The following is a 144,179-nucleotide window of genomic DNA, read 5'->3' as shown; positions in this document are numbered from 1 at the left end:
GGCCTCCTCCCTATAGACCGTCTCATCATTGTCAGTGATCAGGCCTAACACTGTTGTGTCGTCAGCAAACTTTAATGATGGTGTTGGAGTCCCGTTTGGCCACGCAGTCGTGGGTGAACAGGGAATAGAGGAGGGGACTAAATACACACCCCTGAGGGGCCCCAGTATTAAGGATCAGCGTGGCAGACGTGTTGTTGCCTACTCTTACCACCTGGTGACGGCCCGTCAGGAAGTCCACGATCCAGTTGCAGAGGGAGATGTTTAGTCCCAGGGTCCTTAGCTTAGTGATATGATTTGTGGGCACCATGGTGTTGAACGCTGAGCTGCAGTCGATGAACAGCATTCTCACATAGGTGTTCCCTTTGTCCAGGTGAGAAAGGGAAGTGTGGAGTGCGATTGAGATTGCGTCATCTATGGATCTGTTGGGGCGGTATGCGAATTGAATTGGAGTGGGTCTAGGGTGCCTGGGAGGATGCTGTTGATATGAGCCATGACCAGCCTTTCAAAGCACTTCATGCTTACTGACGTGAGTGCCATGGGGCGGTAATCATTTAGGCAGGTTACTTTGGCTTCCTTAGGCTCAGGGACTATTATGGTGGTCTGCTTGAAACATGTTGGTATTACAGACTCAGACAGGGAGAGGTTGAAAATGTCAGTGAAAACACTTGCCAGTTGGTCCGTGCATGCTCCGAGTACACGTCCTGGTAATCCATCTGGCCCTGCGGCCTTGTGAATGTTGACCTGTTTAAAGGTTTTGTTCACATCGGCTACTGAGAGCATTATCACACAGTCATCCAGAACAGCTGGTGCTCTCGTGCATGCTTCAGTGTTGCATGCCTGGAAGCGAGCATAAAAGGCATTTAGCTTGTCTGGTAGGCTCTCGTAACTGGGCAGCTCACGTCTGGGTTTCCCTTTGTAGTCCGTAATAGTTTTCAAGCCCTGCCACATCCGACGAGCGTCAGAGACGGTGCAGTAGGATTCAATCTTAGTATTGACGCTTTGCCTGTTTGATGGTTCGTCTGTGGGCATAGCGGGATTTCATATACGAGTCCGGATTAGTGTCCCGCTCCTTTAGCCTTTAGCTTGATGCAGATGTTGCCTGTAATCCAAAGAGATTAAAGAGAATGGAAGGCATTGGGAGTTTACCTGCTCGCCTCCAGATTCTCAGAAGGATCCCCGATCTGCGTCCCCTTTTCCAGCGTCTTTTCTTCACGCAAAAGGCATGGATCTGGGACTGTTCCAGTGAAAGCAGGATATCCTTCTCGTCTGACTCTTTAAAAGGAAAAAGTTTCTTCCAGTTCGAGGTGAGTAATCGCTTTTCTGATGCCCAGAAGTTATTTTCTGTTATTATTTTCGGCAACATTATGTACACAATGATAAACGTGCACTTCACATTTCCATTAAACAAAAAAAATTCATGTCACTTACAGTATCAACGTTTATGATCGTTGTGTTTGATCCGTAGTTACTAGGATGCATTTTATTTTTGTTGTTTTGTTAATTATTTTGGTTGTCCTGAACAGAATGAGCCTATGTTAGTCTACTGTGAAGAAGATTAACCATGGAACAGCCACCTGAACACACTCATGATTCCATTCTATGCATACCAAAATGACAAATCGGTTTGTCTGAAGTGACTTTTGAAAGCCTAAAACTGTAAGATCGTATTTTATAACTTAGCTAGTCATGTCAGCAATAAAACAGGCTTTCAAATGATGCCCACCTGACCCAGATTGAGATTTATAATGGATTTTTTGGGGGATTGCATAAACAACAACAGCAATTGTGTGATGGCGGGGACGCAGGACTGTGTTCCAAACAAACAACTACAAGTGTGCTTCTTCAGTTCCCCAACGGCTCAGCTAGGAGAGCTCAAAAAGCACCTTATAGATGAAGACTCTTCTTTGAGTTATAAAAGCATTCAAAATTACTTACGGGGGTGTGCACAGTTTGGAGAGGTGTGAGGCCATTTGGAGACACCAGTTAGACCTCTCACTCAAACCCACAGTTTGGAGAGGTGTGGCCACTTGGAGACACCAGTTAGACCTCTCACTCAAACCCACAGTTTGGAGAGGTGTGGTCACTTGGATACACCAGTTAGACCTCTCACTCAAACCCACAGTTTGGAGAGGTGTGGCCACTTGAAGACACCAGTTAGACCTCTCACTCAAACCCACAGTTTGGAGAGGTGTGGCCACTTGAAGACACCAGTTAGACCTTTCATTCAAACCCACAGTTTGGAGAGGAGTGAGGCCACTTGGCGACACATTCTTAGTCCCCTAAGGTCGATGTCCGCACCCCACAAAAATCTAATTAGCATAATAAAAACATCCCCATTATAATGTTCCAGATGTTTTCAGCTAGAGATATCTGGTTGTTTTTCATTGGATGCGTCTCAATCCACAGCATCTGCCTACAGTATGTCGCACTTCAGCAGCTGCAGTGAAACGGGTGACAGAGCTAGAGCGGTGTTTATCAGACCAGGACACATCCCATCTGAGGTGAAAGGTGACAGAACTAGAGCGGTGTTTATCAGACCAGGACACATCCCATCTGAGGTGAAAGGTGACAGAACTAGAGCGGTGTTTATCAGACCAGGAGACATCCCATCTGAGGTGAAAGGTGACAGAACTAGAGCAGTGTTTATCAGACCAGGAGACATCCCGAAAATCGGTCTTCTCACTTAATCGTCTGTAGCGTCAAAACGTTTTGGGTACAAATTGTTATGACCCCTCTATGGAAAGATGAGACTCTCATGAACATGACGGTGTTCTCCGTTTTGCTCTACGACCAATGCAAGCGTCCTGGGAGTCGTCTGAATTTGGTACAGCCGATCTGCCTTCTGTCTGTAGCGTCCCAAACAGTTTAATATGACCCCTCTGAGACGCTCACGAACACTTACATGTTGGGCCCCCAATACCAGTTGAAAAAAATGAATGCAAGTATGTTGTACATGGAGACCAATTTAGGGCCCAAAATTTGGGGTTAAATAAATGTTTACAAAACTAAGTGTCTATGATATATATTGTTCAGATGTAGGACAGACACTTCAGAACCAACTTCCTTTTGATCTGTGTTCGGTGCAGTGACTCGGTTATTCAATGCGTTCGTTTGGGTCAATCGCAGTAAAGCCCCCCCAAAAAAATGTTTCATCTAATAACGGTTTTATATATTTTTTTTGAGACTTCAAGGAGTCTTCAAATTCTAAATCAAATAGCAAAAACAATCCTTGGTATGTTCCTTCTTAAAACAATTCCCTATAGCTTTAGTAGAACCCCTTCCCCCGGCTTAGACTCTCATGGCTTAGACAGGGCTTAGACTCTCATGGCTTAGACTCTCATGGCTTAGACTCTTATGGCTTAGACTCTCATGGCTTGGACTCTCATGGCTTGGACTCTCATGGCTTAGACTCTCATGGCTTAGACTCTCATGGCTTAGACTCTTATGGCTTAGACTCTTATGGCTTAGACTCTCATGGCTTAGACAGGGCTTAGACTCTCATGGCTTAGACAGGGCTTAGACTCTTATGGCTTAGACAAGGCTTAGACTCTTATGGCTTAGACTCTCATGGCTTAGACTCTTATGGCTTAGACTCTCATGGCTTGGACTCTCATGGCTTAGACTCTTATGGCTTAGACTCTAATGGCTTAGACTCTTATGGCTTAGACTCTCATGGCTTAGACTCTAATGGCTTAGACTCTCATGTCTTAGACTCTTATGGCTTAGACTCTCATGGCTTAGACTCTTATGGCTTAGACTCTAATGGCTTAGACTCTTGTGGCTTACACTCTTATGGCTTAGATTCTTATGGCTTAGACTTATGGCTTAGACTCTTATGGCGTAGACTCTCATGGCTTAGACTCTAATGGCTTAGACTCTCATGGCTTAGACTCTAATGGCTTAGACTCTAATGGCTTAGACTTTCATGGATTAGACTCTTATGGCTTAGACTCTCATGGCTTAGACTCTCATGGCTTAGACTCTCATGGCTTAGACTCCCATGGCTTAGACTCTCATGGTTTAGATTCTAATGGTTTAGACTCTTATGGCTTAGACTCTTATGGCTTAGACTCTAATGGCTTAGACTCTTATGGTTTAGACTCTCATGGCTTAGACTCTAATGGCTTAGACTCTAATGGCTTACACTCTTATGGCTTAGACTCTTATGGCTTAGACTTTCATGGATTAGACTCTTATGGCTTAGACTCTTATGGCTTAGACTCTTATGGCTTAGACTCTCATGGCTTAGACTCTTATGGCTTAGACTCTCATGGCTTAGACTCTCATGGCTTAGACTCTCATGACTTAGACTCTTATGGCTTAGACTCATATGGCTTAGACTCGTATGGCTTAGACTCGTATGGCTTAGACTCTTATTTCTTAGACTCTCATGGCTTAGACTCTTTCACTCAAACACTTGCCATATTATTTTCTTCTTATGTTGCACCATTTCAATGACTATTGTAAATTAAATGTAAAACACACATAAAATCCACAGTGTGATGTTTAGATTCAGTCTTGTCAGGTGAACTGTTGTGTCCTCACATTTGGTCTAATAATTTCCCCCATTATCTCCAAAGTGTTTTCTTTCAATCGTTACCATGGTTATTGATATGCTTTTTCATAGTTTTTAAATGTTTTATTTGTACCTTTATTTATACAGGTTTTTTTTTTCTCTCATTGAGATAACATCTATTTTCCAAGAGAAACGTGGTCCAATAGCAGCATAGTTCTCCTGTAAGAAACATTTCAATTTGACCCTATCCATATTAAGCCACGTTCCGCGGGTGGTAAAGGGTTAATAAGCAAAGCATTGCAGACTAATAATATACACGGAGTGGACACAACATTAAGAACACCTGCTCTTTCCATGACCTTCCGCTGACCAGGCGAAAGCTATGATCCCTTTATTGATGCGGGTTGATCGGTTTGAGTCAAGACCTACGGTTTCCTGTATCAGGAATCCAACGTGACTTACAGTCGTGCGCGAATACACGTTCTAAATCAAATCAAATGTATTTATATAGCCCTTCGTACATCAGCTGATATCTCAAAGTGCTGTACAGAAACCCAGCCTAAAACCCCAAACAGCAACCAATGCAGGTGTAGAAGCACGTTGGCTAGGAAAAACTCCCTAGAAAGGCCAGAACGAACCTAGGAAGAAACCTAGAGAGGAACCAGGCTATGAGGGGTGGCCAGTCCTCTTCTGGCTGTGCCGGGTGGAGATTATAAACCTAGAGAGGAGCCAGGCTATGAGGGGTGGCCAGTCCTCTTCTGGCTGTGCTGGGTGGAGATTATACACCTAGAGAGGAACCAGGCTATGAGGGATGGCCAGTCCTCTTCTGGCTGTGCTGGGTGGAGATTATAAACCTAGAGAGGAACCAGGCAATGAGGGGTGGCCAGTCCTCTTCTGGCTGTGCCGGGTGGAGATTATAAACCTAGAGAGGAACCAGGCTATGAGGGGTGGCCAGTCCTCTTCTGGCTGTGCCGGGTGGAGATTATAAACCTAGAGAGGAACCAGGCTATGAGGGGTGGGCCAGTCCTCTTCTGGCTGTGCCGGGTGGAGATTATCAACCTAGAGAGGAACCAGGCTATGAGGGGTGGCCAGTCCTCTTCTGGCTGTGCCGGGTGGAGATTATAAACCTAGAGAGGAACCAGGCTATGTGGGGTGGCCAGTCCTCTTCTGGCTGTGCCGGGTGGAGATTATAAACCTAGAGAGGAACCAGGCTATGAGGGGTGGCCAGTCCTCTTCTGGCTGTACCGGGTGGAGATTATAAACCTAGAGAGGAACCAGGCTATGAGGGGTGGGCCAGTCCTCTTCTGGCTGTGCCGGGTGGAGATTATAAACCTAGAGAGGAACCAGGCTATGTGAGGTGGCCAGTCCTCTTCTGGCTGTGCCGGGTGGAGATTATAAACCTAGAGAGGAACCAGGCTATGTGGGGTGGCCAGTCCTCTTCTGGCTGTACCGGGTGGAGACTATAAACCTAGAGAGGAACCAGGCTGTGTGGGGTGGCCAGTCCTCTTCTGGCTGTACCGGGTGGAGATTATAAACCTAGAGAGGAACCAGGCTATGTGGGGTGGCCAGTCCTCTTCTGGCTGTACCGGGTGGAGACTATAAACCTAGAGAGGAACCAGGCTATGAAGGGTGGACCAGTCCTCTTCTGGCTGTGCCAGGTGGAGATTATAAACCTAGAGAGGAACCAGGCTATGTGGGGTGGGCCAGTCCTCTTCTGGCTGTGCCGGGTGGAGATTATAAACCTAGAGAGGAACCAGGCTATGAGGGGTGGACCAGTCCTCTTCTGGCTGTGCCAGGTGGAGATTATAAACCTAGAGAGGAACCAGGCTATGAGGGGTGGCCAGTCCTCTTCTGGCTGTACCGGGTGGAGATTATAAACCTAGAGAGGAACCAGGCTATGAGGGGTGGGCCAGTCCTCTTCTGGCTGTGCCGGGTGGAGATTATAAACCTATAGAGGAACCAGGCTATGTGAGGTGGCCAGTCCTCTTCTGGCTGTGCCGGGTGGAGATTATAAACCTAGAGAGGAACCAGGCTATGTGGGGTGGCCAGTCCTCTTCTGGCTGTACCGGGTGGAGATTATAAACCTAGAGAGGAACCAGGCTGTGTGGGGTGGCCAGTCCTCTTCTGGCTGTACCGGGTGGAGATTATAAACCTAGAGAGGAACCAGGCTATGTGGGGTGGCCAGTCCTCTTCTGGCTGTACCGGGTGGAGACTATAAACCTAGAGAGGAACCAGGCTATGAGGGGTGGACCAGTCCTCTTCTGGCTGTGCCAGGTGGAGATTATAAACCTAGAGAGGAACCAGGCTATGTGGGGTGGGCCAGTCCTCTTCTGGCTGTGCCGGGTGGAGATTATAAACCTAGAGAGGAACCAGGCTATGAGGGGTGGACCAGTCCTCTTCTGGCTGTGCCAGGTGGAGATTATAAACCTAGAGAGGAACCAGGCTATGTGGGGTGGCCAGTCCTCTTCTGGCTGTGCCAGGTGGAGATTATAAACCTAGAGAGGAACCAGGCTATGTGGAGTGGCCAGTCCTCTTCTGGCTGTGCCAGGTGGAGATTATAAACCTAGAGAGGAACCAGGCTATGAGGGGTGGACCAGTCCTCTTCTGGCTGTGCCAGGTGGAGATTATAAACCTAGAGAGGAACCAGGCTATGTGGGGTGGCCAGTCCTCTTCTGGCTGTGCCGGGTGGAGATTATAAACCTAGAGAGGAACCAGGCTATGTGGGGTGGCCAGTCCTCTTCTGGCTGTGCCAGGTGGAGATTATAAACCTAGAGAGGAACCAGGCTATGAGGGGTGGGCCAGTCCTCTTCTGGCTGTGCCAGGTGGAGATTATAAACCTAGAGAGGAACCAGGCTATGAGGGGTGGGCCAGTCCTCTTCTGGCTGTGCCGGGTGGAGATTATAAACCTAGAGAGGAACCAGGCTATGAGGGGTGGGCCAGTCCTCTTCTGGCTGTGCCGGGTGGAGATTATAAACCTAGAGAGGAACCAGGCTATGAGGGGTGGCCAGTCCTCTTCTGGCTGTGCCAGGTGGAGATTATAAACCTAGAGAGGAACCAGGCTATGAGGGGTGGGCCAGTCCTCTTCTGGCTGTGCCGGGTGGAGATTATAAACCTAGAGAGGAACCAGGCTATGAGGGTTGGGCCAGTCCTCTTCTGGCTGTGCCGGGTGGAGATTATAAACCTAGAGAGGAACCAGGCTATGAGGGGTGGCCAGTCCTCTTCTGGCTGTACCGGGTGGAGACTATAAACCTAGAGAGGAACCAGGCTATGTGAGGTGGGCCAGTCCTGTTCTGGCTGTGCCGGGTGGAGACTATAAACCTAGAGAGGAACCAGGCTATGAGGGGTGGGCCAGTCCTCTTCTGGCTGTGCCGGGTGGAGACTATAAACCTAGAGAGGAACCAGGCTATGTGGGGTGACCAGTCCTCTTCTGGCTGTGCCGGGTGGAGATTATAAACCTAGAGAGGAACCAGGCTATGTGGGGTGACCAGTCCTCTTCTGGCTGTGCCGGGTGGAGATTATAAACCTAGAGAGGAACCAGGCTATGTGGGGTGGCCAGTCCTCTTCTGGCTGTGCCGGGTGGAGATTATAAACCTAGAGAGGAACCAGGCTATGTGAGGTGTCCAGTCCTCTTCTGGCTGTGCCGGGTGGAGATTATAAACCTAGAGAGGAACCAGGCTATGTGGGGTGACCAGTCCTCTGTTCTGTATAGTTTATCCCCGGGAATCAAAACCCGTAACCCGCTGCGTAACAAACGGCATTTTCTACCAACCTTACGATGCAACAGGTTTACATGAGTTACTATACGACATCGCTTTGAGCCTAAGTGTCATTTATACTGTATGTGACCGTCTACTGCTGTGACGTACTGTAACTAAATAGTCAGTCTGTGACCGTTGTCACAGTTGTTATTTATACTGTATGTGACCATCTACTGCTTTGACGTACTGTAACTAAATAGTCGGTCTGTGACCGTTGTCACAGTTGTTATTTATACTGTATGTGACCATCTACTGCTTTGACGTACTGTAACTAAATAGTCAGTCTGTGACCGTTGTCACGGTTGTTATTTATACTGTATGTGACCATCTACTGCTTTGACGTACTGTAACTAAATAGTCGGTCTGTGACCGTTGTCACGGTTGTTATTTATACTGTATGTGACCATCTACTGCTTTGACGTACTGTAACTAAATAGTCGGTCTGTGACCGTTGTCACGGTTGTTATTTATACTGTATGTGACCGTCTACTGCTGTGACGTACTGTAACTAAATAGTCAGTCTGTGACCGTTGTCACAGTTGTTATTTATACTGTATGTGACCATCTACTGCTTTGACGTACTGTAACTAAATAGTCGGTCTGTGACCGTTGTCACGGTTGTTATTTATACTGTATGTGACCGTCTACTGCTGTGACGTACTGTAACTAAATAGTCGGTCTGTGACCGTTGTCACGGTTGTTATTTATACTGTATGTGACCATCTACTGCTTTGACGTACTGTAACTAAATAGTCGGTCTGTGACCGTTGTCACGGTTGTTATTTATACTGTATGTGACCATCTACTGCTTTGACGTACTGTAACTAAATAGTCGGTCTGTGACCGTTGTCACGGTTGTTATTTATACTGTATGTGACCGTCTACTGCTGTGACGTACTGTAACTAAATAGTCAGTCTGTGACCGTTGTCACGGTTGTTATTTATACTGTATGTGACCATCTACTGCTGTGACGTACTGTAACTAAATAGTCAGTCTGTGACCGTTGTCACGGTTGTTATTTATACTGTATGTGACCGTCTACTGCTGTGACGTACTGTAACTAAATAGTCAGTCTGTGACCGTTGTCACGGTTGCGGGAAGTTATTTTTTGGAGGGGGGTGACCTTTCTTTTGTTTGAGCACATTCCCCCCCCCCCCCCCCCCCAAAAAAAAAGGTCTGTGCACGGCCCCTGGTTTTCACCAACATGTCTAGAGTTTATATCCTTCTAGGTTGGCTGTCGCCTGAAGTTCAGAGTACAATGATGGATTGGTACTCACGGTCCTTGGCTGCTGACTTCAATAAGATTTAAAAAAAAAAAAAAAAAAAAAAGGGTTTGCCTGAGTTGACGAGGGTCAAGAAGAGGTTGAACTTTTCTCATGCTTTTCCAGCCACGTGTACCTGAGACCTGGGTGATGTGTGACAGAAACACTCCTACTGGACATGTCCTTTATTTCCATATTACTGGCCTGCTCAATACTGTTCAGTTTTGGTTTCTATTATATATACTGTTTTTGTCATAAGAATGGTGTCACAGTAACACGTTTTCAAATAATAATAATAAGAAGAAAAAGAATGAAAAATTGTAAAAATATGTTTCACCATTTGTAGTGTAACTTAAAAACAGTTGGCGTTCCGTCTTGGTCGTTTGTCAACCGTCTTGCCGTGAGACATAACAACATGATTTAATTTATGGGGAACTCATGGAATAGTTGTTTATTGAAGTATTATAGCATGTTTTTTCTAATTTAAATAATAATTACAGGATTTTAAGGTCATGTCAATCAAGCTTGTCGCTCCTAGATTATGGGAACTGTAATCACATGCTTATGGCTTCTTGATCGTGGAAATAGAATCTTATGATGCAGAGTACAGTATGTCTTTGTGCTGTCAATAGAGAGAGAGAGAAAAAGAGAGAGAGAAAGAGAGAGAAAGAGAGAGAAAGAAAGAGAGAGAAAATAGAGAGAGAGAGAAAGAGAGATAAAAAGAGAGAGAAAGAGAGAGAGAGAAAGAAATAGAGAGAAAATAGAGAGAGAGAGAAAGAGAGATAAAAAGAGAGAGAAAGAGAGAGAGAGAAAGAAATAGAGAGAAAAGAGACAAAGAGAAAGAAAATAGATAGAGAGAGAAAGAGAGAGAAAAGAGAGAAAAAGAGAGAGAAAGAGAGAGAGAAAGAAATAGAGAGAAAAGAGAAAGAGAGAGAGAACAGAGAGAAAGAGAAAGAGAGAAAAGAGAAAAGAGAAAGAGAGAGAGAAAAGTGAAAGAGAGAAGAGAGAGAAAGAGAAAGAGAGAGAGAGAAAAGAGAAAGAGAGAGAGAAAGAGAAGAGAGAGAAAGAGAAAGAGAGAGAGACAAAAGAGAAAAAGAGAGAGAAAAAGAGAGAGAGAAAGAGAGAGCGAGAGAGAAAAGAGAAAGAAAGAGAAAGAGAGAGAGTGAAAAGAGAAAGAGAGAGAAAGAGAGAGAGTTAAGTTAATAATTGTTCATCAACTGTTTCAGTATCAGTGTGAAGATACCAGTTTCGTAAAGGTTTATAGATGTCAAATGGCTGGTCTATATGATTCTCATTACACTGGGTGTGCTTTGATGCAAACAAAGCAATTCAAATAAATTGGCACGATACCAAAAAGTCTGAATTAAAACAACGATGCGTCTGAAATCCAAATGCCCTTCAGCAAGGCACTTCAAGCTAAAGGCTCCTTTAAGAATGTCGTTTTTGAGAATAGTTTTTGAGAATAGGCTTACATTAAAGAGTTTATTGTGATCGGCATTTAAAGGTGAAAAACAAATATTATTTTACATTGCATTAGCAGAGAGGTGATCAACACGAGACTGCTCCACTCCCTGCCTATAGTGTATAAACAGTGCCACCTAGTGGCCAAACCATCACACTGCATGGGGATGGACTGGGAGTGGGGAGAGAGGAGTGCTTTGTGTATTTTTCTCACAATCAATCAACGGTCATGGACAAAAGCATTGTACACTTAACCTGAAAGCAGCTGATAAATCATCACGATGACGAATCGTGTTGTTCAGGGTCAGGTATATATCCTGTATTATTAGCTACAACACTGAGTCTACGTTGATGACTGTACACATTGTAACGACGGACAGACAGAGCTGAGGTGAAACTATGATCAAGAACTGATTTCAATTACACACACATGCCATGTAGATACACATTTACAATGAACTACTGTATACTAGTATATCATGTGAAACAGTGTTGCAGTTAAAAGAAACATATATATGTCTCCATTGTATGTCTATGGCCAGTCACAACTCAGCCGATGAAACCACAGAGGAGCTCCTTGGCAAGGTGACCACAAACAGATGAACACGAATGAACACGAAAAATAACTTTAGCTCTCTCTATCCAATCTGAATTATTGCAGCGTTACAGATTTAGCCATATTAATTTAAAGGTAATTTCTGCGATTGAGCCAGCCTACCGTTTACCTTGAATGTGGGAAAAATCCCTTTAAATTTATCACTGAATTTCCACCGTACAGATTGAATAGAACCCTTAATCGGACTCCAGACAGATATGAAAACAACTTTAATCAGACCAACAGGCTCCTTCATGGTATCATGGTTGTATCAGGGTTAGGGGAACGTCCTGGTAGTGACCTGGAGACGCTGGGTTGGCCCACCAGTTTCATTCAGTTTACTTTTCAAATAGTAGGTTAACATTCTCTCATATAATACTGTGCGCTGTAGCGTTGCAGAGCTAGGAAAGTCAATTATAATCACCTATACTTATTGCATTATAACACTTTATTGTTGGGTGATCATTTCGATTTCATCCTCATCCATATTTGTCACAACTTCAGGTGAAGGGATTGATTAAGAGGAGGAGCTATAGACAGGGTAGAGAGAGAGGAGATATAGACAGGGTAGAGAGAGAGAGAGAGAGAGAGGAGAGATATAGACAGGGTAGAGAGAGAGGAGATATAGACAGGGTAGAGAGAGAGAGAGAGAGAGGAGAGATATAGACAGGGTAGAGAGAGAGGAGATATAGACAGGGTAGAGAGAGAGAGAGAGAGAGGAGAGATATAGACAGGGTAGAGAGAGAGAGAGAGAGGAGAGATATAGACAGGGTAGAGAGAGAGAGAGAGAGGAGAGATATAGACAGGGTAGAGAGAGAGGAGATATAGACAGGGTAGAGAGAGAGAGAGAGAGAGGAGAGATATAGACAGGGTAGAGAGAGAGGAGATATAGACAGGGTAGAGAGAGAGGAGATATAGACAGGGTAGAGAGAGAGGAGAAATAGACAGGGTAGAGAGAGAGAGAGAGAGGAGAGATATAGACAGGGTAGAGAGAGAGGAGATATAGACAGGTTAGAGAGAGAGAGAGAGAGGAGAGATATAGACAGGGTAGAGAGAGAGGAGATATAGACAGGGTAGAGAGAGAGAGAGAGAGGAGAGATATAGACAGGGTAGAGAGAGAGAGAGAGAGAGGAGAGATATAGACAGGGTAGAGAGAGAGGAGATATAGACAGGGTAGAGAGAGAGAGAGAGAGGAGAGATATAGACAGGGTAGAGAGAGAGGAGATATAGACAGGGTAGAGAGAGAGGAGATATAGACAGGGTAGAGAGAGAGGAGAAATAGACAGGGTAGAGAGAGAGAGAGAGAGAGAGAGGAGAGATATAGACAGGGTAGAGAGAGAGGAGATATAGACAGGGTAGAGAGAGAGAGAGAGAGGAGAGATATAGACAGGGTAGAGAGAGAGGAGATATAGACAGGGTAGAGAGAGAGGAGATATAGACAGGGTAGAGAGAGAGAGAGAGAGAGAGGAGAGATATAGACAGGGTAGAGAGAGAGGAGATATAGACAGGGTAGAGAGAGAGGAGATATAGACAGGGTAGAGAGAGAGAGAGAGAGAGAGGAGAGATATAGACAGGGTAGAGAGAGAGGAGATATAGACAGGGTAGAGAGAGAGGAGATATAGACAGGGTAGAGAGAGAGAGAGAGAGAGAGGAGAGATATAGACAGGGTAGAGAGAGAGGAGATATAGACATGGTAGAGAGAGAGGAGATATAGACAGGGTAGAGAGAGAGGAGAAATAGACAGGGTAGAGAGAGAGAGAGAGAGAGAGGAGAGATATAGACAGGGTAGAGAGAGAGGAGATATAGACAGGGTAGAGAGAGAGGAGATATAGACAGGGTAGAGAGAGAGGAGATATAGACAGGGTAGAGAGAGAGGAGATATAGACAGGGTAGAGAGAGAGGAGATATAGACAGGGTAGAGAGAGAGGAGAAATAGACAGGGTAGAGAGAGAGAGAGAGAGAGGAGAGATATAGACAGGGTAGGGGTAGAGAGAGAGGAGATATAGACAGGGTAGAGAGAGAGAGAGAGAGGAGAGATATAGACAGGGTAGAGAGAGAGGAGATATAGACAGGGTAGAGAGAGAGAGAGAGAGAGGAGAGATATAGACAGGGTAGAGAGAGAGGAGATATAGACAGGGTAGAGAGAGGGGAGATATAGACAAGGTAGAGAGAGAGGAGAAATAGACAGGGTAGAGAGAGAGGAGATATAGACAGGGTAGAGAGAGAGGGGATATAGACAGGGTAGAGAGGAGATATAGACAGGGTAGCGAGAGAGGAGATATAGACAGGGTAGAGAGAGAGGAGATATAGACAGGGTAGAGAGAGAGGAGATATAGACAGGGTAGAGAGAGAGAGAGGAGATATAGACAGGGTAGAGAGAGAGGAGATATAGACAGGGTAGAGAGATAGAGGAGATATAGACAGGGTAGAGAGAGAGGAGATATAGACAGGGTAGAGAGAGAGAGAGAGAGAGAGAGGAGATATAGACAGGGTAGAGAGAGAGAGAGAGAGGAGATATAGACAGGGTAGAGAGATAGAGGAGATATAGACAGGGTAGAGAGAGAGGCGATATAGACAGGGTAGAGAGAGAGGAGATATAGACAGGGTAGAGAGAGAGAGAGGAGATATAGACAGGGTAGAGAGAGAGAGAGAGGAGATATAGACAGGGTAGAGAAAGAGGAGATATAGACAGGGTAGAGAGAGGGGAGATATAGACAAGGTAGAGAGAGAGGAGAAATAGACAGGGTAGAGAGAGAGGAGATATAGACAGGGTAGAGAGAGAGGGGATATAGACAGGGTAGAGAGGAGATATAGACAGGGTAGCGAGAGAGGAGATATAGACAGGGTAGAGAGAGAGGAGATATAGACAGGGTAGAGAGAGAGGAGATATAGACAGGGTAGCGAGAGAGGAGATATAGACAGGGTAGAGAGAGAGGAGATATAGACAGGGTAGAGAGAGAGAGAGGAGATAAAGACAGGGTAGAGAGAGAGGAGATATAGACAGGGTAGAGAGAGAGGAGATATAGACAGGGTAGAGAGAGAGGAGATATAGACAGGGTAGAGAGAGAGAGGAGATATAGACAGGGTAGAGAGAGAGAGAGAGAGAGAGGAGAGATATAGACAGGGTAGAGAGAGAGGAGATATAGACAGGGTAGAGAGAGAGGAGATATAGACAGGGTAGAGAGAGAGAGAGAGAGAGAGGAGAGATATAGACAGGGTAGAGAGAGAGGAGATATAGACATGGTAGAGAGAGAGGAGATATAGACAGGGTAGAGAGAGAGGAGAAATAGACAGGGTAGAGAGAGAGAGAGAGAGAGAGGAGAGATATAGACAGGGTAGAGAGAGAGGAGATATAGACAGGGTAGAGAGAGAGGAGATATAGACAGGGTAGAGAGAGAGGAGATATAGACAGGGTAGAGAGAGAGGAGATATAGACAGGGTAGAGAGAGAGGAGATATAGACAGGGTAGAGAGAGAGGAGAAATAGACAGGGTAGAGAGAGAGAGAGAGAGAGGAGAGATATAGACAGGGTAGGGGTAGAGAGAGAGGAGATATAGACAGGGTAGAGAGAGAGAGAGAGAGGAGAGATATAGACAGGGTAGAGAGAGAGGAGATATAGACAGGGTAGAGAGAGAGAGAGAGAGAGGAGAGATATAGACAGGGTAGAGAGAGAGGAGATATAGACAGGGTAGAGAGAGGGGAGATATAGACAAGGTAGAGAGAGAGGAGAAATAGACAGGGTAGAGAGAGAGGAGATATAGACAGGGTAGAGAGAGAGGGGATATAGACAGGGTAGAGAGGAGATATAGACAGGGTAGCGAGAGAGGAGATATAGACAGGGTAGAGAGAGAGGAGATATAGACAGGGTAGAGAGAGAGGAGATATAGACAGGGTAGAGAGAGAGAGAGGAGATATAGACAGGGTAGAGAGAGAGGAGATATAGACAGGGTAGAGAGATAGAGGAGATATAGACAGGGTAGAGAGAGAGGAGATATAGACAGGGTAGAGAGAGAGAGAGAGAGAGGAGATATAGACAGGGTAGAGAGAGAGAGAGAGAGGAGATATAGACAGGGTAGAGAGGAGATATAGACAGGGTAGCGAGAGAGGAGATATAGACAGGGTAGAGAGAGAGGAGATATAGACAGGGTAGAGAGAGAGGAGATATAGACAGGGTAGAGAGAGAGAGAGGAGATATAGACAGGGTAGAGAGAGAGGAGATATAGACAGGGTAGAGAGATAGAGGAGATATAGACAGGGTAGAGAGAGAGGAGATATAGACAGGGTAGAGAGAGAGAGAGAGAGAGGAGATATAGACAGGGTAGAGAGAGAGAGAGAGAGGAGATATAGACAGGGTAGAGAGATAGAGGAGATATAGACAGGGTAGAGAGAGAGAGAGGAGATATAGACAGGGTAGAGAGAGAGAGAGAGGAGATATAGACAGGGTAGAGAAAGAGGAGATATAGACAGGGTAGAGAGAGGGGAGATATAGACAAGGTAGAGAGAGAGGAGAAATAGACAGGGTAGAGAGAGAGGAGATATAGACAGGGTAGAGAGAGAGGGGATATAGACAGGGTAGAGAGGAGATATAGACAGGGTAGCGAGAGAGGAGATATAGACAGGGTAGAGAGAGAGGAGATATAGACAGGGTAGAGAGAGAGGAGATATAGACAGGGTAGCGAGAGAGGAGATATAGACAGGGTAGAGAGAGAGGAGATATAGACAGGGTAGAGAGAGAGAGAGGAGATAAAGACAGGGTAGAGAGAGAGGAGATATAGACAGGGTAGAGAGAGAGGAGATATAGACAGGGTAGAGAGAGAGGAGATATAGACAGGGTAGAGAGAGAGAGGAGATATAGACAGGGTAGAGAGAGAGAGAGGAGATGTAGACAGGGTAGAGAGAGAGAGAGGAGATATAGACAGGGTAGAGAGAGAGGCGATGTAGACAGGGTAGAGAGAGAGAGAGGACAGAGAGAGAGAGGAGATGTAGACAGGGTAGAAAGAGAGAGGGCAGAGGGAGAGAGGAGATGTAGACAGGGTAGAGAGAGAGGAGATATAGACAGGGTAGAGAGAGAGAGAGGAGATAAAGACAGGGTAGAGAGAGAGGAGATATAGACAGGGTAGAGAGAGAGAGAGGAGATATAGACAGGGTAGAGAGAGAGAGAGAGGAGATATAGACAGGGTAGAGAAAGAGGAGATATAGACAGGGTAGAGAGAGGGGAGATATAGACAAGGTAGAGAGAGAGGAGAAATAGACAGGGTAGAGAGAGAGAGAGGAGATATAGACAGGGTAGAGAGAGAGAGAGAGGAGATATAGACAGGGTAGAGAAAGAGGAGATATAGACAGGGTAGAGAGAGGGGAGATATAGACAAGGTAGAGAGAGAGGAGAAATAGACAGGGTAGAGAGAGAGGAGATATAGACAGGGTAGAGAGAGAGGAGATATAGACAGGGTAGCGAGAGAGGAGATATAGACAGGGTAGAGAGAGAGGAGATATAGACAGGGTAGAGAGAGAGGAGATATAGACAGGGTAGCGAGAGAGGAGATATAGACAGGGTAGAGAGAGAGGAGATATAGACAGGGTAGAGAGAGAGAGAGGAGATAAAGACAGGGTAGAGAGAGAGGAGATATAGACAGGGTAGAGAGAGAGGAGATATAGACAGGGTAGAGAGAGAGGAGATATAGACAGGGTAGAGAGAGAGAGGAGATATAGACAGGGTAGAGAGAGAGAGAGAGAGAGAGAGGAGAGATATAGACAGGGTAGAGAGAGAGGAGATATAGACAGGGTAGAGAGAGAGGAGATATAGACAGGGTAGAGAGAGAGAGAGAGAGAGAGGAGAGATATAGACAGGGTAGAGAGAGAGGAGATATAGACATGGTAGAGAGAGAGGAGATATAGACAGGGTAGAGAGAGAGGAGATATAGACAGGGTAGAGAGAGAGAGAGAGAGAGGAGATATAGACAGGGTAGAGAGAGAGAGAGAGAGGAGATATAGACAGGGTAGAGAGATAGAGGAGATATAGACAGGGTAGAGAGAGAGAGAAGAGATATAGACAGGGTAGAGAGAGAGAGAGAGGAGATATAGACAGGGTAGAGAAAGAGGAGATATAGACAGGGTAGAGAGAGGGGAGATATAGACAAGGTAGAGAGAGAGGAGAAATAGACAGGGTAGAGAGAGAGGAGATATAGACAGGGTAGAGAGAGAGGGGATATAGACAGGGTAGAGAGGAGATATAGACAGGGTAGCGAGAGAGGAGATATAGACAGGGTAGAGAGAGAGGAGATATAGACAGGGTAGAGAGAGAGGAGATATAGACAGGGTAGCGAGAGAGGAGATATAGACAGGGTAGAGAGAGAGGAGATATAGACAGGGTAGAGAGAGAGAGAGGAGATAAAGACAGGGTAGAGAGAGAGGAGATATAGACAGGGTAGAGAGAGAGGAGATATAGACAGGGTAGAGAGAGAGGAGATATAGACAGGGTAGAGAGAGAGAGGAGATATAGACAGGGTAGAGAGAGAGAGAGGAGATGTAGACAGGGTAGAGAGAGAGAGAGGAGATATAGACAGGGTAGAGAGAGAGGCGATGTAGACAGGGTAGAGAGAGAGAGAGGACAGAGAGAGAGAGGAGATGTAGACAGGGTAGAAAGAGAGAGGGCAGAGGGAGAGAGGAGATGTAGACAGGGTAGAGAGAGAGGAGATATAGACAGGGTAGAGAGAGAGAGAGGAGATAAAGACAGGGTAGAGAGAGAGGAGATATAGACAGGGTAGAGAGAGAGAGAGGAGATATAGACAGGGTAGAGAGAGAGAGAGAGGAGATATAGACAGGGTAGAGAAAGAGGAGATATAGACAGGGTAGAGAGAGGGGAGATATAGACAAGGTAGAGAGAGAGGAGAAATAGACAGGGTAGAGAGAGAGAGAGGAGATATAGACAGGGTAGAGAGAGAGAGAGAGGAGATATAGACAGGGTAGAGAAAGAGGAGATATAGACAGGGTAGAGAGAGGGGAGATATAGACAAGGTAGAGAGAGAGGAGAAATAGACAGGGTAGAGAGAGAGGAGATATAGACAGGGTAGAGAGAGAGGAGATATAGACAGGGTAGCGAGAGAGGAGATATAGACAGGGTAGAGAGAGAGGAGATATAGACAGGGTAGAGAGAGAGGAGATATAGACAGGGTAGCGAGAGAGGAGATATAGACAGGGTAGAGAGAGAGGAGATATAGACAGGGTAGAGAGAGAGAGAGGAGATAAAGACAGGGTAGAGAGAGAGGAGATATAGACAGGGTAGAGAGAGAGGAGATATAGACAGGGTAGAGAGAGAGGAGATATAGACAGGGTAGAGAGAGAGAGGAGATATAGACAGGGTAGAGAGAGAGAGAGAGAGAGAGGAGAGATATAGACAGGGTAGAGAGAGAGGAGATATAGACAGGGTAGAGAGAGAGGAGATATAGACAGGGTAGAGAGAGAGAGAGAGAGAGAGGAGAGATATAGACAGGGTAGAGAGAGAGGAGATATAGACATGGTAGAGAGAGAGGAGATATAGACAGGGTAGAGAGAGAGGAGAAATAGACAGGGTAGAGAGAGAGAGAGAGAGAGAGGAGAGATATAGACAGGGTAGAGAGAGAGGAGATATAGACAGGGTAGAGAGAGAGGAGATATAGACAGGGTAGAGAGAGAGGAGATATAGACAGGGTAGAGAGAGAGGAGATATAGACAGGGTAGAGAGAGAGGAGATATAGACAGGGTAGAGAGAGAGGAGAAATAGACAGGGTAGAGAGAGAGAGAGAGAGAGGAGAGATATAGACAGGGTAGGGGTAGAGAGAGAGGAGATATAGACAGGGTAGAGAGAGAGAGAGAGAGGAGAGATATAGACAGGGTAGAGAGAGAGGAGATATAGACAGGGTAGAGAGAGAGAGAGAGAGAGGAGAGATATAGACAGGGTAGAGAGAGAGGAGATATAGACAGGGTAGAGAGAGGGGAGATATAGACAAGGTAGAGAGAGAGGAGAAATAGACAGGGTAGAGAGAGAGGAGATATAGACAGGGTAGAGAGAGAGGGGATATAGACAGGGTAGAGAGGAGATATAGACAGGGTAGCGAGAGAGGAGATATAGACAGGGTAGAGAGAGAGGAGATATAGACAGGGTAGAGAGAGAGGAGATATAGACAGGGTAGAGAGAGAGAGAGGAGATATAGACAGGGTAGAGAGAGAGGAGATATAGACAGGGTAGAGAGATAGAGGAGATATAGACAGGGTAGAGAGAGAGGAGATATAGACAGGGTAGAGAGAGAGAGAGAGAGAGGAGATATAGACAGGGTAGAGAGAGAGAGAGAGAGGAGATATAGACAGGGTAGAGAGATAGAGGAGATATAGACAGGGTAGAGAGAGAGGCGATATAGACAGGGTAGAGAGAGAGGAGATATAGACAGGGTAGAGAGAGAGAGAGGAGATATAGACAGGGTAGAGAGAGAGAGAGAGGAGATATAGACAGGGTAGAGAAAGAGGAGATATAGACAGGGTAGAGAGAGGGGAGATATAGACAAGGTAGAGAGAGAGGAGAAATAGACAGGGTAGAGAGAGAGGAGATATAGACAGGGTAGAGAGAGAGGGGATATAGACAGGGTAGAGAGGAGATATAGACAGGGTAGCGAGAGAGGAGATATAGACAGGGTAGAGAGAGAGGAGATATAGACAGGGTAGAGAGAGAGGAGATATAGACAGGGTAGCGAGAGAGGAGATATAGACAGGGTAGAGAGAGAGGAGATATAGACAGGGTAGAGAGAGAGAGAGGAGATAAAGACAGGGTAGAGAGAGAGGAGATATAGACAGGGTAGAGAGAGAGGAGATATAGACAGGGTAGAGAGAGAGGAGATATAGACAGGGTAGAGAGAGAGAGGAGATATAGACAGGGTAGAGAGAGAGAGAGGAGATGTAGACAGGGTAGAGAGAGAGAGAGGAGATATAGACAGGGTAGAGAGAGAGGCGATGTAGACAGGGTAGAGAGAGAGAGAGGACAGAGAGAGAGAGGAGATGTAGACAGGGTAGAAAGAGAGAGGGCAGATGGAGAGAGGAGATGTAGACAGGGTAGAGAGAGAGGAGATATAGACAGGGTAGAGAGAGAGAGAGGAGATAAAGACAGGGTAGAGAGAGAGGAGATGTAGACAGGGTAGAGAGAGAGAGGAGATGTAGACAGGGTAGAGAGAGAGAGGAGAGATATAGACAGGGTAGAGAGAGAGGCGATGTAGACAGGGTAGAGAGAGAGAGAGGACAGATAGAGAGAGGAGATGTAGACAGGGTAGAGAGAGAGAGGACAGAGGGAGAGAGGAGATGTAGACAGGGTAGAGAGAGAGGAGATATAGACAGGGTAGAGAGAGAGAGGAGATATAGACAGGGTAGAGAGAGAGAGGAGATATAGACAGAGTAGAGAGAGAGAGGAGATATAGACAGGGTAGAGAGAGAGAGGAGATATAGACAGGGTAGAGAGAGAGAGGAGATATAGACAGGGTAGAGAGAGAGAGGAGATACACACACACACACACACACACACTATCACAGTGCTTTTAATATTCCTTGACATTCAGCTGATTAGTTCAACCCTGACACCAACGAGACCCCAGGCTATAGTAATCCTTTAATATAGTTGTAAGTATTGGCACGTTGTGGAGTGGCAGCTCAGAGCAGCTCCAGCAGCCTCGCATGACAAGATCTTACCGAGTTCCAGATGAGGAGATATCGACCGACCCCCTCCTTCAATGAGGCGCCTTGAGCCACGGTTACGGTTGACCTCAACGACCCTTCCCGTGATTAACCTCCCGGGACTGGCGATCTGGGGCCTCTTGGGATACAACCAGCGCTAAGGTCACACGCTGCTGTCCACTTCCGCTAAGGATGACAAGCTAATCAGCTGCAATTCTTAGGGGTCATCTCTTGAATAATGTAGGTAGACTATGGATAAAAGCAGGCCTAGCTACTGTATTTATAGGAAATGGTATTGTTGTTGAGTATTTATTGGTCGGTAGGCCTAACTGAAATTTCAATACCAATTTCCCTCATTGCTTTTACATTGAGGGAAATTGGTAATTTATATTTTATATTGAGGGAAATTGGTAATTTATATTTTATATTGAGGGAAATTGGTCATTTATATTTTCTATTGAGGGAAATTGGTAATTTATATTTTATATTGAGGGAAATTGGTAATTTATATTTTATATTGAGGGAAATTGGTAATTTATATTTTATATTGAGGGAAATTGGTCATTTATATTTTCTATTGAGGGAAATTGGTAATTTATATTTTATATTGAGGGAAATTGGTCATTTATATTTTCTATTGAGGAACATTGGAATTGGCATTTCAGTTCATCCCCACAGGACATCTATCCGTGCACTAAACAACCTTTTATTAACTTAAAGTTCTGCACAACTTTTTCTAGGCCCCGTATATCACACCTGCACTACACTTTCCCTCCCACCCAAAGAGCATAAATAGATAGTCATTATGAATAGATACAGTCATTACCAACAGGTACAGTCAATACCAATAGATACAGTCATTACCAATAGATACAGTCATTACCAACAGGTACAGTCATTACCAACAGGTACAGTCATTACCAATAGATACAGTCATTACCAGTCATTACCAATAGATACAGTTATTACCAACAGGTACAGTCATTACCAGTCATTACCAACAGGTACAGTCAATACCAATAGATACAGTCATTACCAATAGATACAGTCATTACCAACAGGTACAGTCATTACCAATAGATACAGTCATTACCAACAGGTACAGTCATTACCAACAGATACAGTCATTACCAACAGGTACAGTCATTACCAGTCATTACCAATAGATACAGTTATTACCAACAGGTACAGTCATTACCAGTCATTACCAACAGGTACAGTCAATACCAATAGATACAGTCATTACCAATAGATACAGTCATTACCAACAGGTACAGTCATTACCAATAGATACAGTCATTACCAATAGATACAGTCATTACCAATAGGTACAGTCATTACCAACAGGTACAGTCATTACCAGTCATTACCAATAGATACAGTCATTACCAATAGATACAGTCATTACCAATAGATACCGTCATTACCAGTCATTACCAATAGATACAGTCATTACCAACAGGTACAGCCATTACCAATAGATACAGTCATTACCAACAGGTTCAGTAATTACCAGTCATTACCAACAGCTACAGTCATTACCAATATATACATTACCAATACCACTTGATACAGTCATTACCAATAGATACAGTCATTATCAGTCATTACCAACAAGTACAGTCATTAGTAATATATACAGGCATTACCAGTCATTACCAATAGATACAGTCATTAGTAATATATACAGTCATTACCAGTCATTACCAATAGATACAGTCATTAGTAATATATACAGTCATTACCAGTCATTACCAATAGATACAGTCATTACCAATAGATACAGTCATTACCAGTCATTACCAATATATACTGTCATTACCAGTCATTACCAACATGTACAGTCATTAGTAATATATACAGGCATTACCAGTCATTACCACTAGATAGAGTCATTACAAATAGATACAGTCATTACCAGTCATTACCAACAGGTACAGTCATTAGTAATATATACAGGCATTACCAGTCATTACCAATAGATACAGTCATTAGTAATATATACAGTCATTACCAATAGATACAGTCATTAGTAATATATACAGTCATTACCAGTCATTACCAATAGATACAGTCATTAGTAATATATACAGTCATTACCAGTCATTACCAATACACAGTTGAAGTCGGAAGTTTACATACACTTAGGTTGGACTCTTTGAAACTCGTTTTTCAACCACTCCATGAATTTCTTGTTAACAAACTATAGTTTTGGCAAGTCGGTTAGGAAATCTACTGTGCATGACACAATTCATTTTTCCAACAATTGTTTACAGACAGATTATTTAACTTATAATTCACTGTATCACAATTCCAGTGGGTCAAAAGTTTACATAGACTAAGTTGACTGTGCCTTTAAACAGCTTGGAAAATTCCAGAAAATTATGTCATGGCTTTAGAAGCTTCTGATAGGCTAATTGACATAATTTGAGTCAATTGGAGGTGTACCTGTGCATGTATTTCAAGGCCTACCTTCAAACTCAGTGCCTCTTTGCTTGACATCATGGGAAAATAAAAAAAATCAGCCAAGACCTCAGAAAAAAAAAACTTGAAGCACGGGGGTGGCAGCATCATGTTGTGGGGGTGCTCTGCTGCAGGAAGGACTGGTCCACTTCACAAAATAAATGGCATCATGAGGGATTAAAATAATGTGGATATATTGAAGCAACATCTCAAAACATCAGTCTGGAAGTTAAAGCTTGGTCGCAAATGGGTCTTCCAATTGGACAATGACCCCAAGCCTGCTTCCAAAGTTGTAGCAAAATGGCTTAAGGACAACAAAGTCAAGGTATTAGAGTGGCCATCACAAAGCACTGACCTTAATCCTATTGAAAAAGTGTGGGCAGAACTGAAAAAGCATGTGTGAGCAAGGAGGCCTACAAACCTGACTCAGTTACACCAGCTCTGTCAGGAGGAATGGGCCAAAACACACCCAACTTATTGTGGGAAGCTTGTGGAAGGCAACCCAAAACTTTTGACCCAAGTTAAACAATTTTAAGGCAATGCTACCAAATACTAATTGAGTGTATGTAAACTTCTGACCCACTGGGAATGTGATGAAAGAAATAAAAGCTGAAATAAATCATTCTCTACTTATTATTCTGACATTTCACATTCTTAATATAAAGTGGTGATCCTAACTGACCTAAGATAGGGCATTTTTACTAGGATTAAATGTCAGGAATTGTGAAAAACTGAGTTGAAATGTACAGTGGGGCAAAAAGGTATTTAGTCAGCCACCAATTGTGCAAGTTCTCCCACTTAAAAAGATGAGAGAGGCCTGTAATTTTCATCGTAGGTAGACAAAATGAGAAAAAAATCCAGAAAATCACATTGTAGGATTTTTAATGAATTTATTTGCAAATTATGGTGGAAAATAAGTATTTGGTCAATAACAAAAGTTTATCTCAATACTTTGTTATATACCCTTTGTTGGCAATGACAGAGGTCAAACGTTTTCTGTAAGTCTTCACAAGGTTTTCACACACTGTTGCTGGTATTTTGGCCCATTCCTCAATGCAGATCTCCTCTAGAGCAGTGATGTTTTGGGGGTGTTGCTGGGCAACACAGACTTTCAACTCCCTCCAAAGATTTTCTATGGGGTTGAGATCTGGAGACTGGCTAGGCCACTCCAGGACCTTGAAATGCTTCTTACGAAGCCACTCCTTCGTTGCCCGGGCGGTGTGTTTGGGATCATTGTCATGCTGAAAGACCCAGCCACTTTTCATCTTCAATGCCCTTGCTGATGGAAGGAGATTTTCACTCAAAATCTCACGATACATGGCCCTATTCATTCTTTCCTTTACACGGATCAGTCGTCCTGGTCCCTTTGTAGAAAAACAGGCCCAAAGCATGATGTTTCCACCCCCATGCTTCACAGTAGGTGTGGTGTTCTTTGGATGCAACTCAGCATTGTTTGTCCTCCAAACACGACGAGTTGAGTTTTTAGCAGAAAGTTATATTTTGGTTTCATCTGACCATATGACATTCTCCCAATCTTCTTCTGGATCATCCAAACTCTCTCTAGCAAACTTCAGACGGGCCTGGACAAGTACTGGCTTAAGCAGGGGGACACGTCTGGCACTGCAGGATTTGAGTCCCTGGCAGCGTAGTGTGTTACTGATGGTAGGCTTTGTTACTTTGGTCCCAGCTCTCTGCAGGTCATTCACTAGGTCCCCCCGTGTGGTTCTGGGATTTTTTTATCGCCGTTCTTGTGATTATTTTGACCCCACGGGGTGGGATCTTGCGTGGAGCCCCAGATCGAGGGAGATTATCAGTGGTCTTGTATGTCTTCCATATCCTAATAATTGCTCCCACAGTTGATTTCTTCAAACCAAGCTGCTTATCTATTGCAGATTCAGTCTTCACAGCCTGGTGCAGGTCTACAATTTTGTTTCTGGTGTCCTTTGACAGCTGTTTGGTCTTGGCCATAGTGGAGTTTGGAGTGTGACTGTTTGAGGTTGTGGACAGGTGTCTTTTATACTGATAACAAGTTCAAACAGGTGCCATTAATACAGGTAACGAGTGGAGGAGGGAGGAGCCTCTTAAAGAAGAAGTTACAGGTTTGTGAGAGCCAGAAATCTTGCTTGTTTGTAGGTGACCAAATACTTATTTTCCACCATAATTTGCAAATAAATTCATTAAAAATCTTACAACGTGATTTTTTTCTCATTTTGTCTGTCGTAGTTGAAGTGTACCTATGATGAAAATTACAGGCCTCTCTCATCTTTTTAAGTGGTAGAACTTGCACAATTGGTGGCTGACTAAATACTTTTTTGTCCCACTGCATTTGGCTAAGGTGTACGTAAACTTCTGACTTCAACTGTATATGTCTGGTGCATATTCAGTTACCTGTGACGTTGAGGGAGAGGAGCTCACTCTCAGAGGAGAAGTTATGAGAGAAAACATAATTCTCTTCAACACGGCTGTATTTCCCTTGGTGGGAGTCATCTGTCGCATGGAGGAGGGAGGCAGCAGAGTTATTGATTCCTAGCTGGGTTTGGGTCTGGGTCTGGATCTGGGTTCTGTTGGAGCAGGTGAACGTGAGGAGGAAGTAAGCTACTAGGTGGCTGAGCGGAGCAGGCGATGATGAAGTTGAAGCCCCCGGAACATCTCGGGCCCCTGGTGGCCCCTCAAGAGCCCTCTCATTGAGTCAGTCAGAGAGATATTAGGTTGGACCAGGAGACGTGGAATAATGAAAGAGAACAAGACCTCAACTACAGGCATCCAAAAGAGTTCTTCGACTGTCCCCGTTTCACATCCAATGTAACAGTGCAGGAATACCTAGCTAAATGCTTGTGTAACAGTACAAATTTAGACCGTCACCCTCGCCCATACCCGGGCGCGAACCAGGGACCTTCTGCACACATCAACAACTGACACCTACGAAGCGTCGTTACCCATCGCTCCACAAAAGCCGCGGCCCTTGCAGAGCAAAGGGGAACTACTACTTCAAGGTCTCAGAGCAAGTGTCGTCACTGATTGAAACGCTATTTAGCGCCCACGCTAACTAAGCTAGCCGTTTCACATCCGTTACACTCACCCCCCTTTTGACCTTCCTCCTTTTTCCGCAGCAACCAGTAATCAACAGCATCAATGTAAGAGAAGCCATTTTTGTTGCAGGTAGAACCTTTTTTTGGTTCCTTGTGAACTGCTTTGGGTTCCATGTATAACACTCTGTGGAACCTTGAACTAAAGGGGCTCTTCAAAGGGTTCTCCAATAAGGACAGCTGAATAACTGTGTTAGGTTCTAGAAAGCACTTTTTTTTTATCTAAGAGTGTAGTTTCCGATGAATATGACAACAGCATCAGCATGTAACAGTGCTAGACGCCCTACCTCACAGGGTTACATGAGTAGTGGGCCTACAGTAATTGAGACAACATACAGTGTGTCTGTATCAGGCTTAAGCAACAACTTAAGTAACAAGAGTAGAAAAAAATAAACAAGCTACTCAACTACGTTCCTCATTTAGATTTAAAAATAAAATAAAAATATTTCACCTTTATTTAACCAGGTTGGCTAGTTGAGAACAAGTTCTCATTTGCAACTGTGACCTGGCCAAGATAAAGCATAGCAGTGTGAACAGACAACACAGAGTTACACATGTAGTAAACAATTAACAAGTCAATAACACAGTAGAAAAAAAGGGGAGTCTATATACATTGTGTGCAAAAGGCATGAGGAGGTAGGCGAATAATTACAATTTTGCAGATAACACTGGAGTGATAAATGATCAGATGGTCATGTACAGGTAGAGATATTGGTGTGCAAAAGAGCAGAAAAGTAAATAAATAAAAACAGTATGGGGATGAGGTAGGTGAAAATGGGTGGGCTATTTACCAATAGACTATGTACAGCTGCAGCGATCGGTTAGCTGCTCAGATAGCAGATGTTTGAAGTTGGTGAGGGAGATAAAAGTCTCCAACTTCAGCGACTTTTGCAATTCGTTCCAGTCACAGGCAGCAGAGTACTGGAACGAAAGGCGGCCAAATGAGGTGTTGGCTTTAGGGATGATCAATGAGATACACCTGCTGGAGCGCGTGCTACGGATGGGTGTTGCCATCGTGACCAGTGAACTGAGATAAGGCGGAGCTTTACCTAGCATGGATTTGTAGATGACCTGGAGCCAGTGGGTCTGGCGACGAATATGTAGCGAGGGCCAGCCGACTAGAGCATACAAGTCGCAGTGGTGGGTGGTATAAGGTGCTTTAGTGACAAAACGGATGGCACTGTGATAAACTGCATCCAGTTTGCTAAGTAGAGTGTTGGAAGCAATTTTGTAGATGACATCGCCAAAGTCGAGGATGGGTAGGATAATCAGTTTTACTAGGGTAAGTTTGGCGGCGTGAGTGAAGGAGGCTTTGTTGCGGAATAGAAAGCCGACTCTTGATTTGATTTTCGATTGGAGATGTTTGATATGAGTCTGGAAGGAGAGTTAACAGTCTAGCCAGACACCTAGGTACTTATAGATGTCCACATATTCAAGGTCGGAACCATCCAGGGTGGTGATGCTGGTCAGGCGTGCGGGTGCAGGCAGCGAACGGTTGAAAAGCATGCATTTGGTTTTACTAGCGTTTAAGAGCAGTTGGAGGCCACGGAAGGAGTGTTGTATGGCATTGAAGCTTGTTTGGAGGTTAGATAGCACAGTGTCCAAGGACGGGCCGGAAGTATATATAATGGTGTCGTCTGCGTAGAGGTGGATCAGGGAATCGCCCGCAGCAAGAGCAACATCATTGATATATACAGAGAAAAGAGTCGGCCCGAGAATTGAACCCTGTGGCACCCCCATAGAGACTGCCAGAGGACCGGACAGCATGCCCTCCGATTTGACACACTGAACTCTGTCTGCAAAGTAATTGGTGAACCAGGCAAGGCAGTCATCCGAAAAAACGAGGCTACTGAGTCTGCCGATAAGAATATGGTGATTGACAGAGTCTTTCGACTCTGGCAAGGTCGATGAAGACGGCTGCACAGTACTGTCTTTTATCGATGGCGGTTATGATATCGTTTAGTACCTTGAGCGTGGCTGAGGTGCACCCGTGACCGGCTCGGAAACCAGATTGCACAGCGGAGAAGGTATGGTGGGATTCGAGATGGTCAGTGACCTGTTTGTTGACTTGGCTTTCGAAGACTTTAGAAAGGCAGGGCAGGATGGATATAGGTCTGTAACAGATTGGGTCCAGGGTGTCTCCCCCTTTGAAGAGGGGGATGACTGCGGCAGCTTTCCAATCCTTGGAGATCTCAGACGATATGAAAGAGAGGTTAACCAGGCTGGTAATAGGGGTTGCGACAATGGCGGCGAATAGTTTCAGAAATAGAGGGTCCAGATTGTCAAGCCCAGCTGATTTGTACGAGTCCAGGTTTTGCAGCTCTTTCAGAACATCTGCTATCTGGATTTGGGTAAAGGAGAACCTGGAGAGGCTTGGGCGAGTAGCTGCGGGGGGGGGGCGGAGCTGTTGGCCGAGGTTGGAGTAGCCAGGCGGAAGGCATGGCCAGCCGTTGAGAAATGCTTGTTGAAGTTTTCGATAATCATGGATTTATCGGTGGTGACCGTGTTACCTAGCCTCAGTGCAGTGGGCAGCTGGGAGGAGGTGCTCTTGTTCTCCATGGACTTTACAGTGTCCCAGAACTTTTTGGAGTTGGAGCTACAGGATGCAAACTTCTGCCTGAAGAAGCTGGCCTTAGCTTTCCTGACTGACTGCGTGTATTGCTTCCTGACTTCCCTGAACAGTTGCATATCACGGGGACTATTCGATGCTATTGCAGTCCGCCACAGGATGTTTTTGTGCTGGTCGAGGGCAGTCAGGTCTGGAGTGAACCAAGGGCTGTATCTGTTCTTAATTCTGCATTTTTTGAACGGAGCATGCTTATCTAAAATGGTGAGGAAGTTACTTTTAAAGAATGACCAGGCATCCTCAACTGACGGGATGAGGTCAATGTCCTTCCAGGATACCCGAGCCAGGTCGATTAGAAAGGCCTGCTCACAGAAGTGTTTTAGGGAGCGTTTGACAGTGATGAGGGGTGGTCGTCTGACTGCGGCTCCGTAGCGGATACAGGCAATGAGGCAGTGATCGCTGAGATCCTGATTGAAGACAGCGGAGGTGTATTTGGAGGGCCAGTTGGTCAGGATGACGTCTATGAGGGTGCCCTTGTTTACAGAGTTAGGGTTGTAGCTGGTGGGTTCCTTGATGATTTGTGTGAGATTGAGGGCATCTAGCTTAGATTGTAGGACTGCCGGGGTGTTAAGCATATCCCAGTTTAGGTCACCTATCAGAACAAACTCTGAAGCTAGATGGGGGGCGATCAATTCACAAATGGTGTCCAGGGCACAGCTGGGAGCTGAGGGGGGTCGGTAGCAGGCGGCAACAGTGAGAGACTTATTTCTGGAGAGAGTAATTTTCAAAATTAGTAGTTCGAACTGTTTGGGTATGGACCTGGAAAGTATGACATTACTTTGCAGGCTATCTCTGCAGGAGACTGCAACTCCTCCCCCTTTGGCAGTTCTATCTTGACGGAAGATGTTATAGTTGGGTATGGAAATCTCAGAATTTTTGGTGGCCTTCCTGAGCCAGGATTCAGACACGGCAAGGACATCAGGGTTAGCAGAGTGTGCTAAAGCAGTGAGTAAAACAAACTTAGGGAGGAGTCTTCTGATGTTGACATGCATGAAACCAAGGCTTTTTCGATCACAGAAGTCAACAAATGAGGGTGCCTGGGGACATGCAGGGCCTGGGTTTACCTCCACATCACCTGCGGAACAGAGAAGGAGTAGTATGAGGGTGCGGCTAAAGGCTATCAAAACTGGTCGCCTAGAGCGTTGGGGACAGAGAATAAGAGTAGCAGGTTTCTGGGCATGGTAGAATATATTCAGGGCATAATGCGCAGACAGGGGTATGGTGGGGTGCGGGTACAGCGGAGGTAAGTCCAGGCACTGGGTGATGATGAGAGAGGTTGTATCTCTGGACATGCTGGTTGTAATGGGTGAGGTCACCGCATGTGTGGGAGGTGGGACAAAGGAGGTATCAGGGGTATGAAGAGTGGAACTAGGGGCTCCATTGTGAACTAAAACAATGATAACTAACCTGAACAACAGTATACAAGGCATATTGACACTTGAGAGAGACATACAGCGAGGCATACAGTAATCACAGGTTGGGAGAGCTAGCTAAAACAGTAGGTGAGACAACAACAGCTAATCAGCTAGCACAACAACAGCAGGTAAAATGGCGTTAACTAGGCAGAGGGAGGGTCGGATTAATTACACACAGAGCCTGAGTGCGGCTGGGGACGACAGATAAAACATAAACAAGCAGAATGGAGTACCGTGATTAATGGACAGTCCAGCATGCATCAGCTATGTAGCCAAGTGATCAGTGTCCAGCGGTGGATGGGGCAGGGAAGCTGGACTGGCGAGTGTTATCCAGGTTTTAAAAAAAAACGAACAATGACTAAATAGCTTGTAGCTAGTTAGCTGGTTAGCTTCTGGAGGTTCTTGAGTGTGTTCTAAAAATTAAAAATAATAGCGATTCCGTATCACATTGGGTGAGGCAGGTTACCGGAAGGTATAAACAAATTAAAAATCGAAAGAGATAGAAAGTAAATATGGGTCCAGTGAGTGTTTAGGACGCGGCGATTCAGACGGTTAGCAGGCCTGTGCTAACAAGCTAACAGTTAGTAGGCCGGGGCTAAACAAGGTAGCAGTTAGCGGACCGGGGCTAAACAAGCTAGCAGTTAGCCGGCCGAATTAGCAAGCAAGGAGATAGAAAGGGCTAGAGAGTTAGCCTTTGGGGGACATCACGATGGGGTGAGTCTGTTTATTCCTCTTCATGCGGTGACATCGATAGACCGGTCGTGGGTCTGGATATTGTAGCCCAGGAGTATGCTACGGTGGTAGCACAAGGGCTCTGGCCGGGCTAGCTTCAAGCTAAGTGGGTGGAAACGCTAGCCAGGAGTAATCATCCGGGGTTGCGGTTAGCTAGATACAGTGCCTTGCGAAAGTATTCGGCCCCCTTGAACTTTGCGACCTTTTGCCACATTTCAGGCTTCAAACATAAAGATATAAAACTGTATTTTTTTGTGAAGAATCAACAAGTGGGACACAATCATGAAGTGGAACGACATTTATTTGATATTTCAAACTTTTTTAACAAATCAAAAACTGAAAAATTGGGCGTGCAAAATTATTCAGCCCCTTTAATTTCAGTGCAGCAAACTCTCACCAGAAGTTCAGTGAGGATCTCTGAATGATCCAATGTTGACCTAAATGACTAATGATGATAAATACAATCCACCTGTGTGTAATCAAGTCTCCGTATAAATGCACCTGCACTGTGATAGTCTCAGAGGTCCGTTAAAAGCGCAGAGAGCATCATGAAGAACAAGAAACACACCAGGCAGGTCCGAGATACTGTTGTGAAGAAGTTTAAAGCCGGATTTGGATACAAAAAGATTTCCCAAGCTTTAAACATCCCAAGGAGCACTGTGCAAGCGATAATATTGAAATGGAAGGAGTATCAGACCACTGCAAATCTACCAAGACCTGGCCGTCCCTCTAAACTTTCAGCTCATACAAGGAGAAGACTGATCAGAGATGCAGCCAAGAGGCCCATGATCACTCTGGATGAACTGCAGAGATCTACAGCTGAGGTGGGAGACTCTGTCCATAGGACAACAATCAGTGGTATATTGCACAAATCTGGCCTTTATGGAAGAGTGGCAAGAAAGCCATTTCTTAAAGATATCCATAAAAAGTGTCGTTTAAAGTTTGCCACAAGCCACCTGGGAGACACACCAAACATGTGGAAGAAGGTGCTCTGGTCAGATGAAACCAACATTGAACTTTTTGGCAACAATGCAAAACGTTATGTTTGGCGTAAAAGCAACACAGCTGAACACACCATCCCCACTGTCAAACATGGTGGTGGCAGCATCATTGTTTGGGCCTGCTTTTCTTCAGCAGGGACAGGGAAGATGGTTAAAATTGATGGGAAGATGGATGGAGCCAAATACAGGACCATTCTGGAAGAAAACCTGATGGAGTCTGCAAAAGACCTGAGACTGGGACAGAGATTTGTCTTCCAACAAGACAATGATCCAAAACATAAAGCAAAATCTACAATGGAATTGTTCAAAAATAAACATATCCAGGTGTTAGAATGGCCAAGTCAAAGTCCAGACCTGAATCCAATCGAGAATCTGTGGAAAGAACTGAAAACTGCTGTTCACAAATGCTCTCCATCCTACCTCACTGAGCTCGAGCTGTTTTGCAAGGAGGAATGGGAAAAAATGTCAGTCTCTCGATGTGCAAAACTGATAGAGACATACCCCAAGCGACTTACAGCTGTAATCGCAGCAAAAGTTGGCGCTACAAAGTATTAACTTAAGGGGGCTGAATAATTTTGCACGCCCAGTTTTTCAGTTTTCGATTTGTTAAAAAAGTTTGAAATATCCAATAAATGTCGTTCCACTTCATGATTGTGTCCCACTTGTTGTTGATTCTTCACAAAAAAATACAGTTTTATATCTTTATGTTTGAAGCCTGAAATGTGGCAAAAGGTTGCAAAGTTCAAGGGGGCCGAATACTTTCGCAAGGCACTGTATATTTATTTACGCTCAGTGTGTCGTCGGGATCTTTGTTGAAAAGTTAGTTTCTGTTGGAGAGTTTGTCCGCTCTCTCTCTCTGTCGTGGTTAGAATGGAGAGTTCAGAGTGACATTCATTCATGTCGTTATAGGATAGATGTTTCAGCGGTTGTCAGTCTTCGCGTTCAATGATACCGAATTCCTAGCTGCAGACTAGTAATTAATGTCAAAGACTTGTTCTTATTCTGTCGGTATCGATAGTCTAAGAGTTTAACCACGTGGGAGGGTTAAAATATTCAGCAGTCTGGTCTCAAACCTTGGCCCTCTCGTTATCAAGGTAAGCTGGTCTGCAACCTTGGTCCTCTCGTAATTGAGAGAAACATGGTCTGGTGATAGAAAACCCGGGTGGGGGTTTTATTCAGAACATCGAAAAGTGCTGTTTCATGACGCCCGGTCCTGTCTGTGCCCCTGGGGGTGTGTCAAGGACTTAGTGAAACTTTTTAGGGAATTGGAGTTTCCTCCAATAAACTGTCCAAAATCACATTACACAATTTCACAAACAGTTCCATCCTCACTCATTCATTTTATACAACAATTAGATGTAAACCTCATATCTGAGGCTATTATATAAACAGCGTTATGGTAATGTGGCCACACCGTCTCCCATGAGCTTCCCCAAGTTGTGACAAACGGACCAGTTCGTAGCTGGATTCTTCACCCATCTTTTATACCTTCTCCAGAACATAAATGTTGTTCCGTTCTCCAGTTCTGTGAGGTGGAAGAAATTCCTTTATTCTCTCTATGAAACTCACTCTCTCTCTATACTGTGGCCATGCAGAGACAATCTCCTCCAGGAATTTACGACCTGAGGTCGCAGCAGCCTGAGTGTAGGAGACAGAGAGAGGGGGATGGTGCTCGCTGTACCCAAAGAGGGCAACGTCATGACAATAATATGCATATCCTTGCTTCAGGTCTTGAGCTACAGGCAGTTAGATTTGGGTATGACATTTTTTTGTTGGAAATTGAAAAAAAAAATGTTATTCTAGTTAGTATTAAAACAGAGCCAGTTGTCTATTCACTAATGCAGCTAGTACCTCTCTCCTTTCCCTCTGAGATCCCAGTCCTCCACTGTCCCTTGTCGTAGAACTCCACTCCACCAGCACAGCGACTGCCTCCTTCCACCAGCCTCACATCCTAAGGCTCATAGAAAAGAAAAGAAATAGAAAAAAATAGAGAAAGTAATCTTACAACAACAAACCTACAGTATATTTGCCAATTAAGTTCTTCACTCTAGGTGAGAAACAATGTTGATTGAGAGACAAACTGTTTCTTACCTGAGCAGGTAAGTCCAACAGCATTACCAGGTAGGCAAGTGCTATTTCTTCTGTCTGAGGTGTCACAGTCCAGGAGAAGGGACTCGGGAAGGGACTCTTTATGCCAGGTCTGACCCTCACCTTCTCCATAGAGCCCCCCTGTAGTGCTGCAGGAGCCCCACAGCCAAACTCCCCACAGACTAACTCTGCATCCTGCCGGTTAAAGTCAGCTTCACACACACTAAGGCCCAGGACAGATTGGACTTCGCCTCCTCTCTCCCAGAGCAGAGACCAGTTCCATCCACAAGCCGCACAGACTCTGGAGAAAAGGAGTTGATTGAAAATTCAATCAGTTTTTGTTGATGACATTGTCGGGGACTAAACACAAATATGTTGGATAAAAGATTGTAGTTTGCTATGTTTGATACTGTAAGATGGAATAATGGGTTCTTATGAAACATGTAAAGTGTTGGTCTCATGTTTCATGAGCTGAAATAAAAGATTCCCAAAATGTTCCATACGCACAAAAAGCTTATTTCTCTGAAATGTTGAATTTGGCGGTACATCCAACCGTCTTCACAACTGTAGAATACGTGCATGGCGTTGTGTGGGTGAGCGGTTTGCTGATGTCAACAAAGTGGACAGAGTGCCCCATGGTGGTGGTGGGGTTATGGTATGTGCAGGCATAAGCTACGGACAATGAACACAATTGCATTTTATCGATTGACACAACATTCATCATGAAGTCATCAATGTTACTCATACTGTCCCATATACAACATTCATCATGAAGTCATCAATGTTACTCATACTGTCCCATATACAACATTCATCATGAAGTCATCAGTGTTACTCATACTGTCCCTGACACGACATTCATCATGAAGTCATCAGTGTTACTCTTTACTGTCGCCGACTCAACATTCATCATGAAGTCATCAGTGTTACTCTTTACTGTCCCTGACACAACATTCATCATGAAGTCATCAGTGTTACTCATACTGTCCCTGACACGACATTCATCATGAAGTCATCAGTGTTACTCTTTACTGTCCCTGACACAACATTCATCATGAAGTCATCAGTGTTACTCATACTGCCCCTGACACGACATTCATCATGAAGTCATCAGTGTTACTCTTTACTGTCCCTGACACGACATTCATCATGAAGTCAACAGTGTTACTCTTTACTGCCCCTGATACAACATTCATCATGAAGTCATCAGTGTTACTCATACTGCCCCTGATACAACATTCATCATGAACTTCAACAAGTGCTGTATGTATCCGTCATTGCTGATTCATTGAAAGTTGGGGAAGTGTGTGTGTGTTTTTTTTAATTGATATTTGTTGAGGGTCAGGCTCTCTTTGTCTGGTGGTTATCATAGGGTCACATTGTGTGATTGTCATTTCGGGAATTAACACTGTCAATCGGCAGTTAGGAATCTCAGGAAGATTACGTTGTTTCACCACCACATCTCATCACTATCCACCTACATTTCACATTTGCTTTCGTTGCTGCAACCCCAGCAGGAGCTATTTCAATAACAGAAAAAAAAAACAGGAAGTAACGCATTTAGCAAAAAAACAACAACTACGCCTTTCTGTCGTACAGGGAGGTCTTTATTTGGGGGGGGGGGGGGGGGGGGGGTTGGGTGCGTCATATAGGCCTAAACATCAGGTGATATTATCTAAATGACATGAATGGAAATATATCTCGTTGAGAAAACAACTGTTTTAAAAAGGCACCACCTTCATAGATTTTAATCCAATTTATAGAAGACGAGGTAACACTTCCCATTAAGGTTCCCCTTTTATTAACAATAAATGGGAAGTGTTACCAAAAGACATCGTCTAGGATATCGTATAGCTTCACTTACTTACTGTCTGTGGATCAAGTGTCTTCTTTGCACAGGGACAAACACAGGGACATAAAAAAAACAAAAAACAAGACTGGGTGGTGTTGATATAAAACACACCCTGTCGTGGCTGACAGATGGCCTTGATAATATGACTCCTTTAATAGATTTAAAAGAGCTGCGGTTATAAACCAGAACCCTTATTACGTGAACTAACACACCATCAACAACTTGCTCTGCCTGTACCGGTCATCTTTCTGGACAATTATACAACACACACACACACACGCACGCACACACACACACACACACACACACACACACACACACACACACACACACACACACACACACACACACACACACACACACACACACACACACACGCACACACACACACACACATACATACACACACACCCCCCCCCCCCGACACACACACACACAGACACACACATACACACACACATACATACACACCCCCCCCCCCCACACACACACACACAAACAGACAACACACACAACACACACACGCACACACACACACAACACACACAACACACACACGCACACACACACACACACACACACAACACATAGCTCAAATGATTTGCATTGGCACCAACCAGGCAGAGCCAAACGTGTAGACTATAATGTGTCTGCAGGATGAAGTGACCTCTGTCTCCAAGTATCTGTGAACCTGAGAAGGCGTCAGTTGCTCAGCGACTGTCCCAGAACCCTATAGAGACCTACACCTACACCTAGCTACACAACCCTAGCTACAGCACAGGATGCGGTAAAGATTAAATAACAAGCTGTCTAGTTTTAAGCAGAATGACTCTTAATTGCCTCTAAATAAGCGACTCCAAATTGCACCCACTGGTGTAATCAGGATAAAGGGAGTATAGACTAGAGCGACATTACATTACGTCAAAAAACCCCTGTCATTATTATAATGAGATTTCTGGAGAATGTGAGCTCTGTATGTCAAATGAGCCACGAACCAAATGGCCCGTGAGGGCCGCACATTAAAAGGTGATGTGAATGAGAGGTTGTTAGCCTTTACGTAAAAGAGAACTTGTTATGTGACTCGTTATGTGACTCGTTTAATGGGACATGAGAAATATAACCAGAGGCCCTCCTCCCCCTTGCTAATTCTACATCCAACATTCAGTACTCAGCTTTTTGGGTATGTATTTAATACAACACTGATGTTAGTATTGATTCTATCCATCGTTTCCACATATACCAACACGGGTGCACTCTATTCTAATTAAAAAAAGATACCGCTTTGGTTCGAATTGGTCAGGACAGTTAAAGGCATATCGATGTATATATCTCAACCTTGGTGATTCAAGTAAGCCTACAGTACAGCTCTAGTGTAGAATAGCCTATGTCGGTTGTAGACCACTAGGTGTCAGTCTACAGCAGGGTTACTCTTTCTCCCACGCAGGGTGTCCTCGTGCAGACTTAAGAGGTTTGATCATTCGTTGAGTCGTTCACTATGGAACGCTCAGGGTACACGTGTAATAATGGATATGTTAAGTGGGGGGTTTCTATCAGCGAAACGAATTAAATGATCAGTAGACCAATGATTGTGCAGTAAGCATCGATGTCACACCTTCAAGGTAAATTGATCAGGTAAGTCACACGTATTTAGTCTATAAATACAAGATATAGACGTTCTATACTATACTGTACTATACTGTCTATTGAATTGTATTGTGTAACAAAAAAAAAAAAACTGCTTAGACTCGTGTGTTTGTATCGAAAATAGCAAAGAAAACCTTCTCTTGAAACCTTGCCTACAATTATTTGATTTGTTCTATTTAGATCACACCATTGTTTGTATGAGGCAATGCATCCCAGTGCATTCGGTGTCTGTAAATCCAAGTGTGCCTACGTACAGTGGACTAAAGCACAACTCTACTTTCTTTGTAAAAAAAAAAAAAGAGAGAGAGAGAGAGAAATAGAGGGACCTGCAGCTTTAAGAAAGAGGTGTAATCATACAAGGATGACGCATGAATAATAATGAAAAGATTCTTCAAAACTCCTCCCCTCGGCCAGCGTGTGTGGTAGCTGTCTAGGCAGTTACCATATTTAAACAAGAGGATTGACCAGGGAAACGGGAGAATTAGTTAGGAAAACTCAGGGGATTCTTCCATCAGTTGAGAAGGTTGCAGGAGACTCTCTGTACAGGATCATACACTTAATACATTTAGACATTTTATTTTATTAATTCTAAGAAAAAAGGAAATTCAATTTAGATTTTTTTTTGTTGTTGAAAGATTCCACATTTGCAATTGACCTGCGCGCTCCGCGGCTCCGGGGACGCAGTTGACTTGGAGAGAGAGTTATACAGAGAGGATAGAATCTCTCCAATATTGCATTATTACTGATTACAGGCAAAGCATAACTTTTAAAGTTGCATCATGCCATGTTACATTTCATTGTGTTTGTACCTTTGGCTGGGGTTGTTACCTGGCCGGACAAGTACAGCCGTGAATGAAGACATTGAAGTATTGGTGATGTTGCCCAAAAATAACTCGTATATGTTCTCAATAGCAAGAGTGGCACCGGCCATCGAGTATGCAAAGCAGGGGTTGAAAATCGGCGGCGGTCTGTATTCGGGACTTAATTTCAAAGTGCGTTATGAGGATTCCGACTGTGGCAATGATGCACTCTTCTCCCTGGTGGACCGTTCCTGCGAGAAGAAACCGGACTTGGTTCTCGGTCCGGTGTGTGAATACGCCGCGGCGCCGGTTGTAAGGATGGCATCTCACTGGAACATCCCGGTAATATCGACAGGTGCTCTGGCCAGCGGTTTTAGAGACAAAGAGAAAGAATACTCTCACCTGACCCGAATCTCCCCGTCTTACCTAAAAATGGCAGAGACTTTCTTGGCGATGTTCCGTCATTTCAACTGGAAAGACGCGTTGCTGATCTTCGATGACGATAAGAAGGAGAGGAATTGTTACTTCACTATGGAAGGGGTGCACCTCAAACTCATGGAGGAATATCAGACTGTCACCTATGCCATCAACTCTAAAGATGAGCGCCTGAACACAGACGAAATCATCAAATATATCTACGAGAGTGAAGGTACTGTACTGAAAAGTCTCTACTCTGTCCCAGGGTATAGTTTTAAATGTCAGAATAGTTGGTCCACTAGTCCCATCTGCTAATCGTGCCACCCATTCTACTTATCATGTAATTTTATGCTTTATTGAAAGAAAGAAAAACAGGTATGTGAATGGCATGCGTTTCTGCTGCCCAGATATACCCAGTATCTGAGGAACCTATCCATGAAATAAGCCAAATATTTACAGGTAGGTTATGTGAAGCACCCATTGGATGTTAAATCTACCCATTGCATGTCAACGGGCATCAAGAACACATATTTGCAGTTGGCATATTCACACTAATGAAAATGAAATGCTTCCAATATGTGTTAATTGAATTACAACATGGTGTAGTTTCCCTCCCTGTACTGTGGTACTGTATGTATGTATGTAAGAGCACTCCACACTATGCCAAGAGGTCTTGCTTGACCTTTATGGCACACTTTAAGGATGCTGGTTCAAGCATTGCTCAGACGGATCCCCCTCAATCGTTACAACAGTATACCTTCAGTCAGCTGAGACTGCTGTGTTATCAATGTGCCAGGTGCTTATAAACGGTAACAATAAGGACAATGGCACGTTTACCACGGCGGAGAACAGGTACAACATGTCGGTTGCCACAGTTACCGTGACACCAGCGGATAAGTGGAATTGTGTTATATTTAAGCAATACGGCACGATAACCTGGGGTTCATCGCGTTTTAATAGGTTTAATATTAGTTTCTGAATGGCTAGAAGGGCATTAAAACCAGGTAGTGGACAGTTGGTAACATGACTCAATATGCACCTACGCATACAGACCGTGTTTATTACACAGTCGCATAAAGCAAAACCAACAACCATACAAACCGAAATTGGATACGTTGTCAACGCAGGTCCAAGGAGAAATAACATTTAGCTAGCATTGATTGTTTTTTGTAGAGACATCTTTTTTTTTTTTGGGGAGCATCTGGTGCCCTAACGTGGTGAGTGGTGAACATGCATTTCTCTGGTTCCTACTGTTATGACACAAGTCAAATCCTACCACATGTTTCTAGTTTGACCAACTGTTTTCAGCAACTGTAATTTTATAATTAGGTTGACTTATTGGAAGGTTTGCAAGCAAAAAAACTATTTAGCCCAGCTGCTAACCCTAGTGTTTGATATGCAATGCGATCTCCTCGTAGTGAAGTGTTCAGTGTCCTGACGAGAAGGAAAACTTTTCTAGCTATGCCAGGGAAAATCGGGGAAAATCGGGCATCACCAACTCATTGTCATGGATGTAAACAAATTAATATCAATAGAAAATAGCTTAAATAAGCGCAAAGGCAGCTACTTTGCTGTTATTCTGTCTGCAGAAGTAGTGACTGTGTTAGTTGGCTAGCTAGCAAGCGAGAGATAAGTACTTTGCTATCGAGCATGGCAACGGAACATATAGCATGGCAACGGAACATATAGCATGGCTACGGAACATATACATGGCAACGGAACATATAGCATAGCAACGGAATATATCACATGGCAACGGAACATATAGCATGGCAAATGAACATATAGCATGGCAACAGAACATATAGCATGGCAACAGAACATATAGCATGGCAAAAGAACATATAGCATGGCAACAGAACATATAGCATGGCAACGGAACATATAGCATAGCAACAGAATATATAGCATGGCAACGGAACATATAGCATGGCAACGGAACATGTAGCATGGCAACAGAACATATAGCATGGCAACGGAACATATAGCATGGCAACGGAACATATAGCATGGCAACGGAACATATAGCATGGCAACAGAACATATAGCATGGCAACAGAACATATAGCATGGCAACAGAACATATAGCATGGCAACGGAACATCTAGCATGGCAACAGAACATATAGCATGGCAACAGAACATATAGCATGGCAACGGAACATATAGCATGGCAACGGAACATATAGCATGGCAATGGAACATATAGCATGGCAACGGAACATATAGCATGGCAACAGAACATATAGCATGGCAACGGAACATATAGCATGGCAACGGAACATATAGCATAGCAACGGAACATGTAGCATGGCAACGGAACATATAGCATGGCAACAGAACATATAGCATGGCAACGGAACATATAGCATGGCAACAGAACATATAGCATGGCAACGGAACATATAGCATGGCAACGGAACATATAGCATGGCAACGGAACATATAGCATGGCAACGGAACATATAGCATGGCAACGGAACATATAGCATGGCAATGGAACATATAGCATGGCAACGGAACATATAGCATGGCAACGGAACATATAGCATGGCAACGGAACATATAGCGTGGCAACGGAACATATAGCATGGCAACGGAACATCTAGCATGGCAATGGAACATATAGCATGGCAACGGAACATATAGCATGGCAATGGAACATATAGCATGGCAACGGAACATATAGCATGGCAACGGAACATATAGCATGGCAACGGAACATATAGCATGACAACGGAACATATAGCATGGCAACGGAACATATAGCATGGCAACAGAACATATAGCATGGCAACGGAACATATAGCATGGCAACGGAAACATATAGCATGGCAACGGAACATATAGCATGGCAACGGAAACATATAGCATGGCAACGGAACATATAGCATGGCAATGGAACATATAGCATGGCAACAGAACATATAGCATGGCAATGGAACATATAGCATGGCAACGGAACATATAGCATGGCAACGGAACATATAGCATGGCAATGGAACATATAGCATGGCAACGGAACATATAGCATGGCAACGGAACATATAGCATGGCAACGGAACATATAGCATGACAACGGAACATATAGCATGGCAACGGAACATATAGCATGGCAACAGAACATATAGCATGGCAACGGAACATATAGCATGGCAACGGAACATATAGCATGGCAACGGAACATATAGCATGGCAACGGAACATATAGCATGGCAACAGAACATATAGCATGGCAACGGAACATATAGCATGGCAACGGAACATATAGCATGGCAACAGAACATATAGCATGGCAACAGAACATATAGCATGGCAACGGAACATATAGCATGGCAACGGAACATATAGCGTGGCAACGGAATATATCGCATGGCAACGTAACATATAACATTGCAACGGAACATATAGCATGGCAACGGAACATATAGCATGGCAACGGAACATATAGCATGGCAACGGAACATATAGCATGGCAACGGAACATATAGCATGGCAACGGAACATATAGCATGGCAATGGAACATATAGCATGGCAACGGAACATATAGCATGGCAATGGAACATATAGCATGGCAACGGAACATATAGCATGACAACGGAACATATAGCATGGCAACGGAACATATAGCGTGGCAACGGAATATATTGCATAGCAACGGAACATATAGCATGGCAACGGAACATATAGCATGGCAACGGAACATATAGCATGGCAATGGAACATATAGCATGGCAATGGAACATATAGCATGGCAACGGAACATATAGCATGGCAACGGAACATATAGCATGGCAACGGAACATATAGCATGGCAACGGAACATATAGCATGGCAATGGAACATATAGCATGGCAACGGAACATATAGCATGGCAACGGAACATATAGCATGGCAATGGAACATATAGCATGGCAACGGAACATATAGCATGGCAATGGAACATATAGCATGGCAACGGAACATATAGCATGGCAACGGAACATATAGCGTGGCAACGGAATATATCGCATGGCAACGTAACATATAGCATGGCAACGGAACATATAGCATGGCAACGGAACATATAGCATGGCAACGGAACATATAGCATGGCAATGGAACATATAGCATGGCAACGGAACATATAGCATGGCAACAGAACATATAGCGTGGCAACGGAACATATCGCATGGCAACGGAACATATAGCATGGCAACAGAACATATAGCGTGGCAACGGAACATATAGCATGGCAACGGAACATACAGAATGAACAAGTGGGTTGCGTTCATAAATATAGAACTAACTAACGCTAACTAGCGTCCAAAAGAGGAGAAAGCATGAATTTGCTTATAGAAATGAACATGTAAAAAAATATACATATATATTTGTACCGTTGAATGTGTTATTTTATATTGTTTTCTCAGCAACTGTGGCATAAACAGGTTAAACACCTCCCTTCTGTACATTACCTTGGAAAAATGAACTCCTCAAAGGGACTCGGATCCGCCTCGTCCCGCTGCATTGTCCATTATTTCCAAGGTAATGGACAGGACATCAGCAGTTATCCCTTATATAAGGGCTGCTCTTAGGTCTGAGGCGAAGGGCATTATTGCTTTTATAAAACTGTTGCCAACATAAAAAAAGACAAGATAAGCGACATGTTTTCATTAGAAGCGTTATTGTAATGAGTAAATTAGTTTTATTTCATCCTTCCAGTAGATGATATAGCCCAGGCAAAAGCCAGTTGCTATTTCTGAAGTTGCTAACCAAACAGGCTGGTTGTTAATTCTTTAGTTTTGGGATGTTTTGACCCAGTCGTTCATTCTATTCATTCCACGTTGCCGTGCTAAACAAATCATTGACATGTAGTTATCCACCGGGCGTACGCTGGTTGAATCAACCTGTTCTTACCCTTATTTCAGTGTTTACAATTAGACGAATTAGATGAAAATTAAAACAAAACCAATGTGCTTTCCACAAATGATTTCACGTCATAGTATGTTGTCAAATTTACATTGAAACAATGTTGATCCAACCAGTGTGTTCCCAGTGTGTCTAACAAGCAGAGGTTCAGTGATGATGATAGACAAGAAATGCAATAAATTAATTTTTCAACCCCCTAAAGGTATATGTCTGCACCCCCACATAAATCAAATATATATATATATATCTTTTTTAAATCCATATGTTTTCAGCTAGAGATATCTGGTTGATTTTCATTGGATGCATCTCAATCCACAGCATCTGCCTATTGTATGTCGCACTTCACAGCTGCATTGAAACTCGTGACAGAGCTAGAGCAGTGTTTATCAGACCAGGAGACATCCCATCTGAGGTGAAAGGTGACAGAACTAGAGCAGTGTTGGTCAGACCAGGAGACATCCCATCTGAGGTGAAAGGTGACAGAACTAGAGCAGTGTTTATCAGACCAGGAGACATCCCATCTGAGGTGAAAGGTGACAGAACTAGAGCAGTGTTGGTCAGACCAGGAGACATCCCATCTGAGGTGAAAGGTGACAGAACTAGAGCAGCGTTGGTCAGACCAGGAGACATCCCATCTGAGGTGAAAGGTGACAGAACTAGAGCAGTGTTTATCAGACCAGGAGACATCCCATCTGAGGTGAAAGGTGACAGAACTAGAGCAGTGTTTATCAGACCAGGAGACATCCCATCTGAGGTAACAACTAGAGCAGTGTTTGTCAGACCAGGAGACATCCCATCTGAGGTAACAACTAGAGCAGTGTTTGTCAGACCAGGAGACAACCCATCTGAGGTAACAACTAGAGCAGTGTTTGTCAGACCAGGAGACATCCCATCTGAGGTAACAACTAGAGCAGTGTTTGTCAGACCAGGAGACATCCCATCTGAGGTAACAACTAGAGCAGTGTTTGTCAGACCAGGAGACAACCCATCTGAGGTAACAACTAGAGCAGTGTTTGTCAGACCAGGAGACATCCCATCTGAGGTAACAACTAGAGCAGTGTTTGTCAGACCAGGAGACAACCCATCTGAGGTAACAACTAGAGCAGTGTTTGTCAGACCAGGAGACATCCCATCTGAGGTAACAACTAGAGCAGTGTTTGTCAGACCAGGAGACAACCCATCTGAGGTAACAACTAGAGCAGTGTTTGTCAGACCAGGAGACATCCCATCTGAGGTAACAACTAGAGCAGTGTTTGTCAGACCAGGAGACATCCCATCTGAGGTAACAACTAGAGCAGTGTTTGTCAGACCAGGAGACATCCCAAAAATCGGTCTTCTCACTAAAATGTCTGTAGTGTCCAAACAGTTTGGGTTACAAATCCCTCAATGGAAAGGTGAGATTTTGTTTTGCTGTACCCCGGTACCAGTTTAATTTTTATTTTTGGAAGTATATATGGAGACTATTTAGTGCCAAAAATAAGGTGTTAAATATATGTAAAAAAAAACAAGTAATAATTATGTTTTTCCTGATTTTTCTCATACAATTATCTCTCAGATTTAGGAGAGACACTTCAGAACAAACTTCCACCTCCAGCTTAGACAGGGTTTAGACTCTTATGGGTTAATATATCATTTAGAAATAGGCAACCAGAAGCTTATTGTCAAGTCAATAATATAGCTATGGTGGATAGCTAGGCTAACGTTACTTCTCCTTTGTTAGCTAGCTAGCCAACTAAAGCTAACACACAATCACGTCAAGCAGCTGACATTTTTTCATTTTTTTAAACATTTTTATTTCACTTTTATTTAGCCAGGTAAGCTAGTTGAGAACACCTTTATTTAGCCAGGTAAGCTAGTTGAGAACACCTTTTATTTAGCCAGGTAAGCTAGTTGAGAACACCTTTATTTAGCCAGGTAAGCTAGTTGAGAACACCTTTATTTAGCCAGGTAAGCTAGTTGAGAACACCTTTATTTAGCCAGGTAAGCTAGTTGAGAACACCTTTATTTAGCCAGGTAAACTAGTTGAGAACACCTTTATTTAGCCAGGTAAGCTAGTTGAGAACACCTTTATTTAGCCAGGTAAGCTAGTTGAGAACACCTTTATTTAGCCAGGTAAGCTAGTTGAGAACACCTTTATTTAGCCAGGTAAGCTAGTTGAGAACACCTTTATTTAACCAGGTAAGCTAGTTGAGAACACCTTTATTTAGCCAGGTAAGCTAGTTGAGAACACCTTTATTTAGCCAGGTAAGCTAGTTGAGAACACCTTTATTTAGCCAGGTAAGCTAGTTGAGAACACCTTTATTTAGCCAGGTAAGCTAGTTGAGAACACCTTTATTTAGCCAGGTAAGCTAGTTGAGAACACCTTTATTTAGCCAGGTAAGCTAGTTGAGAACACCTTTATTTAGCCAGGTAAGCTAGTTGAGAACACCTTTATTTAGCCAGGTAAGCTAGTTGAGAACACCTTTATTTAGCCAGGTAACCTAGTTGAGAACACCTTTATTTAGCCAGGTAAGCTAGTTGAGAACACCTTTATTTAGCCAGGTAAGCTAGTTGAGAACACCTTTATTTAGCCAGGTAAGCTAGTTGAGAACACCTTTATTTAGCCAGGTAAACTAGTTGAGAACACCTTTATTTAGCCAGGTAAGCTAGTTGAGAACAAGTTCTCATTTACAATGACAGCAAACAATGTGTATTTTCGTTAGTTTTACCATATCTATATAGCCATTTCTTTGGACATATCCATTATATCTAATGATACTGAGTAGAGTTGCACATTTTGGGGAATATTCAGAGGTGGAAGCTTTCCGTGGGAATCAATGGGAATATATGGGAATTAACGGGAATATATGGGAATTAACGGAAATATATGGGAATTAACGGGAATATATGGGAATTGACGGGAATATATGGGAATTAACGGGAATATATGGGAATTGACGGGAATATATGGGAATTAACGGGAATATATGGGAATTAACGGGAATATATGGGAATTAACGGGAATATATGGGAATTAACGGGAATATATGGGAATTAACGGGAATATATGGGAATTAACGGGAATATATGGGAATTAACGGGAATATATGGGAATTAACGGAAATATATGGGAATTAACGGGAATATATGGGAATTGACGGGAATATATGGGAATTAACGGGAATATATGGGAATTAACGGGAATATATGGGAATTAACGGGAATATATGGGAATTAACGGGAATATATGGGAATTAACGGGAATATATGGGAATTAACGGGAATATATGGGAATTAACGGGAATATATGGGAATTAACGGGAATATATGGGAATTAACGGAAATATATGGGAATTAACGGGAATATATGGGAATTGACAGGAATATATGGGAATTAACGGGAATATATGGGAATTGACGGGAATATATGGGAATTAACGGGAATATATGGGAATTGACGGGAATATATGGGAATTAACGGGAATATATACAAATTAATATTAATACCATTTAAATGTAGATGTTTTTTGCACTGGATATATTTTCTATATCATATGGACACATAAACATTTTACCTCATCATATGTAGACAGAATTGCAAAAGATTAAACCCTTCCAATTGAAAAAAAATGAAAGTTTTATTTACGAATTGAACATTAAATGAGATTACTCTTTACATGGGAGGATTTCACTGTACAACAAAAGGGAATATTGAATGATCCCCAATGATCCATCACATCTCCCAAAAACGTTTTCAACATCTGTAAAATGATAGTCGAGAAACTAAAGCTTTGGTTGTCTTCCTCTCAGGCTTCCATGTCTTCTCCATGGACCTCCTCAATGTCCAGCTCTTGAACATCAGACTCTGAGGCCTCATCTTCACTGTCACTTTCCAACCTTGTTGAGGATGGCTTGTTGTCAGTTTCAAAAAGCCTCAAATCTGCCCGGATGGCCACCAAATTTTTCAACCCTTGTATTGGTCAGTCTGTTGCGTGCTTTGGTGTGTGTGTTCCCAAACAAGGACCAGTTGCGCTCTGAGGCGGCTGATGTTGGTGGGATTTGGAGGATGATGGAGGCAACAGGGGAAAGAACCTCAGATCCACATAGTCCAGGTGGCTGATGAGATGTTTGGCATGACTGCCATATAGCATTTCCATCCCAAAGCCCTTGCTTGGAAGTGTACTTCGCCAGACTGCCAAGAACCTTGCCCTCATCCAGGCCAAGGTGGCGAGACACGGTAGTGATGACAACATAGGCCTTGTTGATCTTTGCACCAGACAGGATGCTCTTGCCAGCATACTTGGGGTCTAACATGTACACTGCGGTGTGTATGGGCTTCAGGCAGAAGTCTTCACACTTTTTGATGTATTTCAGAACTGCAGTTTCCTCTGCTTGGAGAAACAATGAAGTGGGTAGGGCAGTACGGATTTCTTCTCTTACATCTGCAAGCAGAGTCTGAACATCAGACAGGATGGCATTGTCTCCCTCAATCCGTCCACTGGTTACTGCTATAGGTTTCAGGAGTTTCAGGCTGCTTACCACTCTCTCCCAAAATACATCATCCAGGAGGATCCTCTTGATGGGGCTGTCCATATCGGCAGCCTGTGATATGGCCATTTCTTGGAGAGACTCCTTCCCCTCCAGGAGACAGTCAAACATGATGACAACACCACCCCAACGGGTGTTGCTGGGCAGCTTTAATGTGGTGCTCTTATTCTTCTCACTTTGCTTGGTGAGATAGATTGTTGCTATAACTTGATGACCCTTCACATACCTAACCATTTCCTTGGCTCTCTTGTAGAGTGTATCCATTGTTTTCAGTGCCATGATGTCCCTGAGGAGCAGATTCAATGTATTAGCAGCACAGCCAATGGGTGTGATGTGAGGGTAGGACTCCTCCACTTTAGACCAAGCAGCCTTCATTTTCGCAACATTGTCTGTCACCAGTGCAAATACCTTCTGTGGTCCAAGGTCATTGATGACTGCCTTCAGCTCATCTGCAATGTAGAGACTGGTGTGTCTGTTGTCCCTTGTCTGTGCTCTTGTAGAATACTAGTTGAGGGGTGGAGATGATGTAGTTCATTCTTCCTTGCCCACAAACATTTGACCGCCCATCAGAGATGATTGCAATACAGTCTGCATTCTCTATGATTTGCTTGACCTTCACTTGAACTCTGTTGAACTCTGCATCCAGCAAATGAGTAGATAAAGCATGTCTGGTTGGAGGGGTGTATGCTGGGTGAAGAACATTCAGAAATCTCTTCCAATACACATTGCCTGTGAGCATCAGAGGTTAACCAGTTGCATACACAGCTCGAGCAAGACATTCATCAGCATTTCTCTGACTATATTCCTCCATTGAGACAAGAACACTTTGGATTCCAGATTTGGTACATTATTTGCAAATGTACAAGCTTTTCCTTCTACATTAGCTGCAGTGAAATGTGTCCACACATCAGATGCTGCCCGTGGCATTTTCCTGTAAATATTAGTAAAAAATGAGTAAAAAAAACAACAAATACCATTCCATGTACAGATAAATAGTTAAGCAGTTAGATTAAACAACTCCTTTGTAAGATAAATGAAACATGTATGGAAACAGGTGAATTAACACTCCTCAGTTAGCAGGCTGAAGCAAGCTAAAACCTACATGGTAGCAAAAACTACCATGTGGGTTTTAGCTTGTGGGTGGATGGAGTGATGGGGGTGATTGGTGGATGGTTGGATGGATTGGCAGCATGGTTTCAAGGGGAAACTGTTATGGGGAATCCTTTTCTGAAATGCCTTCTCTGTCTCTCTTCATTCAGACTGGTAATGCAACTAGACCTATGTCTAATGTTTGCACAGAGGCATCCTCTGTTCATTCATGGCTCTCCTTTAACAGACTAAAAGAGAGAGATGAAGGGAGAGAGAAGAGTGAGACAGACAGACAGACAGACAGACAGACAGACAGACAGACAGACAAAGACAGACAGACATACAGGGAGAGACAGACAGAGAGAGACAGACAGACACCTTGAGACATGATCTACTAGGACAAGCAAGTGAGTGGTTCATTTGGGGACTCATAAAAATAGTTAATATTCTGTAAGTATTCTCATAATGTTCATTTACAGGACAGGGGGGTAGCTGGAATGGGCAGAGTCTAAAGCAAGGTTACATCATCTTCACCATTGGATTGTTCATCATAATAGGTAGAGAGACTGACTACATTAAATCATTCTGTTATCTGGTGACTCACGTTGTGGACTCATTGAGTAGTGTCGTGACTTTGGCTATGCCGGATTAAGTGATATGACATGCTATTCTATAAAATTATTTCTCTGTAATTAAGCTAATCAGGTAAATAATTAACTAGAAAGTCGGGGCACCACAAAATAATATTTATAGAACTGTTGTCTTCTGAATAAACTCTTAAAGACCTGGTCATCTTTTACATCAGTAGCAGTCAATATTTAATTGTCACCATATTCATTCTCATCTGAAAGTTGTACATTCTTGGTTATCTTCACGAAGCCTGGCTAACAAGTTGAATCAGCAATTCAAAATTGGGTTTAATTATTTATTTACTAAATACCTAACTAATCACACAGAATTACATATACACAGAATGGATCATACATTGATTACAAATGATGTCATAAAGAAAAACGTCCCTAGCGGACGGAACAGATATGACAACACAAAGGAAAGGGGTTGGGTTTTGAATGAAAGAGCGGGAAGACTAAGGAACAAAGAGATTTTGTTCCTTAGCAGACACTCTGCCCGTCCTCTCCTAGCCCACGTCTACAGTTGCTGTTCTAATGCGACGGCTAGGAGGTATCACTAAGGGTTCAAAGTTCATACCAAGTTGCCATGCTATATGCTCATGCTACAGTATATTCTGGCTGGTATAGTCAAAATTCATCATTCCGGCGTGTAGGTTGTCACCTTCACATTGAAATTCAATTTCGTTAGGTTCTTGCTGAGGTTGGCATAGTTCTGTAGGTGGTCTTTGTCCTTTCAACGTGGGGACCTCAAGTCCACATGTCCTTGGAACAGGAAGTTGAATTTTCGCCAACGGGTTTATATAGTGGTGAAAGAAGGGTGTGGTTCATAGTTTACAACCAGTGTCTGTTCACTTGGGCGGGGCCTCTGAGTGAGCAGAGTTTCTCTATGACAAACCGTTCTCTAATTTAAGAAGCTAAAATTACATTTAATCTTTTCACAAATAGTTTCATATTTAAACATTTAAATTGCACAACATTTCCACGTGAATCTGATAACTAGAATGTGTAGACTTTCCAAGATACAGTTTTTGTCATCCTGTCATTAGTAATAATATCTCAGACGCCAACTTATCTGACATCATATTCATTAAGTACCGACGCATATTTTAAACTGGTTGGATTACCGAAATATGGTTCCTTTTCTCACCTTTTGATGTTACCAGACTCTCTATGTTACAAAGGCATTTCCAATAGTCACATCAGTAGAGTAGAGAGAGGAAAAAGGGGAAAGGTGTTTATGGGGGTCATAAACCTCCCCAACGGGCCAACGTCAGGACAGTTGGGTATGTACACATCAAACCATGTCTCTGTTGTCGCAGCACATGGAGGTGCAGTACATATTTACCCACTGTTCTCTTCTTTTCATGGAACAAGCTATTCAAGCTAGAATAAGCTGCTTTGTACTGTGTTATTAACTAGTAACAGTAATGTACTGTGTTATTAAATAGTAACAGTAATGTACTGTGTTATTAACTAGTAACAGTAATACTGTGTTGTTAACTAGTAACAGTAATGTACTGTGTTATTAACTAGTAACAGTAATGTACTGTGTTATTAACTAGTAACAGTAATGTACTGTGTTATTAACTAGAAACAGTAATGTACTGTGTTATTAACTAGTAACAGTAATACTGTGTTGTTAACTAGTAACAGTAATGTACTGTGTTATTAACTATTAACAGTAATGTACTGTGTTATTAACTAGTAACAGTAATACTGTGTTGTTAACTAGTAACAGTAATGTACTGTGTTATTAACTAGTAACAGTAATGTACTGTGTTATTAACTAGTAACAGTAATGTACTGTGTTATTAACTAGTAACAGTAATGTACTGTGTTATTAACTAGTAACAGTAATGTACTGTGTTATTAACTAGTAACAGTAATGTACTGTGTTATTAACTAGAAACAGTAATGTACTGTGTTATTAACTATTAACAGTAATGTACTGTGTTATTAACTAGAAACAGTAATGTACTGTGTTATTAACTAGAAACAGTAATGTACTGTGTTATTAACTATTAACAGTAATGTACTGTGTTATTAACTAGTAACAGTAATGTACTGTGTTATTAACTAGTAACAGTAATGTACTGTGTTATTAACTAGTAACAGTAATGTACTGTGTTATTAACTAGTAACAGTAATGTACTGTGTTATTAACTAGAAACAGTAATGTACTGTGTTATTAACTAGAAACAGTAATGTACTGTGTTATTAACTATTAACAGTAATGTACTGTGTTATTAACTAGAACAGTAATGTACTGTGTGTTATTAACTAGTAACAGTAATGTACTGTGTTATTAACTAGTAACAGTCATTCTGAGTTATTAACTAGTAACAGTAATGTACTGTGTTATTAACTAGTAACAGTAATGTACTGTGTTATTAACTAGTAACAGTAATGTACTGTGTTATTAACTAGTAACAGTAATGTACTGTGTTATTAACTAGTAACAGTAATGTACTGTATTATTAACTAGTAACAGTAATGTACTGTGTTTTTAACTAGTAACAGTCATGTACTGTGTTATTAACTAGTAACAGTAATCTACTGTATTATTAACTAGTAACAGTAATGTACTGTGTTTTTAACTAGTAACAGTAATGTACTGTGTTATTAACTAGTAACAGTAATGTACTGTATTATTAACTAGTAACAGTAATGTACTGTGTTTTTAACTAGTAACAGTAATGTGTACTGTGTTATTAACTAGTAACAGTAATGTACTGTGTTATTAACTAGTAACAGTAATCTACTGTATTATTAACTAGTAACAGTAATGTACTGTGTTTTTAACTAGTAACAGTAATGTACTGTGTTATTAACTAGTAACAGTAATGTACTGTATTATTAACTAGTAACAGTAATGTACTGTGTTTTTAACTAGTAACAGTAATGTGTACTGTGTTATTAACTAGTAACAGTAATGTACTGTGTTATTAACTAGTAACAGTAATCTACTGTATTATTAACTAGTAACAGTAATGTACTGTGTTTTTAACTAGTAACAGTAATGTACTGTGTTATTAACTAGTAACAGTAATGTACTGTATTATTAACTAGTAACAGTAATGTACTGTGTTTTTAACTAGTAACAGTAATGTGTACTGTGTTATTAACTAGTAACAGTAATGTACTGTGTTGTTAACTAGTAACAGATAAAACTGCCTTTGACTTCAACCTGCCGTGTTAGTGAAGTCAAACCCCTTTGGATCAGTTATCTGTACAGCTGCTGCGACTATCTTTTAATTTCTTTGATATTTTTCTCCTCCGTGTTCTCGGGCCGTCTGCTGCTCCCTCATCTTCTCCGAGCAGAGCAGGCAGGCCCGTTGCACTAGCGACTCCAGACTCCGCACAGACACAGCGTGTACAGAAGCTCTCGTTCACATTCGCTTGTAAATATCAAAAATTATCAAAAATGACATTCGGTAGTTTTTAACTATATATGTATAACTTTATAAACTGGACTGCCTCTCTTTGCAAAAAAAGTATGTTTTGTTTGCTTTCGTTAGCATATTTAGTTAGCAGCCTCCATGGAAATGTGCTATTACTTGTAATTATTTTGTTATAATTTTTTGTGTTTTTGTTTGGCGCCACCTAGTGTACCAAGCCGGTAATACTGTAAATCCGAGGTTGAAAGAAGGATGGTAGGAAGATATGACAATCTCGATACCGCCCAACCCTAGCGCACACAGGGTATAACCCTCTATAGGATAATGATACGAGCCTCAATACTCAGGGTATGACCCTCTATAGGATAACGATACGAGCCTCAATACTCAGGGTTTTACTCTCTATAGGATAATGATACAAGCCTCAATACTCAGGGTATGACCCTCTATAGGATAATGATACAAGCCTCAATACTCAGGGTATGCCCCTCTATAGGATAATGATACAAGCCTCAATACTCAGGGTATTACTCTCTATAGGATAATGATACAAGCCTCAATACTCAGGGTATGACCCTCTATAGGATAATGATACGAGCCTCAATACTCAGGGTATGACCCTCTATTGGATAATGATACGAGCCTCAATACTCAGGGTATGACCCTCTATAGGATAATGATACGAGCCTCAATACTCAGGGTATGATCCTCTATAGGATAATGATACAAGCCTCAATACTCAGGGTATGACCCTCTATAGGATAATGATACAAGCCTCAATACTCAGGGTATGACCCTCCATAGGATAACGATACGAGCCTCAATACTCAGGGTATGACCCTCTATAGGATAATGATACGAGCCTCAATACTCAGGGTATGACCCTCTATAGGATAACGATACGAGCCTCAATACTCAGGGTATGACTCTCTATAGGATAATGATACGAGCCTCAATACTCAGGGTATGACCCTCTATAGGATAATGATACGAGCCTCAATACTCAGGGTATGACCCTCTATAGGATAATGATACAAGCCTCAATACTCAGGGTATTACTCTCTATAGGATAATGATACGAGCCTCAATACTCAGGGTATGACCCTCTATAGGATAATGATACGAGCCTCAATACTCATACAGGGTATGACCCTCTATAGGATAATGATACGAGCCTCAATACTCAGGGTATGACCCTCTATAGGATAATGATACGAGCCTCAATACTCAGGGTATGACCCTCTCTCTATAGGATAATGATACGAGCCTCAATACTCAGGGTATGACTCTCTATAGGATAATGATACGAGCCTCAATACTCAGGGTATGACCCTCTATTGGATAATGATACGAGCCTCAATACTCAGGGTATGACTCTCTATAGGATAATGATACGAGCCTCAATACTCAGGGTATGACCCTCTATAGGATAACGATACGAGCCTCAATACTCAGGGTATGACCCTCTATAGGATAACGATACGAGCCTCAATACTCAGGGTATGACTCTCTATAGGATAATGATACGAGCCTCAATACTCAGGGTATGACTCTCTATAGGATAATGATACGAGCCTCAATACTCAGGGTATGACTGTCTATAGGATAACGATACGAGCCTCAATACTCAGGGTATGACTCTCTATAGCCCTCAAACTCAACTCTGGACAAAGCCAGTTCCACTGCATTGTTTCATTGTATCTCTCTAATCCGGGACTGATTTAAACCTTTGGACACCAGGTGGATGATTCCCCTCTAATCCGGGACTGATTTAAACCTTTGGACACCAGGTGGATGATTCCCCTCTAATCCGGGACTGATTTAAACCTTTGGACACCAGGTGGATGATTCCCCTCTAATCCGGGACTGATTTAAACCTTTGGACACCAGGTGGATGATTCCCCTCTAATCCGGGACTGATTTAAACCTTTGGACACCAGGTGGATGATTCCCCTCTAATCCGGGACTGATTTAAACCTTTGGACACCAGGTGGATGATTCCCCTCTAATCCGGGACTGATTTAAACCTTTGGACACCAGGTGGGTGCAATGGATTATCAGGTAGAACAGAAAAGCAGCAGACTCCGGACCTCGTAGCCTTACTCGTTTCATACTCCACCTCGGTAGGATAATGATAAACAAACGTGCACTGTATGCAAGAATAGTTGCTTCACAACGTGTACATTGTCAGTTGTTTTAGCTTGTCATATTGTAGACGTTTAGACCATGTTTGAGAAACACATGCACTGTACATCATGAACCCAAGTTTAGTGACATTAAAGGGACAATCCTGAATTTGTGTTTTACCCAGACGGCAGTCCCACCCCTTCTTCTTTGCTGGAAAGATGAGGGAGTGGATGGGGGCCGGAGATATTGAACCACTCTCAAATTCATTGATGGAAAAAAAACTTAAATATTGAATATTGTACCTTTTTATGAACATGTGAAACTCCTCAACTTGTTTTTAAAAAAAAGCAGAGAAATGTTGACAGTTCAACCAACTATCAATGGAATCTATTACACCTCTATATCTGTAGGTGTTGTCATCAGAGAGCCAATGGTTGAGGCTACGCTGCCTACCTAGTTCTACAGTACAGACAGAGAAGAGAGAAAGAGTGCCAGAGACAGAGACACAGAGACACAGAGACACAGAGACACAGAGACACAGAGACACAGACAGACAGACAGACAGACAGACAGACAGACAGACAGACAGACAGACAGACAGACAGACAGACAGACAGACAGACAGAGAGACAGACAGACAGACAGACAGACAGACAGACAGAGACAGAGAGAGACAGAGACAGAGACAGAGACAGAGACAGACAGAGACAGAGAGAGACAGAGACAGACAGACAGACAGACAGACAGACAGACAGACAGACAGACAGACAGACAGACAGAGACAGAGAGAGACAGAGACAGACAGACAGAGAGAGACACAGACAGACAGACAGACAGTACATAGCCCCGAGTCAGCCTAGCTTGTTAAGGCTCTGGCATCAAGGTCAGGAGACGTCATTGGGATGGTTTCCATCAACATTGACGTCTTTTTTTTCGATTCATACATAACCTGCCTGTTATTATCACAGCATGCTGTTACGTTTCCATTCCCAACATGTTGCAGCGGCTGACATGGCCTAAACGTCACCAGCACAATGGAATGCAAAACACAAAAGAGGACTATTGACATGGATCCTTGCCTTGTGGGCACGGCATCAACACATCCCTTCAATAACGACCCAGAGATTTAATGAGATGTATTAGTATACTACACTATGATTTACTTTACATCTATTAATGTCGGGATGGTATGGTTAAAGTGACTACGCGTATATGATGAACAGAGAGTAGCAGAAGCGTTAAAAGAGGTGGTGGTGGGTGGTGGGACACAATGCAGATAGCCTGGTTAGCCAATGTGGGGGAGCACTGGTTGGTCGGCCCAATTGAGGTAGTATGTACATGAATGTATAGTTAAAGTGACTATGCATGTATGATAAACAGAGAGTAGCAGCAGCATAAAAGAGGGGGGGGGGGGGGGGGGGGTACACAATGCAAATAGTCATTTGGTTACCTGTTCAGGAGTCTTATGGCTTGGGGGGTAAAAACTGTTGAGAAGCCTTTTTGTCCTAGACTTGGCACTCCAGTACCTCTTGCCATGCGGTAGTAGAGAGAACAGTCTATGACTGGGGTGGCTGGGGTCTTTGACAGTTTTTAAGGCCTTCCTCTGACACCGCCTGGTGTAAAGGTCCTGGATGGCAGGCAGCTTTGCCCCAGGGATATACTGGGCCGTACGCACTACCCTCTGAAGTGCCTTGCGGTCGGAGGCCGAGCAATTGTCGTACCAGGTGGTGATGCAACCGGCCAGGATGCTCTCGATGTTGCAGCTGTAGAACCTTTTGAGGATCTCAGGACCCATGCCAAATCTTTTTAGTTTCCTGAGGGGGAATAGGCTTTGTCATGCCCTCCTCATGACTGTCTTGGTGTGTTTGGACCAATCTAGTTTGTTGTTGATGTGGACACCAAGGAATTTGAAGCTCTCAACCTGCTCCTCTACAGCCCCGTCGATGAGAATGGGGACGTGCTCAGTGCTCCTTTTCCTGTAGTCCACAATCATCTCCTTAGTCTTGGTTACGTTGAGGGATAAGTTGTTATTCTGGCACCACCCAGCCAGGTCTCTGACCTCCTCCCTACAGGCTGTCTCATCGTTGTTGGTGATCAGGCCTACCACTGTTGTGTCGTCAGCAAACTTAATGATGGTGTTGGAGTCGTGCCTGGCCATGCAGTCGTGGGTGAACAGGGAGTACAGGAGGGGACTGAGCATGCACCCCTGAGGGGCCCCTGTGTTGAGGATCAGCGTGGCAGATGTGTTGCTACCTACCCACACCACCTGGGGGCGGCCAGTCAGGAAGTCCAGGATCCAGTTGCAGAGGGAGGTATTTAGTCCCAGTTTCCTTAGCTTAGTGATGAGCTTTGAGGGTTGAACGCTGAGCTGTAGTCAATGAACAGCATTCTCACATAAGTGTTCCTTTTGTCCAGGTGGGAAAGGGCAGTGTGGAGTGCAACTCTGTGGATACACGTGGCGTCTCCATCATTAACCAATCCAACTCTGTGGATACACGTGGCGTCTCCATCATTAACCAATCCAACTCTGTGGATACACGTGGAGTCTATTTTGGTTTGGTCAGGGCGTGAGTTGGGGTGGGTATTCTATGTTCTATGTTGTGTAGTTCTATGTTTTGGCCGGGTAGGGTTCTCAATCAGGGACAGCTGTCTATCTTTGCCTCTGATTGAGAACCATACTTAGGCGGCCCTTTTTCCCACCTGTGTTTGTGGGAAGTTGACTTTGTTTAGGGCACATAGCCTTTAGCTTCACGGTTTGTTTTTTGTTGTGTTTATTGTTTTGTTCCGCGTTTTTTTTTCCAAATAAAAAGAGAAATGTACTCTCACCACGCTGCACCTTCTTCCTTTAACGGCCGTGACAGACACAGTAGACTTGTTTTTACATCGATCATAAGTAGTTGTTCCAATACATCAAAGAGAGACAGAGAGACACAGAGAGAGAGAGAGAGAGACAGACACAGAGACTGGGAGAGTGAGAAACAGAGAGAGAGAGACAGAGAGAGAGGGACAGACACAGAGACTGGGAGAGTGAGAAACAGAGAGAGAGAGACAGAGAGAGAGGGACAGACACAGAGACTGGGAGAGTGAGAAACAGAGAGAGAGAGACAGAGAGAGAGGGACAGACACAGAGACTGGGAGAGTGAGAAACAGAGAGAGAGAGACAGAGAGAGAGGGACAGACACAGAGACTGGGAGAGTGAGAAACAGAGAGAGAGAGACAGAGAGAGAGACAGAGAGAGGGACAGATAGACACACACACAGAGACTGGGATAGTGAGAAACAGAGAGAGAGAGACAGAGAGAGAGACAGAGAGAGGGACAGATAGACACACACACACAGAGACTGGGATAGTGAGAAACAGAGAGAGAGAGACAGAGAGAGAGACACACAGAGAGAGAGAGAGGGACAGATAGACACACACACAGAGACTGGGATAGTGAGAAACAGAGAGAGAGAGAGAGAGAGACAGAGAGAGGGACAGATAGACACACACACACAGAGACTGGGAGAGTGAGAAACAGAGAGAGAGAGACACAGAGAGAGGGACAGATAGACACACACACACAGAGACTGGGATAGTGAGAAACAGAGAGAGAGAGACAGAGAGAGAGACAGAGAGAGGGACAGATAGACACACACACACAGAGACTGGGAGAGTGAGAAACAGAGAGAGAGAGACACAGAGAGAGGGACAGATAGACACACACACACAGAGACTGGGATAGTGAGAAACAGAGAGAGAGAGACACAGAGAGAGGGACAGATAGACACACACATAGAGACTGAGAGAGTGAGAAACAGAGAGACAGACAGAGAGACAGAGAGAGAGAGAGAGAGAGAGAGAGAGAGAGAGAGAGACAGACAGACAGACAGAGACACACAGAGAGAGAGAGAGAGAGAGAGAGAGAGACAGACAGACAGACAGACAGACAGACAGACAGACAGACAGACAGAGACACAGATAGAGAGAGACAGACAGAGAGAGAGACAGAGACAGAGAGAGAGACAGAGAGAGAGAGAGAGACAGAGAGAGAGACAGACAGACAGACAGACAGACAGACAGACAGACAGACAGACAGACAGACAGACAGAGACACAGATAGAGAGAGACAGAGAGAGAGAGAGAGACAGGCAGACAGAGACAGACAGACAGGCAGACAGAGACACAGATAGAGAGAGACAGACAGAGAGAGAGACAGACAGACAGACAGACAGACAGACAGACAGACAGACAGACAGAGACACAGATAGAGAGAGACACAGATAGAGAGAGACACAGAGAGAGAGAGAGAGAGACAGACAGACAGAGAGAGAGAGACAGACAGAGACACAGAGAGAGAGAGACACACAGAGAGAAAGAGAGAGAGAGTGAGGCAGAAGCACAGAGAGTGACACACACACACAGAGGACTGTTGTGTTCCTCTCTCTCGGCATTCCTAATTAAAGGGTGCTGTAGTGCCGGCAGCACCAGCAGCAGGAGCACTGAGATGAAGAGTGTCCCTCTTTCTGGGAGCAGGAGGATATTCCAGGAGCCATGAGGCGCTGCGCGCTAGCCCCCACCGACCAGCCACCCCGACCCTCCACTATAGTGACAGAGCTGTGGGAATGGTCCAGCAGACGCTGGATTTATCCCAAATATAACCCTATTCCCTAAACTGTGCACTACTTCTGACCAAAGCCTCATGGACACAGGTCAACAGTAGTGCACTCTACAGGGGATAGGCTGCCATTTGGCACTCAGTGTCTTGATGTGCCCTATTGACCACGGCTAGTCGACGCTGGGACACTCTGACAAGTTATTTCCAAACCCTCCGACTCGCCTTGTTGGTTGTTTGTCTGTTTGTTGTTTATTTTAAAAACCCTAACATTTCCATGGTTACCAGACAGGTTTTCTGTGGATATTTGGGTGACGGCTGAGGGCTGTAGGGTCTGTACTGTAGGGTCTGTATCTACTGTAGGGTCTGTATATACTGTAGGGTCTGTATCTACTGTATCTACTGTAGGGTCTGTATCTACTGTAGGGTCTGTATCTACTGTAAGGTCTGTATCTACTGTATCTACTGTAGGGTCTGTATCTACTGTAGGGTCTGTATCTACTGTAAGGTCTGTATCTACTGTATCTACTGTAGGCTCTGTATCTACTGTATCTGCTGTAAGGTCTGTATCTACTGTAGGGCCTGTATCTACTGTAGTGTCTGTATCTACTGTAGGGTCTGTATCTACTGAATGCATTTTATCTACTGTATCTACTGTATCGACTGTAGGGTCTGTATCTACTGTATCTTCTGTAAGGTCTGTATCTACTGTAGGGTCTGTATCTACTGTATCTACTGTAGGGTCTGTATCTACTGTAGGGTCTGTATCTACTGTAAGGTCTGTATCTACTGAATGCATTTTATCTACTGTAGGGTCTGTATCTACTGTATCTACTGTAGGGTCTGTATCTACTGTAAGGTCTGTACCTACTGTAGGGTCTGTATCTACTGTAGGGTCTGTATCTACTGTAGGGTCTGTATCTACTGTATCTACTGAAGGGTCTGTATCTACTGTAGGGTCTGTATCTACTGTAGGGTCTGTATCTACTGTATCTACTGTAGGGTCTGTATCTACTGTAGGGGCTGTATCTACTGTGTCTACTGTATCTACTTTAGGGTCTGTATCTACTATAGGGTCTGTATCTACTGTAGGGTCTGAATCTACTGTATCTACTGTAAGGTCTGTATCTACTGTAGGTTCTGTATCTACTGTAAGGTCTGTATCTACTGTAAGGTCTGTATCTACTGTAGGTTCTGTATATACTGTAGGGTCTGTATCTACTGTATCTACTGTAGGGTCTGTACTGTAGGGTCTGTATCTACTGTAGGGTCTGTATCTACTGTAGGGTCTGTATCTACTGTATCTACTGAAGGGTCTGTATCTACTGTAGGGTCTGTATCTACTGTATCTACTGTAGGGTCTGTATCTACTGTGTCTACTGTATCTACTTTAGGGTCTGTATCTACTGTAGGGTCTGTATCTACTGTATCTACTGTAAGGTCTGTATCTACTGTAGGGTCTCTATCTACTGTAAGGTCTGTATCTACTGTGTCTACTGTAAGGTCTGTATCTACTGTAGGGTCTGTATCTACTGTATCTACTGTATCTACTGTAGGGTCTGTATCTACTCTATCTACTGTAGGGTCTGTATCTACTGTAAGGTCTGTATCTACTGTAGGTTCTGTATTTACTGTAAGGTCTGTATCTACTGTAAGGTCTGTATCTACTGTAAGGTCTGTATCTACTGTAGGTTCTGTATATACTGTAGGGTCTGTATCTACTGTATCTACTGTAGGGTCTGTACTGTAGGGTCTGTATCTACTGTAGGGTCTGTATCTACTATAGGGTCTGTATCTACTGTATCTATTGTAAGGTCTGTATCTACTGGAGGGTCTGTATCTACTGTAAGGTCTCTATCTACTGTAGGGTCTGTATCTACTGTATCTACTGTAGGGTCTGTATCTACTGTAAGGTCTGTATCTACTGTGTCTACTGTAGGGTCTGTATCTACTGTAGGGTCTGTATCTACTGTATCTACTGTATCTACTGTAGGGTCTGTATCTACATTAAGGTCTGTATCTACTGTAGGTTCTGTATTTACTGTAAGGTCTGTATCTACTGTAAGGTCTGTATCTACTGTAAGGTCTGTATCTACTGTAGGTTCTGTATATACTGTAGGGTCTGTATCTACTGTATCTACTGTAGGGTCTGTACTGTAGGGTCTGTATCTACTGTAGGGTCTGTATCTACTGTAGGGTCTGTATCTACTGTATCTACTGAAGGGTCTGTATCTACTGTAGGGTCTGTATCTACTGTAGGGTCTGTATCTACTGTATCTACTGTAGTGTCTGTATCTACTGTAGGGGCTGTATCTACTGTGTCTACTGTATCTACTTTAGTGTCTGTATCTACTATAGGGTCTGTATCTACTGTATCTATTGTAAGGTCTGTATCTACTGGAGGGTCTGTATCTACTGTAACGTCTCTATCTACTGTAGGGTCTGTATCTACTGTATCTACTGTAAGGTCTGTATCTACTGTAGGGTATGTATCTACTGTAAGGTCTGTATCTACTGTATCTACTGTATCTACTGTAGGGTCTGTATCTACTCTATCTACTGTAGGGTCTGTATCTACTGTAAGGTCTGTATACTGTATCTACTGTAGGGTCTGTATCTACTGTAGGGTCTGTATCTACTGTATCTACTGTAGGCTCTGTATCTACTGTAGGGTCTGTATCTACTGTATCTACTGTAGGGTCTGTATCTACTGTATCTACTGTATCTACTGTAGGGTCTGTATCTACTGTAGGGTCTGTATATACTGTAGGGTCTGTATCTACTGTATCTACTGTAGGGTCTGTATCTACTGTAGGGTCTGTATCTACTGTAAGGTCTGTATCTACTGTATCTACTGTAGGCTCTGTATCTACTGTATCTGCTGTAAGGTCTGTATCTACTGTAGGGCCTGTATCTACTGTAGTGTCTGTATCTACTGTAGGGTCTGTATCTACTGTATGTTCTGTATCTACTGTATCTACTGTAGGGTCTGTATCTACTGTAAGGTCTGTATCTACTGAATGCATTTTATCTACTGTATCTACTGTATCGACTGTAGGGTCTGTATCTACTGTATCTTCTGTAAGGTCTGTATCTACTGTAGGGTCTGTATCTACTGTATCTACTGTAGGGTCTGTATCTACTGTAAGGTCTGTACCTACTGTAGGGTCTGTATCTACTGTAGGGTCTGTATCTACTGTAGGGTCTGTATCTACTGTATCTACTGAAGGGTCTGTATCTACTGTAGGGTCTGTATCTACTGTAGGGTCTGTATCTACTGTATCTACTGTAGGGTCTGTATCTACTGTAGGGGCTGTATCTACTGTGTCTACTGTATCTACTTTAGGGTCTGTATCTACTATAGGGTCTGTATCTACTGTAGGGTCTGAATCTACTGTATCTACTGTAAGGTCTGTATCTACTGTAGGTTCTGTATCTACTGTAAGGTCTGTATATACTGTAAGGTCTGTATCTACTGTAGGTTCTGTATATACTGTAGGGTCTGTATCTACTGTATCTACTGTAGGGTCTGTACTGTAGGGTCTGTATCTACTGTAGGGTCTGTATCTACTGTAGGGTCTGTATCTACTGTATCTACTGAAGGGTCTGTATCTACTGTAGGGTCTGTATCTACTGTATCTACTGTAGGGTCTGTATCTACTGTGTCTACTGTATCTACTTTAGGGTCTGTATCTACTGTAGGGTCTGTATCTACTGTATCTACTGTAAGGTCTGTATCTACTGTAGGGTCTCTATCTACTGTAAGGTCTGTATCTACTGTGTCTACTGTAAGGTCTGTATCTACTGTAGGGTCTGTATCTACTGTATCTACTGTATCTACTGTAGGGTCTGTATCTACTGTAAGGTCTGTATCTACTGTAGGTTCTGTATTTACTGTAAGGTCTGTATCTACTGTAAGGTCTGTATCTACTGTAAGGTCTGTATCTACTGTAGGTTCTGTATATACTGTAGGGTCTGTATCTACTGTATCTACTGTAGGGTCTGTACTGTAGGGTCTGTATCTACTGTAGGGTCTGTATCTACTATAGGGTCTGTATCTACTGTATCTATTGTAAGGTCTGTATCTACTGGAGGGTCTGTATCTACTGTAAGGTCTCTATCTACTGTAGGGTCTGTATCTACTGTATCTACTGTAAGGTCTGTATCTACTGTAGGGTCTGTATCTACTGTAAGGTCTGTATCTACTGTGTCTACTGTAGGGTCTGTATCTACTGTAGGGTCTGTATCTACTGTATCTACTGTATCTACTGTAGGGTCTGTATCTACTGTAAGGTCTGTATCTACTGTAGGTTCTGTATTTACTGTAAGGTCTGTATCTACTGTAAGGTCTGTATCTACTGTAAGGTCTGTATCTACTGTAGGTTCTGTATATACTGTAGGGTCTGTATCTACTGTATCTACTGTAGGGTCTGTACTGTAGGGTCTGTATCTACTGTAGGGTCTGTATCTACTGTAGGGTCTGTATCTACTGTATCTACTGAAGGGTCTGTATCTACTGTAGGGTCTGTATCTACTGTAGGGTCTGTATCTACTGTATCTACTGTAGTGTCTGTATCTACTGTAGGGGCTGTATCTACTGTGTCTACTGTATCTACTTTAGTGTCTGTATCTACTATAGGGTCTGTATCTACTGTATCTATTGTAAGGTCTGTATCTACTGGAGGGTCTGTATCTACTGTAAGGTCTCTATCTACTGTAGGGTCTGTATCTACTGTATCTACTGTAAGGTCTGTATCTACTGTAGGGTATGTATCTACTGTAAGGTCTGTATCTACTGTGTCTACTGTAGGGTCTGTATCTACTGTAGGGTCTGTATCTACTGTATCTACTGTATCTACTGTAGGGTCTGTATCTACTCTATCTACTGTAGGGTCTGTATCTACTGTAAGGTCTGTATACTGTATCTACTGTAGGGTCTGTATCTACTGTAGGGTCTGTATCTACTGTATCTACTGTAGGCTCTGTATCTACTGTAGGGTCTGTATCTACTGTATCTACTGTAGGGTCTGTATCTACTGTATCTACTGTATCTACTGTAGGGTCTGTATCTACTGTAGGGTATGTATCTACTGTATCTACTGTAGGGTCTGTATCTACTGTAGGGTCTGTATCTACTGTATCTACTGTAGGGTCTGTATCTACTGTATCTACTGTATCTACTGTAGGGTCTGTATCTACTGTAGGGTATGTATCTACTGTATCTACTGTAAGGTTTGTATCTACTGTAGGGTCTGTATCTACTGTATCTACTGTATCTACTGTAGGGTCTGTATCTACTGTAGGGTCTGTATCTACTGTAGTGTCTGTATCTACTGTATCCACTGTATCTACTGTAGGGTCTGTATCTACTGTATCTACTGTATCTACTGTATCTACTGTAGGGTCTGTACCTACTGTATCCACTGTAGAGTCTGTATCTACTGTATCTACTGTATCTACTGTAGGGTCTGTATCTACTGTAGGGTCTGTACCTACTGTAGGGTCTGTATCTACTGTATCTACTGTAGGGTCAATACCTACTGTATCTACTGTAGGGTCTGTATCTACTGTAAGGTCTGTATCTACTGTAAGGTCTGTATCTACTGTAGGTTCTGTATATACTGTAGGGTCTGTATCTACTGTATCTACTGTAGGGTCTGTACTGTAGGGTCTGTATCTACTGTAGGGTCTGTATCTACTATAGGGTCTGTATCTACTGTATCTATTGTAAGGTCTGTATCTACTGGAGGGTCTGTATCTACTGTAAGGTCTCTATCTACTGTAGGGTCTGTATCTACTGTATCTACTGTAAGGTCTGTATCTACTGTAGGGTCTGTATCTACTGTAAGGTCTGTATCTACTGTGTCTACTGTAGGGTCTGTATCTACTGTAGGGTCTGTATCTACTGTATCTACTGTATCTACTGTAGGGTCTGTATCTACTGTAAGGTCTGTATCTACTGTAGGTTCTGTATTTACTGTAAGGTCTGTATCTACTGTAAGGTCTGTATCTACTGTAAGGTCTGTATCTACTGTAGGTTCTGTATATACTGTAGGGTCTGTATCTACTGTATCTACTGTAGGGTCTGTACTGTAGGGTCTGTATCTACTGTAGGGTCTGTATCTACTGTAGGGTCTGTATCTACTGTATCTACTGAAGGGTCTGTATCTACTGTAGGGTCTGTATCTACTGTAGGGTCTGTATCTACTGTATCTACTGTAGTGTCTGTATCTACTGTAGGGGCTGTATCTACTGTGTCTACTGTATCTACTTTAGTGTCTGTATCTACTATAGGGTCTGTATCTACTGTATCTATTGTAAGGTCTGTATCTACTGGAGGGTCTGTATCTACTGTAAGGTCTCTATCTACTGTAGGGTCTGTATCTACTGTATCTACTGTAAGGTCTGTATCTACTGTAGGGTATGTATCTACTGTAAGGTCTGTATCTACTGTGTCTACTGTAGGGTCTGTATCTACTGTAGGGTCTGTATCTACTGTATCTACTGTATCTACTGTAGGGTCTGTATCTACTCTATCTACTGTAGGGTCTGTATCTACTGTAAGGTCTGTATACTGTATCTACTGTAGGGTCTGTATCTACTGTAGGGTCTGTATCTACTGTATCTACTGTAGGCTCTGTATCTACTGTAGGGTCTGTATCTACTGTATCTACTGTAGGGTCTGTATCTACTGTATCTACTGTATCTACTGTAGGGTCTGTATCTACTGTAGGGTATGTATCTACTGTATCTACTGTAGGGTCTGTATCTACTGTAGGGTCTGTATCTACTGTATCTACTGTAGGGTCTGTATCTACTGTATCTACTGTATCTACTGTAGGGTCTGTATCTACTGTAGGGTATGTATCTACTGTATCTACTGTAAGGTTTGTATCTACTGTAGGGTCTGTATCTACTGTATCTACTGTATCTACTGTAGGGTCTGTATCTACTGTAGGGTCTGTATCTACTGTAGTGTCTGTATCTACTGTATCCACTGTATCTACTGTAGGGTCTGTATCTACTGTATCTACTGTATCTACTGTATCTACTGTAGGGTCTGTACCTACTGTATCCACTGTAGAGTCTGTATCTACTGTATCTACTGTATCTACTGTAGGGTCTGTATCTACTGTAGGGTCTGTACCTACTGTAGGGTCTGTATCTACTGTATCTACTGTAGGGTCAATACCTACTGTATCTACTGTAGGGTCTGTATCTACTGTATCTACTGTATCTACTGTAGGGTCTGTATCTACTGTAGGGTCTGTACCTACTGTAGGGTCTGTATCTACTGTATCTACTGTAGGGTCTGTACCTACTGTAGGGTCTGTATCTACTGTATCTACTGTAGGGTCTGTATCTACTGAATCTACTGTAGGGTCTGTATCTACTGTATCTACTGTAGGGTCTGTATCTACTGTAAGGTCTGTACCTACTGTAGGGTCTGTATCTACTGTATCTACTGTATCTACTGTAGGGTTACTTAGCCGTACGTCTCCAGGGGAAGAGTTCAATTAAATTAAATTCAAATAAAATTTACAAAAATTGTCACATGCGCCAAATACAACAGGTGTAGAGCTTAGAGTGAAATTCGTACCTACAAGCCCTTAACCAACAATGCAGTTTAAAAACAAAATGCAGTTAAGAAAGTACTTACTAAAATAAACTGAAGTAGAAAATAAATAAATAAAAAATAAGAAAATAATAAAAATAACTCATAATGAAAGAGCAACAATAAAATAACAGTAGTGAGGCTATATGGAGGGGTTACCGGTGCAGAGTCAATGTTCGGCGGCACAGGTTAGACGAGGTAATTGTTGTGATACGTACACGTAGAGAGAGATTCTAGGCGTATACACATATCTCCCTCTGACTTGTTCTTCAACATGATCCTCTACTAGAAGTACGTAGCTTCACTTTGTAGTTCTGACTGACATGATCAACAGCCTAATGCTATTAAGACTTTGTAGGAGACACATACCCCTAGCTGTGACATCCTTTCCCGTCATTATCACCTGGTTGTTCCTGGTGACATCACCTGGTTGTTCCTGGTGATATCACCTGGTTGTTCCTGGTGATATCACCTGGTTGTTCCTGGTTGTTCCTGGTGATATCACCTGGTTGTTCCTGGTGCTATCACCTGGTTGTTCCTAGTGATATCAACTGGTTGTTCCTGGTGATATCACCTGGTTGTTCCTAGTGATAGCACCTGGTTGTTCCTGGTGACATCACCTGGTTGTTCCTGGTGATATCACCTGGTTGTTCCTGGTTGTTCCTGGTGATATCACCTGGTTGTTCCTGGTGCTATCACCTGGTTGTTCCTAGTGATATCAACTGGTTGTTCCTGGTGATATCACCTGGTTGTTCCTAGTGATAGCACCTGGTTGTTCCTGGTGACATCACCTGGTTGTTCCTGGTGATATCACCTGGTTGTTCCTGGTTGTTCCTGGTGATATCACCTGGTTGTTCCTGGTGCTATCACCTGGTTGTTCCTAGTGATATCAACTGGTTGTTCCTGGTGATATCACCTGGTTGTTCCTAGTGATAGCACCTGGTTGTTCCTAGTGATATCACCTGGTTGTTCCTAGTGACATCACCTGGTTGTTCCTAGTGATATCACTAATATCACCTGTTTGTTCCTAGTGATATCACCTGGTTGTTCCTAGTGATATCACTAATATCACCTGGTTGTTCCTAGTGATTCACCTGGTTGTTCCTAGTGATATCACCTGCTTGTTCCTAGTGATATCACCTGGTTGTTCCTAGTGATATCACCTTGTTGTTCATCGTGATATCACCTGGTTGTTCCTAGTGATATCACCTTGTTGTTCATCGTGATATCACCTGGTTGTTCCTAGTGATATTACCTGGTTGTTCCTAGTTACATTGCCTTGTTTTTTAGTATGTGTTGTAGTAGTGCTCTGTATGGGTCCACATGAAATATGATTAAAGAGATTACCTTTGATTATTATTTATCTTTCAGTGGTAATCTTATGCAATGTCCCACCCTCTACCAGGAAAATCTGTGATGGCAAACTGCTTTTGAAGACCGACGTTTAATGTATTTAATTGACAGGGCATTGGCCTCTACCGTCCTCTCTGGTTGAGTGCCGGGCTAGGAGAGTACTCTAAGTAATTGGGCACTTCTGAAATCAGCCACAAAGACTCAAGTGGGCTCAACACTTTTCTGTGTGTTTGTGTGTGTGTCTGTTTGTGTGTGTGTGTGTGTGTGTCACATTTTTTTTTAGGTGCAAAACATTACCTAATTGTGTGCTTCATCATTTTTTCTAACAGTTGAAAGAGTATGGAGTGGTGCTTTCTATCCCTCCTACGGTAACTGGACACTTGATCAGTTAAACATGTTTCAGCCATAAATTCTCCTATAGGGTGTCTTTTTGGGACACATGATACTAAAGAAATCCAGGACAAGGAAAACCCTAAGTCCCATAGGGGACCCTATTTCCTATTTATACTACTGCCCTATTTCCTATATAGTGCACTACTCAATACTACAGCCCTATTCTCTATTTATACTACTGCCCTATGCTCTATATAGTGCACTACTCTATACTACTGCCCTATGCTCTATGTAGTGCACTACTCTATACTACTGCCCTATTCTCTATTTATACTACTGCCCTATTGCCTATAGAGTGCACTACTCTATACTACAGCCCTATTCTCTATTTATACTACTGCCCTATTGCCTATAGAGTGCACTACTCTATACTACTGCCCTATTCTCTATATAGTGCATTACTCAATATTACAGCCCTATTCTCTATTTATACTACTGCCCTATTGCCTATATAGTGCACTACTCTATACTACAGCCCTATTCTCTATTTATACTACTGCCCTATTGCCTATATAGTGCATTACTCAATACTACAGCCCTATTCTCTATTTATACTACTGCCCTATTGCCTATATAGTGCACTACTCTATACTACAGCCCTATTCTCTATTTATACTACTGCCCTATTGCCTATATAGTGCACTACTCTATACTACAGCCCTATTCTCTATTTATACTACTGCCCTATTGCCTATATAGTGCATTACTCAATACTACAGCCCTATTCTCTATTTATACTACTGCCCTATTGCCTATATAGTGCACTACTCTATACTACAGCCCTATTCTCTATTTATACTACTGCCCTATTGCCTATATAGTGCACTACTCTATACTACAGCCCTATTCTCTATTTATACTACTGCCCTATTGCCTATAGAGTGCACTACTCTATACTACTGCCCTATGCTCTATATAGTGCACTACTCTATACTACTGCCCTATGCTCTATGTAGTGCACTACTATATACTACAGCCCTATTCCCTATATAGTGCACTACTTTATACTACAGCCCTATTCCCTATATATTGCACTACTTTATACTACAGCCCTATTCTCTATATAGTGCACTACTTTATACTACAGCCCTATTCCCTATATAGTGCACTACTTTATACTACAGCCCTATTCCCTATATATTGCACTACTTTATACTACAGCCCTATTCCCTATATAGTGCACTACTCTATACTACAGCCCTATTCTCTATTTATACTACTGCCCTATTGCCTATATAGTGCATTACTCAATACTACAGCCCTATTCTCTATTTATACTACTGCCCTATTGCCTATATAGTGCACTACTCTATACTACAGCCCTATTCTCTATTTATACTACTGCCCTATTGCCTATAGAGTGCACTACTCTATACTACAGCCCTATTCTCTATTTATACTACTGCCCTATTGCCTATATAGTGCACTACTCTATACTACAGCCCTATTCTCTATTTATACTACTGCCCTATTGCCTATAGAGTGCACTACTTTATACTACAGCCCTTTCTCTATTTATACTACAGCCCTATTCCCTATATAGTGCACTACTTTATACTACAGCCCTATTCCCTATATATTGCACTACTTTATACTACAGCCCTATTCTCTATATAGTGCACTACTTTATACTACAGCCCTATTCCCTATATAGTGCACTACTTTATACTACAGCCTTATTCCCTATATAGTGCACTACTTTATACTACAGCCCTATTCCCTATATAGTGCACTACTTTATACTACAGCCCTATTCCCTATATAGTGCACTACTTTATACTACAGCCCTATTCCCTATATATTGCACTACTTTATACTACAGCCCTATTCCCTATATAGTGCACTACTTTATACTACAGCCCTATTCCCTATATAGTGCACTACTTTATACTACAGCCCTATTCCCTATATATTGCACTACTTTATACTACAGCCTTATTCCCTATATAGTACACTACTTTATACTACAGCCCTATTCCCTATATATTGCACTACTTTATACTACAGCCCTATTCCCTATATAGTACACTACTTTATACTACAGCCCTACTCCCTATATAGTGCACTACTTTATACTACAGCCCTGGTATAAAGAGCATTTGGAAAGAATTCAGACCCCTTGACTTTTTCAATTTTTGTTATGTTACAGGCTTATTCTAAAATGTATCAATCTACACACAATACCCCATAATGACATCACAATACCTCATAATGACATCACAATACCCCATAATGACATCACAATACCCCATAATGACATCGCAATACCTCATAATGACATCACAATACCCCATAATGATATCACAATACCCCATAATGACATCACAATACCCCATAATGACATCGCAATACCCCATAATGACATCACAATACCCCATAATGACATCACAATACCCCATAATGATATTGCAATACCCCATAATGACATCACAATACCCCATAATGACATCACAATACCCCATAATGACATCACAATACCCCATAATGACATTTTTTTTACCTTTATTTAACTAGGCAAGTCAGTTAAGAACAAATTCTTATTTTCAATGAAATGACCGGATGTGCCCAGTGGGATGCTCCATTTCCACGTTGAAATGACCGGATGTGCCCAGTGGGATGCTCCATTTCCACGTTGAAATGACCGGATGTGCCCAGTGGGATGCTCCATTTCCACTCCAGCTTTAAGAAAAAAGTCATTTGTCAATTGTATTGTGAACATTATTTTATTAAACAGTCTCCTTTGTATGTAGTTGTAGTCTTGTTGAAATGGGTTGAGGTGTAACACTGGTTCATGTCTTCTGGTCTTGTTAAAACTGGTTGAGGAGTAACACTGGTTCATGTCTTCTGGTCTTGTTGAAATGGGTTGAGGAGTAACACTGGTTCATGTCTTCTGGTCTTGTTAAAACTGGTTGAGGAGTAACACTGGTTCATGTCTTCTGGTCTTGTTGAAACTGGTTGAGGTGTCAAACTGGTTCATGTCTTCTGGTCTTGTTGAAATGGGTTGAGGAGTAACACTGGTTCATGTCTTCTGGTCTTGATGAAATGGGTTGAGGTGTCAAACTGGTTCATGTCTTCTAGTCTTGTTGAAATGGGTTGAGGTGTCAAACTGGTTCATGTCTTCTAGTCTTGTTGAAATGGGTTGAGGAGCAACACTGGTTCATGTCTTCTGGTCTTGATGAAATGGGTTGAGGTGTCAAACTGGTTCATGTCTTCTGGTCTTGTTGAAATGGGTTGAGGAGCAACACTGGTTCATGTCTTCTGGTCTTGTTGAAATGGGTTGAGGTGTCAAACTGGTTCATGTCTTCTAGTCTTGTTGAAATGGGTTGAGGTGTCAAACTGGTTCATGTCTTCTAGTCTTGTTGAAATGGGTTGAGGTGTCAAACTGGTTCATGTCTTCCAGTCTTGATGAAATGGGTTGAGGTGTCAAACTGGTTCATGTCTTCTGGTCTTGTTGAAATGGGTTGAGGTGTCAAACTGGTTCATGTCTTCTAGTCTTGTTGAAATGGGTTGAGGTGTCAAACTGGTTCATGTCTTCCAGTCTTGATGAAATGGGTTGAGGTGTCAAACTGGTTCATGTCTTCTGGTCTTGTTGAAATGGGTTGAGGTGTCAAACTGGTTCATGTCTTCTGGTCTTGTTGAAATTGGTTGAGGAGCAACACTGGTTCATGTCTTCTGGTCTTGTTGAAATGGGTTGAGGTGTCAAACTGGTTCATGTCTTCTGGTCTTGTTGAAATTGGTTGAGGAGCAACACTGGTTCATGTCTTCTGGTCTTGTTGAAATGGGTTGAGGTGTCAAACTGGTTCATGTCTTCTGGTCTTGTTGAAACTGGTTGAGGTATAACAACTGGTTCCTTCATGTTGATCTCTTCCAGTTGTTATCATGTGTGCGGGAGCTGACATGGTCCGAGACATCATGCTAGCTGCTCATCGACGGAGGCTCACTAATGGCAGCTACATCTTCTTCAACATCGAACTCTTCAACTCCACATCTTATGGTAACACTACTCCCAGCCCTACATATACACTGAACCGAAATATAAATGCAACTAATTAAAGTGTTGGTCCCATGTTTCACAAGCTGGAAATGAATATATGTTCCATACGCAAAAACAAATAAAATGTTGTGCACAAATTTGTTTACATCCCTGTTAGTGAGTATTTCTAATTTGCCAAGATAATCCATTCACCTGCCAGGTGTGTCATATCAAGAAGCTGATAAAACAGCATGGTCTTTTACACAGGTGCACCTTGTGCTGGGGGACAACAACAAAAAAAAAAGGCCATGCTAAAATGTGCAGTTTTGTCACACGACACAATGCCTCACATGTCTCGAGTTTTGATGGAGTCTGATGGTGGGGTGGCAGGTAGCCTAGCTAGTTTAAATGTAGTTGGCTAAGGTGACTTCAGCTGTACACAGTGATGGTGGGGTGGCAGGTAGCCTAGCGGTTAGAGCGTTGGGTCAATAATCAAAAGGTCGGCTCGTTCAAATTCCAGACCTGCATACCATGTACATCTGTAGGTCCAGACCTGCATACCATATACATCTGTAGGTCCAGTCCTGCATACCATGTACATCTGTAGGTCCAGACCTGCATACCATATACATCTGTAGGTCCAGACCTGCATACCACGTACATCTGTAGGTCCAGACCTGCATACCATATACATCTGTAGGTCCAGACCTGCATACCACGTACATCTGTAGGTCCAGTCCTGCATACCATATACATCTGTAGGTCCAGACCTGCATACCATATACATCTGTAGGTCCAGACCTGCATACCATATACATCTGTAGGTCCAGACCTGCATACCATATACATCTGTAGGTCCAGACCTGCATACCATATACATCTGTAGGTCCAGACCTGCATACCACGTACATCTGTAGGTCCAGTCCTGCATACCATATACATCTGTAGGTCCAGACCTGCATACCACGTACATCTGTAGGTCCAGACCTGCATACCATGTACATCTGTAGGTCCAGACCTGCATACCATATACATCTGTAGGTCCAGACCTGCATACCATATACATCTGTAGGTCCAGACCTGCATACCATATACATCTGTAGGTCCAGACCTGCATACCATGTACATCTGCAGGTCCAGACCTGCATACCATGTACATCTGTAGGTCCAGACCTGCATACCATATACATCTGTAGGTCCAGACCTGCATACCATGTACATCTGCAGGTCCAGACCTGCATACCATGTACATCTGTAGGTCCAGACCTGCATACCATATACATCTGTAGGTCCAGACCTGCATACCATATACATCTGTAGGTCCAGACCTGCATACCATATACATCTGTAGGTCCAGACCTGCATACCATATACATCTGTAGGTCCAGACCTGCATACCATATACATCTGTAGGTCCAGACCTGCATACCATATACATCTGTAGGTCCAGACCTGCATACCATATACATCTGTAGGTCCAGACCTGCATACCATATACATCTGTAGGTCCAGACCTGCATACCATATACATCTGTAGGTCCAGACCTGCATACCATATACATCTGTAGGTCCAGTCCTGCATACCATATACATCTGTAGGTCCAGTCCTGCATACCATATACATCTGTAGGTCCAGACCTGCATACCATATACATCTGTAGGTCCAGATCTGCATACTATATATATCTGTAGGTCCAGACCTGCATACCATATACATCTGTAGGTCCAGACCTGCATACCATATACATCTGTAGGTCCAGTCCTGCATACCATATACATCTGTAGGTCCAGACCGCATACCACGTACATCTGTAGGTCCAGTCCTGCATACCATATACATCTGTAGGTCCAGTCCTGCATACCATATACATCTGTAGGTCCAGTCCTGCATACTATATATATCTGTAGGTCCAGACCTGCATACCATATACATCTGTAGGTCCAGACCTGCATACCATATACATCTGTAGGTCCAGTCCTGCATACCATATACATCTGTAGGTCCAGACCGCATACCACGTACATCTGTAGGTCCAGTCCTGCATACCATATACATCTGTAGGTCCAGTCCTGCATACCATATACATCTGTAGGTCCAGTCCTGCATACCATATACATCTTTAGGTCCAGTCCTGCATACCATATACATCTGTAGGTCCAGTCCTGCATACCATGTACATCTGTAGGTCCAGTCCTGCATACCATGTACATCTGTAGGTCCAGTCCTGCATACCATATACATCTGTAGGTCCAGTCCTGCATACCATGTACATCTGTAGGTCCAGTCCTGCATACCATATACATCTGTAGGTCCAGTCCTGCATACCATATACATCTGTAGGTCCAGTCCTGCATACCATATACATCTGTAGGTCCAGTCCTGCATACCATATACATCTATAGGTCCAGTCCTGCATACCATATACATCTGTAGGTCCAGTCCTGCATACCATATACATCTGTAGGTCCAGACCTGCATACCATGTACATCTGTAGGTCCAGTGTTGCACTGCATGGTGACAGACATTAGTAGATAAACATTTCAGCATGTTAGCAATTTCACCACTTTTTCTCTCTCCTCGTATGGTCTCCTAGGCAACGGCTCGTGGAAGCGAGGGGATAAGCACGACAGTGAGGCGCGACAAGCGTACTCTGCCCTCAACACGGTCACGCTGCTCCGGACGGTCAAACCAGAGTTTGAGAACTTCTCTCTAGAGGTCAAGAGGTCCATTCAGAAGGCTGGCCTACCGGACTGTGACGACTGTGACAACGTACGTAAGTCTACCCTGCCCCGTGTGGCTCCGATGGTAGAGCGTGGTGCTTGGTGCAACGCCACGGTCACTACTGTATGTCTGAAAAAATGTGAAAGAAGATAGAGCTAAACCCTCAGTGAAGACTGTGACTGTGTCCGGAAAATAGTTTTAGCGATTGGCAGGCCGCAAGGCAGGCCGAATGGCAGGCCGCATGGCAGGCCGCATGGCAGGACGAATGGCAGGCCGCATGGCAGGCCGCATGGCAGGCCGCATGGCAGGCCGAATGGCAGGCCGCATGGCAGGCTGAATGGCAGGCCACAACAGTTAGCCAAGAGTCTTGATCAGCCAAATTGATTGACGTTTATTGAGGTGATCAGCTGGATTGATTGATGTTTATTGAGGTGATCAACTGAATTGATTGACGTTTATGAGGTGAGAGACATGGCAAGTGGCAGCTTGGTCCTGGAGCTGTGGAAAAGCATATTTTGATCAGCATGCCGTTGACTGACTTTTCTTCCGCTTTCTTAGTTGATATTTTGTCTTGTTGAGGACAGTCCTAACGTGTTGTCTTGTTGAGGACAGTCCTAATGTGTTGTCTTGTTGAGGACAGTCCTAACGTGTTGTCTTGTTGAGGACAGTCCTAATGTGTTGTCTTGTTTAGGACAGTCCTAATGTGTTGTCTTGTTGACGACAGTCCTAATGTGCTGTCTTGTTGAAGACAGTCCTAACGTGTTGTCTTGTTGAGGACAGTCCTAATGTGTTGTCTTGTTGAGGACAGTCCTAATGTGTTGTCTTGTTGAGGACAGTCCTAACGTGTTGTCTTGTTGAGGACAGTCCTAATGTGTTGTCTTGTTGAGGACAGTCCTAATGTGTTGTCTTGTTGAAGACAGCCCTAGCATGTTGTCTTGTTGAGGACAGTCCTAACGTGTTGTCTTGTTGAGGACAGTCCTAATATGTTGTCTTGTTGAGGACAGTCCTAATGTGTTGTCTCGTTGAGGACAGTCCTAATGTGTTGTCTTGTTGAAGACAGTCCTAATGTGTTGTCTTGTTGAGGACAGTCCTAACGTGTTGTCTTGTTGAGGACAGTCCTAATGTGTTGTCTTGTTGAGGACAGTCCTAATGTGTTGTCTTGTTGAGGACAGTCCTAATGTGTTGTCTTGTTGAAAACAGTCCTAATGTGTTGTCTTGTTGAGGACAGTCCTAACGTGTTGTCTTGTTGAAAACAGTCCTAATGTGTTGTCTTGTTGAGGACAGTCCTAATGTGTTGTCTTGTTGAGGACAGTCCTAATGTGTTGTCTTGTTGAGGACAGTCCTAATGTGTTGTCTTATTGAGGACAGTCCTAACGTGTTGTCTTGTTGAAGACAGTCCTAATGTGTTGTCTTGTTGAGGACAGTCCTAATGTGTTGTCTTGTTGAGGACAGTCCTAATGTGTTGTCTTGTTGAGGACAGTCCTAATGTGTTGTCTTGTTGAGGACAGTCCTAATGTTTTGTCTTGTTGAGGACAGTCCTAATGTGTTGTCTTGTTGAAGACAGTCCTAATGTGTTGTCTTGTTGAGGACAGTCCTAATGTGTTGTCTTGTTGAGGACAGTCCTAATGTGTTGTCTTGTTGAGGACAGTCCTAATGTGTTGTCTTGTTGAAGACAGTCCTAATGTGTTGTCTTGTTGAGGACAGTCCTAACGTGTTGTCTTGTTGAGGACAGTCCTAATGTGTTGTCTTGTTGAGGACAGTCCTAATGTGTTGTCTTGTTGAGGACAGTCCTAATGTGTTGTCTTGTTGAGGACAGTCCTAACGTGTTGTCTTGTTGAGGACAGTCCTAATGTGTTGTCTTGTTGAGGACAGTCCTAACGTGTTGTCTTGTTGAGGACAGTCCTAATGTGGGAACTGGAACACATTGTCGAACACGTCAATCCAGAGCATCCCAAACATGCTCAATGGCTGACATATCTGGTGAGTATGCAGGTCATGGAAGAACTGGGACATTCTCAGCTGCCAGGAATTGTGCACAGATCCTTTGCAACATGGTCTCATGCTGAAACATGAAGTGATGGTGGTGGATGAATGGCACGATAATGGGCTTCAGGATCTCATCACGGTATCTCTGTGCATTCAAATTTCCATCGATAAAATGCAATTGTGTTCGTTGCCCGTAGCTTATGCCTGCCCATACCATAACCCCACAGCCACCATGGGGCACTCTGTTCACAACGTTGGAATCAGCAAACCACTCGCCCACACAATGCGAAACACATGATCTGCTGTTGTGAGGTCGGTTGGACAGACTGCCGATTTCTCTAAAACAATGTTGGAGGCGGCTTATGGTAGAGAAATTAACATTACAACAGCTTTGGTGGATCTTCCTGAAGTCAGCATGTCAATTGCACTCTACTTCAACATTTGAGAAATCTGTGGCATTTTAGAGTGGCCTTTTATTGTCCCCAACACAAGGTGCACCTGTGTAATGATCATGCTGTTTCATCAGCATCTTGATATGCCACACCTGTCAGGTGGACGTTCTCTATGTTCCCACTCTTTATACACAACTCCAGTTGAGGTTTAGGTCTTAGAGAATGTTTTGAACCAAATGCTTTACATTTTAAATGTATACTGAACCAATATATATATATACGCGACATTTAAAGTGTCGGTCATTATCTTGGCAAAGGAGAAATACTCACTCTCAGGGATGTAAACATATTGCGCACAAATTTGGAGAGAAATAAGCTTTCTTTTGTTGCGTATGGAACATTTCTGGTATCTTTTTATTTCCGCTCATGGATTTAAATGTTGCGTTTTATAGTTTGGTTCAGTTTACATCTAAAACTAAAAGCATTCTAATTGGTTCAGAACATTCTCTAAGACATAAACCTCAACATTAAGAGTGGGACCATAGAAAAAGTAGAGGAAGCTTATCTCTTACTGTGGGTATAACATCGGACGGTCAATTATCGCGTTCAAGTCATATTGACAAAGTCGTTGTGAAGATGGGGAAGGGTACGTCTGTTATTTAAAAAAATAGATGTGCTCCGTTTTTTACACAAATCAAATCAAATGTATTTATATATCAGCTATATATCAGCTGATATCTCAAAGTGCTGTACAGAAACCCAGCCTAAAACGCCAAACAGCAAGCAATGCAGGTGTAGAAGCACGGTGGCTAGGAAAAACTTCCTAGAAAGGCACAAACCTAGGAAGAAACCTAGAGAGGAACCAGGTTATGAGGGGTGGCCAGTCCTCTTCTGGCTGTGCCGGGTGGAGATTATAAACCTAGAGAGGAACCAGGTTATGAGGGGTGGCCAGTCCTCTTCTGGCTGTTTCAGGCTTTGGTCTTGTCCCCATCTTGATTACCGTCTGGTAATAGGGTCAGGTGCAGCATAGAAAGACCTAAAAAAGCTACAGCTGGCTCAAACCAGAGCAGCACGCCTCGCCCTTAACTGCACATATAGAGCTAACATCAACATGTCTTTCCTGGTTGAGGGATTAACGGCTTCTCTTCTAGTTGTTATTAGAAAAATCAGTGTTATTAAAACACCTCAGACATCCATGCCTACAACAGGGGTCTCTCAGACAGACAGGCAGGCAGTCAGACAGGCAGGAGGTCAGGCAGTCAGGCAGACAGACAGACAGACAGACAGACAGGCAGTCAGACAGGCAGACAGACAGACAGACAGACAGGCAGGCAGGCAGACAGACAGACAGACAGACAGACAGACAGACAGACAGACAGACAGACAGAGACAGACAGAGACAGGCAGACAGACAGACAGACAGACAGGCAGTCAGACAGACAGACAGACAGACAGACAGACAGGCAGGCAGACAGACAGACAGACAGACAGACAGACAGACAGACAGACAGAGACAGACAGACAGACAGACAGACAGACAGGCAGGCAGGCAGTCAGACAGACAGGCAGGCAGTCAGACAGGCAGGCAGTCAGGCAGACAGACAGGCAGTCAGACAGGCAGGCAGGCAGTCAGGCAGACAGACAGACAGACAGAGCCAGGCAGGCAGACAGACAGACAGACAGACAGACAGACAGACAGGCAGGCAGGCAGTCAGACAGGCAGGCAGGCAGTCAGACAGGCAGGCAGTCAGGCAGACAGACAGGCAGTCAGACAGGCAGGCAGGCAGTCAGGCAGACAGACAGACAGACAGAGCCAGGCAGGCAGACAGACAGACAGACAGAGACAGACAGACAGACAGACAGACAGACAGACAGACAGACAGACAGGCAGGCAGGCAGACAGACAGACAGACAGACAGACAGACAGACAGACAGACAGACAGACAGACAGACAGACAGACAGACAGACAGACAGACAGACAGACAGACAGACAGACAGGCAGGCAGACAGACAGATAGATTGAGCGTGGACATTCAGGGCCCTGCTTCTGACTAGACAACTTAGTGGACATAATATAATGACTGCCCCCTCAGAGAGAGAGAGAGAGAGAAAAATACATCCTATTGAAATCTCTACAGTTGAAAGGCGGAGCCTCTCACCAGAAAGCCTAATCTCAGTAGATTGCCATATCCCCAATATTTCTATCCAATCACAACCAGTAGGTGGGTGTGTTGCGTCAGAGCTCTGTTATTACATTCACTAACATGACATACAGTACGTTATACAAAGGACCAGGGCTGAATGATTCGTTTTGTGTCAGGAATGAAAACGTGAATGGGTCTTGCCCTCAACGTCCAGAAGAGACTGATGGATTTCCAAACACATTCAGCGTTTTGGTTTGAACGCTGCTTCTCTGTCTGGGCATTGTTCTGAGAGCCCCAAATAAAATATTACAAGAGGCCATTCTTACTGACCTTGTCGTGCGAGAAACACTCAAAGCAAATCCTGTTCCAATTCATGAAACCTTCGACTAATATAGTAGGAAGATAGACCTATCTATGCCACCAAAGAGTATATTGAAAAGGAATCTATGACGTAGCCATACAGAATGGAAGATGGTGTATTGTAGATTCTAGAGGCCATTCTGAGACTGTATTGTTGTCAAATGATTCATCTGTAGATTCTAGAGGCCATTCTGAGGCTGTGTTGCTGTCAAATGATTAATCTGTAGATTCTAGAGGCCATTCTGAGACGGTGTTGCTGTCAAATGATTCATCTGTAGATTCTAGAGGCCATTCTGAGACTGTGTTGTTGTCAAATGATTCATCTGTAGATTCTAGAGGCCATTCTGAGACTGTGTTGCTGTCAAATGATTCATCTGTAGATTCTAGAGGCCATTCTGAAGCTGTGTTGTTGTCAAATGATTCATCTGTAGATTCTAGAGGCAATTCTGAGACGGTGTTGCTGTCAAATGATTCATCTGTAGATTCTAGAGGCCATTCTGAGACTGTGTTGTTGTCAAATGATTCATCTGTAGATTCTAGAGGCCATTCTGAGGCTGTGTTGCTGTCAAATTATTCATCTGTAGAATCTAGAGGCCATTCGGAGACTGTGTTGCTGTCAAATGATTCATCTATAGAATCTAGAGGCCATTCTGAGACGGTGTTGCTGTCAAATGATTCATCTGTAAATTATAGAGGCCATTCTGAGACGGTGTTGCTGTCAAATGATTCATCTGTAGAATCTAGAGGCCATTCTGAGACTGTGTTGCTGTCAAATGATTCATCTGTAGAATCTAGAGGCCATTCTGAGACGGTGTTGCTGTCAAATGATTCATCTGTATAATCTAGAGGCCATTCTGAGACTGTGTTGCTGTCAAATGATTCATCTGTAGAATCTAGAGGCCATTCTGAGACGGTGTTGCTGTCAAATGATTCATCTGTAGAATCTAGAGGCCATTCTGAGGCTGTGTTGCTGTCAAATGATTCATCTGTAGAATCTAGAGGCCATTCTGAGACGGTGTTGCTGTCAAATGATTCATCTGTAGATTCTAGAGGCCATTCTGAGACTGTGTTGCTGTCAAATGATTCATCTGTAGATTCTAGAGGCCATTCTGAGACTGTGTTGCTGTCAAATGATTCATCTGTAGATTCTATAGGCCATTCTGAGACGGTGTTGCTGTCAAATGAGTCATCTGTAGAATCTAGAGGCCATTCTGAGACAGTGTTGCTGTCAAATGATTCATCTGTAGATTCTAGAGGCCATTCTGAGCCTGTGTTGCTGTCAAATGATTCATCTGTAGAATCTAGAGGCCATTCTGAGACTGTGTTGCTGTCAAATGATTCATCTGTAGATTCTAGAGGCCATTCTGAGACTGTGTTGCTGTCAAATGATTCATCTGTATAATCTAGAGGCCATTCTGAGACTGTGTTGCTGTCAAATGATTCATCTATAGAATTTAGAGGCCATTCTGAGACGGTGTTGCTGTCAAATGATTCATCTGTAGATTCTAGAGGCCATTCTGAGGCTGTGTTGCTGTCAAATTATTCATCTGTAGAATCTAGAGGCCATTCGGAGACTGTGTTGCTGTCAAATGATTCATCTGTAGATTCTAGAGGCCATTCTGAGACGGTGTTGCTGTCAAATGATTCATCTGTAGAATCTAGAGGCCATTCTGAGGCTGTGTTGCTGTCAAATGATTCATCTGTAGATTCTAGAGGCCATTCTGAGACGGTGTTGCTGTCAAATGATTCATCTGTAGATTCTAGAGGCCATTCTGAGACGGTGTTGCTGTCAAATGATTCATCTGTAGAATCTAGAGGCCATTCTGAGACGGTGTTGCTGTCAAATGATTCATCTGTAGATTCTAGAGGCCATTCTGAGACTGTGTTGCTGTCAAATGATTCATCTGTAGAATCTAGAGGCCATTCTGAGACTGTGTTGCTGTCAAATGATTCATCTGTAGATTCTAGAGGCCATTCTGAGACTGTGTTGCTGTCAAATGATTCATCTGTAGATTCTAGAGGCTATTCTGAGGCAGGCAGACAGAGAGACAGACAGACAGGTAGACAGACAGACAGGCGGCAGGCAGAGAGACAGGCAGACAGACAGGCGGCAGACAGAGAGACAGGCAGGCAGACAGACAGTCCTGTCTTGTTCATTCACCGCATGGATTTTGTGATGCTTCAGCAGTGTGTGTGCATGCATGTGCTTATGTCTCTGCACGTGCTTATGTTTGTGTTCTTGCACGTGCATGTGTGTCAAACATCTAATGTGCGTCATGAAGAGGCAGGCTGTCAGGTCTGTGCTTGAAGCAACCCCCCCCCCCCCCATCCCCAGAGCCAACATTAGTTTGAAGTAATTAGATATATTAACAGAAACTTTGTCATTCTTGACAGCCAGACTGTTAGAGCACATTATAATCGTACCTCCAACTGTCGACTTGCGTCAAAGGAGTGAATAGCTTTCGTCCCATCAAACGATTTGCCAGGGGCTGCATGTGCGTGTCACAGAGGGCTAGGCCATCGACTGGGGAAACAATCAGGAAAATTTCAGATCTGCTTTGAATGTTATTCCTCAAATGTATTTAATCTTTATTTAAACCAGGAAGTGCCATTATTAAGAAGCAAGACATGGTCAAGCAGGCAATAGAGACCATGAATAATACATTAAATAAAGTAAATGGACAGAGTGGAACCCCCTGCGAATCCCAGTGCACTTCACGAGGCCCCCTGCGAATCCCAGTACATTTCACTAGGCCCCCAGCGAATCCCAGTACACTTCACTAGGCCCCCTGCGAATGCAAGTACACTTCACTAGGCCGCCAGCGAATCCCAGTAGACTTTACTTGTCCCCCAGCGAATCCCAGTACATTTCACTAGGCCCCCAGCGAATCCAAGTACACTTCACTAGGTCCCCAGCGAATCCCAGTACACTTCACTAGGCCCCCAGCGAATCCCAGTAGACTTCACTAGGCCCCCAGTGAATCCCAGTACATTTCACTAGGCCCCCAGCGAATCCAACTACACTTCACTAGGCCCCCAGCGAATCCCAGTACACTTCACTAGGTCCCCAGCGAATCCCAGTACACTTCGCTATGCCCCCAGCGAATCCCAGTACACTTCGCTAGTCCCCCAGCGAATCCCAGTACACTTCACTAGGCCCCTAGCGAATCCCTGTACACTTCACTAGGTCCCCAGCGAATCGCAGTACACTTCACTAGGCCCCCAGCGAATCGCAGTACACTTCACTAGGACCCCAGCGAATCCCAGTACACTTCACTAGGCCCCCAGCGAATCCCAGTACATTTCACTAGGCCCCCAGTGAATCCTAGTACATTTCGCTAGGCCCCCAGCGAATCCCAGTACACCTCACTAGGCCCCCAGCGAATCCCAGTACACTACACTATGCCCCCAGCGAATCCCAGTACACTTCACTTGTCCCCCAGCAAATCCCAGTAGACTTCACTAGGCCCCCAGTGAATCCCAGTACATTTCACTATGCCCCCAGCGAATCCCAGTACACTTCACTAGGCCCCCAGTGAATCCCAGTACATTTCACTATGCCCCCAGCGAATCGCAGTACACTTCACTAGGCCCCCTGCGCGTCCCAGTACGCTTCACTAGGCCCCCGGCGAATCCCAGTACATTTCACTAGGCCCCCAGTGAATCCAAGTACATTTCACTATGCCCCCAGCGAATCGCAGTACACTTCACTCGGCCCCCAGCGAATCCCAGTACACTTCACTAGGCCCCCGGCGAATCCCAGTACATTTCACTAGGCCCCCAGTGAATCCCAGTACATTTCACTAGGCCCCCAGTGAATCCCAGTACATTTCACTAGGCCCCCAGCGAATCCCAGTACACTTCACTAGGCCCCCAGCGAATCCCAGTACATTTCACTAGGCCCCCAGCGAATCCCAGTACACTTCACTAGGCCCCCAGCGAATCCCAGTGCACATCACAAAGCCCCAAGTGAATCCCAGTGCACTTCACGAGGCCCCCAGCGAATCCCAGTACACTTCATTAGGTCCCCAGCGAATCGCAGTACACTTCACTAGGCCCCCAGCGAATCGCAGTACACTTCACTAGGCCCCCAGCGAATCCCAGTACACTTCACTAGGCCCCCAGCGAATCCCAGTACATTTCACTAGGCCCCCAGTGAATCCTAGTACATTTCACTAGGCCCCCAGCGAATCCCAGTACACTACACTATGCCCCCAGCGAATCCCAGTGCACTTCACTAGGCCCCCAGTGAATCGCAGTACATTTCACAAGGCCCCCAGCGAATCCCAGTACGCTTCACTAGGCCCCCGGCGAATCCCAGTACATTTCACTAGGCCCCCAGCGAATTCCAGTACACTTCACTAGGCCCCCGGCGAATCCCAGTACACTTCACTAGGCCCCCAGCGAATCGCAGTACACTTCACTAGGCCCCCAGCGAATCCCAGTACACTTCACTAGGCCCCCAGCAAATCCCAGTACATTTCACTAGGCCCCCAGTGAATCCTAGTACATTTCGCTAGGCCCCCAGCGAATCCCAGTACACCTCACTAGGCCCCCAGCGAATCCCAGTACACTACACTATGCCCCCAGCGAATCCCAGTACACTTCACTTGTCCCCCAGCAAATCCCAGTAGACTTCACTAGGCCCCCAGTGAATCCCAGTACATTTCACTATGCCCCCAGCGAATCCCAGTACACTTCACTAGGCCCCCAGTGAATCCCAGTACATTTCACTATGCCCCCAGCGAATCCCAGTACACTTCACTAGGCCCCCAGTGAATCCCAGTACATTTCACTATGCCCCCAGCGAATCGCAGTACACTTCACTAGGCCCCCTGCGCGTCCCAGTACGCTTCACTAGGCCCCCGGCGAATCCCAGTACATTTCACTAGGCCCCCAGTGAATCCCAGTACATTTCACTATGCCCCCAGCGAATCGCAGTACACTTCACTCGGCCCCCAGCGAATCCCAGTACACTTCACTAGGCCCCCGGCGAATCCCAGTACATTTCACTAGGCCCCCAGTGAATCCCAGTACATTTCACTAGGCCCCCAGTGAATCCCAGTACATTTCACTAGGCCCCCAGCGAATCCCAGTACACTTCACTAGGCCCCCAGCGAATCCCAGTACATTTCACTAGGCCCCCAGCGAATCCCAGTACACTTCACTAGGCCCCCAGCGAATCCCAGTGCACATCACAAAGCCCCAAGTGAATCCCAGTGCACTTCACGAGGCCCCCAGCGAATCCCAGTACACTTCACTAGGTCCCCAGCGAATCGCAGTACACTTCACTAGGCCCCCAGCGAATCGCAGTACACTTCACTAGGTCCCCAGCGAATCCCAGTACACTTCACTAGGCCCCCAGCGAATCCCAGTACATTTCACTAGGCCCCCAGTGAATCGCAGTACATTTCACTAGGCCCCCAGCGAATCCCAGTACGCTTCACTAGGCCCCCGGCGAATCCCAGTACATTTCACTAGGCCCCCAGCGAATTCCAGTACACTTCACTAGGCCCCCGGCGAATCCCAGTACACTTCACTAGGCCCCCAGCGAATCCCAGTACATTTCACTAGGCCCCCAGCGAATCCCAGTACACTTCACTAGGCCCCCAGCGAATCCCAGTGCACATCACAAGGCCCCAAGCGAATCCCAGTGCACTTCACGAGGCCCCCAGCGAATCCCAGCGCACTTCACCATGCCCCCAGCGAATGCCAGTACACTTCACTAGGCCCCCAGCGAATCCCAGTGCACATCACAAGGCCCCAAGCGAATCCCAGTGCACTTCACGAGGCCCCCAGCGAATCCCAGCGCACTTCACTAGGCCCCCAGCGAATCCCAGTACACGTCACTAATTCCCCTGTGAATCCCAGTACACGTCACTAATTCTCCTGTAAATCCCAGTACACTTCACTACTTCCCCTGTGAATCCTAGTACACATCACTAATTCCCCTGTGAATCCCAGTACACGTCACTAATTCTCCTGTAAATCCCAGTACACTTCACTAATTCCCCTGTAAATCCCAGTACACTTCACTAATTCCCCTGTAAATCCCAGTATACTTGATTAGTCTGCAGATAAATGGAAGGGTTAGGCCTCCTGGGACTCTCCTTTTGTCTCTGAATGCAGAGAGAAACTGGCAACCGTGGCCTGTCTGCTGGGGTTAATAACACCGTGGTCACAGAGAACCTCTTTAACAGACAGGATACACAACACAACCTCTTTAACAGACAGGATACACAACACAACCTCTTTAACAGACAGGATACACAACCTCTTTAACAGACAGGATACACAACCTCTTTAACAGTCAGGATACACAACCTCTTTAACAGACAGGATACACAACACAACCTCTTTAACAGACAGGATACACAACACATCACAACCTCTTTAACAGACAGGATACACAACACAACACAACCTCTTTAACAGACAGGATACACAACCTCTTTAACAGACAGGATACACAACCTCTTTAACAGATAGGATACACAACCTCTTTAACAGACAGGATACACAACCTCTTTAACAGACAGGATACACAACATACCCTCTTTAACAGACAGGATACACAACACAACCTCTTTAACAGACAGGATACACAACACAACCTCTTTAACAGACAGGATACACAACACATCACAACCTCTTTAACAGACAGGATACACAACCTCTTTAACAGACAAGATACACAACACAACCTCTTTAACAGACAGGATACACAACACATCACAACCTCTTTAACAGACAGGATACACAACCTCTTTAACAGACAGGATACACAACCTCTTTAACAGACAAGATACAAAACACAACCTCTTTAACAGACAGGATACACAACCTCTTTAACAGACAGGATACACAACACAACCTCTTTAACAGACAGGATACACAACCTCTTTAACAGACAGGATACACAACCTCTTTAACAGACAGGATACACAACACAACCTCTTTAACAGACAGGATACACAACCTCTTTAACAGACAGGATACACAACCTCTTTAACAGACAGGATACACAACCTCTTTAACAGACAGGATACACAACACAACCTCTTTAACAGACAGGATACACAACCCATCACAACCTCTTTAACAGACAGGATACACAACACAACACAACCTCTTTAACAGACAGGATACACAACCTCTTTAACAGACAGGATACACAACCTCTTTAACAGATAGGATACACAACCTCTTTAACAGACAGGATACACAACCTCTTTAACAGACAGGATACACAACACAACCTCTTTAACAGACAGGATACACAACACAACCTCTTTAACAGACAGGATACACAACACATCACAACCTCTTTAACAGACAGGATACACAACCTCTTTAACAGACAGGATACACAACCTCTTTAACAGACAGGATACACAACCTCTTTAACAGACAGGATACACAACACAACCTCTTTAACAGACAGGATACACAACCTCTTTAACAGACAGGATACACAACCTCTTTAACAGACAGGATACACAACACAACCTCTTTAACAGACAGGATACACAACCTCTTTAACAGACAGGATACACAACCTCTTTAACAGACAGGATACACAACCTCTTTAACAGACAGGATACACAACACAACCTCTTTAACAGACAGGATACACAACCCATCACAACCTCTTTAACAGACAGGATACACAACACAACACAACCTCTTTAACAGACAGGATACACAACCTCTTTAACAGACAGGATACACAACCTCTTTAACAGATAGGATACACAACCTCTTTAACAGACAGGATACACAACCTCTTTAACAGACAGGATACACAACACAACCTCTTTAACAGACAGGATACACAACACAACCTCTTTAACAGACAGGATACACAACACATCACAACCTCTTTAACAGACAGGATACACAACCTCTTTAACAGACAGGATACACAACCTCTTTAACAGACAAGATACACAACACAACCTCTTTAACAGACAGGATACACAACACATCACAACCTCTTTAACAGACAGGATACACAACCTCTTTAACAGACAGGATACACAACACAACCTCTTTAACAGACAGGATACACAACCTCTTTAACAGACAAGATACACAACACAACCTCTTTAACAGACAGGATACACAACACATCACAACCTCTTTAACAGACAGGATACACAACCTCTTTAACAGACAGGATACACAACCTCTTTAACAGACAAGATACACAACACAACCTCTTTAACAGACAGGATACACAACACATCACAACCTCTTTAACAGACAGGATACACAACCTCTTTAACAGACAGGATACACAACACATCACAACCTCTTTAACAGACAGGATACACAACCTCTTTAACAGACAAGATACACAACACAACCTCTTTAACAGACAGGATACACAACACATCACAACCTCTTTAACAGACAGGATACACAACCTCTTTAACAGACAGGATACACAACACAACCTCTTTAACAGACAGGATACACAACCTCTTTAACAGACAAGATACACAACACAACCTCTTTAACAGACAGGATACACAACACATCACAACCTCTTTAACAGACAGGATACACAACCTCTTTAACAGACAGGATACACAACCTCTTTAACAGACAAGATACACAACACAACCTCTTTAACAGACAGGATACACAACACATCACAACCTCTTTAACAGACAGGATACACAACCTCTTTAACAGACAGGATACACAACACATCACAACCTCTTTAACAGACAGGATACACAACCTCTTTAACAGACAAGATACACAACACAACCTCTTTAACAGACAGGATACACAACACATCACAACCTCTTTAACAGACAGGATACACAACCTCTTTAACAGACAGGATACACAACACAACACAACCTCTTTAACAGACAGGACCTCTTTAACAGACAGGATACACAACGCAACCTCTTTAACAGACAGGATACACAACACAACCTCTTTAACAGACAGGATACACAACACAACCTCTTTAAGAACACATTCTTATTTTCAATGACGGCCTTGGAACAGTGCCTGTATCAGTGGGCTTTGTGATGAATGAGCCATCTGATTCAATGAATGATGGAGCGGAATTGGCTTTTTTCCCCCAAATTTCATTTCAGGTTCCTCAAAGCTTTCTACTATTATTCTTTATATAATTTATTTTTGTTTCATAGTGTAGTTTATTTGTATTTTTATTTAGTTTAGTCACATGATTTCTTCATTTGCAGTACGTTTGCCAGTCAGTTGGGCTGCCAGACTTCACCTTTTGCCTCATCACTCTCAGCCATACAATTTTTCAATTCCTCATCAATCCACGGGGATTTAACAGTTTTTAGTCATTTTCTTAATGTGTGCTTGTTAGTAACTGGAATAAGTAGTTTCATAAATGTGTCAAGTGCAGCTTCTGGTTGCTCCTCATTACACACCACAGGCCAACAAATATTATTTAGATCATCAACATATGAATCACTACAAAACTTCCTGTATGACCTCTTATACACTATATTGGGCCCAGCCTTTGGAACTTTGTTTTTCCTCGATGTTGAGTGCCCTTCTCTATAAATAAGCATGCTGAAAGTCTGTTGTTAATTTGTTTACAGAGAAATATAATTGTATTTGCTAAGAGCTGGCAGCAAGCTGATAGATCTGCTGTTAGAACCAGTAAAGGCCTCTTCATCACGTTGGCTTCCCTCCAGGCCTGAGGACAGAGACCTCTAGGCTCAGGTTAAAGATATGACAGATAGGAGTGGCTATAGAGTCAGCTACCATCCTCAGTAGGAGTGGCTATAGGGTCAGATACCATCCTCAGTAGGAGTGGCTTGAGTCAGCTACCATCCTCAGTAGGAGTGGCTATAGGGTCAGCTACCATCCTCAGTAGGAGTGGCTATAGAGTCAGCTACCATCCTCAGTAGGAGTGGCTATAGAGTCAGCTACCATCCTCAGTAAGAGTGGCTATAGAGTCAGTAGGAGTGACTATAGAGTCAGCTACCATCCTCAGTAGGAGTGGCTATAGAGTCAGCTACCATCCTCAGTAGGAGTGGCTATAGAGTCAGCTACCATCCTCAGTAGGAGTGGCTATAGAGTCAGCTACCATCCTCAGTAGGAGTGGCTATAGAGTCAGCTACCGTCCTCAGTAGGAGTGGCTATAGAGTCAGCTACCATCCTCAGTAGGTGTGGCTATAGAGTCAGCTACCATCCTCAGTATGAGTGGCTATAGAGTCAGCTACCATCCTCAGTAGGAGTGGCTATAGAGTCAGCTACCATCCTCAGTAGGAGTGGCTATAGAGTCAGCTACCATCCTCAGTAGGAGTGGCTATAGAGTCAGCTACCATCCTCAGTAGGAGTGGCTATAGAGTCAGCTACCATCCCCAGTAGGAGTGGCTATAGAGTCAGCTACCATCCTCAGTAGGAGTGGCTATAGAGTCAGTAGGAGTGGCTATAGAGTCAGCTACCATCCTCAGTAGGAGTGGCTATAGAGTCAGCTACCATCCTCAGTAGGAGTGGCTATAGAGTCAGTAGGAGAGGCTATAGAGTCAGCTACCATCCCCAGTAGGAGTGGCTATAGAGTCAGCTACCATCCTCAGTAGGAGTGGCTATAGGGTCAGCTACCATCCTCAGTAGGAGTGGCTATAGAGTCAGCTACCATCCCCAGTAGGAGTGGCTATAGAGTCAGCTACCGTCCTCAGTAGGAGTGGCTATAGAGTCACCTACCATCCTCAGTAGGAGTGGCTATAGAGTCAGCTACCATCCTCAGTAGGAGTGGCTATAGAGTCAGCTACCATCCTCAGTAGGAGTGGCTATAGAGTCAGCTACCATCCCCAGTAGGAGTGGCTATAGAGTCAGCTACCATCCTCAGTAGGAGTGGCTATAGGGTCAGCTACCATCCTCAGTAGGAGTGGCTATAGAGTCAGCTACCTTCCCCAGTAGGAGTGGCTATAGAGTCAGCTACCATCCTCAGTAGGAGTGGCTATAGTGTCAGTAGGAGTGGCTATAGAGTCAGCTACCATCCTCAGTAGGAGTGGCTATAGAGTCAGCTACCATCCTCAGTAGGAGTGGCTATAGAGTCAGTAGGAGTGGCTATAGAGTCAGCTACCATCCCCAGTAGGAGTGGCTGTAGAGTCAGCTACCATCCTCAGTAGGAGTGGCTATAGAGTCAGCTACCATCCCCAGTAGGAGTGGCTATAGAGTCAGCTAGAGTCCTCAGTAGGAGTGGCTATAGAGTCACCTACCATCCTCAGTAGGAGTGGCTATAGAGTCAGCTACCATCCTCAGTAGGAGTGGCTATAGAGTCAGCTACCATCCTCAGTAGGAGTGGCTATAGAGTCAGCTACCATCCCCAGTAGGAGTGGCTATAGAGTCAGCTACCATCCTCAGTAGGAGTGGCTATAGAGTCAGCTACCATCCTCAGTAGGAGTGGCTATAGGGTCAGCTACCATCCTCAGTAGGAGGGGCTTTGAGATTTACTTTCTTTGCTTTGGTTCCGTCCAGCCCCTTTTCCCCATATTATCGTGTAAAGGAATAAAGTCCTTGTAAACGGTACCACATTCTGCCTGTTGTCATCCTTACTCGCACCTACAGTCCATACCTTTTTCGCTTCACGGAGAGTTTAGTTGTAGCAGGGTGTTGCATTCCCTCTTCATAGAGGTGTGCGTAACAGGGAGGTTATAGGAAGGACATCAGAAATACAGTGCCTTGTGGAAGTATTCGGCCCCCTTGAACTTTGCGACCTTTTGTCACATTTCAGGCTTCAAACATAAAGATATAAAACTGTCTTTTTTTTGTAAAGAATCAACAAGTGGGACACAATCATGAAGTGGAACGACATTTATTGGATATTTCAAACTTTTTTAACAAATCAAAAACTGAAAAATTGGGCGTGCAAAATTATTCAGCCCCTTTACTTTCAGTGCAGCAAACTCTCTCCAGAAGTTCAGTGAGGATCTCTGAATGATCCAATGTTGACCTAAATGACTAATGATAAATACAATCCACCTGTGTGTAATCAAGTCTCCGTATAAATGCACCTGCACTGTGATAGTCTCAGAAGTCCGTTAAAAGCGCAGAGAGCATCATGAAGAACAAGGAACACACCAGGCAGGTCCGAGATACTGTTGTGAAGTTTAAAGCCGGATTTGGATACAAAAAGATTTCCCAAGCTTTAAACATCCCAAGGAGCACTGTGCAAGTGATAATATTGTAATGGAAGGAGTATCAGACCACTGCAAATCTACCAAGACCTGGCCGTCCCTCTAAACTTTCAGCTCATACAAGGAGAAGACTGATCAGAGATGCAGCCAAGAGGCCCATGATCACTCTGGATGAACTGCAGAGATCTACAGCTGAGGTGGGAGACTCAACAGTTGTATATTGCACAAATCTGGCCTTTATGGAAGAGTGGCAAGAAGAAAGCCATTTCTTAAAGATATCCATAAAAAGTGTCGGTTAAAGTTTGCCACAAGCCACCTGGGAGACACACCAAACATGTGGAAGAAGGTGCTCTGGTCAGATGAAACCAAAATTTAACTTTTTGGCAACAATGCAAAACGTTATGTTTGGCGTAAAAGCAACACAGCTGAACACACCATCCCCACTGTCAAACATGGTGGTTGCAGCATCATGGTTTGGGCCTGCTTTTCTTCAGCAGGGACAGGGAAGATGGTTAAAATTGATGGGAAGATGGATGGAGCCAAATACAGGACCATTCTGGAAGAAAACCTGATGGAGTCTGCAAAAGACCTGAGACTGGGACGGAGATTTGTCTTCCAACAAGACAATGATCCAAAACATAAAGCAAAATCTACAATGGAATGGTTCAAAAATAAACATATCCAGGTGTTAGAATGGCCAAGTCAAAGTCCAGACCTGAATCCAATCGAGAATCTGTGGAAAGAACTGAAAACTGCTGTTCACAAATGCTCTCCATCCAACCTCACTGAGCTCGAGCTGTTTTGCAAGAAGGAATGGGAAAAAAATTCAGTCTCTCGATGTGCAAAACTGATAGAGACATATCCCAAGCGACTTACAGCTGTAATCGCTGCAAAAGGTGGCGCTACAAAGTATTAACTTAAGGGGGCTGAATAATTTTGCACGCCCAATTTTTCAGTTTTTGATTTGTTAAACAAGTTTGAAATATCCAATAAATGTCGTTCCACTTCATGATTGTGTCCCACTTGTTGTTGATTCTTCACAAAAAAATACAGTTTTATATCTTTATGTTTGAAGCCTGAAATGTGGCAAAAGGTCACAAAGTTCAAGGGGGCCGAATACTTTCGCAAGGCACTGTAGATGGGAGAGGTTGAGGGTAGAGGAAGGACATCAGTAATAGATGAGAGAGGTTGAGGGTAGAGGAAGGACATCAGTAATAGATGGTTGAGGGTAGAGGAAGGACATCAGTAATAGATGAGAGAGGTTGAGGGTAGAGGAAGGACATCAGTAATAGATGGTTGAGGGTAGAGGAAGGACATCAGTAATAGATGAGAGAGGTTGAGGGTAGAGGAAGGACATCAGTAATAGATGGTTGTGGGTAGAGGAAGGACATCAGTAATAGATGAGAGAGGTTGAGGGTAGAGTAAGGACATTAGTAATATATGGTTGAGGGTAGAGGAAGGACATCAGTAATAGATTGTTGAGGGTAGAGGAATAGGGGGGGGGGGGGGGGTTGGCCTGCTGTGGGCGATTGGAGGACAAGGGGGGGGTTGGCCTGCTGTGGGCGATTGGAGGACAAGGGGGGGGGTTGGCCTGTGGGCGACTGGAGGACAAGGGGGAGGGGGGGGGGGTGGCCTGCAGTTGGAGGGAGATAGCTTTTTCCTTTGTCTCTTCTTTCAGCTTCCTGCTCCCAGTAGATTTCACCATCCACACGGTCCTGTTGAGAGACAATGGTTGGTAGAGGTTGCCACCAACAGACCAGACCTGCATGGCCGTACTGGCATATCAAACACTGTATTGTCTTATTCTTCTAGCCCGTTGCTATTCAACTCTAGCCTGGTCCCAGATCTGTTTGTGTTGTCTTGCCAACTCTGATAGTCATTGACAGCACAACATATCTAGGATCAGGCTAATTCCATTTTCTCTCACCTGGTTGACTGGCTTCAGAACCAAGGATGTCCTTAAGATGAGGCAAGACTAGGCTAGTGTTGTGTGACTTTTCACCAGTGTGAAGAAGTTAACATGTGGTTGCTACTTTTAGTGGCAGTACCCAAAGTTGGTTCCTGTGGGGCTGAAGTAGACTGAGGGCCGGGACGCTCCAGCATTGAGCCAAGAGGAAGAAATAGAGGACACTATCACAATCACTGCCCTGATGACGTCACAAGTCTGTCGACAAGTATTTCTTATTGTGCTAGTGATCTGTGCCTCGACACAATCCTGTCTCGGAGCTCTACAGACAATGCCTTCCATCTCATGGCTCGGTTTCTGCTCTGACGTGCACTGTCAACTGTGGGACCTTATATAGACAGGTGATGTGGTGATGCCCTAAGAGCTGTGGATACTGTTAGCCTTTCCAAAATCATGTCCAATCAATTGAATTTACCACAGGTGGACTCGAATCAAGTTGTAGAAACATCTCAAGGATGATCAATGGAAACAGGATGCACCTGAGCTCAATTTCAAGTCTCACAGCAAAGGGTCTGAATACTTATGTAAATCAGGTATTTCTGTTTTTGATTTTTTTGGCCCGTTTTTGCTTTGTCATTATGGGGTACTGTGATGTCATTATGGGGTACTGTGATGTCATTATGGGGTACTGTGATGTCATTATGGGGTACTGTGATGTCATTATGGGGTACTGTGATGTCATTATGGGGTACTGTGATGTCATTATGGGGTACTGTGATGTCATTATGGGGTACTGTGTGTAGATTGATGAGGGGGGGGGGGGGGGGGAATGATTTAATCAATCTTATAAATAAGGCTGTAACGTAACAAAATGTGGAAAAAGTCAAGGGGTCTGAATACTTTCGGGATGCACTGTGCTTCCATAAATGTATTCGACTCGCACCGGGGAACCTTCAGACGAGTCTTCTGAGGCCTGTGGCCATTCTAGAGCGAAACAACAGACATGTAGGTGAGAGTCTCACCTTTACACAGAGGAGACGTTTCAAAATCTCTAACTCTATGCAATTGTATCAGCATAAAATAATATAATTCAAACCATTTTTAGCAGCTCAGTGTTTTGTATTATTTATCATATACAGTCTTTTTTTGCTGATCTTTAACAAGGGGTCCAATATTTCCAGCGTATATGAGGCCGCTTGACCCCGTTTTATCCTGGTGTAAACAGACCTCCATCTGTTTACCATAACAATCATAATACCACACAGAAAATCATCTGTTCTCCGGCCATTTGCAGCCTAAGTACCAGACAGTGTAAATAATGAGTTAGTCCACACACAGTCTCTAGCTAAACAAACAATTTGGCCCATATTTGTTTTCACAAGAAACCATGAAACCAACAGAAATGTTGAAAGGTTTACCCTGCCACTTAAGACACAGTGAGTCACTGAGTACTCCTGATATCCCTGCGTGAGTAACTGAGTACTCCTGATATCCCTGCTTGATTCACTGAGTACTCCTGATATCCCTGCGTGAGTAACTGAGTACTCCTGATATCCCTGCTTGAGTCACTGAGTACTCCTGATATCCCTGCGTGAGTCACTGAGTACTCCTGATATCCCTGCGTGAGTCACTGAGTATTCCTGATATCCCTGCTTGAGTCACTGAGTACTCCTGATATCCCTGCGTGAGTCACTGAGTACTCCTGATATCCCTGCTTGAGTCACTGAGTACTCCTGATATCCCTGCGTGAGTCACTGAGTATTCCTGATATCCCTGCGTGAGTCACTGAGTACTCCTGATATCCCTGCGTGAGTCACTGAGTACTCCTGATATCCCTGCTTGAGTCATTGAGTACTCCTGATATCCCTGCGTGATCCTGTCAAAGACCTGTTCCAATGGGGCACCGCCATGCTCCCATGTGGTCTAGGCTATACGATTCACGAAGTTACCAACGTTCAGCTCGCCTTTTCATTTTCTAACATAGTGATCACTTTTCCAAAACACGTGACCGTGGGTTCCACTCAGTCTCTAAATAAAACAACACACATTTACTGTACGTGTCTTAATAACGTCCTTACAAGAATCAACTACTAACTCAACGCAATTTGGGTCTGAACGTTCTCCGTCTGACTGATTTCCATTGGCCAGATGAGCTTACAACAACTACCTACCCGTCGTCGGTTTCCTCATTCAAAATTAATTAATCAACCATCACTGAATGGATTTCTTCTCGGGAGGAACGTTCTGTACACTGATCTTCATCCCTCGGGCCGACTAGCCAATTATATGCATGTTGCCTGTGGTGATGCCCTAAGAGCTGTGGATACTGTTAGACTGGCACTAATAGTTGATACACCCTAAGAGCTGTGGATACTGTTAGACTGGCACTAATAGTTGATACACCCTAAGAGCTGTGGATCCTGTTAGACTGACACTAACAGTTGATACCCTAAGAGCTGTGGATCCTGTTAGACTGACACCCTAAGAGCTGTGGATCCTGTTAGTCTGACACTAATAGTTGATACCCCCTAAGAGCTGTGGATCCTGTTAAACTGACACCGTAAGAGCTGTGGATCCTGTTAGACTGACACTAATAGTTAATACACCCTAAGAGCTGTTAGACTGACACCCTTTGAGCTGTGGATACTGTTAGACTGACACTAATAGTTGATACCCCCTAAGAGCTGTGGATCCTGTTAAACTGACACCCTAAGAGCTGTGGATCCTGTTAGACTGACACTAATAGTTAATACACCCTAAGAGCTGTTAGACTGACACCCTTTGAGCTGTGGATACTGTTAGACTGACACTAATAGTTGATACCCCCTGAGAGCTGTGGATCCTGTTAGTCTGACACTAATAGTTGATACCCCCTAAGAGCTGTGGATCCTGTTAGTCTGACACTAATAGTTGATACCCCCTAAGAGCTGTGGATCGTGTTAGTCTGACACTAATAGTTGATACACCCTAAGAGCTGTGGATACTGTTTGACTGACACCCTTTGAGCTGTGGATCCTGTTAGTCTGACACTAATAGTTGATACCCCCTAAGAGCTGTTGATACTGTTAAACTGACACCCTGAGAGCTGTGGATCCTGTTAGACTGACACTAATAGTTGATACCCCCTAAGAGCTGTGGATCCTGTTAAACTGACACCCTAAGAGCTGTGGATCCTGTTAGACTGACACTAATAGTTAATACACCCTAAGAGCTGTTAGACTGACACCCTTTGAGCTGTGGATACTGTTAGACTGACACTAATAGTTGATACCCCCTAAGAGCTGTGTATCCTGTTAAACTGACACCCTAAGAGCTGTGGATCCTGTTAGACTGACACTAATAGTTAATACACCCTAAGAGCTGTGGATCCTGTTAGACTGACACTAATAGTTGATACCCCCTAAGAGCTGTGGATCCTGTTAAACTGACACCCTAAGAGCTGTGGATCCTGTTAGACTGACACTAATAGTTAATACACCCTAAGAGCTGTTAGACTGACACCCTTTGAGCTGTGGATACTGTTAGTCTTACACTAATAGTTGATACCCCCTAAGAGCTGTGGATCCTGTTAGTCTGACACTAATAGTTGATACCCCCTAAGAGCTGTGGATCCTGTTAGTCTGACACTAATAGTTGATACACCCTAAGAGCTTTGGATACTGTTTGACTGACACCCTTTGAGCTGTGGATCCTGTTAGTCTGACACTAATAGTTGATACCCCCTAAGAGCTGTTGATACTGTTAAACTGACACCCTGAGAGCTGTGGATCCTGTTAGACTGACACTAATAGTTGATACCCCCTAAGAGCTGTGGATCCTGTTAAACTGACACCCTAAGAGCTGTGGATCCTGTTAGACTGACACTAATAGTTAATACACCCTAAGAGCTGTGGATCCTGTTAGTCTGACACTAATAGTTGATACCCCCTAAGAGCTGTGGATCCTGTTAGTCTGACACTAATAGTTGATACCCCCTAAGAGCTGTGGATCCTGTTAGTCTGACACTAATAGTTGATACCCCCTAAGAGCTGTGGATCCTGTTAGTCTGACACTAATAGTTGATACACCCTAAGAGCTGTGGATACTGTTTGACTGACACCCTTTGAGCTGTGGATCCTGTTAGTCTTACACTAATAGTTGATACCCCCTAAGAGCTGTGGATCCTGTTAGTCTGACACTAATAGTTGATACCCCCTAAGAGCTGAGGATCCTGTTAGTCTGACACTAATAGTTGATCACGTTCTGATTGGGATCATTGTTCCATTCCATGTCTTCTCTATCAATCTATCCAGTGCCCAACCTAAACAGGAAGTAATCTGTGCGCTGCAGAGGACTGCTACTCAGGGGGAACTCAGTACATGTACCAGCCGAGGTGATGGCTGTGTATTTCCATTCACCTTCAGCAGCCGATTAGCAGCCCCGCGGCGGCAGGGAACAGGCTGATACAGCTAACAACCAACTCTTTTTAAACAATCTATTCATTTATGTATGTTTTACTCGCTCTGCTGCCCATCGCTGGCGGGGGAAGAAGAGAGGCTGATACTACATACCGAGGCCTGTGGTTTCATATTTTAGAGAGCGTTTGCTTTCTCAATGCTGACAACACAAGTAAACGTACTTTCCTCCCTCCAAATATATGGTCAAATCGTTTCAATAAAGGTAAGGGAATTTGCTCGTTTCCCAAAAATACACAAATATCGAGCTAAGAATTTTACAGAATATTTTTTGCAGAAACAAAATGCTGACCTGATCCATTCTGAAGCAAACTATAGTAGCCTAGGTTTCAGTGGCGGTCAATGCCATTTAAGATGAGGGAGCATGATACATATATATATATTTTTTATGAACACGGCCTTATTTCTATTACAGCATATTGGATGACTGTCATTCATATTTCAATCACCCAGCTCTGGGGAGACCTGAAAACATCTGTACAGCGACACTCCCCATCCAACCTGACACCCTCTCCTGTTGTCAAGATTCTAGAACCCTCCCCTGTTGTCAATATTCTAGAACCCTTCCCTATTGTCAAGACTCTAGAACCCTTCCCTGTTGTTAATACTCTAGAACCCTCCCCTGTTGTCAATATTCTAGAACCCTCCCCTGTTGTTAATACTCTAGAACCCTCCCTTGTTGTCAAGACTCTAGAACCCTCCGCTGTTGTCAATACTCTAGAACCCTCCCCTGTTGTCAATACTCTAGAACCCTCTCTTGTTGTCAATACTCTAGCATCATCCCCTGTTGTCAATACTCTAGCATCCTCTCCTGTTGTCAATACTCTAGAACCCTCCCCTGTTGTCAATACATTAGCATCCTCCCCTGTTGTCAATACTCTAGAACCCTCCGCTGTTGTCAATACTCTAGCATCCTCCCTTGTTGTCAATACTCTAGAACCTTCCCCTGTTGTCAATACCCTAGCATCCTCCCCTGTTGTAAATACTCTAGAACCCTCCCCTGTTGTCAATACTCTACCCCACTCCCTCGTTTTTAATACTCTAGAACCCTCCGCTGTTGTCAGTTCTCTAGAACCCTCACCTGTTGTCAATACTCTAGAACCTTCCCCTGTTGTCAATACTCTAGCATCCTCCCCTGTTGTAAATACTCTAGAACCCTCCCCTGTTGTCAATACTCTACCCCACTCCCTCGTTTTTAATACTCTAGAACCCTCCGCTGTTGTCAGTTCTCTAGAACCCTCACCTGTTGTCAATACTCTAGAACCTTCCCCTGCTGTCAATACTTTAGAACCCTCCCCTGTTGTCAATACTCTAGAACCCTCCACTGTTGTCAGTACTCTAGAACCCTCACCTGTTGTCAATACTCTAGAACCTTCCCCTGCTGTCAATACTCTAGAACCCTCCGCTGTTGTCAATACTCTAGCATCCTCCCTTGTTGTCAATACTCTAGAACCTTCCCCTGTTGTCAATACTCTAGCATCCTCCCCTGTTGTAAATACTCTAGAACCCTCCCCTGTTGTCAATACTCTACCCCACTCCCTCGTTTTTAATACTCTAGAACCCTCCCCTGTTGTCAATACTCTAGAACCCTCCACTGTTGTCAGTACTCTAGAACCCTCACCTGTTGTCAATACTCTAGAACCTTCCCCTGCTGTCAATACTCTAGAACCCTCTGCTGTTGTCAATAGTCTAGCATCCTCCCTTGTTGTCAATACTCTAGAACCCTCACCTGTTGTCAATACTCTAGAACCTTCCCCTGCTGTCAATACTCTAGAACCCTCCCCTGTTGTCAATACTCTAGAACCCTCCACTGTTGTCAGTACTCTAGAACCCTCACCTGTTGTCAATACTCTAGAACCTTCCCCTGCTGTCAATACTCTAGAACCCTCCGCTGTTGTCAATACTCTAGCATCCTCCCTTGTTGTCAATACTCTAGAACCTTCCCCTGTTGTCAATACCCTAGCATCCTCCCCTGTTGTAAATACTCTAGAACCCTCCCCTGTTGTCAATACTCTACCCCACTCCCTCGTTTTTAATACTCTAGAACCCTCCGCTGTTGTCAGTTCTCTAGAACCCTCACCTGTTGTCAATACTCTAGAACCTTCCCCTGTTGTCAATACTCTAGCATCCTCCCCTGTTGTAAATACTCTAGAACCCTCCCCTGTTGTCAATACTCTACCCCACTCCCTCGTTTTTAATACTCTAGAACCCTCCGCTGTTGTCAGTTCTCTAGAACCCTCACCTGTTGTCAATACTCTAGAACCTTCCCCTGCTGTCAATACTCTAGAACCCTCCCCTGTTGTCAATACTCTAGAACCCTCCACTGTTGTCAGTACTCTAGAACCCTCACCTGTTGTCAATACTCTAGAACCTTCCCCTGCTGTCAATACTCTAGAACCCTCCGCTGTTGTCAATACTCTAGCATCCTCCCTTGTTGTCAATACTCTAGAACCTTCCCCTGTTGTCAATACTCTAGCATCCTCCCCTGTTGTAAATACTCTAGAACCCTCCCCTGTTGTCAATACTCTACCCCACTCCCTCGTTTTTAATACTCTAGAACCCTCCCCTGTTGTCAATACTCTAGAACCCTCCACTGTTGTCAGTACTCTAGAACCCTCACCTGTTGTCAATACTCTAGAACCTTCCCCTGCTGTCAATACTCTAGAACCCTTCGCTGTTGTCAATACTCTAGCATCCTCCCTTGTTGTCAATACTCTAGAACCCTCACCTGTTGTCAATACTCTAGAACCTTCCCCTGCTGTCAATACTCTAGAACCCTCCCCTGTTGTCAATACTCTAGAACCCTCCACTGTTGTCAGTACTCTAGAACCCTCACCTGTTGTCAATACTCTAGAACCTTCCCCTGCTGTCAATACTCTAGAACCCTCCCCTGTTGTCAATACTCTAGAACCCTCCGCTGTTGTCAATACTTTAGAACCCTCACCTGTTGTCAATACTCTAGAACCTTCCCCTGCTGTCAATACTCTAGAACCCTCCCCTGTTGTCAATACTCTAGAACCCTCCCCTGCTGTCAATACTCTAGAACCCTCCACTGTTGTCAATACTCTAGCATCCTCCCTTGTTGTCAATACTCTAGAACCTTCCCCTGTTGTCAATACTCTAGCATCCTCCCCTGTTGTAAATACTCTAGAACCCTCCCCTGTTGTCAATACTCTACCCCACTCCCTCGTTTTTAATACTCTAGAACCCTCCGCTGTTGTCAGTTCTCTAGAACCCTCACCTGTTGCCAATACTCTAGAACCTTCCACTGCTGTCAATACTCTAGAACCCTCCCTGTTGTCAATACTCTAGAACCCTCCACTGTTGTCAGTACTCTAGAACCCTCACCTGTTGTCATTACTCTAGAACCTTCCCCTGCTGTCAATACTCTAGAACCCTCCCCTGTTGTCAATACTCTAGAACCCTCCGCTGTTGTCAATACTTTAGAACCCTCACCTGTTGTCAATACTCCAGAACCTTCCCCTGCTGTCAATACTCTAGAACCCTCCCCTGTTGTCAATACTCAAGAACCCTCCCCTGTTGTCAATACTCTAGAACCCTCCCCTGCTGTCAATACTCTAGAACCCTCCCCTGCTGTCAATACTCTAGAACCCTCCCCTGCTGTCAATACTCTAGAACCCTCCCCTGTTGTCAATACTCTAGAACCCTCCCCTGCTGTCAATACTCTAGAACCCTCCCCTGTTGTCAATACTCTAGCATCCTCCCCTGTTGTCATTACTCTAGAACCTTCCCCTGTTTTCAATACTCTTAGCATCCTCCCCTGTTGTAAATACTCTAGAACCTTCCCCTGTTGTCAATACTCTACCTCACTCCCTCGTTATTAATACTCTAGAACCCTCCGCTGTTGTCAGTTCTCTTCCACCCTCCCCTGTTGTCAATACTCTAGAACCCTCCCCTGCTGTCAATACTCTAGAACCCTCCCCTGCTGTCAATACTCTAGAACCCTCCCCTGCTGTCAATACTCTAGAACCCTCCCCTGTTGTCAATACTCTAGAACCCTCCCCTGCTGTCAATACTCTAGAACCCTCCCCTGCTGTCAATACTCTAGAACCCTCCCCTGCTGTCAATACTCTAGAACCCTCCCCTGCTGTCAATACTCTAGAACCCTCCCCTGCTGTCAATACTCTAGAACCCTCCCCTGTTGTCAATACTCTAGAACCCTCCCCTGCTGTCAATACTCTAGAACCCTCCCCTGTTGTCAATACTCTAGCATCCTCCCCTGTTGTCATTACTCTAGAACCTTCCCCTGTTTTCAATACTCTTAGCATCCTCCCCTGTTGTAAATACTCTAGAACCTTCCCCTGTTGTCAATACTCTACCTCACTCCCTCGTTATTAATACTCTAGAACCCTCCGCTGTTGTCAGTTCTCTTCCACCCTCCCCTGTTGTCAATACTCTAGAACCCTCCCCTGCTGTCAATACTCTAGAACCCTCCCCTGCTGTCAATACTCTAGAACCCTCCCCTGTTGTCAATACTCTAGAACCCTCCCCTGCTGTCAATACTCTAGAACCCTCCCCTGCTGTCAATACTCTAGATCCCTCCACTTGCGAGGATAACAGCACTGAACCTTTCTCAGTTTTTTTTTTTTGAGATTGTAGAACACATTCGGATGGATCTTAGACCATTCCTCCATACAGGACCTTTCCAGATGCTTGGTATCATTTTTCGGGGCTTATGGACCATTCTCTTCAATTCAAATCCCAGGCTTTAGTCCAGAGACCGAGGGCCATTTCAAAATGTTGATATTGGGTTCAATTAACCGTTTCTTCTTTTGTTTTGATTATTGCTTGCGGTTATTGTCTCCACTTATTTTGAAGGCCTCGAGTACCAGCGTTGTCCTGTGACTATATAAATGGACACATTTTTGTTGCCAGTGGCCTTCACATTCTGAGCAAAGAGGGAAGCATCTATCTAAGATCATTTGTATGTGGTAATTTTTTTGGTCCTCGTTCATCATTTCAAAAGTTTTCAAGGCTACACACCCATTGACTAACTGCAAGGCTCTGTTGTTAAAAGCGTGTCTGAAAGTTGATCAAGACTCTGTGATACAGTACGACGGGAGGAGATCAGGTGATTAATCCCTGTTGTTGTTTTCCTCCAGATCAACATGTTTATGGAAGGGTTCCATGATGCATTGCTGCTGTACGCCCTGGCGCTGCACGAAGCCATCAGGAACGGCCTCACCAAGAAGGACGGAGCAGAGATCACCTATCGCATGTGGAACAGAACATTTGAAGGTAAAAAACAAAAACCCTCTGGTCCTTATTAAATCTCTCCTCCCCTCTGGTCCTTATTAAACCTCTCCTCCCCGCTGGTCCTTATTAAATCTCTCCTCCCCTCTGGTCCTTATTAAACCTCTCCTCCCCGCTGGTCCTTATTAAACCTCTCTGCCCTCTGGTCCTTATTAAACCTTTCCTCCCCGCTGGTCCTTATTAAACCTCTCCTCCCCTCTGGTCCTTATTAAACCTCTCCTCCCCTCTGGTCCTTATTAAACCTCTCCTCCCCGCTGGTCCTTATTAAACCTCTCCTCCCCGCTGGTCCTTATTAAACCTCTCCTCCCCGCTGGTCCTTATTAAACCTCTCCTCCCCTCTGGTCCTTATTAAACCTCTCCTCCCCTCTGGTCCTTATTAAACCTCTCCGCCCTCTGGTCCTTATTAAACCTCTCCTCCCCGCTGGTCCTTATTAAACCTCTCCTCCCCTCTGGTCCTTATTAAACCTCTCCTCCCCTCTGGTCCTTATTAAACCTCTCCTCCCCTCTGGTCCTTATTAAACCTCTCCTCCCCTCTGGTCCTTATTAAACCTCTCCTCCCCGCTGGTCCTTATTAAACCTCTCCTCCCCTCTGGTCCTTATTAAACCTCTCCTCCCCTCTGGTCCTTATTAAACCTCTCCTCCCCGCTGGTCCTTATTAAACCTCTCCTCCCCGCTGGTCCTTATTAAACCTCTCTGCCCTCTGGTCCTTATTAAACCTCTCCGCCCTCTGGTCCTTATTAAACCTCTCCTCCCCTCTGGTCCTTATTAAACCTCTCCTCCCCTCTGGTCCTTATTAAACCTCTCCGCCCTCTGGTCCTTATTAAACCTCTCCTCCCCGCTGGTCCTTATTAAACCTCTCCGCCCTCTGGTCCTTATTAAACCTCTCCGCCCTCTGGTCCTTATTAAACCTCTCCTCCCCTCTGGTCCTTATTAAACCTCTCCTCCCCTCTGGTCCTTATTAAACCTCTCCGCCCTCTGGTCCTTATTAAACCTCTCCGCCCTCTGGTCCTTATTAAACCTCTCCTCCCCTCTGGTCCTTATTAAACCTCTCTGCCCTCTGGTCCTTATTAAACCTCTCCTCCCCGCTGGTCCTTATTAAACCTCTCCTCCCCGCTGGTCCTTATTAAACCTCTCCGCCCTCTGGTCCTTATTAAACCTCTCCTCCCCTCTGGTCCTTATTAAACCTCTCCTCCCCGCTGGTCCTTATTAAACCTCTCCTCCCCGCTGGTCCTTATTAAACCTCTCCTCCCCTCTGGTCCTTATTAAACCTCTCCTCCCCTCTGGTCCTTATTAAACCTCTCCGCCCTCTGGTCCTTATTAAACCTCTCCTCCCCGCTGGTCCTTATTAAACCTCTCCTCCCCTCTGGTCCTTATTAAACCTCTCCTCCCCTCTGGTCCTTATTAAACCTCTCCTCCCCTCTGGTCCTTATTAAACCTCTCCTCCCCTCTGGTCCTTATTAAACCTCTCCTCCCCGCTGGTCCTTATTAAACCTCTCCTCCCCTCTGGTCCTTATTAAACCTCTCCTCCCCTCTGGTCCTTATTAAACCTCTCCTCCCCTCTGGTCCTTATTAAACCTCTCCTCCCCGCTGGTCCTTATTAAACCTCTCCTCCCCGCTGGTCCTTATTAAACCTCTCTGCCCTCTGGTCCTTATTAAACCTCTCCGCCCTCTGGTCCTTATTAAACCTCTCCTCCCCTCTGGTCCTTATTAAACCTCTCCTCCCCTCTGGTCCTTATTAAACCTCTCCGCCCTCTGGTCCTTATTAAACCTCTCCGCCCTCTGGTCCTTATTAAACCTCTCCTCCCCGCTGGTCCTTATTAAACCTCTCCGCCCTCTGGTCCTTATTAAACCTCTCCGCCCTCTGGTCCTTATTAAACCTCTCCTCCCCTCTGGTCCTTATTAAACCTCTCCTCCCCTCTGGTCCTTATTAAACCTCTCCGCCCTCTGGTCCTTATTAAACCTCTCCGCCCTCTGGTCCTTATTAAACCTCTCCTCCCCTCTGGTCCTTATTAAACCTCTCTGCCCTCTGGTCCTTATTAAACCTCTCCTCCCCGCTGGTCCTTATTAAACCTCTCCTCCCCGCTGGTCCTTATTAAACCTCTCCGCCCTCTGGTCCTTATTAAACCTCTCCTCCCCTCTGGTCCTTATTAAACCTCTCCTCCCCTCTGGTCCTTATTAAACCTCTCCTCCCCTCTGGTCCTTATTAAACCTCTCCTCCCTGCTGGTCCTTATTAAACCTCTCCTCCCCGCTGGTCCTTATTAAACCTCTCCTCCCCTCTGGTCCTTATTAAACCTCTCCTCCCCTCTGGTCCTTATTAAACCTCTCCTCCCCTCTGGTCCTTATTAAACCTCTCCTCCCCTCTGGTCCTTATTAAACCTCTCCTCCCCTCTGGTCCTTATTAAACCTCTCCTCCCCTCTGGTCCTTATTAAACCTCTCCTCCCCTCTGGTCCTTATTAAACCTCTCCGCCCTCTGGTCCTTATTAAACCTCTCCTCCCCGCTGGTCCTTATTAAACCTCTCCGCCCTCTGGTCCTTATTAAACCTCTCCGCCCTCTGGTCCTTATTAAACCTCTCCTCCCCTCTGGTCCTTATTAAACCTCTCCTCCCCTCTGGTCCTTATTAAACCTCTCCGCCCTCTGGTCCTTATTAAACCTCTCCTCCCCTCTGGTCCTTATTAAACCTCTCCTCCCCGCTGGTCCTTATTAAACCTCTCCTCCCGCTGGTCCTTATTAAACCTCTCCTCCCCTCTGGTCCTTATTAAACCTCTCCTCCCCTCTGGTCCTTATTAAACCTCTCCTCCCCGCTGGTCCTTATTAAACCTCTCCTCCCGCTGGTCCTTATTGAACCTCTCCTCCCGCTGGTCCTTATTAAACCTCTCCTCCCCTCTGGTCCTTATTAAACCTCTCCGCCCTCTGGTCCTTATTAAACCTCTCCTCCCCTCTGGTCCTTATTAAACCTCTCCTCCCCGCTGGTCCTTATTAAACCTCTCCTCCCGCTGGTCCTTATTAAACCTCTCCTCCCCTCTGGTCCTTATTAAACCTCTCCTCCCCTCTGGTCCTTATTAAACCTCTCCTCCCCTCTGGTCCTTATTAAACCTCTCCTCCCCTCTGGTCCTTATTAAACCTCTCCTCCCCGCTGGTCCTTATTAAACCTCTCCTCCCGCTGGTCCTTATTAAACCTCTCCTCCCCTCTGGTCCTTATTAAACCTCTCCTCCCCTCTGGTCCTTATTAAACCTCTCCTCCCGCTGGTCCTTATTAAACCTCTCCTCCCCTCTGGTCCTTATTAAACCTCTCCTCCCCTCTGGTCCTTATTAAACCTCTCCTCCCCGCTGGTCCTTAATAAACCTCTCCTCCCGCTGGTCCTTATTGAACCTCTCCTCCCCTCTGGTCCTTATTAAACCTCTCCTCCCCTCTGGTCCTTATTAAACCTCTCCTCCCCGCTGGTCCTTATTAAACCTCTCCTCCCCGCTGGTCCTTATTAAACCTCTCCTCCCGCTGGTCCTTATTAAACCTCTCCTCCCCTCTGGTCCTTATTAAACCTCTCCTCCCCTCTGGTCCTTATTAAACCTCTCCTCCCCGCTGGTCCTTATTAAACCTCTCCTCCCGCTGGTCCTTATTAAAACTCTCCCTTATCTCTTCCCCATTCTTATCCTCCCATCCTTATCATATTGGCCTCCCTCCAGAGCCATAGCAGCCTGCATTCAACCTCTCTCTCGCTCTCTCTCTTTCTCAATTCAATTCAATTTAAGGGCTTTTTTGGCATGGGAAACATATTTTTTTAAATGCCAAAGCAAGTGAAATAGATAATAAACAAAGTGAAATATAAATACATAAAAATACATCTCTCTCTCTCTCTCCTCTCGCTGTCTCATCATATGTCCTCTGAGGATGTTTTTTACTGAGGTGTAGATCATTATCCAAGGACTGTAAGACTGTTGGAATGTGATCTGAATTTTAGATCTAAGACCGGAGCTCAGATTCCATCTCCTTCAGTTGTCCTGGCTCCCAGCTGGACCAATCATCACCCTTAATTAGGCCAATGTTGTCAACCCGAGTTGAGCCTCTGGCATTCTCCACTCATTTTTAATGGCTGTAGAAGGAACATTTATAGCATTATTGATATCACTATCAATTACACAAGGCTTTGGCGTGCAACACAGCTAGCTCAGCGCAGTGCAGCTTTGTCCTGAGCTGTTAACCAGAAGGATTTCCTTTAGCTTGTAGAGGATGTTAAAATACACCACAGACAGTGCACTGTACAGCAGTACCAAGGGCTTACGGCAGTACCAAGGGCTTACGGCAGTACCAAGGGCTTACAGCAGTACCAAGGGCTTACAGCAGTATGAAGGGCTTACAGCAGTATGAAGGGCTTACAGCAGTATGAAGGGCTTACGGCAGTACCAAGGGCTTACAGCAGTATGAAGGGCTTACAGCAGTATGAAGGGCTTACGGCAGTACCAAGGGCTTACAGCAGTATGAAGGGCTTACAGCAGTATGAAGGGCTTACAGCAGTATGAAGGGCTTACGGCAGTACCAAGGGCTTACGGCAGTACCAAGGGCTTACAGCAGTATGAAGGGCTTACAGCAGTATGAAGGGCTTACAGCAGTATGAAGGGCTTACGGCAGTACCAAGGGCTTACGGCAGTACCAAGGGCTTACAGCAGTATGAAGGGCTTACAGCAGTATGAAGGGCTTACAGCAGTATGAAGGGCTTACAGCAGTATGAAGGGCTTACGGCAGTATGAAGGGCTTACAGCAGTATGAAGGGCTTACAGCAGTACCAAGGGCTTACAGCAGTATGAAGGGCTTACGGCAGTACCAAGGGCTTACGGCAGTATGAAGGGCTTACGGCAGTACCAAGGGCTTACAGCAGTATGAAGGGCTTACAGCAGTATGAAGGGCTTACAGCAGTATGAAGGGCTTACGGCAGTACCAAGGGCTTACAGCAGTATGAAGGGCTTACGGCAGTACCAAGGGCTTACAGCAGTATGAAGGGCTTACAGCAGTATGAAGGGCTTACAGCAGTATGAAGGGCTTACGGCAGTACCAAGGGCTTACAGCAGTATGAAGGGCTTACGGCAGTACCAAGGGCTTACAGCAGTATGAAGGGCTTACAGCAGTATGAAGGGCTTACAGCAGTACCAAGGGCTTATGGCAGTATGAAGGGCTTACAGCAGTATGAAGGGCTTACGGCAGTACCAAGGGCTTACAGCAGTATGAAGGGTTTACAGCAGTATGAAGGGCTTACGGCAGTACCAAGGGCTTACGGCAGTATGAAGGGCTTACGGCAGTACCAAGGGCTTACAGCAGTATGAAGGGCTTACAGCAGTATGAAGGGCTTACAGCAGTACCAAGGGCTTACGGCAGTATGAAGGGCTTACAGCAGTATGAAGGGCTTACGGCAGTACCAAGGGCTTACGGCAGTATGAAGGGCTTACAGCAGTATGAAGGGCTTACGGCAGTATGAAGGGCTTACGGCAGTACCAAGGGCGGAGGATGGAGGGGAGGATCTGATAGAGCCTGAGATGCCCAGCCCTGAGAGGGTGGAGAGGAGGATCTGATAGAGCCTGAGACGCCCAGCCCTGAGAGGGTGGAGAGGAGGATCTGATAGAGCAGCGAACAGGTTGTCGGGCGGCCAGACCTCACTACTCATAAGGATTTAATCTGGAGAGAGAGGGGAAAAAGAGGTCAAGGTGTAGGGTAGTTCTGTGTGAGTGGGACCAGTGGACTCAATAGGCTGGGTGAATGAGTGGGACCAGTGGACTCAATAGGCTGAGTGAATGAGTGGGACCAGTGGACTCAATAGGCTGAGTGAATGAGTAGGACCAGTGGACTCAATAGGCTGAGTGAAAGAGTGGGACCAGTGGACTCAATAGGCTGAGTGAAAGAGTGGGACCAGTGGACTCAATAGGCTGAGTGAATGAGGGGGACCAGTGGACTCAATAGGCTGAGTGAATGAGGGGGACCAGTGGACTCAATAGGCTGAGTGAATGAGGGGGACCAGTGGACTCAATAGGCTGAGTGAATGAGTAGGACCAGTGGACTCAATAGGCTGAGTGAATGAGGGGGACCAGTGGACTCAATAGGCTGAGTGAATGAGGGGGACCAGTGGACTAAATAGGCATGAATGAGTGAATGAGTAGCGGATGTCGTCAACCTGTTTTTCAAAGGGGTTGACAAAGTTGTCCTCAGAGAGGGAGGAAGGGGGGGAGGAGAATTAAGGAGGGAGGAGAAGGTGGAAAAGAGTTTCCTAGGTTTAGAGGCAGAAGCTTGAAATGTAGAGTGATAGAAAGAGGCTTTAACAGTGGATACAGAGGAAGAGGAGGGAGTGAAAGGATGAAAAGGCCTCCGGAAGTTTATTTTCCCTCCATTATCGCTCAGCTGCCCGCAGCCCTATTCTGTAAGCTCGTAATGACCTCACTGAACTAATTGCTAATTGTCTAGCATAGGTGGAGAGCACACCTCCCTCTACTAATTGCTAATTGCCTAGCATAGGTGGAGAGCACACCTCCCTCTACTAATTGATGATTGGCTAGCATTGGTGGAGAGCACACCTCCCTCTACCAATTGCTAATTGCCTAGCATAGGTGGAGAGCACACCTCCCTCTACTAATTGCTGATTGCCTATGAGAGTGAAAATTGCCCTCCCCTTTGATCCTGGTTCCTTTGATCCTGGTTGATGTGTCAACAACTATCTGCAAGTTATGAGCAGGCAGCAGTTCACACACCAAGTAGGCTGCTACAGACCCCTGTCCATTCACCACTACAGACCCCTGTCTCTTCACCACTACAGACCCCTGTCTATTCACCACTACAGACCCCTGTCTATTCACCACTACAGACCCCTGTCCATTCACCACTACAGACCCCTGTCTATTCACCACTACAGACCCCTGTCCATTCACCACTACAGACCCCTGTCTATTCACCACTACAGACCCCTGTCCATTCACCACTACAGACCCCTGTCTCTTCACCACTACAGACCCCTGTCTATTCACCACTACAGACCCCTGTCTATTCACCACTACAGACCCCTGTCCATTCACCACTACAGACCCCTGTCTCTTCACCACTACAGACCCCTGTCTATTCACCACTACAGACCCCTGTCCATTCACCACTACAGACCCCTGTCTCTTCACCACTACAGACCTCTGTCTATTCACCACTACAGACCCCTGTCTATTCACCACTAAAGACCCCTGTCTATTCACCACTACAGACCCCTGTCTCTTCACCACTACAGACCCCTGTCTATTCACCACTACAGACCCCTGTCTATTCACCACTACAGATCCCTGTCTCTTCACCACTACAGACCCCTGTCTCTTCACCACTACAGACCCCTGTCTCTTCACCACTACAGACCCCTGTCCATTCACCACTACAGACCCCTGTCTCTTCACCACTACAGACCCCTGTCTCATCACCACTACAGACCCCTGTCTATTCACCACTACAGACCCCTGTCTATTCACCACTACAGACCCCTGTCCATTCACCACTACAGACCCCTGTCTCTTCACCACTACAGACCTCTGTCTATTCACCACTACAGACCCCTGTCTATTCACCACTAAAGACCCCTGTCTATTCACCACTACAGACCCCTGTCTCTTCACCACTACAGACCCCTGTCTATTCACCACTACAGACCCCTGTCTATTCACCACTACAGATCCCTGTCTCTTCACCACTACAGACCCCTGTCTCTTCACCACTACAGACCCCTGTCCATTCACCACTACAGACCCCTGTCTCTTCACCACTACAGACCCCTGTCTCTTCACCACTACAGACCCCTGTCTCATCACCACTACAGACCCCTGTCTATTCACCACTACAGACCCCTGTCTATTCACCACTACAGACCCCTGTCCATTCACCACTACAGACCCCTGTCTCTTCACCACTACAGACCCCTGTCTATTCACCACTACAGACCCCTGTCCATTCACCACTACAGACCCCTGTCTCTTCACCACTACAGACCCCTGTCTATTCACCACTACAGACCCCTGTCTATTCACCACTACAGACCCCTGTCTATTCACCACTACAGACCCCTGTCCATTCACCACTACAGACCCCTGTCTATTCACCACTACAGACCCCTGTCCATTCACCACTACAGACCCCTGTCTCTTCACCACTACAGACCCCTGTCTATTCACCACTACAGACCCCTGTCTATTCACCACTACAGACCCCTGTCCATTCACCACTACAGACCCCTGTCTCTTCACCACTACAGACCCCTGTCTATTCACCACTACAGACCCCTGTCTATTCACCACTACAGACCCCTGTCTATTCACCACTACAGACCCCTGCCTCTTCACCACTACAGACCCCCTGCCTCTTCACCACTACAGACCCCTGTCTATTCACCACTACAGACCCCTGTCCATTCACCACTACAGACCCCTGTCTCTTCACCACTACAGACCCCTGTCTATTCACCACTACAGACCCCTGTCTATTCACCACTACAGACCCCTGTCTATTCACCACTACAGACCCCTGCCTCTTCACCACTACAGACCCCCTGCCTCTTCACCACTACAGACCCCTGCCTCTTCACCACTACAGACCCCTGCCTCTTCACCACTACAGACCCCCTGCCTCTTCACCACTACAGACCCCTGCCTCTTCACCACTACAGACCCCTGTCTCTTCACCACTACAGACCCCTGTCTATTCACCACTACAGACCCCTGTCTATTCACCACTACAGACCCCTGCCTCTTCACCACTACAGACCCCCTGCCTCTTCACCACTACAGACCCCCTGCCTCTTCACCACTACAGACCCCTGCCTCTTCACCACTACAGACCCCCTGCCTCTTCACCACTACAGACCCCCTGCCTCTTCACCACTACAGACCCCTGCCTCTTCACCACTACAGACCCCTGTCTCTTCACCACTACAGACCCCTGTCTATTCACCACTACAGACCCCTGTCTATTCACCATACGTCCTCTGTACATCCAACAAACAGTATGGTGACAGACTCCAGTTGCAGAATAATGTCCTCCAGATAACTCCAGTTAAAGAATGAGGCAGAGTCAACACGGAGAACAAGACCTTTCATCTGCTGTGATTAGAGTCCCCGTTACAGAACGGATGTCCCCTCTCGCCAAACTGGTTAAAAAGCCAATGCGTTGCCAGCTCTCAACGTGAAGTAACAGTGTTTTGTTCAGCAGGAATCGTCAAGAACAGGGTCATATTTTCTTGTTAAAATAAATAATATGTTAAAAATGCCAACAATTTTTGGGAACACAGCCGTAGGGATGAAATTACAAATCTTGGAGGGCCTGCCAACACAAACGGCGGGAGGAGAGATGGGATTTCCTGTTATATTGGCCGGTGCTGGAATTTCTCCACTCCGCTCTCTGCTCTCTGTTTTCCTTGGAATGTTGGGCTCTTGCTAATTAATTCTGCCATTCTTTGCATGCCGCTGGTCCTCTGGTCGCTGGGCAGGCATCGCAGGCCAGGTGTCTATGGACTTCAACGGAGACAGATACGGAGACTTCTCTGTGATGAGCATGACAAACACCGAGGCAGGCACCTATGAGGTAAGAACAGAACCTAACACCAACCCTCCTACATCAGGGCCCTTATTCAGTAAGCATCTGAGAGTGGTGTCCACGTCGACGGGACAGTCGTGGAGAGGGTAGTAAGTTTTAAGTTCCTCGGCGTACACATCACGGACAAACTGAATTGGTCCACCCACACAGACAGCGTTGTGAAGAAGGCGCAGCAGCGCCTCTTCAACCTCAGGAGGCTGAAGAAATTTGGCTTGTCACCAAAAGCACTCACAAACTTCTACAGATGCACAATCGAGAGCATCCTGTCGGGCTGTATCACCGCCTGGTACGGCAACTGCTCCGCCCACAACCGTAAGGCTCTCCAGAGGGTAGTGAGGTCTGCACAACGCAGCACCGGGGGCAAACTACCTGCCCTCCAGGACACCTACACCACCACGATGTCACAGGAAGGCCATAAAGATCATCAAGGACAACAACCACCCGAGCCACTGCCTGTTCACCCCGCTATCATCCAGAAGGTGAGGTCAGTACAGGTGCATCAAAGCTGGGACCGAGACACTGAAAAACAGCTTCTATCTCAAGGCCATCAGACTGTTAAACAGCCACCACTAACATTGAGTGTCAGCTGCCAACACACTGACTCAACTCCAGCCACTTTAATAATGAAAATTGATGTAATAAATGTATCACTAGCCACTTTAAACAATGCCACTTAATATAATGTTACTTACCCTACATTACTCATCTCATATGCATACGTATATACTGTACTCTATATCATCTACTGCATCTTTATGTAATACATGTATCACTAGCCACTTTAACTATGCCACTTTGTTTACATACTCATCTCATATGTATATACTGTACTCTATACCATCTACTGCATCTTGCCTATGCCGTTCTGTACCATCACTCATTCATATATCTTTATGTACATATTATCCTTGTATAAGGTAGTAGTTGTGGGATTGTTAGGTTAGATTACTCGTTGGTTATTACTGCATTGTCGGAACTAGAAGCACAAGCATTTCGCTACACTCGCATTAACATCTGCTAACCATGTGTATGTGACAAATAAAATTAGATTTGATTTGTTCTAGGATCAGGTCACAAAGAGTCTCAGTAGGAGTGCTGATCTAGGATCAGGTCATAGTCACAGTAGGAGTACTGATCTAGGATCAGGTCATAGTCTCAGTAGGAGTGGTGATCTAGGATCAGGTCATAGTCACAGTAGGAGTACTGATCTAGGATCAGGTCATAGTCTCAGTAGGAGTACTGATCTAGGATCAGGTCATAGTCTCAGTAGGAGTGGTGATCTAGGATCAGGTCATAAAGAGTCTCAGTAGGAGTGGTGATCTAGGATCAGGTCATACAGAGTCTCAGTAGGAGTGCTGATCTAGGATCAGGTCATACAGAGTCTCAGTAGGAGTGGTGATCTAGGATCAGGTCATAAAGAGTCTCAGTAGGAGTGGTGATCTAGGATCAGGTCATACAGAGTCTCAGTAGGAGTGGTGATCTAGGATCAGGTCATAGTCTCAGTAGGAGTGGTGATCAAGGATCAGGTCATAGTCTCAGTAGGAGTGGTGATCAAGGATCAGGTCATAGTCTCAGTAGGAGTGGTGATCTAGGATCAGGTCATACAGAGTCTCAGTAGGAGTGGTGATCTAGGATCAGGTCATAGTCTCAGTAGGAGTGGTGATCAAGGATCAGGTCATAAAGAGTATCAGTAGGAGTGCTGATCTAGGATCAGGTCCCCTCTGTCCATGTGATCTTATTCATAATTATGTAAAAAGCCAAACTGACCCTGTATCAGCGCTCCTACTACCTATGATGTAAGAAGAAAACCTTCCACCTCAGATAACATCCAACCTAATCCTGTAACCTCTAGCATCGCTAGTGATCAGGTGTTTGTTTTTAGATGGCACAAATCTTTCTCAACGGACTGTATAAATGGTATAGAATGCCAAACGGCTGTTCAAATGCCCCCTTCTAAATGACGCTTGTAAAGGACTGTACTGCTTCCATACAATGCTATCTGCTATCTGGCTTGTCAAATGCCCCCTTCTAAATGAGGTTCGTAAAGGACTGTACAGCTTCCATACAATGCTATCTGCTATGTGGCTTGTCAAATGCCCCCTTCTAAATGACGTTCGTAAAGGACTGTACAGCTTCCATAGAATGCTATCTGGCTTGTCAAATGCCCCCTTCTAAATGACGTTCGTAAAGGACTGTACAGCTTCCATACAATGCTATCTGCTATCTGACTTGTCAAATGCCCCCTTCTAAATGACGTTCGTAAAGGACTGTACAGCTTCCATAGAATGCTCTCTGGCTTGTCAAATGCCCCCTTCTCCTCCTAGTTGTCCTTTTCTAGTACAACTTCTCAATATGTGGGCCCTATTTGAGATTGACGGCAGTTGTTTCCCTTGTGTGTGTTCTCAGACGGTGTGTAACTACTATGGTGTGAAGGAGAGTTTCCAGATGCTTCCGGGGTTCAAGCCTGACCACTTCACCCTGAGAGGACTACACAGAGTCTCCCACGCAGACCTGCCAGACAAATCATGTAAATTATCACTAATGATCTGTAATATATCTGTTATATCTGTCTGTCTGCACCACACGCCAACAAACACAACTCCTCCCTCTGCCTCTGGCGCTCTAACCCTGTTTATACCTGCCGTTTAAATGCACCTTTCTTTTCTGATCTTGTCCACATTCTGATTGCGATCAGGTCTTCGCGACTAGCTCCAGAGGTAGGCAGGCGTGCATTGTGTCTGGATAACCATCAACTGTAAACGGATACGGATGATCAATTAAATCATTATTACACCTACCTCTAATATCTACGACAGGTACCACCATTGACTAATGGCATCAGTAATTGTGTTCAAATAAAATGCATTCATACAATATTTTGAAAGAATATACAAAGAGTTAATTTCCCCAAATCTATATATCCATTTTCAGAAATGTTGGTAAATTTGCTTTTATTGTTTATTAAAGAAGTTATAAAATACGTTTAAAAAAAAATATCTAATCAAGGGGTTGTTCAACGACATATACGTATTTATTTCTTTGAAATCTTTCGTTTCAGACGGACAAATAATATATATATATTTTTTTTGTAAAATATATATATCCGCCTCTCTCTCAGATAAATATAATACCGCCAGGGTTTCCACTGTCAAATGGAACAAATAACGTCACATTATTACTTTATTATTTATATTATTATTTATTATTCATTTATTATTAATTTATTATTATTATTTATTATTTATTTATTATTACTTTATTATTATTATTTATTATTTATTTATTATTATTATTATTATTACTTATTACTTTATTATTATTCTTATTATTTATTATTTATTTATTATTACATTATTATTATTATTATTATTTATTCATTTATTATTAATTTATTATTATTATTTATTATTTATTTATTATTACTTTATTATTATTATTTATTATTTATTTATTATTATTATTATTATTACTTATTACTTTATTATTATTCTTATTATTTATTATTTATTTATTATTACATTATTATTATTATTATTATTTATTCATTTATTATTAATTTATTATTATTATTTATTATTTATTTATTATTACTTTATTATTATTATTTATTATTTATTTATTATTATTATTATTATTACTTATTACTTTATTATTATTCTTATTATTTATTATTTATTTATTATTACATTATTATTATTATTATTATTTATTATTACTTTATTATTATTATTATTAATTATTATTTATTTATTATTACTTTATTATTATTATTTATTATTACTTTATTATTATTATTTATTTATTATTATTATTTATTTATTATTATTATTTATTATTTATTTATTATTATTATTTATTTATTATTATTATTTATTATTTATTTATTATTATTATTTATTTATTATTATTATTTATTATTTATTTATTATTATTATTTATTTATTATTATTATTTATTATTTATTTATTATTATTACTTATTACTTTATTATTATTCTTATTATTTATTATTTATTTATTATTACATTATTATTATTATTATTATTTATTCATTTATTATTAATTTATTATTATTATTTATTATTTATTTATTATTACTTTATTATTATTATTTATTATTTATTTATTATTATTATTATTATTATTTATTATTTATTTATTATTATTATTATTATTATTTATTACTTTATTATTATTATTATTATTTATTTATTATTATTATTATTATTATTATTATTTATTACTTTATTATTATTATTATTATTATTATTTATTATTACTTTATTATTATTATTATTAATTAGTATTTATTTATTATTACTTTATTATTATTTCTTATTACTTTATTATTATTATTTATTTATTATTATTATTTATTTATTATTATTATTTATTATTTATTTATTATTATTATTTATTTATTATTATTATTTATTATTTATTTATTATTATTATTTATTTATTATTACTTTATTATTATTATTATTTATTATTACTTTATTATTATTATTATTACGACATGTAATATTTGTGGCATCAATATTTAAAGAAGGTACAACAACAACAACAACAACAAATCAATACCAGTAATATAAGATCTAAAACCTTTACGTCGTTTGGCAGACGCTCTTGTCCTAAAAGGACTGGACCAAGGCGCAGCGAATGTTGAGTTCCACATATTTATTTCTCAAAGCGAAACTTAAAGCAAAAACAATAAATAAATACACAAACAACAAAACGTGACTACGTGGTGCACAAACACAAAACACAACACAATATCCCACAAACACAGGTGGGAAAATCAGCTACTTAAATATGATCCCCAATTAGAAACAACGATTATCCAGCTGCCTCTAATTGATAATCATACAAAACACCAACATCGAAAATATAAACTAGAACACAACATAGAAATAGTAAACTACAACACAACATAGAAATGTTAAACTAGAATACCCCCTAGTCACGCCCTGACCTACTACACCATAGAGAAACAAGAGCTCTCTATGGTCAGGGCGTGACATATCCAGAGTGAATTACAGTCAATGCATTCATCTTAAGATAGCTAGATGAGATATACTAAATATCACAGTCAATTATACAGGATACGAATATTCCATTCCATCTAAACAATGGATATACAGTGGGGCAAAAAAGTATTTAGTCAGCCACCAATTGTGCAAGTTCTCCCACTTAAAAAGATGAGAGAGGCCTGTAATTTTCATCATAGGTACACTTCAACTATGACAGACAAAATTAGAAAAAAAATCCAGAAAATCACATTGTAGGATCTTTAATGAATTTATTTGCAAATTATGGTGGAATATAAGTATTTGGTCACCTACAAACAAGTAAGATTTCTGGCTCTCACAGACCTGTAACTTCTTCTTTAAGAGGCTCCTCTGTCCTCCACTCGTTACCTGTATTAATGGCACCTGTTTGAACTTGTTATCAGTATAAAAAACACCTGTCCACAACGCTCCAGCAGGTATAATTCACTGGTCATCCCCAAAGCCAACACCTCCTTTGGGCACCTTTCCTCCCAGTTCTCTGCTGCCAGTGACTGGAACAAATTGCAAAAATCGCTGAAGGTGGAGACTTATATCCCTCACCAACTTTAAACATCAACTATCTGATCAGCTAACCGATCGCTGCAGCTGTACATAGTCCATCTGTAAATAGCCCACCCAATCTACCTCATCCCCATATTGTTTTTATTTACTTTTCTCCTCTTTTGCACACCAGCATCTCGACTTGAACATCACCATCTACTCATTTATCCCTCCCTCCTCCCTCCAATCTGCTAAATTGTAATTACTTTGATACTATTGGCCTATTTATTGCCTTACCTCCTCACGCCATTTGCACACACTGTATATATACTTTTTTCCCCCTATTGTGTTATTGACTGTACGCTTGTTTATTCCATGTGTAACTCTGTGTTGATGTTTGTGTCACACTGCTTTGCTTTATCTTGGCCAGGTCGCAGTTATAAATGAGAACTTGTTCTCAACTGGCCTACCTGGTTAAATAAAGGTGAAATAAAAAAAATATTAAAAATGGTGGATATACTGTAGTAACCCAGGTGGGTATACTGTACGAACCCAGGTGGGTATACTGTAGTAACCCAAGTGGATATACTGTAGTACTGTAGTAACCCAAGTGGGTATACTGTACGAACCCAGGTGGATCTACTGTAGTACTGTAGTAACCCAGGTGGGTATACTGTTCGAACCCAGGTGGGTATACTATAGTAACCCAGGTGGATATACTGTAGTACTGTAGTAACCCAGGTGGGTATACTGTACGAACCCAGGTGGATATACTATAGTAACCCAGGTGGATATACTGTAGTACTGTAGTAACCCAGGTGGGTATACTGTACGAACCCAGGTGGATATACTGTAGGACCCCAGGTGGATATACTGTAGGACCCCAGGTGGATATACTGTAGTAACCCAGGTGGATATACTGTAGGACCCCAAGTGGGTATACTGTAGTAACCCAGGTGGGTATACTGTAGTACTGTAGTAACCCAGGTGGATATACTGTAGTAACCCAGGTGGATATACTGTAGGACCCCAGGTGGGTATACTGTAGGACCCCAGGTGGGTATACTCTAGGACCCCAGGTGGGTATACTGTAGTAACCCAGGTGGGTGTACTGTAGTACTGTAGTAACCCAGGTGGATATACTGTAGTACTGTAGGAACCCAGGTGGATATACTGTAGTACTGTAGTAACCCAGGTGGGTATACTGTAGTACTGTAGTAACCCAGGTGGATATACTGTACGAACCCAGGTGGATATACTGTAGTCCTGTAGGAACCCAGGTGGATATACTGTAGTACTGTAGTAACCCAGGTGGATATACTGTAGTAACCCAGGTGGATATACTGTAGTACTGTAGTAACCCAGGTGGATATACTGTAGTACTGTAGTAACCCAGGTGGGTATACTGTAGGAACCCAGGTGGATATACTGTAGTAACCCATGTGGATATACTGTAGTACTGTAGTAACCCAGGTGGATATACTGTAGTAACCCAGGTGGATATACTGTAGCACTGTAGTAACCCAGGTGGATATACTGTAGTACTGTAGTAACCCAGGTGGATATACTCTAGTAACCCAGGTGGATATACTTTAGTAACCCAGGTGGATATACTGTAGTACTGTAGTAACCCAGGTGGGTATACTGTAGTACTGTAGTAACCCAGGTGAGTATACTGTAGTACTGTACGAACCCAGGTGGATATACTGTAGTAACCCAGGTGGGTATACTTTAGTAACCCAGGTGGATATACTGTAGTACTGTAGTAACCCAGGTGGATATACTGTAGTACTGTAGTAACCCAGGTGGGTATACTGTAGTACTGTAGTAACCCAGGTGGATATACTGTAGTACTGTACGAACCCAGGTGGATATACTGTAGTAACCCAGGTGGGTATACTGTAGTAACCCAGGTGGATATACTGTAGTACTGTAGTAACCCAGGTGGCTATACTGTATGAACCCAGGTGGGTATACTGTAGTACTGTAGTAACCCAGGTGGATATACTGTAGTCCTGTAGGAACCCAGGTGGATATACTGTAGTACTGTAGTAACCCAGGTGGATATACTGTAGTAACCCAGGTGGATATACTGTAGTAACACAGGTGGGTATACTGTAGTAACCCAGGTGGATATACTGTACTACTGTAGGAACCCAGTTGGCTATACTGTACGAACCGAGGTGGATATACTGTAGTACTGTAGTAACCCAGGTTGATATACTGTAGTACTGTAGTAACCCAGGTTGATATACTGTAGTACTGTAGTAACCCAGGTGGATATACTGTAGTACTGTAGTAACCCAGGTGGATATTCAGTAGTAACCCAGGTGGATATACTGTAGTAACCCAAGTGGGTATACTGTAGTACTGTAGGAACCCAGGTGGATATACTGTAGTACTGTAGTAACCCAGGTGGGTATACTGAAGTAACCCAGGTGGGTATACTGTAGTACTGTAGTATCCCAGGTGGATATACTGTAGTACTGTAGTAACCCAGGTGGGTATACTGTAGTACTGTAGTAACCCAGGTGGGTATACTGTAGTACTGTAGTAACCCAGGTGGGTATACTGAAGTAACCCAGATGGGTATACTGTAGTAACCCAGGTGGGTATACTGAAGTAACCCAGGTGGGTATACTGTAGTAACCCAGGTGGGTATACTGTAGTACTGTAGTAACCCAGGTGGGTATACTGTAGTAACACAGGCGGGTATACTGTAGTAACCCAGGTGGGTATACTGTAGTAACCCAGGTGGATATACTGTAGTACTGTAGTAACCCAGGTGGATATACTGTATTAACCCAGGTGGGTATACTGTAGTAACCCAGGTGGATATACTGTAGTACTGTACGAACCCAGGTGGGTATACTGTAGTACTGTAGTAACCCAGGTGGATATACTGTAGTACTGTAGTTACCCAGGTGGCTATACTGTACGAACCCAGGTCGGTATACTGTAGTACTGTAGTAACCCAGGTGGATATACTGTAGTCCTGTAGGAACCCAGGTGGATATACTGTAGTACTGTAGTAACCCAGGTGGATATACTGTAGTAACCCAGGTGGATATACTGTAGTAACCCAGGTGGGTATACTGTAGTAACCCAGGTGGATATACTGTAGTACTGTAGGAACCCAGTTGGCTATACTGTACGAACCCAGGTGGATATACTGTAGTACTGTAGTAACCCAGGTTGATATACTGTAGTACTGTAGTAACCCTGGTGGATATACTGTAGTACTGTAGTAACCCAGGTGGATATTCAGTAGTAACCCAGGTGTATATGCTGTAGTAACCCAGGTGGGTATACTGTAGTACTGTAGGAACCCAGGTGGATATACTGTAGTACTGTAGTAACCCAGGTGGGTATACTGAAGTAACTTAGGTGGGTATACTGTAGTACTGTAGTATCCCAGGTGGATATACTGTAGTACTGTAGTAACCCAGGTGGGTATACTGTAGTACTGTAGTAACCCAGGTGGGTATACTGTAGTAACCCAGGTAGGTATACTGTAGTAACCCAGGTGGGTATACTGAAGTAACCCAGGTGGGTATACTGTAGTAACCCAGGTGGGTATACTGTAGTACTGTAGTAACCCAGGTGGGTATACTGTAGTAACCCAGGTGGGTATACTGTAGTAACCCAGGTGGGTATACTGTAGTAACCCAGGTGGATATACTGTAGTACTGTAGTAACCCAGGTGGGTATACTGTAGTACTGTAGTAACCCAGGTGGGTATACTGTAGGAACCCAGGTGTGTATACTGTAGGAACCCAGGTGTGTATACTGTAGTACTGTACAAACCCAGGTGGGTATACTGTAGGAACCCAGGTGTGTATACTGTAGGAACCCAGGTGTGTATACTGTAGTACTGTACAAACCCAGGTGGGTATACTATAGGAACCCAGGTGGATTTACTTTAGTAACCCAGGTGGGTATACTGTAGTAACCCAGGTGGGTTTACTGTAGTAACCACAGGTGGGTATTCTGTAGTAACCCAGGTTGGTACACTGTAGTACTGTAGGAACCCAGGTGGGTATACTGTAGTAACCCAGGTGGATATACTGTAGTAACCCAGGTGTGCAGCAGAGGTACCGTTAACCTTACTAATAGCCTCCCTCTTCTTCTCCAAGCAGGTGGACTAGGAGTATCTGCTGTTACTGGGATCATAGTGGGAGCCCTGCTAGGGACAGCACTGCTAATGGCCTTCTACTTCATCAGGTAAAACAGCACATGTCATGTTCAGTACTGTCTGTGTGGCTCATTTGTTAAGAGTGGGTGCTGGTTTCGTACTACAGGGCTGATCTAGTAAGAGTGGATGCTGGTTTCGTACTACAGGGCTGATCTAGTAAGAGTGGATGCTGGTTTCCTGCTACAGGGCTGATCTAGTAAGAGTGGATGCTGGTTTCCTGCTACGGGGCTGATCTAGTAAGAGTGGATGCTGGTTTCCTGCTACAGGGCTGATCTAGTTAGAGTGGATGCTGGTTTCCTTCTACAGGGCTGATCTAGTAAGAGTGGATGCTGGTTTCCTGCTACAGGGCTGATCTAGTAAGAGTGGATGCTGGTTTCCTGCTACAGGGCTGATCTAGTAAGAGTGGATGCTGGTTTCCTGCTACAGGGCTGATCTAGTAAGAGTGGATGCTGGTTTCCTGCTACAGGGCTGATCTAGTTAGAGTGGATGCTGGTTTCCTTCTACAGGGCTGATCTAGTAAGAGTGGATGCTGGTTTCCTGCTACAGGGCTGATCTAGTAAGAGTGGATGCTGGTTTCCTGCTACAGGGCTGATCTAGTTAGAGTGGATGCTGGTTTCCTGCTACAGGGCTGATCTAGTAAGAGTGGATGCTGGTTTCCTGCTACAGGGCTGATCTAGTAAGAGTGGATGCTGGTTTCCTGCTACAGGGCTGATCTAGTTAGAGTGGATGCTGGTTTCCTGCTACAGGGCTGATCTAGTAAGAGTGGATGCTGGTTTCCTGCTACAGGGCTGATCTAGTAAGAGTGGATGCTGGTTTCCTGCTACAGGGCTGATCTAGTTAGAGTGGATGCTGGTTTCCTGCTACAGGGCTGATCTAGTAAGAGTGGATGCTGGTTTCCTGCTACAGTGCTGATCTAGTGAGAGTGAATGCTGGTTTCCTGCTACAGGGCTGATCTAGTAAGAGTGGATGCTGGTTTCCTGCTACAGGGCTGATCTAGTGAGAGTGGATGCTGGTTTCCTGCTACAGGGCTGATCTAGTAAGAGTGGATGCTGGTTTCCTGCTACAGGGCTGATCTAGTGAGAGTGGATGCTGGTTTCCTGCTACAGGGCTGATCTAGTAGGAAACTATAGCAGCAGGCCCCATTTCACTGTAAACAAGAATCTGTGCACATTTACCGACCTGGCCTAAAGGAGAAGACAGACGATTCAAACCCTTCTCAAAGCCTTTTGTCTTGTTCTTAACAGGAAGAACTACAGGATAACCATTGAGAGGCGCACGGCGAGGGAGGAATGTGACATCGGGAAGCACCGTCAGTTACGAGAGGATTCTATCAGATCTAACTTCTCGGCAGCGTAGAGCGTCACCGCGATTACCATCCGTTGCTCCTGAAGTTCCCGTTCCAGGGAAGCAAGAAGCAGCGTAGCGCGAAAGGAAGCACCATGGGAAATGTGACCAAAGACTCACGCTATACGGCTGTCAGAGGAGCCGTGCTATTTAAAGAAAGACATACTGTCATTTATACGTGTTTTAAATTTTCTCTTTTTACATTTTTTTGACTTTCATAAACTCAGGAAAGTTCCAATCACACAACAGCACCACTTTCACCTCTGTTGAAATATATCTTTAGGTGTGTCTTCTCCCCTTAAGAGGGCCAGTACAGACGGCATTAATATTATCATAATGTGTTTTCACCTGTTTTATAACAAACAGCGCAAGCAGGTTTTGACCATGTAAAAACCATTTGCACTCCATACAGGGTTAAAGTAACACCGGAGATAACAGGTCAGATCAGAGATAACAGGTCAGATCAGAGATAACAGGTCAGATCAGAGATAACAGGTCAGATCAGAGATAACAGGTCAGATCAGAGATAACAGGCCAGATCAGAGATAACAGGTCAGATCAGAGATAACAGGGGTTGATAAACAGGTCAGATCAGAGATAACAGGTCAGATCAGAGATAACAGGTCAGATCAGAGATAACAGTTCAGATCAGAGATAACAGGGGTTGATAAACAGGTCAGATCAGAGATAACAGGTCAGATCAGAGATAACAGGTCAGATCAGAGATAACAGGTCAGATCAGAGATAACAGGTCAGATCAGAGATAACAGGCCAGATCAGAGATAACAGGTCAGATCAGAGATAACAGGTCAGATCAGAGATAACAGGTCAAATCAGAGATAACAGGTCAGATCAGAGATAACAGGTCAGATCAGAGATAACAGGTCAGATCAGAGATAACAGTTCAGATCAGAGATAACAGGTCAGATCAAAGATAACAGTTCAGATCAGAGATAACAGGTCAGATAAGAGATAACAGGTCAGATCAGAGACAACAGGGGTTGATAAATAGGTCAGATCAGAGATAACAGGGGTTGATAAACAGGTCAGATCAAAGATAACAGGTCAGATCAGAGATAACAGGGGTTGATAAACAGGTCAGATCAGAGATAACAGGTCAGATCAGAGATAACAGGGGTTGATCAACAGGTTAGATCAGAGATAACAGGGGTTGATAAACAGGTCAGATCAAAGATAACAGGTCAGATCAGAGATAACAGGGGTTGATCAACAGGTCAGATAAGAGATAACAGGGGTTGATAAACAGGTCAGATCAAAGATAACAGGTCAGATCAGAGATAACAGGGGTTGATCAACAGGTCAGATCAGAGATAACAGGGGTTGATAAACAGGTCAGATCAGAGATAACAGGGGTTGATAAACAGGTCAGATCAAAGATAACAGGTCAGATCATAGATAACACGGGTTGATAAACAGGTCAGATCAGAGATAACAGTCTTGTTTAGCAGTCTTACGGCTTCGGGTTAGAACCTGTTCAGGGTCCTGGTGGTTCCAGACTTGCTGTGCGGTAGCAGAGAGAACAGTCTACGGCAGTGCTCTCCAACCCTCTTCCTGGAGAGATACCGTTTTCACATCCTAATCCTAATCTAGCACACTTGATTGTAATTCAACTGGGGTTGGAGCAAACACCTGGGGGAGGAAAGCCCTGGTCAATGGAATGGTCCACACTAAAGGGACCCACCCGAAACTACTACAGGAGATTTGAGTCTTTGAACCATCATTACATTACACCATTTCGGTATCACTGCAGTGATTTGATTCTCAATCAACCAATCAAGTATATTAAATTGTATTATACTTTGCAAACTAAAATTATCTGGTAAAAACCTCCATTCGACTTTGCTTATTTTCTAAAGTTAGAATTTTCTAGAGATTTTTTTTATTTTTTTATTAAATATGGTAATTCTGTAATATACTCTTCCCACAGTATAATAATAATGTATATTACAGTATATGATGATTCTGACACAACTATAACAAAACAGACTGGTTTCTTCTGAGATGAATAGTAACATATATTTCTCCTCTGCATCTCTGAGACCTGTTATTTCACTATATACATATACAGTTGAAGTCAGAAGTTTACATACACCTTAGCCAAATACGTTTAAACTCAGTTTTTCACAATTCCTGACATTTAATCCTAGTAAAAAATCCCTGTATTAGGTCAGTTAGGATCACCACTTTATTTTAAGAATGTGAAATGTCAGAATAATAGTAGAGAAAATTATTTATTTCAGCTTTTAATTATTTCATCGCATTCCCAGTGGGTCAGAAGTTTACATACAGTCAATTAGTTATTTGGTAGCATTGCCTTTAAATTGTTTAACTTGGGTCAAAAGTTTTGGGTAGCCTTCCACAAGCTTCCCACATTAAGTTGGGTGAATTTTGGACCATTCCTACTGACAGAGCTGGTGTAACTGACTCAGGTTTGTAGGCCTCCTTGCTCGCACACGCTTTTTCAGTTCTGCCCACAAATTTCATATGGGATTGAGGTCAGGGTTTTGTGATGGCCACTCCAATACCTTGACTTTGTTGTCCTTAAGCCATTTTGCCACAACTTTAAAACTTTAAAAGTATGAAAAAGTTTAAACTTCACCTTTAAAAGTATGAAGTGTGCTTGGGGTCCTTGTCCATTTGGGACCACGCTTTGACTTCCTGACTGATGTCTTTAGATGTTACTTCAATATATCCACATCATTTGCGTCCCTCATGATGCCATGTATTTTGTGAAGTGGACCTGTCCTTCCTGCAGCAGAGCACCCCCACAACATGATGCTGCCACCCCCGTGCTTCACGGTTGGGATGGTGTTCTTCAGCTTGCAAGCCTCCCCCTTTTTCGTGCAAACATAACGATGGTCATTATGGCCAAACATTTCTCCAAAAAGTACGATCTTTGCCCCCATGTGCAGTTGCAAACTGTAGTCTGGCTTTTTTTATGGCGGTTTTGGAGTAATTCTTCCTTGCTGAGCGGCCTTTCAGGTTATGTCGTTATAGGACTCGTTTTACTGTGGATATAGATACTTTTGTATCTAAAAGTATCTATATCCTCCAGCATCTTCACGAGGTCCTTCGCTGTTGTTCTGGGATTGATTTGCACTTTTTGCATCAAAGTATGTTCATTTCTATGCGTCTCCTTCCTGAGCGGTATGACGGTTGCATGGTCCCATGGTGTTTATACTTGCGTACTATTGTTTGTACAGATGAACGTGGTACCTTCAGGCGTTTGGAAATCGCTCCCAAGGATGAACTAGACTTGTGGAGGTCTACAATTCTTTTTCTGAGGTCTTGGCTGATTTCTTTTGATTTCCCCATGATGTCAAACAAAGAGGCACTGAGTTTGAAGGTAGGCCTTGAACTACATCCACAGGTACACCTCCAATTGACTCAAATGATGTCAATTAGCCTATCAGAAGCTAAGCTGTTTAAAGGCACAGTCAACTTAGTGTATGTAAACTTCTGACCCACTGGAATTGTGATACAGTGAATTATAAGTGAAATTATCTGTCTGTAAACAATTGTTGGTAAAATGACTTGTGTCATGCACAAAGTAGATGTCCTAACCGACTTGCCAAAACTATAGTTGTTGAAAAAAACGAGTTTTAATGACTCCAACCTAAGTGTATGTAAACTTCCGACTTCAACTGTATATTTTGGGAAACTATAGAATCATCAAAGTGATATGTGTAAATTAGTTATATTTATGTATTTTAGTATAATAACAGAAATCTGAGATAAAATATCTACAGACTCACGTATTTAGTACATAGTTAAGAACACATGTGATATTAATGCATTATGAATGATATCAGATGCCTCATTAGGGTTAGATGGCATTAATATTCCATTATTACTCCTGGCTTCATGGACCCTTATGTTCTCTTCTTCCCAGGCAGAAGGACCATCTCATTGGCAATATGGTGTAGATATATTTTAGAAGAATTTGTTTTTATTTCGGGGAGGGGGGGGGGGGGGGGCTCTGCTCTAATGTAAATCATGTCCTCAAAAGTTTGGTGAAAATGAAAAGCGTGGAATACTATTCTGAAATGAAACTGGACTCTTTTCATATATCAGCCATGAATGCAATCAATTATAAAATCCATGCCTTTGTAGACACAAGAATAAAGGGCATTTAAATAGAGCTTAATGTGATACTATAATAACTATAATAACTAGAGCATGCCAGCTAGGTGTCTGGAAGAGAAATCATTAAATGGAAATATTAATTTGAATTATTTAATTTGGATCTCAGTCTTAACTCCTCTTCCAACTTCGGAATGATCTAAAAGGTTTTGTTTTTCAAATCTTGTTTTCAGACATAAAAAATCATCCTCATTCCCTCTAAACATGTCATTTCGGAGGCCGTTTGGGAGTTAAAACGTTCTAGGGGACATGTTAATGACACCGTATATGGCATCCGTTGGAAAACTCATAAATTTGAAAAATGAGTCTGGCAACGATGGCCAATCAGAGGCCAGTCAAGGCCGTTGTTGCGGGGAAACACGGAGGCCAGTCACTGCAGGCCTTGCAGAAGGTAAATACATCCCCACCCAGCTCATTGGCAGCCTGCGGTTAAACCAGGGCCAATACTGGGTGATTCAAATGACATGATACTGATTGGAACCTTTTAAAGTGCAGTAGTTAAATGAAAAGCCTGTTGGAGTGGGAGACACATCATCTCATCCAATCCCACTCATTGCAACAACACATACAAGAGCTATGAGGTTTTCCTCCCAACTCTAAACTGTTTTTGTCATACGCCAATGTTAATCTCCGTGCGTCGTGCGTAGTACGTAGTATAATAAATACAACCTCGCAGTCCCAAAGTGTTCCCTTCTGAACGTTTATTGGCCTATTTCAAACTCCATTGTAAAATATACTTGATAAAGAATCAGTACGTTCCGAAACCAATTTTTCACTGCAATGACTAGCCGTTACAGCACATCCTTCAGGAAATGATCAAACGTGAACTCCGTGTTTAGGGAGTCATTGAGGTGCGTACTGACTTCCCTGAACACCCAGTAGGTGTGTTCACAGAGCATCTCAGAGTTGAGGTGGTTATCTAGGATCAGGCCCCCCTCCTCCCTCTTCTTGTTCATTATGATGTTAACACTGATCCTGGATGTGGTCTCTCTTTCTGAATACTGGCCCAGTAGCAGTGTCAGGAAAATCCTGTATGTCATTGGTTACCCACCAGGATACAGGTCAGCATATCTGACCCTAACCCACCAGGATGCATGTCAACATATCTGACCCCAACCCACCAGGATACAGGGCAACATATCTGACCCTAACCCACCAGGATACAGGTCATCATATCTGACCCTAACCCACCAGGATACAGGTCATCATATCTGACCCTAATCCACCAGGATACAGGTCAACATATCTGACCCTAAACCACCAGGATACAGGCCAACATATCTGACCCCAACCCTAACCCACCAGGATACAGGTCAACATATCTGACCCCAACCCACCAGGATACAGGTCAACATATCTGACCCCAACCCTAACCCACCAGGATACAGGTCAACATATCTGACCCCAATCCCAACCCACCAGGATACAGGTCAACATATCTGACCCCAACCCACCAGGATACAGGTCAACATATCTGACCCCAACCCTAACCCACCAGGATACAGGTCAACATATCTGACTCCAACCATAACCCACCAGGATACAGGTCAACATATCTGACCCCAACCCTAACCCACCAGGATACAGGTCAACGTATCTGACCCTAGACAGACAGACAGACAGACAGACAAAACCTGTGATCTAAACGTCTCTATCTTGAAAATTTGAAAATAGCTTTCAATTGTAAAATGTCATCGGGAGACATTTTACTTCCTGAAACTTCCTGAAACGGTGTCGGTACACTTTAATTTAGTTTAGCCTCTCATCGTCTCACAGGCCCCATTGAGGTGAAAAGGAAATGGGATTACATTTTCTAAAGGAATCCAGTTTTGTAAGCATCCACTAACCTACACCAAATACATGTACGAGCTTCGGCAACAGTCTTTGGGTCAATTAACTTCCTAAAAAAAAAATAGGGCCATTACATATAAGATGCCTGTCTTAACACGCCCCTCAAAGTGGACATTTCACAGTGAATTAAAAATCAGTTTGTATCATAATGAATTATATATAAAAGCTACATGAAGCTAGTGATGAGGACACGTAGTGATGTTAGTAAAGTATCTGCATATAATGTGTTAGTGTTATTTATGGTTTGATCTTTTATGGTTTCTTTTATTTAACCCCCTTGGTTTGTGTAATATACTGTATTATTTTCTGAGATGACACATTATTAAGAAATATCTGCCTTTTACAGACTAAACTTGGCTTTTTAAGACATATATGTCAGAAATTTAACTTATTTACATTACCAACATACATTGTGTGTATATATATATATATTGACAAATAAAATTGACAAAGTAGCTTGTCCTGTAGTTCCTTAATGTAATCGATTTCCTTGGCGTCACTATAGATTCTCTCCATAAAGGACTCAACAACATGGAAAGAATGCTATTTGGCTTCTCAAATGCCCCCTTCTCCTCTTACTTGACCTTCTATAGCACAGCACGATAACCTTCGGGAACTTTAGACTGTACTGCAAGGGGATTGGACTGTACTGCAAGGAGACTGTACTGCAAGGTGAATAGACTGTACTGCAAAGGGACTGGACTGTACTGCAAGGAGACTAGACTGCAAGGTGACTAGACTGTACTGCAAGGAGACTGTACTGCAAGGGGACTAGACTGTACGGCAAGGAGACTGTACTGCAAGGGGACTAGACTGTACTGCAAGAGGACTAGACTGTACTGCAAGGAGACTGTACTGCAAGGGGACTAGACTGTACTGCAAGGAGACTGTACTGCAAGGGGACTAGACTGTACTGCAAGGAGACTGTACTGCAAGGGGACTAGACTGCACTGCAAGGAGACTGTACTGCAAGGGGACAAGACTGTACTGCAAGGGGACTAGACTGTACTGCAAGGAGACTGTACTGCAAGGGGACTAGACTGTACTACAAGGGGACTAGATTGTACTAGAAGGGGACTAGACTGTACTACAAGGGGACTAGACTGTACTACAAGGGGACTAGACTGTACTGCAAGGGGACTAGACTGTACTACAAGGGGACTAGACTGTACTACAAGGGGACTAGACTGTACTGCAAGGAGACTGTACTACAAGGGGACTAGACTGTACTACAAGGGGACTAGACTGTACTACAAGGGGACTAGACTGTACTACAAGGGGACTAGACTGTACTGCAAGGAGACTGTACTGCAAGGGGACTAGACTGTACTGCAAGGGGACTAGACTGTACTGCAAGGGGACTAGACTGTACTGCAAAGGGACTAGACTGTACCGCAATGAGACTGTACTGCAAGGTGACTAGACTATACTGCAAGGAGACTGTACTGCAAGGGGACTAGACTGTCCTGCAAGGTGACTAGACTGTACTGCAAGGAGACTGTACTGCAAGGGGACTAGACTGTCCTGCAAGGGGACTAGACTGTACTGCAAAGAGACTGTACTGCAAGGGGACTAGACAGTACTGCAAGGGGACTAGACTGTACTGCAAGTGGACTAGACTGTACCGCCAGGGGACTAGACTGTACTGCAAGGGGACTGTACTGCTAGGGGACTAGACTGTACTGCAAGGAGACTGTACTGCAAGGGGACTGTACTGCAAGGGGACTAGACTGTACTGCAAGGGGACTGTACTGCTAGGGGACTAGACTGTACTGCAAGGGGACTGTACTGCTAGGGGACTAGACTGTACTGCAAGGGGACTGTACTGCAAGGGGACTAGACTGTACTGCAAGGGGACTGTACTGCTAGGGGACTAGACTGTACTGCAAGGAGACTGTACTGCAAGGGGACTGTACTGCAAGGGGACTAGACTGTACTGCAAGGGGACTAGACTGTACTGCAAGGAGACTGTACTGCAAGGAGACTAGACTATACTGCAAGGGGACTAGACTGTACTGCAAGGAGACTGTACTGCAAGGGGACAAGACTGCAAGGGGACGAGACTGTACTGCAAGGGGACTAGACTGTATTGCAAGGGGACGAGACTGCATGGGGACTAGACTGTACTGCAAGGAGACTTGACTCTACTGCAAGGGGACTAGACTACTGGAAGTGGACTAGACTGTCAAGCTCCTTAACATGAAATTGTTGCACCATTCAAACAAGCAAGCAGAAAATATGCTCAGCAGCAAGTACCTTACTTCATCCTTAACATGTAGACATGACAGAAGCATAAACAAATGTAACCTGTCAGGATAGATGGACAACAGAGGGAATGCTTGAGTCCTTCCTTAGTGTTGCAGCACTAGAGGTTTAGGGTTCAGCCGTACATTCCTCATGGACTCCAGACTAGCAGTGTGAACACTGTGGGTAAACAAGTCGGGACAGAGAGGTTGCCATGTGAACACAGGTCAATCCTGCCAAGACAAACTAGCGCTGACAAACCTGAGCTGAGCTGTCCACTAGTTGTTGTTGAGTGGTCAGCGACTTCCTACTGTCCACTAAACTAAACACACTGGTCAACAACGTCCTACTGTCCACTACACTAAACAGAGTGGTCAACAACTTCCTACTGTCCACTACCAGAAACAGTGGTCAACAACTTCCTACTGTCCACTACACTAAACAGAGTGGTCAACAACGTCCTACTGTCCACTACACTAAACAGAGTGGTCAACAACTTCCTACTGTCCACTACACTAAACACACTGGTCAACAACCTCCTACTGTCCACTACACTAAACAGAGTGGTCAACAACTTCCTACTGTCCACTACACTAAACAGAGTGGTCAACAACTTCCTGCTGTCCACTACCAGAGACACACTGGTCAACAACCTCCTACTGTCCACTACACTAAACAGAGTGGTCAACAACTTCCTACTGTCCACTACACTAAACACACTGATCAACAACCTCCTACTGTCCACTACACTAAACAGAGTGGTCAACAACCTCCTACTGTCCACTACACTAAACAGAGTGGTCAACAACTTCCTACTGTCCACTACACTAAACAGAGTGGTCAACAACCTCCTACTGTCCACTACACTAAACAGAGTGGTCAACAACTTCCTACTGTCCACTACACTAAACAGAGTGGTCAACAACTTCCTACTGTCCACTACACTAAACAGAGTGGTCAACAACCTCCTACTGTCCACTACACTAAACAGAGTGGTCAACAACGTCCTACTGTCCACTACGCTAAACAGAGTGGTCAACAACTTCCTACTGTCCACTACACTAAACAGAGTGGTCAACAACGTCCTACTGTCCACCACACTAAACACACTGGTCAGCGTTATACTTCTTACACAGGACTGGGCTTTTTTGGCTGATTGTCCTGGCGTCTGCAGACAGTGAACGATTGTTTCTTTTAATCAGCAGAGAAAATAAATGCAGGTTTCTAAAAGTGGTTCATGACATCATCATGATATATGGTATGCTACTTAACGTGAAGTAATGTACTCATCGTGAACATTAACACTTCCGTTGTACATATCGTACTTTTAGTACTCTTTATAAAAGGTCCAGAGAACATTCAATCTATTTTTAACGCCTATTGGAATGTCCACGTTGTCATGGCAATGCTTCTAGGGGTGCCCTGATATGCTGTGTATTATGAACCTTGCACAGGACTTGGGGGCTCAATTGCAAAGTAGGAAAATAAGCAGAAAATGAACTATGCTTTCTCTGTACATACAGCCCACTGAGCCTTGTTTTCAATCACAACAATTTTGAAAATTCTTATCCTTTTTTTCCAAATACCCCCCTATGGTCTTACACTCCGATATGAGTATTAAATATTTCACTGCAGGTGAAAGTGGACATTCTTTTATCCCTTTGAGTCACTGCATGGAGGAGTGATAAGCACACACACACACACACACACACACACACACACACACACACACACACACACTCACACCCACACACACACACACACACACACACAATGCATTCTCAAGTGAAGAATTCCTATTGAATTCCCGCGGTGGTGTCTAAAGCTAACTGGGGATAGTAGTGCTTTATGTTCCCGCAAAAAAGTGTAGGTTCTGTAAGATAGTATACTGTAAGTGTAGGTTCTGTAAGATAGTATACTGTAAGTGTAGGTTCTGTAAGATAGTATACTGTAAGTGTAGGTTCTGTAAGATACTATACTGTAAGTGTAGGTTATGTAAGATGGTATACTGTAAGTGTAGGTTCTGCAAGATAGTATACTGTAAGTGTAGGTTCTGTAAGATAGTATACTGTAAGTGTAGGTTCTGCAAGATAGTATACTGTAAGTGTAGGTTCTATAAGATAGTAAGTATACTGTAAGTGTAGGTTCTGTAAGATAGTATACTGTAAGTGTTTGTTCTGTAAGATAGTATACTGTAAATGTAGGTTCTGCAAGATAATTATTTGTAAGTGTAGGTTCTGTAATACAGTATACTGTAAGTGTAGGTTCTGTAATACAGTATACTATAAGTGTAGTTTCTGTAAGATAGTATACTGTAAGTGTCGGTTCTGTAATACAGTATACTGTAATTGTAGGTTCCGCAAGATACTATATTGTAAGTGTAGGTTCTGCAAGATAGTATACTCTAAGTGTAGGTTATGTAAGATAATATATTGTACAATGCATTCAGAAATTATTCAGACCTCTTGACTTTTTCCAAACTTTGTTAAGTTACAGGTTCATTCTAAAATGGATTGTACAACACATTTTCCTCATCAATCTACACACAATACCCCATAATGACATCACAATACCCCATCATGACATCACAATACCCCATAATGACATCACAATACCCCATCATGACATCACAATACCCCATCATGACATCACAATACCCCATAATGACAAAGTGAAAAGAAGATTTTGAGAAAACAGAAATACCTTATTTACATAAGTATTCAGACCCTTTGCTATGAGATTTAAAATTGAGCTCAGGTGCATCCTGTTTCCATTGATCATCCTTGAGACGTTTCTACAACTTAATTCGAACCCACCTGTGATAAATTCAAATGATTTGACATGATTTGGAAAGGCACACAGCTGTCTATATAAGGTCCCACAGTTGGCAATGCATGTCAGAGAAAAAACCAAGCTACGAGTTTGAAGGAATTGTCCTAAGAGCTCCGGGACCAGATTGTATCGAGGCACAGATCTAGGGAAAGGTACCAAAACATGTATGCAGCATTAAAGGTCCTCAAGAACACAGTTGCCTCCATCAATCTTAAATGGAAGAAGTTTGGAACCACCCGGACTCTTCCTAGAGCTGGCCGCCTGGCCAAACTGAGCAATCGGATGAGATGGACCTTGGTCAGGGAGGTGACCAATAACCCAATGCTCACTCTGACAGAGCTTCAGAGTTCCTCTGTGGAGATGGGAGAACCTTCCAGAAGGACAACCATCTCTGCAGCACTCCACCAATCAGGCCTTTATGGTTGAGCGGCCAGATGGAAGCCACTCCTCAGTAAAAGGCACATGACAGCCCTCTTGGAGTTTGCCAAAAGGCCCCTAAAGGAATCTCAGACCATGAGATACAAGATTCTCTGGTCTGACGAAACCAAGATTCAACTCTTTGGCCTGAATGCCAAGCTTCACATCTGGAGGAAACCTGGCACCATCCCTACGGTGAAGAATGGTGGTTATGTTGTGTAGATGTTTTTCAGCGGCAGGGACTGGGAAACTAGTCAGGATCGAGGAAAAAATGAACGGAGCAAAGTACATAGATCCTGTATGAAAACCTCACATTGGGGCAAAGGTTCACCTTCCAACAGAACAACGACCCTAAACACACAGCCAAGACAACGTAGGAGTGGCTTCGGGACAAGTCTGAATGTTCTTAAGTGGCCCCCTATTCAAATAGTCCAATTAGTTGTTCTGGAGTCTTATGGCTTGGGGGTAGAAGCTGTTATGAAGCCTTTTGGACCTACACTTGGCACTCCGGTACCGCTTGCCATGCGGTAGCAGATTTAACAGTCTATGACTAGGGTGGCTGGAGTCTTTTGACATCGGAAGAATCCCGGAACCCATACCAAATCTTTTCAATCTCCTAAAGGGGAATAGATTTTGTCATGCCCTCCTCACGACTGTCTTGGCATGTTTGGAGCATAATAGTTTGCTGCTGGTGTGGACACCAAGGATCTTGAAGCTCTCAACCTGCTCCACTACAGCCCTGGAGATGAGAGTGGTGGCGTGCTCGGTCCTCCTTTTCCTGTGGTCCGCAATCATCTCCTTTGTCTCTGACCTCCTCCCTATTGGGCGTCTCATTATTGTTGGCTGTCTCACACAGTTGTCCGGAACAGCTGATGCTCTCATGCATGCTTCAGTGTTGCTTGCCTCGAAGCGAGCATAGCAGTTATTTAGCTCGTCTGGTAGGCTCTTGTCACTGGACAGCTCTCAGCTGTGCTTCCCTTTGTAGTCTGTAATAGTTTGCAAGCACTGCCACAACCGACTTGCGTCAGAGCCGGTGTAGTACGATTCAATCTTAGTCCTGAATTGATGCTTTGCCTGTTTGATGGTTTATCGGAGGACATAGCGGGATTTCTTATATGCATCCGAGTAAGAGTCTCGCTCCTTGAAAGCGGCTGCTCTACCCTTTAGCTCAGTGAGGATGTTGCCTGTAATCCATGGCTTCTGGTTGGGGTATGTACGTACGGTCACACAACAATTGCAGTTTTACTGTACATGTATAAGAGCAATTTAATGTAAATGATTGGCCTGATTTCATTGGACCATTTACATGGGCCATGCATGTTGTTAATTACCGTTAAAAAACAACTATTAGTTAATCCAAAAATTGTTAATTAAATCATACCTAGGCCGGAAGAAGATCCAACGCGATGCCGACAATTTAGTGTGCTCTCTTCCTTGTAATTACATATTTTGTTATTATACTGCAGTTTACAGAGGGCATCTGAGGAGGGTTTATTATACTGTAGTCAGGGGGCATCTGAGGAGGGTTTATTATACTGTAGTTTACAGGGGGCATCTGAGGAGGGTTTATTATACTGTAGTCAGGGGGCATCTGAGGAGGGTTTCTTATACTGTAGTTTACAGGGGGCATTTGAGGAGGGTTTATTATACTGTAGTCAGGGGGCATCTGAGGAGGGTTTATTATACTGTAGTTTACAGTGGGCATCTGAGGAGGGTTTATTATACAGTAGTCAGGGGGCATCTGAGGAGGGTTTATTATACTGTAGTCAGGGGGCATCTGAGGAGGAGTTACTATACTTTAGTTTACAGGGGGCATCTGAGGAGGAGTTACTATACTGTAGTTTACAGGGGGCATCTGAGGAGGAGTTACTATACTGTAGTTTACAGTGGGCATCTGAGGAGGGTTTATTATACTGTAGTCAGGGGGCATCTGAGGAGGGTTTATTATACTGTAGTCAGGGGGCATCTGAGGAGGAGTTACTATACTTTAGTTTACAGGGGGCATCTGAGGAGGAGTTACTATACTGTAGTTTACAGGGGGCATCTGAGGAGGAGTTATTATACTGTAGTTTACAGGGGGCATCTGAGGAGGGTTTATTATACTGTAGTTTACAGGGGGCATCTGAGGAGGAGCTACTATACTGTAGTTTACAGGGGGCATCTGAGGAGGAGTTACTATACTGTAGTTTACAGGGGGCATCTGAGGAGGAGTTACTATACTGTAGTTTACAGGAGGCATCTGAGGAGGGTTTATTATATTGCAGTTTACAGAGGTTATCTGATGAAGAGTTATTGTACTGTAGTTTACAGGAGGCATCTGAGGAGGGTTTATTATACTGCAGTTTACAGAGGTTATCTGATGAAGAGTCATTGTACTGTAGTTTACAGGAGGCATCTGAGGAGGGTTTATTATACTGCAGTTTACAGAGGTTATCTGATGAAGAGTTATTATACTGTAGTTTACAGGAGGCATCTGAGGAGGGTTTATTATACTGTAGTTTACAGGAGGCATCTGAGGAGGGTTTATTATACTGTAGTTTACAGGAGGCATCTGAGGAGGAGTTACTATACTGTAGTTTACAGAGGTTATCTGATGAAGAGTTATTGTACTGTAGTTTACAGGAGGCATCTGAGGAAGGTTTATTATTCTGCAGTTTACAGAGGTTATCTGATGAAGAGTTATTGTACTGTAGTTTACAGGGGGCATCTGAGGAGGAGTTACTATACTGTAGTTTACAGGGGGCATCTGAGGAGGGTTTATTATACTGTAGTCAGGGGGCATCTGAGGAGGGTTTATTATATTGTAGTTTACAGGGGGCATCTGAGGAGGAGTTACTATACTGTAGTTTACAGGGGGCATCTGAAGAGGAGTTACTATACTGTAGTTTACAGTGGGCATCTGAGGAGGGTTTATTATACTGTAGTCAGGGGGCATCTGAGGAGGGTTTATTATACTGTAGTCAGGGGGCATCTGAGGAAGAGTTACTATACTGTAGTTTACAGGGGGCATCTGAGGAGGAGTTACTATACTGTAGTTTACAGGGGGCATCTGAGGAGGAGTTATTATACTGTAGTTTACAGGAGGCATCTGAGGAGGAGTTACTATACTGTAGTTTACAGAGGTTATCTGATGAAGAGTTATTGTACTGTAGTTTACAGGAGGCATCTGAGGAGGAGTTACTATACTGTAGTTTACAGGGGGCATCTGAGGAGGAGTTACTATACTGTAGTTTACAGGGGTTATCTGAAGAGGAGTTACTATACTGTAGTTTACAGGGGGCATCTGAGGAGGGAGCCTTAAAGTTCAAGTCCCACAGGGGCCCCTGTTCTACAGCACAGCCCGTGTTCTAGAACCCTTATTAGGTTAATGTATCCAATAAAATGTTGCATTATGGGAAACATTGAAAATGACAGCTAAATTACAGAGCGGCTCTTTGAATATCTAAATGTCACTCGACAGGAGTTGTTAATTCTTCTTATTTTGGTTTACGTGACTAAATCTCATATATATTTATTTAGAAGTCATGGTTACATCAATTCAGGCAGTATTGGTATTGGAAATCAATTTCTTTAGCTAAGGACTGGTTCACTGGAAACCTGTAATGCATTAAAACAGAGTTTCTTCTTATCATAAGCGCACTTCTCAGGAGTCAACTGTACATTACACCGTCTGCTGGAAAGGTTGGCTACATCTGGGCTGACAGGTTCCCAGTTGGCTCTGAAGCTGCATCTATGCATAGTTTTGCAAAACTGTGCAGTACATCTTGTCTCCAGAATCTACAGGATCATACTGTGTTTCTGCTGCCATTGGTCCAAAACCTTGTATTTTTCCATGGTTTTGAGTTTAGTATACGTAGCATGGGTGCTTTGACTACACTGTCTACATTACCCTCTCTGTCTTTGCATCAGATTTCCTCTGCGCTGCGTCTTCCACATTAGACTATCATCAACGCATATCAGTCGAATGCATCTTCTGTTGATCTCTCTTATCTGAGGAGGAAACCTCCCCAGGCACTCGTTGGGCCCAGATCTTACCCCCCAAGAGCTCTCCTGATACCCCTTTGGAAAATAAACGCAGGGCTGAAATTGCTGGGCAAGCAGGACGCATTAGTTAAACAAACAGGGGGCTTACAGAGGGCTAACTCTCACGATACTATCTGTCAGGATTCCTTATAATCAAACCAGTCCATCAGTCAATCCACAATGAAGCACAGGGATCACCTTGGTGTTGCAGTGAAAGGAGACTGGATATTATTCAATGTTAAATGGGCCCTTATGTAATTTTCAGTTGCTTAACTATTCAGTCTAACTATTTAGCCAGCTGACTATTCAATCTAACTATTTAGCCAGCTGACTATTCAATCTAACTATTTAGCCAGCTGACTATTCAGTCTAACTATTTAGCCAGCTGACTATTCAATCTAACTATTTAGCCAGCTGACTATTCAATCTAACTATTTAGCCAGCTGACTATTCAGTCTGACTGTTGATACTACTTATCCAGTCTGACTGTTGATACTACTTATCCAGCTGACTATCCAGTCTGACTGTTGATACTACTTATCCAGTCTGACTGTTGATACTACTTATCCAGCTGACTATCCAGTCTGACTGTTGATACTACTAATCCAGCTGACTATCCAGTCTGACTGTTGATACTACTTATCCAGTCTGACTTGATACTACTTAACCAGCTGACTATCCAGTCTGACTGTTGATACTACATATCCAGCTGACTATCCAGTCTGACTGTTGATACTACTTATCCAGCTGACTATCCAGTCTGACTGTTGATACTACTAATCCAGCTGACTATCCAGTCTGATTGTTGATACTACTTATCCAGCTGACTATTCAGTCTGACTGTTGATACTACTTATCCAGCTGACTATCCAGTCTGACTGTTGATACTACTTATCCAGCTGACTATCCAGTCTGACTGTTGATACTACTTATCCAGCTGACTATCCAGTCTGACTGTTGATACTACTTATCCAGCTGACTATCCAGTCTGACTGTTGATACTACTTATCCAGCTGACTATTCAGTCTGACTGTTGATACTACTTATCCAGTCTGACTGTTGATACTACTTATCCAGCTGACTATTCAGTCTGACTGTTTAGAATATTTAGGCAGGTGGCTATTGCCACAGCCCTGTGCCAATGTACTGTGCAGTAGCTATTGGCTTTTGAGTCTGATCATTGGAGAAGGAACGCGTCTAGGACTGGAAGTACTGTATGTGCTGTACTGTATCTGCAGCATGTGCTATGTGCTACTTGTTCGACGACATGTTGAGTGACTTTTGGCCTTCTCCTGTAGGTCTTTCTACAGGGGATGACAACATGCTGTAAATGATCAGACTATCAAACTGCAGGCTTCCCCAACTGGTGGCCTCCTCATTCTTAGACATAAAACACTGTAAAAAAAAACACCAGGAAATCAGCTCTAAGTGATTTGAATTTCAAATCTGTTCCCAAGTATTCCCACGCATATTAGAGAGAGACATGATCGTATACAAATGTAAGCAAGGTTTGAAGTTATTATGTTTTAGTCAAACATTATATCTGTTTGTGCTTCTTGAGGTCAATTTGCAGTCTACAAATGATTTTGTAATTATGTTCCCGGCCCCCCCGACCATCCACTCAAGAAAAATCGGCCTGTGGCTGAATCTAGTTGATGATCCCTGAGATCTGCTGTCCATCCAACAGCCTGTAGCTCAGTAGGCTTTCCTTCCAAGTCCTGTAAAAGCCCAGCCCATTCAAAGTCACCCTTTTTCATTTCACATCTGGCAATGGTAACCAACCTCGGTGGAAAAAATTCCTTGGGTTCTTTTTAATCAAAGGACTGCAAACTTCGAGGCTGAACCTGTTTGCTGTGTTCAGCCTCCAAGCAGCTACGCTTCAGGGGAAAAGGGAGAGGATCGCGGCTGGCCTGGCCGAGTCGTGACCTGCGCTGTTAGACTTATTTGGCCCTAAACAGACGTTTTTAACACGGACATTCCTGTACCTTTATAGTAGACGTTTTACGATGTTGTATGACTGGCATTTATCTTTTAACACTTTGTTATAGAAACTAAAGAATTCGAAAGGCCATGATAATCGATTATCAATTTGTGTTTTTTGAGTCCGTATTTAGAAACGTCGGAATTGTTTTCTCCCCATTTTGTTTCATTTGATTAAAAATCAAGCTTATCCTTCCATCCATCTCAATGACGGATGTTTTTTCTCCTGTCCAAAGCATTCGCCAAGTAGTCAGACCATCTATAAAAGGTTTCACTCGTGAGACCGCTTTGAAATACATATTTAAACGCCTTATTAAAAGAACAAGTTTGGCAGCAGCAAAACAGTGAGCTGACATACCTTTTTTTTTATCTAGTATGCTATTGTAAAAAATGTTGTTTATCACTACTACTTATTTCTCAGTGTGTGAGGCAGAGAAAGTGTTTTGCAAAAAAAAAAAAAAAAAAAACATGAATATTTGTCACTTTGAGATAAAACCTACAAGTGATAGATTTAAACAAATACCTGTATGTTATTGAACAACACCATGTCATGATTAGATAGTGGAGAATATATATATATTT

At 43.7% G+C, this 144,179-nt stretch overlaps 1 protein-coding gene and 2 long non-coding RNA genes across 4 annotated transcripts; all 3 read left to right on the top strand.

Moving 5' to 3' along the window:
* Positions 1 to 38,626: 38,626 nt before the first annotated feature.
* LOC100136308 (atrial natriuretic peptide receptor 3) lies at positions 38,627 to 126,879 on the top strand. 2 transcript variants are annotated; one of them, XM_036936534.1, is made up of 8 exons: positions 38,627 to 39,638; positions 73,914 to 74,036; positions 76,611 to 76,786; positions 105,251 to 105,386; positions 114,890 to 114,984; positions 117,403 to 117,523; positions 124,684 to 124,771; positions 125,987 to 126,879. In XM_036936534.1, exons 1-8 carry the CDS (start codon positions 38,969 to 38,971, stop codon positions 126,096 to 126,098), a joined length of 1,521 nt encoding a protein of 506 aa, XP_036792429.1. In that variant the 5' UTR covers positions 38,627 to 38,968; the 3' UTR covers positions 126,099 to 126,879. The 2 variants fall into 2 exon arrangements, with proteins under 2 accessions (XP_036792429.1, XP_036792430.1); XM_036936535.1 differs by having other exon boundaries at positions 38,628 to 39,638; positions 124,687 to 124,771.
* A 54-nt stretch (positions 126,880 to 126,933) lies between these two features.
* Positions 126,934 to 127,936, top strand: LOC118937425. Its single transcript, XR_005034762.1, has 2 exons — positions 126,934 to 127,150; positions 127,184 to 127,936. It is a non-coding gene; the product is annotated as an uncharacterized LOC118937425 (long non-coding RNA).
* Positions 127,937 to 129,637: 1,701 nt separating this feature from the next.
* LOC118937424 lies at positions 129,638 to 132,557 on the top strand. The gene is made up of 2 exons (XR_005034761.1): positions 129,638 to 131,562; positions 131,598 to 132,557. It is a non-coding gene; the product is annotated as an uncharacterized LOC118937424 (long non-coding RNA).
* The last annotated feature ends 11,622 nt before the right edge of the window (positions 132,558 to 144,179 follow it).

This window comes from Oncorhynchus mykiss, chromosome 11, assembly GCF_013265735.2.
Source record: "Oncorhynchus mykiss isolate Arlee chromosome 11, USDA_OmykA_1.1, whole genome shotgun sequence".
Classification (NCBI taxonomy): domain Eukaryota; kingdom Metazoa; phylum Chordata; class Actinopteri; order Salmoniformes; family Salmonidae; genus Oncorhynchus; species Oncorhynchus mykiss.
The sequence above is the reverse complement of the archived record's forward strand: the minus strand, read 5'-3'. Positions and strand labels throughout refer to the sequence as shown.

Coding starts and splice junctions, on each gene's coding strand:
- LOC100136308 (XM_036936534.1), top strand. CDS start 38,969: ATGCCATGTTACATTTCATTGTGTTTGTACCTTTGGCTGGGGTTGTTA. Junction 39,639..73,913: donor ATATATCTACGAGAGTGAAG/GTACTGTACTGA, acceptor GATCTCTTCCAG/TTGTTATCATGTGTGCGGGA. Junction 124,772..125,986: donor ATGGCCTTCTACTTCATCAG/GTAAAACAGCAC, acceptor TGTTCTTAACAG/GAAGAACTACAGGATAACCA.